At 54.8% G+C, this 138,125-nt stretch overlaps 7 protein-coding genes and 1 non-coding gene across 24 annotated transcripts; 7 read left to right on the forward strand and 1 right to left on the reverse strand.

Moving 5' to 3' along the window:
- The first annotated feature begins 1,716 nt into the window (after positions 1–1,716).
- On the forward strand, positions 1,717–3,750 carry TMEM167B (transmembrane protein 167B). Its single transcript, XM_064733269.1, has 3 exons — positions 1,717–1,892; positions 2,447–2,578; positions 3,054–3,750. Exons 1-3 carry the CDS (start codon positions 1,883–1,885, stop codon positions 3,134–3,136), a joined length of 225 nt encoding a protein of 74 aa, XP_064589339.1. The 5' UTR covers positions 1,717–1,882; the 3' UTR covers positions 3,137–3,750.
- A 489-nt stretch (positions 3,751–4,239) lies between these two features.
- On the forward strand, positions 4,240–4,545 carry LOC135458272 (small Cajal body-specific RNA 2). Its single transcript, XR_010442886.1, has one exon. It is a non-coding gene; the product is annotated as a small Cajal body-specific RNA 2 (non-coding RNA).
- A 2,225-nt stretch (positions 4,546–6,770) lies between these two features.
- On the forward strand, positions 6,771–19,451 carry ELAPOR1 (endosome-lysosome associated apoptosis and autophagy regulator 1). Its single transcript, XM_064733260.1, has 22 exons — positions 6,771–6,906; positions 8,997–9,117; positions 10,084–10,276; positions 11,340–11,487; positions 11,984–12,064; positions 12,332–12,437; positions 12,516–12,665; positions 13,023–13,111; positions 13,184–13,361; positions 13,960–14,088; positions 14,171–14,261; positions 14,342–14,447; positions 14,522–14,659; positions 14,747–15,001; positions 15,620–15,793; positions 16,650–16,815; positions 17,460–17,556; positions 17,632–17,733; positions 18,292–18,418; positions 18,486–18,664; positions 18,745–18,910; positions 19,113–19,451. The coding sequence occupies exons 1-22, from the start codon at positions 6,808–6,810 to the stop codon at positions 19,179–19,181; spliced, it is 2,964 nt and encodes a 987-aa protein (XP_064589330.1). The 5' UTR covers positions 6,771–6,807; the 3' UTR covers positions 19,182–19,451.
- A 733-nt stretch (positions 19,452–20,184) lies between these two features.
- Positions 20,185–27,639, forward strand: SARS1 (seryl-tRNA synthetase 1). Its single transcript, XM_064733261.1, has 11 exons — positions 20,185–20,388; positions 22,439–22,509; positions 22,669–22,749; positions 23,283–23,441; positions 23,884–24,027; positions 24,184–24,339; positions 25,096–25,317; positions 25,742–25,871; positions 26,730–26,887; positions 26,974–27,103; positions 27,191–27,639. Exons 1-11 carry the CDS (start codon positions 20,253–20,255, stop codon positions 27,343–27,345), a joined length of 1,542 nt encoding a protein of 513 aa, XP_064589331.1. The 5' UTR covers positions 20,185–20,252; the 3' UTR covers positions 27,346–27,639.
- A 1,288-nt stretch (positions 27,640–28,927) lies between these two features.
- Positions 28,928–59,646, forward strand: CELSR2 (cadherin EGF LAG seven-pass G-type receptor 2). 4 transcript variants are annotated; one of them, XM_064733256.1, is made up of 35 exons: positions 28,928–32,826; positions 34,952–35,599; positions 36,166–36,388; positions 36,948–37,063; positions 37,470–37,558; positions 38,209–38,366; positions 38,782–38,945; positions 39,861–39,986; positions 40,427–40,593; positions 41,224–41,409; positions 41,521–41,634; positions 42,901–43,075; positions 43,739–43,880; positions 44,306–44,426; positions 44,594–44,777; positions 45,542–45,643; positions 46,389–46,483; positions 46,561–46,770; positions 47,406–47,589; positions 48,573–48,716; positions 49,263–49,500; positions 49,901–50,086; positions 51,199–51,325; positions 52,314–52,514; positions 53,025–53,199; positions 54,200–54,312; positions 54,384–54,460; positions 55,166–55,292; positions 55,780–55,896; positions 55,980–56,110; positions 56,629–56,717; positions 56,809–56,952; positions 57,496–57,702; positions 57,776–58,004; positions 59,172–59,646. In XM_064733256.1, the coding sequence occupies exons 1-35, from the start codon at positions 29,016–29,018 to the stop codon at positions 59,197–59,199; spliced, it is 9,348 nt and encodes a 3,115-aa protein (XP_064589326.1). In that variant the 5' UTR covers positions 28,928–29,015; the 3' UTR covers positions 59,200–59,646. The 4 variants fall into 4 exon arrangements, with proteins under 4 accessions (XP_064589326.1, XP_064589327.1, XP_064589329.1 ...); XM_064733257.1 differs by having other exon boundaries at positions 59,401–59,646; XM_064733259.1 differs by having other exon boundaries at positions 57,496–57,648.
- A 104-nt stretch (positions 59,647–59,750) lies between these two features.
- PSRC1 (proline and serine rich coiled-coil 1) lies at positions 59,751–63,332 on the reverse strand. 6 transcript variants are annotated; one of them, XM_064733265.1, is made up of 6 exons: positions 63,262–63,332; positions 62,036–62,073; positions 61,897–61,954; positions 61,105–61,456; positions 60,501–60,906; positions 59,751–60,414 (listed from the first exon to the last, which is right to left on the reverse strand). In XM_064733265.1, exons 2-6 carry the CDS (start codon positions 62,049–62,051, stop codon positions 60,299–60,301), a joined length of 948 nt encoding a protein of 315 aa, XP_064589335.1. In that variant the 5' UTR covers positions 62,052–62,073; positions 63,262–63,332; the 3' UTR covers positions 59,751–60,298. The 6 variants fall into 6 exon arrangements, with proteins under 6 accessions (XP_064589335.1, XP_064589336.1, XP_064589333.1 ...); XM_064733266.1 differs by having other exon boundaries at positions 63,167–63,302; XM_064733263.1 differs by having other exon boundaries at positions 62,036–62,082; positions 63,167–63,302.
- A 132-nt stretch (positions 63,333–63,464) lies between these two features.
- Positions 63,465–66,333, forward strand: PPIL1 (peptidylprolyl isomerase like 1). Of its 3 annotated transcripts, none has more exons than XM_064732933.1 (4): positions 63,465–63,601; positions 64,759–64,913; positions 64,993–65,061; positions 66,046–66,333. In XM_064732933.1, exons 1-4 carry the CDS (start codon positions 63,546–63,548, stop codon positions 66,264–66,266), a joined length of 501 nt encoding a protein of 166 aa, XP_064589003.1. In that variant the 5' UTR covers positions 63,465–63,545; the 3' UTR covers positions 66,267–66,333. The 3 variants fall into 3 exon arrangements, with proteins under 3 accessions (XP_064589003.1, XP_064589004.1, XP_064589005.1); XM_064732934.1 differs by having other exon boundaries at positions 63,561–63,694; XM_064732935.1 differs by lacking the exon at positions 63,465–63,601 and adding an exon at positions 63,695–63,828.
- Positions 66,334–67,618: 1,285 nt separating this feature from the next.
- On the forward strand, positions 67,619–90,298 carry LOC135458000 (copine-5-like). Of its 7 annotated transcripts, none has more exons than XR_010442813.1 (21): positions 67,619–68,124; positions 69,595–69,635; positions 70,231–70,277; positions 71,409–71,512; positions 72,059–72,098; positions 72,186–72,262; positions 73,336–73,410; positions 73,495–73,558; positions 73,773–73,876; positions 74,078–74,182; positions 75,102–75,143; positions 75,414–75,489; positions 76,227–76,280; positions 76,358–76,419; positions 77,201–77,247; positions 77,943–78,124; positions 78,930–79,057; positions 79,206–79,226; positions 79,893–79,950; positions 80,171–80,244; positions 89,280–89,298. XR_010442813.1 is itself a non-coding variant. In XM_064732878.1 (21 exons), the coding sequence occupies exons 1-21, from the start codon at positions 67,622–67,624 to the stop codon at positions 89,364–89,366; spliced, it is 2,073 nt and encodes a 690-aa protein (XP_064588948.1). In that variant the 5' UTR covers positions 67,619–67,621; the 3' UTR covers positions 89,367–90,298. The 7 variants fall into 7 exon arrangements, 5 of the variants coding, with proteins under 5 accessions (XP_064588948.1, XP_064588946.1, XP_064588947.1 ...); XR_010442812.1 differs by lacking the exon at positions 89,280–89,298 and adding an exon at positions 81,617–81,752; XM_064732878.1 differs by having other exon boundaries at positions 79,124–79,226; positions 89,280–90,298.
- The last annotated feature ends 47,827 nt before the right edge of the window (positions 90,299–138,125 follow it).

Here is a 138,125-nt window from a genome sequence, read left to right on the forward strand (position 1 = left end):
CCAACACCACTGGAGTCCCCATAGTCCAGGTGTCACCACTGTACTGTGTGTCCTCATAACCTTCAAGTCCTCACTGTCCTTGGGATCCCCATCACCCCTGGGGTGTTAATCATCCCTCAGGGTCCTCATTACTCCTTAAAGTCTCCATTGCCTTCAGCATCCCCATTGTCCCTGTGTTCCCCGTTGCTCCTGAGGACCCCAGGTTCCCATCACCCTTGGGATTCCACCACCCCCATTTCATCCAGGTTCCCATTGCCCCTGTGTCTCCATCACCCCTGGCATCCCCATTGTCCTTGGGATACCCATCACGCCCCATCCCTGTTCCCCTGGGTCCCACAGCCCCATGCCCTAGTGCCAGCAGCCACCCAGCACTGTGTTGCTCCTCGAGGCTTTGTTGTCACCCTGGCCAAGGTGTCACTAGTGAAGACGAAATAAATCAACCCCTGATGTCCCTCCTGCTGGGAGCTGTGGCTGGCCCTGGTGCCTGGGTGCAAGGGAGCAGCAGGAGAATGGATGTTCTCCACGTTAGCTCTGGAACCCAAGGAGGGCAAGGGGTCCTCAGGCTGAACTCCAGGACAGGCACTGGAGTCTGCTGGGAGCACTGGGAGCACCAGACTCACTTGGGGAGCACTGGGTTGGCTGAGGGCACTGGGAACACTGGGGACATTGGGAACACTGGGAGCACGGGGTTTGCTGGGAGCACTAGGACTGATGGGGCCCTAGGAACACTGGGAGCACCCGGGACTGCTGGGGGCACCAGGACCACTGTGGGGACATTGGGGCCACTGGAGGCACAGGGAACACAGGGGGTACTGGGGGTCACTGGGAAGACTGGGACCTTGGGGCACTGGGGTCCGCTGGGGGCACTGGAAACACAGGGACCACTGGTGGGCACTGAGAACCCAGGGGGCCCTGGGGGTGCTGTGAGTACTGGGAGCACTGGTGCTGGGTGCACTGGGACCACTGGATTGTGTGGGTTGCTGTGGGAGCTGAGGGTTATGGGAGAAGCTGGGCTGGGGACTGGATGCACTGGGTGTTAAGGGAGATACAGGGAGTTACTGGGTGCACTGGGAGTCAGCTGGGAGACTTATGGGGGATACTGGGATGGGGATTGGGTGGCACATGATGTTACTGGGAAGGACTGGGATACTGGAGGCACTGGGGTTTATTGGGGAGCCTGGGGGTTACTGAGGAGGACTGGCAAGTACTACAAGAGCTGGGATGGGGACTGGGTGCTTGGAGAGGGGACCTTAAGGTTAGACTGGGAGTTACAGGGGAGCCTGGGGGTCAGATTGTACTGGGGGGGTTACTGGGATGACTGGAACTCGCTGAGGGCTGGAATGGAGACTGTTTACACGTGGGTGGGATACTGGGAGGACTGAGGGTTACTGCGGGTGCTGGTGGGTTGCTGGGTTCCTGCCATGGGGACTGGTTGCACTGGGGAGGTACTGGGAGGACTGGGGCATACCGGGGGCTGCAGGGTCATGGGGAGATTGCGAGTTGCAAGGAAAACCGGGGGTCACTGGGGTGTGGTTGCACTGGGGAGGTACTGGGAGGACCGGGGATTACTGGGAGTACTGGTGGGTTACTGGAAGGACTGGAATGGGGATTGAGTGCACTGCGGGAGACTGAGGGGTCACTGGGGACGGGATGGGGGCTGTTCACACTCGGCCGGGCGCACTGGCAGCTCCCGCAGCGCTCGGGTCACCGGGGCTGCTGGGCCGCACCGGGGCGGCACACGCACCTCCCCGATAGGCGCTCCATTGAGGCCGCCTGCTCCTCAGGATGCGCGTCGCCCGGGTCGGCGCTCGGTTGGCCGTGCCTGTCGCCCGCTTCCGCTGTCGCGTCGGCGCCGCGGGGGCCGGGGGGGTCCGGGGGCGCCATGACCAACGGTGGGAACGGGGGGCCCAGGGCTACCGAGGGGGGCCTCGGGACAACCGGGGCCGGCATAACCAATGCTGGAACGGGGGAACGAGGGGTTGTGCAGAGTCCTGGGGCCACCATGGCTGGTGGTGGGAACTGGGGAGTGGAGGGGCCGGGGCGTCCGGAAGGGTTCGGGGCCTCAAGGACCATGGAGGGAGGGGATTACGGGGGTTTTGGGGGTTCCGAAGGCGGGGGGCTTGATGGGGCACCATGGGGAGAGCACTCAGGTACCGGCAGCCTTGGGGCAGAAGGGGCTGATGTGGGGAAGGTACTGAGAGAGAGGAAGTTTTGGGAGGCGGCTGGGGGACTGTGACCCTTCGGGGGCGGGGTACTGGCGGTTCTGAGTGCCGTCGGTGGGGACACAGGCAATGTGAGTCCCTTTCGGGGGGATCCCGGGGAGTCTGCATCCCCTCATAGGGGCAGAGATGGGAGGTTGCTCACACGGAGTGTGGGGGTCTCCTTGCAGGGGTTGGGCAGTGGCCCGCAGTTCCCCCTGACCCCTCCCCGACCGATCTCCCCGCAGTTTATTCCCTGGACGGGCTCCTGGTGTTCGGGCTGCTCCTGGTTTGCACTTGTGCGTACCTGCGGAAGGTGCCCCGATTGCGCACCTGGCTCCTGTCCGAGCGCAGGGGCATCTGGGGAGTCTGCCACAAGGGTGAGGGGCACTTGGGACACTGGGGTATGGTGCGGGGGTGCTGGGAGCACTGGAATGGGGCACTTGGAACACTGGGGTACAGGATGGGGGTGCTGGGATCACTGGGGTGGAGGCACTTGGAACATGTGGGGTACAGGATGGGGGTGCTGGGATCACTGGGGTGGGGGCACTTGGAACACTGGGGTACAGGATGGGGATTCTGGGAACACTGGAATGGGGCACTTGGAACACTGGGGTACAGGATGGGGATGCTGGGATCACTGGGGTCGGGTCTAGGACAGGAGCATTGGGTCCAGGATGGGGACACAGAGATGTGGGATGGGGGTTTTGGAGTCTGGGATAGGAACACAGGGATTGGGAATGGGAACAGTGGGGTTTGGGATGGGAACATGGGGTCTGGGATGGGCTCACAGGGATTCAGGATGCATCTGAGATGGGGACATGGGGCCTCACCCCATCCTTGTCCCACCCACAGCTGCTGTGATTGGGACCCGCCTGCACGTGGCTGTGTCCATGTCCTGTCTTCTCATGGCCTTCTACGTCCTTGTGGGAAAGTGACCACATGGGGACCTGCTGGCAACCTGAGAGAGACCTGGGACTGACTAGAGATCCTGTGTCTGATTCTAACAATCCCAGTATGGACCAGAGAGCCTGGTACTGACACCTGTGTCCCAGTACCAACTAGAGACCCCATTGCTGACCTTGGAGACCCTGGTACTGATCCTGGAGACCCTGGTACTGACCCTGAACCACCCCTGGTCCTGCCCTTGGCAGCAACCTGGATCCTGCATGTGGCAGCCCAGGGACCATCATGGCCCATCGCCCTCCTTGAGCCCACCAAGGGCAACTATGAGGGCCAACAGAGCACCTTTAGACTGTTGGAAAAATATTTCTCGTGAATTCTGTAGAGAAGTGGGTGAAGGGACCCCCGGGACTGGGGGACCCAGCTCTGACTTGTGAGCCCCTTCTGTTGATGCTGAGCAGGGTGCTGGTGAGACCATGGCAGGCTCTGGGGGCCTGGCAGGGTCCCCCCTGATCCGTGGGATCTTCCTATGCCCCTATAGTGTGGGGGGCCCTCAGGGGGGGTCTCCTGCAGTGGGGGGTTGGTGACGCCCCCGGGTTGTAAATATTGGACCACCACATGCAAATAAAGTGGGGGTTCCTCTGTGGCAGTGCTGGCCTGGGGGTCCTGTGGGGCTGGGGGGGCTCCTGTGGGGTTGGTGCCCTGCTTGGGGGTCCTGTGGTGTGGGTTGAGGGTCCCACTGGGTGTGTGTGAGGAGGTCCTTGGAGGCTGCCTCCCATGGGGTGGAGGGCTCCTGTAGTTATGAGTCCTGGGGTGAGGAGGATTTGTGCGAATAAAGGGGGGGGGGCGCTGTGGGGTGGGGAATGCTGACTGGAGCCTCCTGGCCCGATTCATCCAGCTCTCTGGGGCCGGGAGCGATACAGCCCCTCAGCGAGGGGCACGGAGGGCTGTGCCCTGCCCGCGGTGAGTGTGCCCGGCCCCGCCTGCCGCTCGTCGCTGAGCCGCCCGTGTGCCCGGGAGACGCGGGCGGTGCTCGGCGATGCTCGGCTGTGCTCGGCGATGCTCGGCGGTGCTCGGCGGTCCTCCGATCGGCCGGGGGCGCGCCCGAGCTCTGCGCCGCCTTTCCGGCGTGCTCGGCGCGGCTATGGTAGAAAAAGGCCCGGAGCGGAAGTGGCTGTGGCTGTGCGCGCGCGCGTGTGTGTGTGCGTGGGCACCTGTGAGAGTGTGCGTGTGCGTGTGTGTGCGTGTGTGTGTGTGTGTGTGTGTGGCGCCAGCCACCCTCCCTCCCTACACGTTGATCTTATTCGATCGGCCGGGCCCCGCCGGGCCGAGGTGAGAAGAAAGCGCCGCGAAGCCCTCGGGCGCTGTGCGGCTGGGCCGGGCGGGATGAGTCGATCAGATAGGCGAGGCCACGGCCGCTGAGCGCCCTGCGATTCTGACCCGCGCCCACGTCTGCAGCCCCGGGGCCGACATCGAGCCGCTCCCGACAGCGGCGGAAGACGAACCGCCCCAGCCTCATCCCGGCCGGGCCCCGCGGCAAGGCGGGAAATGCGCCCTGCCGCAGGCTCCGTTCGCGCTTTGCGGGCTCCGTGCTGTTCGTGCGGGGTCTGCACACTCCGTGCCGTGCTGGCGGTGGTTCACCGGGCCCTGCAGCTGCGTGCGGCACAAAGGCTGTACACGGGGCTGTCGTGGCACCGTGCCGCGTCTGTGACCTGAGCGCGGACCTTACTGGCCCCGCGGGACACCAGGGACTCATTAGACCTACGAGCTTCATGCAGCACGGCCTCTGTTTTATTGGGAGTGTGTGGGGATGGGAATAGCCGTGGTGGTGACAAGAGGATGGCCACAAGAGGACAACCATGGTGAAGACTGGGGGATGGCCATGGTGCTGCCAAAGCTGTGATGGTAACCAGGGGACAGCCCCTGTGGAAACTGTGGAAGAGTACAGTTGTGCTGGTAACGAGAGGATGGCCACGGTGATAACAGGAGGACAGCTGTGGTGATAGCAAGAGGATGGCCGTGGTTATGCCAAGGGGACAGTAAGGGTGGGTGACTGAGGGGTGGCTACAGTGGTGACAAGAGGATGAGCCTGAGAGGACAGCCACAGAGGTGAAAAGGGGGCGGCTGTGATTCTGGCATTACTGGGAGAAGCAGCTGCGGTGGCTGCTGATGGTGGCCCTGCTATGGGGACACTCTGAGAGGAGGTCACCAGCTTAATGGTGCCTGGCAGGCTTCAGCTGCCAGGGTGACACTGTGGATGCCGTGGGCCATGGCCTCCCCATGCCACTGTCTAGCTGTGGCACAAGTGGGCGTGGGGTTGTCCCCATGCTGCCATAGGGAGAGGCATGTTTCCTTCCTGTGGCCGTGTCCCCCCTGCCCGTGGTACTTGCTGGCATCCCTGTGTCACCACAGATAGATGCGTGTCACTAGTGTCCTCCAACCCACAGGGTGACCCTTTGCCACCAGAGTTGAGACCTCGGTATCACCTTAGCAGCTCTGTCCCTCATGTCCTCTTGTGACTGTGGCCCCCATATGCCCATGTTCCCCATGTCTCTGGTGTTCCCGTGTTGTCCATAGCCTTCATGTCCCCCTGTGTCTCCCATCTCCGTGCGTTCCCATGTCAGCTGTGTACCCAGTGTCCCTCTGCAGCCCCTTACCAGCTGTGTTCTTACATCCCTCATGTTCAGATATCCCCTGTATCCCGTGTCACTCGGTGTCCCCCATTCTCCCGTGTCCTCTGTATTCCCAGTGTCCCTGATGTTCCTGTGTCCCCCGTGTTCCTATGTCCCCTGTACCCCCTATGTCCCTCATGTCCTCCATGCCCAGGATATGCAGCCACATGAGTCCCGTGTCCTGTCCCCAGTGCAGTGGGGCTGGCCTGGCTCCGTGAGGACATGGCCTGAGGGCACACGAGTGGCACCCAGTCTCCGGTGGGGTGGAGGCAGCTCCGGGCTGCGGGGGCTCTTGACCGCCCCCTGCCGTGTCCCTGTCCGCCCCCAGCCCCGGGCGGCGGGAGGAGGGGCTGTTCCGGGGGCGTGATGCCCCGAGACGGTCCCGGTGCTGTTCCTGGCGTAACATTCCCAAATCCGTTCCCGATGGTAAAATCCCGATGCCGTTCCCGGGAACGCGTTCCGGAGATCACATTCCCAGTCCCGTTTCCGGGGATACGCTCCCAAGGATGATGGGGTTCCCGGCGGCGTTCTCACGGATAGCACTCCCGGTGCCGGTGCCCGGCGCCAATCTCAGGGTACCATTCCCGGGTGTAACCTTGGCCGTGCTGTTCCCGGGAGTTCCCTTCCCGTGTCTCTATTCCCAATACCGATGCGCGGTGCCATTCCCATGAATAACGTTCTCGATACCGATTCCCGGTGCCGCTCTCATGGCAAGCGTTCCCGGAGACGATGCCAGTTGCCGTTCCAAGGGAGTCTATTCGTGATCCACTGCCCGTTCCCATCCCCTGGGGCGATGCCCCGTGCCATTCCCACCGTTCCCGGTGCCCGTTCTCGGAGGTGCTGCCCGGTGCCGTTCCCGGGGGAGATGCCGGTGACGTTCCCGGGGGTTCCGTCCCGGTGCCTGTTCCCGTTCCCGGGGGCGGGGGCAGGTAGCGGCAGGTGCGCGGAGGCCGGGCCGTTGGCGGGGGCGGGGCAGCGGCGCCGGTGCTCGCACCGGCCGAGCCGCCGCCGTTGCCGCCGCCGTTGCCGCCGCCATGGCCGGTACCGGAGCCCGGTGGATGCCGCTGGCGCTGTGTCTGGCTGTCACCGTGTCACCGGGACGCACCGGAGAGCAGCTACACGTCTGCAAGGAGGTACCAGCACCGGGAATGGCGGGGGGCGGGGGGGATGGGGGGTGGACAACCGGTAACACAGCGGCACCGCCGCAACCACCCCCAAATTCCCCCCGCACACCGATGAAACGGAGTCCCCGAGCACGGGGAGGCCGCTCCCTATGAGATGGGGGGGACAAGGAGGGGACAGGTGGGGGTCGGGCATCCCGGTGGCACTGGCTGGGGATGGGGTGTCTCCTGTAGGGGGGAGGGAGTGGCCGACTTCCTGGGGGCCCAGGGAGCAGTCTTTGCTCCCAGTGGCTCGGTCCCAGTGGCTTTGCTCCCAGTGGCTCGGCTTTGGGACCCCAACTCGTGTCACCCCATCATCGTCCCTATGTTCCTACCCCTCAGACACATTGGGGTCTCCCTGAGTGCTGCTGGGGGGTGACAAGGAGCGGGGGGGGGGGGGGGGCAATCCCAACGGCCACGTGTCATTCCCAGTCTAGCACATGGTATTCTGTGAAGAAAAACTGTCACTCACCAGGATCTGTCCACCTTGGGGACAGCGGGTGAACCCCTAAATGCTCTCCCTGGGTTGTCCGTATTGCCCCCCTCCCCCCAGTTTTCCTCCCCCCTCCTCAGACCTGCGTCTGCTTTTAAAATCTGGGCCAGGATTTTTTTTTTTCTCTGATACAATTATTTTTGTCCGTGTTCCGTGATCCAGAGCTGGAAACAATAGACTGGGGCTGGCACCTGCCCTAGGAGCGATCAGTCCCCCAGAGGAGGTGTCCCCTGTCCTTCACAAGGGACAGCCCTTCTCCCTCCCCTGGCCAGAGCAGAGTTACAGTGGCAGTTTTGGGTGCCCTCCACCCCCAGAGCCACCCTGGGGCTGAATTAGGTCAATTTATGTAGATTTAATGAAAACATGGAAAAGTTTAGGAAGAGAGAAAAAATACCCTCTCCCCAAGGAAATCCCTCAGGACTGAGAGCAATGTGGTAGTTCAGGGCTGCTGAAAGTTGGAGTGACCCTCCGGGTACCCCCAGGGAGGTGGGGACCTTTCTCTGTGTCCCCATCCCAGGGCCAGGGGGGTTCCATGCTGTCCGTACATGGGCAGGGGGTGCGGCAGGCATCTCTCTGTCCCCAGTTTTCCTTCTCCACCCCCCTTTTACCTCTCCAATCCCTCTTTCCCCTTCACACCCCCTCATCCCCCTCTTCCCTCCCCCCCCATTGCTGTGTTTCCAGCTGATGGGAACATCAAAGCAATTGTTTTCTCATCAACCTGCCACGCTCCAGCAGCCGCCGGGAGCATGAAGCCACAGCACCGGCTCTGACACCTCAGCGCTGCTGCGGGGGGTGGGGAGCTCCCCTTGTACCCCAAACCCCAACACCACCAGATGTGTCCTTCACCCTGCCCACGCCGTCTGTCCCTGGCGTCTCCTCACCGACCTTAAGGCAGTCTCAGCTTGGTGCAGTGGGAGGATGGGGGGGTCACGGTGCCTCTGCTGTCGCCAGCACTTCCTGGTTCCTCCTGGTCTCCCCTGTGCTCCCGCCCTGTGCCCGGGCTGCTCCCCGGCTGGATCCGGGTTGTGCCACAGCTGTTTGATGAGCAAAGTGTGTCACAGCCGCGCCAAGGGGCGTGACAGTGCCATGTGATCCCAGGAGCAAGGAGGGGGCGCAGGGGTTCCCCTCCACACCAGGGAGGGGTGCAGGGCTGCTGCTGCTCCAAGGCTCCTGGGCAACCCCAGCCAGATCATCCCCCCACGCACAGCACCCCCATTTCCCAGCGTCTTCTCAAACTGCCCCCCCCCCCCGTCACAATGCTCCCCCCACTCTGAGCATCCCTCTGGTCCCCAGCTCCCTTCAATCCAGAGCATCTCCCACCCAAATCCACCCCCATTTTCCAGGATCCCCCCACACTGAACTCTCCCCTGCCCCAGTATCCCCCCACTTTGAACGCCCTCTCAGGCCCCTCTCTCTAGGCCCTGGGCACCACAGGACATTGCCACACCTTAACTCAAAACCATCCCTTGAAGGCACTGCTGGGCCCAGGGGCCAGCCCCTGTCAGGGAGCAGAGGGTGCAGGGACAGCCCAGGGCACAGCTCCCTGCACGCTCCCTTGTGTCTCCTGCAGTCCGAGTACCACTACGAGTACACAGCCTGTGACAGCTCAGGATCGCGCTGGAGGGTGGCTGTACCACACACACCTGGACTCTGCACTGGCCTGCCTGACCCTGTCAGGGGCACTGAATGCTGTAAGATTGCCACCAGGAATGGCTAGGGGTTAGGCTGGGGGGTGGGAATGGCAGGGATGGGAAATGAGGGCGAGGGGAGGGAGAGAGTGGGGAGACAAGCACAGCCATTGTTGGCTCCAGTGCAGGCAGGAGGATGGAATGGGATCAGTGGGATGGTAGAAGAACTACAAGCACTGGGATGGGATGGAATAGGAATCACACACACAGCAACTCCCTGGGATGGGATGAGAGGGATGGGAACCACACACACACACAGGCATTGGGATGGGATGAGACAGATGGGAGTCACATGCACACACAGATAGGATGGGATGGGAATCACACATAAAGTCATGGAATGGGATGAGAGGAATGGGAATCTCACACACTGGGATGGAAATCCCCTCATCCCACACATGCACCAGGACAGGATGAGCAAGATGAGTACTCACTCACCTGAATGGGGTGAGAGAGATGGAAATCCCACACACATAATGGGATAGGATGGGATGGGAATCCCACGCATGGGCACTAGGATGGGATAAGAGGGATGGAAATCACACATACACATGCACGAGGATGGGAGGGGAATCACACACACAGTCACCAAACAGAATGAGAGCCATGGCAATCTCACCACACACACATGCACCAGGATGGCTGAGCAAGGTGAGAATCCCCCTCACACAAACTTACCAGGAGGGATGAGCAGGATGGGAATCCCAAATACATGCCCCCCAAAGTCTGGAGGTGCCCCAGTTCCATGGTAGAGCGTTACATCCTGCCTGGATTGGGCAGAGCTGGGTATCAGGTACCGAAACTCATGGATGGGGGGGTTGCCTTTGTGGAGTGGTAACAATTGGGGATCCCAGCACCTCCACCAGCTGGAGCACTTGGAAATGCAGAGCTGAGGGTGATGAGGCTGTAGCGGCACCAGGAGGACTGGGGATGACCTTCCACACCCTGTGCCCCCGTCTCCATTGGCAGCATTCTCCTGCAAGGCGGGTGAGTTCCTGGAGATGCAGACGCAGACATGCCGGCCCTGCGCTGCGGGCACCTACTCGCTGGGCACTGGTGTCCGCTTCGATGAGTGGGACGAGGTGCCCCATGGCTTCGCCAACGTGGCCACCAACCTGGAGGTGGATGACAGCTTTGGCGATGCGGCAGAGAACTGCACCGCGTGAGTCACAGTGTCACTGGCTGTGACACCAGCACATGGGCACCTGGCCTGTCAGCACTGGATGCGGGACACAGGGAGCATGATGGGTGTGACACCCCTGTGCATCCATAGCGCCCCTGTGCATCCAGCTGCCCCGACACCCTTCTGTCATCCTGCCCTGGGAGGTGACACCAGCAGAGCATTACAGGGGCACCCTGGTCACAGCAGGGGAACACCTAGCAGCATCCCCCATTCCCAAGAAGTGGCAGGACCCCAAACCCATGGGACCTCCACACCAAATTCCTTGGGAATGGAGCACCCATGGAGGTCCCCAGAGCTCCTATGGGGTTCTCTAAAGGACCCATGGGGGTCCCCACACCCCCATGCCACCAGCGAGAGCCTTTACTGCCACAGTCCTTTGATCCTCACTAGCAACCTCTGAGCTCTTTTGGTTGTGCTGGCAGCCACCAGACCCTTCCAGTTGTTGCATAGCCATTAAACATCCCACCAGCAGCCATAAAACCCTCTTACATGTACCACAGCCACCAAGGCCTCTCAGTTGTACCAGCAGCTGCCAAGCCCTCCCAGTTGTTCCGCTGCCACTGAATTTCCCACCAACTGGTTGTGCCAGCAGCCACTGGTACACAACAAATACCAACAGCCAAACCTTCCTGGTTGTACCACACCACTGAGCCTTCCCAGTTGTACCAACAACCAAGAAACCCTCCCAGATTTACCAAAAACCACCAAACTCTCAGTTTTACTGGCACCACCACGCTGCTCCATTGATGCCCGTCTTATGCATTCCCTACTCCCAGTAGTGTGTTCCTCATCCAGCCACATTCCCAGAACAGGGGGACCCCATCCTCTTCTCCTTGCAGTCCACACTCCACACGGCTCTCAGCAGGCCAGGGGATTCTCCCAAGGGAGATGTGGCTAGCCATCACACCTTGCCATGTCCCTAAGATGTGCCCAAGCCCTGAGCCCCCCATTTCTCCCCTGCTTCCTGGGGACCCTCCCAACTGTCCCTACAATCCTTGTCCTGCCTGCCGAGAGTTGTGACAGGATATATCACTTGCCCCAGGTCAACGTGGGTGCCACTGGGGGACTACGTGGCCTCCAACACAGACGAGTGCACGGCCACCCTCATGTATGCTGTGAGCCTCAAACAGTCGGGGACTGTCACCTTCGAGTACATCTACCCTGACAGCAGCATCGTCTTCGAATTCTTCGTGGGTGATGGGGACAGGGTGGAGGATATGGGTCTCTGGGGACATGGGAGGGTCCTTGGGGGCATGGGAGGGGTCCATAGGGATATGGGAGAGGGTCCTAGATGGCATTAAGGGTCCCTAGGTACATGGGACAGGTCCCTTGTGACCTGAGTGGGTCTGTGGAGACTCCTCAGGGGTCCCTGGAGACATGGAAGGAGTCCCTTAGGACATGATGTGCGTCCCAGGATCTCTGGTAGATGTGACAGGGGTCTCTGGGGACATGGGGAAGGGTGCCCTGGATATATGTGAGGGGTCCCTGGGGACATCATGGGGATCCTTGCAGACATGGAGGGGTCCCTGGTGACATGAGGGGAGCCCCATGGGATATGGCAGTGGTTCATGGAGACATGAGGAGGGGTCCCTAGGAATATGGAGGGTCCCTGGGAGCATGGGGGTGTGTCCATGGGGACATGCAGGGTTCCCTGTGAACATGGGGTCCCTGACACTCTCCCTGCAGGTGCAGAACGACCAGTGCCAGCCCACGGTGGAGGAGTCCCGCTGGATGCGGACGACAGAGAAGGGCTGGGAATTCCACAGCGTGAGTGTTCGGTGGGAGGTGACACCGGGGGAAGGTCCCTCGGTGCTGCCCCGGCGTTTCTCGTCCCTCCCGTGGGACGAAGATGCTCCATGAGGCTGAGGAGGGGGCGATGGGTGGGGACAGACGGGGGTGCCACACACCCCCCTCCACTGGTGCCAGCCCCCTCCTCGGCAGCGGGATCCCCCACCCATGGTGCCAAACCCATCCCTGGCAGTGGGATTACCCAATCCCGTGGGATTACCCAATCTCATGGGATCCTTCTCCCAGGTGGAGCTGAGCCGTGGGAACAACGTGCTGTACTGGCGGACCACTGCCTTCTCCGTCTGGTCCAAGGTGCCTAAACCGGTGCTGGTGAGGAACATCGGCATTACAGGTGGGTTGGGGGCAGGAAGGAGGGTCTCGGGGGTCGTGCACTCCCGTCTCCGCTACCTGAGACTCCTCCCGCTCCCAGGGGTGGCCTTCACTTCGGAGTGCTTCCCCTGCAAGCCCGGCACCTTCGCTCCCGCTGCCGGCTCAGCCGCCTGCCAGCCCTGTCCCGCTGACACCTTCTCTGGCAAAGGGGCCACCGCCTGCCAGCCCTGCGACCCTGACACCTACGCCGGTGAGAGGGGACACCCGGGGCTGCCCCCGCCCAGAGCTATCCCTCTAGTATTTGACCCTGGGAAGGGAAGGGGTGATGTGGGGAGCAGGGGTGACCTGACATCCCCTGGTGGCGACAGTGTTGGCACCCCTGTCAAACCTGACACCTACGCTGCTGAGGGGGGACACCCTTAGGGGTCCCTTTGTCCCCGCAATCTGCACGGCAGGAGTGGCCCTGGGGGAGGGAGAGATGATGTGGGGAGTAGGGAGCACCCGCTATCCCTTGGCTGGGAGGGAAGACAAGGACACCCCGCGTGGTGGGGACAGCGCTGGGGTCCCCGGGCTGTGCTGGCTCACCCGCCGTGCTCCCCCTCGGCAGAGCCCGGCTCGGGGTCCTGCAAGCCACGCCCGCCCTGCACGGACAAGGATTTCTTCTACATCCACACGGCCTGCGACGCCCGTGGGGAGGTAATGCAGGGGCAGCCCGGGGTGGGCCCCCTGTCCCCGGTGTCCCCCTCAGCTCACCTGCTGCCCTGGCAGACCCAGCTGATGTACAAGTGGGCAGAGCCCAAGATCTGCAGTGAGGAGCTGCCGCAGGCGACCCGGCTGCCATCCTCGGGGGTCAAGACACGATGCCCCCCCTGCAACCCTGGCTTCGCCAAAGGCAACAGCAGCACCTGCCAGCCCTGTCCCTATGGCTTCTATTCCAATGGCTCCGGTAAGGTGGCCCCGTCATTGTCCCCAAGGCGTGACTGGGGCAGCCTGAGCTGCTGGGGGAAGGTGGGTGCCACTCCTGTGCAGGGTTGTCCCCTCCTGTCCCCATGGCTCCAATAAGGACACCCCCACCACTGCCCCAAGGAATAACTGGGGTCTCTGGGGCTACCAGGGGGATGTGAGTGCCACCTCAGTGCAGGGTTGTCCCATCCTGTTCCCATCATTGTTCCAAAGTGGTGACCAAAGCACCCAAAGCTGACAGAGAGAAAAGTGGTACCACCTTGGTGCAGGGCTGTCCCTATGTATCCAGTAAGAACATCCCAGTTATTGTCCCCAGTAAGTAACTGGGATCCCTGGAGCTGCCTAGGGAAGATGGGTCCCATCTCAGTAGAGAGCTGTCCTCTCCTGTCTCCACCATTGTCCCCAAGAGGTGGTTACCAGGTCATCCCAAGCTGCAGGGAGGGTAATGTGGTACCACTCTAGTGCAGGGCTGTCCCCTCTTGTCCCCATCACTGGCCTCAAGGGGTAAGCAGGGCACACCAAGCTGACAGAGGGGGAGGTGGGTGCCACCCCTGTGCAGGGCTGTTGCCTTCTCTCCCCAGCCTGTCTCAGTTGCCCAGAGGGCACTGAGCCAGTGCTGGGCTTGGAGTACAAGTGGTGGAACGTGCTGCCTCCCAACATGGAGACCACCGTGCTCAGCGGCATCAACTTCGAGTACAAGGGCATTGCAGGTAGTGGCAGAGGTCTGTCCCTTCCCTGTCCCTTGCTGGGGCACAGCCAGGGACCTCTCTGAGTGTCACTGCACCCCTGCAGGCTGGGAGGTAGCTGGGGACTACATTTACACGGCAGCTGGAGCTTCTGACAGCGACTTCATGATCCTCACGCTGGTGGTCCCTGGCTTCAGGTGAGGTGGGGGCCAACATCAGGGAGCAGGGGGGACACAGCCATGGAGCAGAGCTAGCAGTGTCCCCACGCTGTCCCCAGCCCTCCAAGCCCAGTGCTAGAGGACACAGAGAGCAGGGAGGTAGCCAGGATCACCTTCGTTTTCGAGACGCTCTGCAGCGTTGGCTGTGAGCTCTACTTTATGGTGGTGAGTGGGAAGACACAGCAGTTTCGGGGGGAGCACAGTGAACTTGGGTGGTGCCACCTCTGCCGTCCCCACAGGGTGTCAACTCACACACCAACACTCCGGTAGAGACATGGACAGGCTCCACAGGGAAACAATCCTACACCTACCTGGTGGAGAAGAACGCGACCATGAGCTTCACTTGGGCCTTCCAGCGCACCCCCTACCACGAGGCGGTGAGGGACAGGGAGCCCTGCTTTGAGAGGGCTGGAGGGATCTGGGGGAGGGTGGGGGGCAGATGGTGATGGTGCTCTCGGTGCCAGGGCCGGCGGTTCACCAGTGATGTGGCCAAGCTGTACAGCATCAACGTCACCAATGTGCAGGGGGGGGTGGCCTCCTTCTGCCGCCGCTGTGCCCCCCAGCCCACTGGGTCCTGTGCCCCGTGTTCCCCTGGCAGTGCTGTGGACCCCAGCTCGGGCACCTGCCAGCCCTGCCCGCCTGGCACCTACCTGCGGGGCCACCCCTCCGACGGGACACCCACCTGCCACCCCTGTGGCCCTGGCACACGCAGCAACCAGGTGACTGGGGATGGCAGGGGGTCCAAGTGTCCATAAGTGTCCCTATGGGTGATGCCAATGGGCCCCAGAGGAGTGACACCAGCCTCCCCCAGAGCCAGGATGTCCCAGATGGTGGCACTGGCTAGCACCCGGAGGGTGACACCATCACGGGTGGGTGACACAAGCCTCCCCCAGTCATCCTGGGTGCATGACACTGTGTCCCCATGAAGGTGACACCAGCCCCTTACAGCCATTCTGGGTGGGTGACAGGATGGGTGGCAGTGTGGGTGACTGTCTGACCCAGAGTGGGTGATGCCTGCCCTCCTTGGCCGTCTCCAGGGAGGTGATACCAACCCTGTGGCAATCCTGGGTGGATGGCAAGGTGGGTGACAATGTCTAATCCTGGGTGGGTAATGCCAGGCCCCCAGCTGTCCCCAGAGAGATGACACCAGCCCCTCCCAGCCATCCCAGATGGGTGACAGTATCTGACACTGGTGGGTGGCAGTGGGTGACCCTGGTGGATGCCACTATGGCCCTGCTATCTCTCAGGGGTGGTGCCAGCTCTCCAGAGTCCCCCACAAGGGGTCCCCAGTGCACCCAGTGCATGGCCATCCCTGAGCTCCCTGTCCCTGTTCCCAGCTGCGATCGCTATGCTACAACAACTGCAGCCTGGCACTGGCACTGCCAGGCCGGATGCTGCACTTCGAGTTCCCGTCGCTGGGCCAAGGTGCCGGGGTGGGCACCGGGCCCGGCTTCACCCCCAAAGGGCTGCGCTACAGCCATCACTTCCGCCTGAGCCTCTGTGGGCACCAGGTGAGAGCCGTGTGGGCAAACACAAGTGCACACATGGGAACACACCCAGGGGCGGGCACAGGCACACGAGTGCAAACACAGGTACATGAGTGGGCACTCAGGAGAGTAGGCACACATGGGCAGGAGGCCATGGAAACATGCATGCAGACATGGGAACACACCTGGGAAGGCACACAAGAGGCACACACAGGAGAGCAGAGGATCGTGCATGAATGTATGGGAACACAACTGGGCTCATGGGGGAGTGGTCATAGGAACACAAGTGCAAACACAAGCACACAGGGGGTGTGTGCACTCACAGGCACATGAGTACAAACACGAGCACACAGGTGGGCACACAAGTGGGTGGGCACAAGCACGAGTGCAAAGATGGGCACAATGGGTGGGTACTCAGGAGGGTGGGCACAGGAACACAGGTGGGCACACATGGGCAGGATTGCTCACAAATACAATGCACACATGGGCATCTGCATGGGCGAGCACGGGCACACACCTGGGCACACAGACAGGATGGGGCATGCAGGTGGGCAGACACAGACACACATGTGCATATGTTCTCGTAGTCATGCAAACACAAGGACGTGTATGCAAACACACATTCCCACATGCAGGTGTGCAAATACAGGTGTACATACTGTCACACTTGCACATACACACCCGCCCACTTGTGCAATCACTTGTGCACAGTCACACAAACACACCTGCACAGTTGTGCAGACACATGTGAACACTCGTGTAAACACATATGGACACTTGTGCAGCCACACCTGTACACCCATGGCCCTGCACACACAAATGCCCGTCCCTTGTATGCACAGTCTCACTCCACACATGTGTGTCATGTATGTCCCCACAGGGCAGGAAAATGGCCTCATGTGCAGACAATGTCACGGCAGGTCTGGGGGGCCCTGCCCGGGTGGTCACCTCTTATGTGTGCCAGGCCATTCTGGTGCCCTCCGATGTCACCGGTGCCCGCACAGCTGTGTCTTCTCAGCCTGTCAGCCTGGGTGACCACCTGCTGGGTGAGCAGAGAGGGAGGGGGGACACCCTGGGGCACTGGGACACCCCGAGGTCGCTAAGACACATGGGCAGGACAGACACTGGAACATCTTGGTGGCACTGGCACACCAACACTGGGACTCGTCAGGGGGACTGGGACACATGTGTGGGACAGGAACTGGAACAATCTTGCAGCACTGAGAGTGGGACACCGCGTTGAGACTAGGACAGCCTGGTGGCACAGGGACCAGGACATCCCAGTGGTACTGAGAGTGGGATACCCTGGTGGGATTGAGACACTCTGCTGGGACTAGGACACTGGCACTAGGACATTTCAGCAGCACTGGGATACCTTGGTGCCATGGGGACACCCCAATGGGACTGAAATACACCCTGGTGGGATTGGGACACTACAGAGCACCTTTTTTGGGATTGGGACATTGTCACTGGTATATGTCACCGACAACCCCAGTGGGACTGGGACACCATGGTGTGACTTGAGACATGCTGGTGGGACTGGGACACTGACACTGGGACACCCTGTTGGGATTGGGATATCCTGGTGGCACTGGGACACCCTAGTAAGACTGGGACCCTCTGGTGGCACTAGGACACTGGGACTGGAACACACCCCAGTGGGACTGGAGACACCCCTCTCTCCCTGCAGGTGTCACCACCAGCTCCGTGCTGGACGGCATCGTGTCTCCCCCAGAGCTCTTCCCCCCCAGCCACCCTGACCTGCCTGACATCATCTTCTTCTTCAGGTGCAGGCAGGTGACAGGGGGTTGACACCCACACTGTACCCCACTGTCCTCCTGACCCCCCATGTCCCCTGGCAGGTCCAACGACATGACACAGCCCTGCAGTGGTGGCCGGGCCACCACCATCCGCCTACGCTGTGACCCCCTGCGTGTCGGCATTGGCACCCTGGCTGTCCCGAGGTGGGGAGGGGACACGGGGAACCCCAAGGGGAGTTTTGGGTGAACAGCATCTCCTGCTGTCAGGGTTGGGCATATCCCTGGGGTGCCTTGCTTTGGAGACACCATAGCCACAGTGTCAGTGTCCCTCACTTTGAGGCGTCACCCTGGCTGTTCCCGGGGGGGGGGGGGCGCGGTGGGACACTGGGGACACCAAGGAGGGCTTAGGGGTCTCCCAAAGTGACCCAAAACATCTCCTGCTGTCATGGGTGGGCATTTCCCTGAGGTGCTTTGCTCTGGGGACGACACTGACATGGCGTCAGATTCCCTCACCCTGAGGTGTCATCCTGGCTGTGTCACCGGCGCCCTGCGTGTACTCAGGTTGGCAGTGAAACAAAGGAGTTCCCGGGGGAGGTTTGGGAACCTCCAAGATCCCCTGCTGTTATCGGTAGATACTTTGGAGTGCTTCACTTTGGGGACACTGCTGTCATGCTGTCCCGACCTTGGGGTGTCACCTTAGCTGTAATCCCCACTTTCAAGTGTCACCGTCACCTGAGCCCCCCCCTTTTTGTCCCTCCCCAGCAAATGCCCCGAGGGCACCTGCGACGGCTGCACCTTCCATTTCCTGTGGGTGACGGCCGAGGGATGTCCCCGCTGCTCCAGCTCCCACCACCGCCCCATCGTCGGCGCCTGCATAGGCGGCGTTCAGGTACCGCCCCGTGCCCCGGGCTGGGCAGCGGCTCCTGCGGCCCCTGAGCCCCCTTTCCCCCCATCAGAAAACCACCTACGTGTGGCGGGAGCCCCGGCTGTGCCACGGCGGAGACGGCCTGCCGCCGCAGGTGATCCAGGCGTGCCGGAGCGTGGATTTTTGGCTAAAAGTGGGAATTTCCACCGGGACGGGTGTGGCCGTCTTGCTGGCCGCGCTCGCCGCTTATTTCTGGAAAAAGACTCAAAAGTGAGCAATTGGCGGCGGGATTTGGGGACACGGGGGCAACCACTGTCACGGGAAGGTGATGGCACCGCCTGCGTTCCCAGGTTGGAATACAAATATTCCAAGCTGGTGATGGACGCGGCGGCCCGGGAGACCGACGCGACGTCGCCCGATAGCTGCGCCATCATGGAGGGGGAGGACGCGGAGGACGAGCTGCTCTTTGCCACCGAAATGTCACTTTTTGGAAAACTTAAAGCCCTGACGGCCAAGGTGAGGGGTGGGGTGGGCGGCGGAAACAACCCTGGAGCAGCCACCGCAAAAGCCGTGGTGGGGGTGGGATTTGAGGATGGTCCATGCCTCAATTCCCCACCCCGGGGGTGCTCCGGGCCTCAGTTTCCCTACTCCAAGGGGGGCTCTGTGCCTCAGTTCCCCACGCCGGCGGGCTCCGGGCCTCACTTTCCCTACCCCACAGCGGATGCCGGATGGATTCGACTCGGTCCCACTCAAGACCTCATCCAGCAGCGCCGATCGCGAGCTGTAAGAGGACGGGGGGCACCCTCGCATCCCGCAGCCCTCCCGGGAGTTGTGACGGGCCGGAGGGGCACCCACGGACACCCCGGCCCCCGACAGCTGTGAAGGGAAGGGGGGGGTACCCACGGCCCATCCCCTGCGCCCCCAACGTGGCCTTAGGGACCCGCTTCGGACCGGAGCCTCGTTACGGCTTTTGTACGTGTGTCCCCACTCGTACCCCCCACCGTGTCCTCCCCATCCCAAGCACCTAAAAATGCCAAATACAGGAGTGGGGTTTGTATAAGGGCTCCATGTGTGTGGGTACACGGGGGCGGGGGGACACGCCTAGGAGATGCGGGGAGTTGAGCGTGGGCACCAAAAATGGGTGGGGTGAGGATGTGGGGGTGTCCGCAGGGTTTCACACGCGTGGTAGTGGGTACCTAGGGGTGGGGTGAGGGAGCAGCGGAACTTTGACTTCTATCTGCACGCCTCCTCATGGGGGAAGCGCTATAGGGTCCCCCACATGGGTGAAGGCACCAGAACCCCGCCGGGACCCCCAGGGAGGGGACAGTGGGGTGACATGGGGTGACGTGGACGGCCACAGTCGTGCCATGGGGCGCTGTAGAGAGGCATGGGGTGGCCTTTGGGAGCCCCAAGAGCAGAGGGGTGCGAGGTGTCCTGGGGTGGGAGATCCGCAGAGCCCACCAGTATGCCTGGGATGTGGCTGAGGAACCCCAGGAAAATCCTCGGGGTGCGAGGGCGGAGACCCCTCTGGCCGGGGGGGCTCAAGCATGCTCGGACCACTCGGGCCCCTCCAGACCGCGCCATATCCTCCCCAAACCCTCTCAACACTTCCCGATACCCCCGTCCTGCCGCTCTGCTCGGGCCTGCCGGCCCGCCGGAAGTCCCTCACCGGGGTCAGGGCTGCTCGGGCCCCTCCCCATGGCCCCTGTGCCCCGCCCGCCCGTCCTGCTGCGCCTCCTCCCGGCCACCAAGGGGCGCTGCTGCGCCCCCGCAGGCCGCGGCCACGCCCCTTCCGCGCACGCGCGCAGAGCAGCTGTCCCCGCCGGCGCTCCCGGTGCCGCCGCCGCCATCACCCGTCATGGTGCTGGACCTGGACCTGTTCCGCGCCGACAAGGGCGGAGACCCCGCCATGGTGCGGGACATGCAGCGCAAGCGCTTCAAGGACCCCGGGCTGGTGGATGCGCTGGTGCGAGCGGACGGCGCCTGGCGGAGGTGTACGTGGGGGTGGGTGGGTGAGGGGAGGCAACCTCCGGGCTGGGGGACCCCCTTGTCACACGCGGGTGTATCTCCCCTTGCCGGTGCCTTTCCCCCCGCCCCGTCAGCCTGGTGACCGGTCCGCAGGGGATAGGAACTCGCCACCATTTCCCTTCCTCGGGGATGGGGGATCCCCTAAGGGTCCCTCTCTTCCTCCCGAGGAGCTGGTAGCGGCCCCCACGCTGATCCCCGAACCTCCTCGATGAGATGGGGTGACCTTTCGGGAGGTCTTTCCCATCCTCCCCAGCTGTTTGTGTATTCATCCCCAACCCTCGGGGATCACCTCGGTGGATCACTGCCCTCTGGGACTGGATCCTGTGGGTAGGTTGCAGCAGAGACCGAGGGCCTGTCTCTGGGCGGATCCCCCTCGTCCCTAATTCCAGGGGTTGAGGTGGGAGAAGTTCTCCCACTAGACCCGCCTTCTGTCCTCCCAAGCTGGGGGGCAGATCCCAGGTTCCCCTTGGCCCGGACTTGGATCCCGTCCCATTGCGATCCCCAGGGATCCGCTCCCTGCATTGCCGCAGGATGCAGCTGGCCGGGGGGGATCCTAGACAGTGCCACCCCCAGATTTGGGGTACACCCACACCTGGGCGGCTTGGGGGGGTGGGGGGCAGGAGCCTGCTCCACGTAGCTCCCGGCGGGTTATGGGGCAGCGGGAAGCGCATCCAGCTCCGTCAGTGGGTGCCGGATGTGGGGAGGAGTTGGAGGGCGGCAGGAGGAGTGGGTACCCCCAAACCCCGCCTTTCCCAGGGCACCCCAGCATTCCATTGCTGCGGAATGAAAGCGGCGCTTGGGGCTCCTCTTTAATGCGTTCGCCTTGATGTCCAAGGGGTTCCCCGCTTCCCAGCCCCCTTCCCGCGGGCTCCGTGTCCCCAGGACGGCGGTGCTGGAGAATGGCGGGTGCCTGCAGGGTGAGGCAGGCTGGCGGGTCGTGCTGGCTGATGCAATCCCGCGGCGCCGGTGCGTGGAGCCCGTGCTGTGCCGTGCTGTGTCCTGTTGGTGTTCCCTGGCTCTGGATCCCCCGCGACTGATCCCTCCCGCTGATTGGGGTGGCACGTTCTCAGCGTAGGTGCCCCCAGTTTGAGCTGCCCCGGGTCGTGGGCTCTGCCCTTCCCAGCCCTGGGCTCACAAAGGGGGAACATCCATGCTCCCCTCATCCAACACCCCCTGAATCTCGTCATTGTGGCCTCAGATCTCAGGGTCTGCTCAGTCCTTAGCAATCCCATCCCGCTGAGGGAGGTGTCTCATCACAAGGTGGGGTCCCAGCACAATGCAGGGGTCCCATCCTAACAGGGAGGTCCCAGCATGGGAGGCTCTGAGCCTGTGGAGGGAGGGATGTTATCCTGGCATGGGCGTCCCAGTGCAGTGTGAGAGGGATCTCAACCTGGTGTGGGGGTCCTAGCCCAGCACTGGGGGGTCCAAGTGAAATATGGAGATCCTATGCTGATGTGGAGGCTCCTATCCTGGTGGAGGGATTCCCATTGTGGCAGGGTGGGGTTCCCAATCCAGCATGGGGGTCACAGCCCAATGTGGGGGATCCTAGCATGGGGTGGGGATCTCATTCCAGTACATTGTTCCCAGCCGGGCATGGGACTTTCACCCCAGTGTGGGGGACCTCATCCCCTCATGGGAGTCCCAGTGTGGAGGTCCTATGCTACTGTGGGGGTCCTAGCCCAGCATGGGGAATCCCAGTGTAGGGTTCTCATCTTAGAGTTGAGGTGTCCCATCCCAGCATGGTTCCAGCACGTCATGGGGGTTTCCAGCCTGGCATGGAGGTCCCAGTGCAATGTCACTCCAGGTGTTTTCCAGTGACATCCCTACTCCTTGCAGCTCTGCTCCACACGATCAACCTCTGTCCTTCCAAAAACCCCAGGGATGGTGCCTGTGGATATTCTGGGAACTGCCACCCCCCCTGCTGCTCCCATGGGGGCTCCATATCACCTCTCTGTACCAGATAGGGGCCCCAGCCCTTCTCTCAGTCCAGGTGACAGCCCCCGCCTTCCTTTCCAGGCAGGTTTCGTGCCGACAACCTGAACAAGCTGAAGAACCTGTGCAGCAAAACCATTGGGGACAAGATGAAGGTGGGGCACGAGTGCCCTGGGTCACCTTATGGTGGGACATCACCAACTGGTGACATCTCTCCTTCTCCCAGCCCTCCAGTCTCTCCCTTGTGTCACTGAGGGATGTTTTCCCACTGGAAATTTTAACTCTCCTGGGGTTCCTTTTTCCTCTTGCTGCAGAAAAAGGAGCCAGTAGGGACGGATGAATCTGTACCAGAGAGTGCACAGAACCTGGATGAACTCACGGCTGATGTCCTGGGGGTGAGTGAGACCCTCAACTCCCTCCACTGTGCCTACAGTTTGTCCAGAGCTTTGCCTGGAATTGCCCAAATTGGTGGCCTAAAGTGCCCACCAAATGAGGGGGGACTGCCTGTTGCCCCAGCTGGGAGGATCCTCATTCCCACACCACCAATAAGTGACTCTTCCTCAGTGTCCTTGATCTCCCCAGCATCACCCTGTGTCAGTCAAGGGCTGATCCCTAGGAATTTGAGCAGCCTCAGTCCTTCTGTGTCCTCAGTGTGTCCCTCCCTGCCTGCTTCCATCCCAGTTTGATAGTCACTCTGGTTAATGGATGCAATGCCATGGGAGCAGCTCAGGCCTTCCAGATTCCAGCTTGTCACCCCTTTATACTTTCAGGCTGTTCTTGAGTGTGTCCAGCCCAGGGACCCACTCCAGAATATGTGGAGGGTCCAGAATTCACCATGCTGGGCCCAGGATTCCCTGTGCTTGATGAACAGGACCCTCTTTCCAGTGTTCTTCTCTCTCCCCCACCTCATCCGGAGGTCTCTCTGCAGTGTCTCCAGGTGTCCCAGATAAAGAAAATTCGGCTGCTCATTGATGAGGCCATCCTGGAGTGCGACTCCGAGCGCCTGCGGCTGGAGGCTGAACGCTTTGAGAGCCTCCGGGAGATTGGGAACCTCCTCCACCCCTCTGTGCCCATTAGCAACGACGAGGTGGGACACCGGAAGGGAGGTGGGGCTGGGTCAGAGGGGCTAGAAAGCTCACAGTGGGAAGCAGGGGGCTCCCAGCAGGGGATCCCCCAAGCCTGTCTGGGTGGGCGGGTGAGGGAAGTCTGCATGACAAGCCAGCATTTCCCACCGGGATCAGACAAAGAGCAGCTCAGACAACACTGGGCACACCATTGTTGGGGGAATTCATGGGAAAGGCGCTTACTGCGGTGAGGACAGGGTCTCCCTCTGCTGCCTCCATTCATCCCATGGGAATATTTTCACAGAGGGAGCACAACTGGGCCAGGCTTGCTGCCAAGTGGCTGCACAATAAGCTACAGGCTGGAGTTTGAGCTCCCAAAGTGTGGTTCAGGGGCTGGTGTCACAGCATTCCAGGGCACTGAGGAGGTGACAGGCTCCTGCTTCTCTTTTCTCCGGGTTCCTGCAGGATGTGGACAACAAGGTGGAGCGGGTGTGGGGTGACTGCAGCTGCAGGAAGAAGTATTCTCATGTGGATCTGGTGGTGATGGTGGATGGCTATGAGGGGGAAAAGGGCGCCGTGGTGGCTGGCAGCCGTGGCTACTTCCTTAAGGTGAGAGCTGTGACCCCAGAATGATTGGGTTCAGAGAGGAACGAGGAGGAGCAGGGGCCTTGGGTTCTCCTCCCCTGGGGTTGATGATGGACCCTCTGAGCAAGGAGTGACCCAGCAGAGTGTGCGTGTGACAGGCAGTGTGACCCTTGTTTCCAGGGCCCGCTGGTGTTTCTGGAGCAGGCGCTGATCCAGTATGCGCTGCAGAGCCTCCGTGCCCGGGGGTACACCCCGGTGTACACCCCCTTCTTCATGCGCAAGGAGGTGATGCAGGAGGTGGCCCAGCTCAGCCAGTTTGACGAGGAGCTTTACAAGGTAAGGGATCACTCCAGATTTGGGACATGGAAGCAAGCACCCCAATGGGACTGTGGAGAGGGAGGCAGCAGGGTCCCCTCTGCCCTGGCAAGCTTGTGGTGGTGGCAACAATGGTAGCAGTGGTTCCTTCCCCTCTCCGTGGGATCCATCTCCACATTGTGATGGTGATGATGTGACAGGGAGATGGCTTGTCTTGGGGGTCCACCTCTGTGGGAAGCACCTCCATGGGTGACACTGCAGTAACAAGGAGGTGGCTCATCTTGGGTCCATCTCCATGGGTGACACACTGTGATGGCCACGAAGTGACAAGGAGATGACTGGTCTCCCGAGTCCATCTGTCCATCTCCATTGGTGATGTGTGGTGACAAGGATGTAGCTTATCTCTGGGGTCCATGTTTATGGGTGCCACATGATGGTGATGAGGTGGCTTATCTTTGGGATCCATTTGAACAGGTGACACATGATGGCAATGCAGTGACAAGGAGGTGACATGCTCTGGGGGCCATCTCCATGGGTGACATAGGTGACAAGGAGGTGGCTTGTGATGGTGATGACGTGACAAGGAGGTGGCTCATCTCTGGAGTCCATCTCCACGGGTGATACAGGTGACTCGTCCCTGCCATCAGCCCCTTTGAACGACCAACAAACTCCCCCTGTGATGAATTCCCAAACCATCTGGTGATGGAAAACCTCCCTGCTGGTCTCTGGAGGTGCAAGAGCAGCTAGAAGAAGGCCGGTGGCTCATGTCCCCTGCAGGTGATTGGGAAGGGCAGTGAGCGGGCGGAGGACAGTTCCATCGATGAGAAGTACCTGATCGCCACGTCCGAGCAGCCGATCGCCGCCCTGCACCGCGACGAGTGGCTGCGGCCGGAGGACCTGCCCCTCAAGTACGCGGGGCTCAGCACCTGCTTCCGCCAGGAGGTGGGGTCCCATGGCCGGGACACCCGCGGCATCTTCCGCGTCCACCAGTTTGAGAAGGTGAAGGAGTGGTCCCGGGAGGAGTGTGGGATGTACTGAGGGTTGCTGTGGGGTTCCAGTGGGAATTCAGCATGTTCCAGTGGAAATTCATGGTGTATCTGATGCCACTGCAGCAGCATACCCAGCAGGAATTCAGGGTGTACCCATTGTCACTGTGGTATACACCCCAGGAAGTTGGGGTGTATACCCCATGCCACTGTGGGGTTCCAGTGGGAATTCAGAGTGTACCTGGTGTCACTGTGGGGTTCTGATGGGAACTTCGGCTATACTTAGTGTCACTGCAGGTTTCCAGTGGGAATTTGGGGTGTGCTCGGTGTCACTGTGGGGTTCCAGTAGGAATTCAGGCTGTACCTGGTGTCACCGTGGGGTTCCTGTGGGAATTGGAGCTATACCTGGTGTCACTGTGGAATTCCTTTTCCTGCAGATTGAGCAGTTTGTCTACTCCTCCCCCCATGACAACAAATCCTGGGAGATATTTGAGGAGATGATGGCCACAGCTGAGGAATTCTACCAGTCCCTCGGGATTCCCTACCACATCGTCAACATCGTCTCAGGTAGGGGCTCCTGTGCCACGGGGGGTTGAGGGGGGCCCTGACCTGCTTCCTGCATGGCAATTTCTTGTCTCTGGCTCATTGCTGTCCCCAGCCTGAGACAGAGGAAGAGAAGGGGATATTTTGCTTTCTGTGGAATCCTCAGCCTTGCTCTGGGTCTGTGGGAATGGCTGTGAACACTGCTGTGATGGATTGTCCCTGCTGTCTCTTCCAGAAGGACAGTTGGAGTGTCCCAGCTCCTCCTGGAAATGCTCACAGGAAAAAGATCTGGTTTAAAAGCTCCCTGTGGCTGAGCTTTATCCCCTTTATCCCATTGGCAGAGCAAGAACCCCACATCCCCACTGTTGAGCAGAAATCCCTCATTCCTGTGTCCAAGCAGGAATCCCAGACCCCCATGGCATAATCCTATCTCCCCATAGTCAAGTGTGAAGCCCATGTCCTTGTGGCTGAGAAAGAGCCCTGTGTTCCCATAGCTGAGTGGGACTCTCACATCCACAAAGCTGAGAGAGGCGCCCACATTCCTGTCAGTAAGCAGGATCTCCATATCCCCATGGCACAGCAGGAACCCAGTGTCCTGTGGGTGAGCAGGAGTTCCCCATCTCTGTGTCTGGGCAGGACTCCCACACCCCCATGTTCCCATGACCAAACAGCTTGTGGCTTGTTGACCCTGTGGCCAAGTGGGTACCCCACATTTCCATGGCTGAGACATAACCCCACATCACTATGGCAGAGCAGAAATCCATGGTGGATCGGCACCAAGCTGCTGGAATGACTTTGGAGGCTTCACCCCACACTCTGCCCCAGGACAGGAAAATTCAGGATGGCAGTGGGAGCCCCCACTCAGCACTGTTCCCTCTCCAGGCTCCCTGAACCATGCAGCCAGCAAAAAACTGGATCTGGAGGCTTGGTTCCCTGGCTCTGGCGCCTTCCGTGAGCTTGTCTCCTGTTCCAACTGCACTGACTACCAGGCCCGGCGCCTGCGCATCCGCTATGGCCAGACAAAGAAGATGATGGACAAGGTGAGGCTAGTGGGCATAGGAGAGTTCTTCCTGTGTTCCTGTGCTTTCCCCATGTCACAGGTGTCCCCCTGTGTCCCCCTCCACAGGTAGAGTTTGTGCACATGCTGAATGCCACCATGTGCGCTACCACCCGCACCATCTGCGCCATCCTGGAGAACCACCAGACCCCTGAGGGCATCCGCATCCCTGAAAAGCTCCAAAACTTCATGCCTCCAGGTAACATCCCCATCCTTCCCCACCCTGTGCCTTCCCCATCCCCTGCTTCTTAGCAGGGAGGGTGACAGTAGTCCTTTGTCCCCCCAGACCTGCGGGAGCTGATTCCATTCATCAAGCCGGCACCCATTGAGCAGGAGCTCTCCAAGAAGCAGAAGAAGCAGCAGGAAGGAGGGGGCAAGAAGAAGGCAGGGGGGGGACGTGACCAGGTGCTGGAGGAGCAGATGAAGAACATGGAGGTCTGAGGGTGTCCCCCTGCACCCCAAGGACTTTGAGGGCCTCCCAAGTCATCTCACCTTCATTGCCAGGCTGTGCCCTTCATCATCGTCTTTTCTTGGAGGGGAGTCACCGTATGTCCCCCCTGTTCCCACAAAGAACTGACACTGTCAGGGTGCTGCCCCTCTCCCTGTGTGTCCCCCTTACCCTGCTGAGTCGGGCTGCGATTCCCCTGTGTCCCCCTCATGCTGAGTGGTGCTGGGGACCCCCGTGCCCATGTAACATGACCGTCCTCCCTCCAAAATAAAGCCAAGAGCTGCTGAGCTGTGTGTTCTTGGGGGCTTCCGAGGAAAGAATGGGGGGGGTCCAGCCCGGGGAGGTGTCTCCGTTGCACACCACCCTTCCCCTCCCCCCGCACCTCCCTCCTCCCCGTTCTCCCTCCCTCCTGCCAGCCCCACACAAAGCCCCAGACAAAGCTCCTTTGTGATGCTAAGTGGGGCCGAGGGCCCCCAGCCTCAGCCTCAGCTGCTGCTCGCCCCCCGCTCCGGGGTGGGGTGATACACGGGAGGGTTGCCCCCTTTGCCCCCTTCCGTCTCCATGCAGGGAGGCCTGGCTGCCGCCCGCTGCTCTGCGTGGGAAACCCCCGGCAGGCATCGGCTGCCGGGTGGAACCGGCGGGGAGCGGCCCAGTGAGTCACCGGAGCCCCCGGCGGAGGCGGGGGGGTTCGGCGCTCCAAGCGCCTCCCCGGCGCTGGGGGGCCCCTCCCCGGTACCCGTCGGACCCGTTCCGCCGGGGGGGGACGCGGCTCCGCGCCGCCTGCCTGCACCCACGCGACCGGCGCCGGCTTGGGCGGCGGGAGGGGAGCAGCAGCCACAGACCGCGGGGATCCGCCCCCGTCCAGCTTCTCCAGTCTCTCCCAGTATGTTCCAGCGCCCCCGACATCCCCAGTCCCTCCCAGTTTGTCCCAGCGGCCCCCAGCATCCCCAGTCTCTCTCAGCCTGGTTCAGTCGCTCCCGGTCTGTTCTATTGCCCCCGGTCTTGGTGCGGTGGGACGAGACCAGGGGTCTGGGGTAGGGATGTGGCACAGAATGAGGGGAGATGGACGTCCGTGTGTGGAGTCACGGCCGGCGGTGGGGACACGGGGGCCTTGGGGGACATATGTCACACGTGCTGTATGTGCCACACATGTACTGGGCGTTTACACACATGATCTCTCTGCTTTGTCACACACGTGCTCTCTGTCTCACATGTGTATGCTCCGTGTGTGTTTCACATGTGCTGTGTGTGTCACATACATGGTTCCCATGTCATATGTGATCACAGATGCCTGTGTGCCCTGCGTGTGCGACGTGCGTGTTCCCCGCGCGTGCAACACGCATGCCTGCAATGCACAGGTGAGTGCAAGGCCCTCTACATCTGTGTATGTACGTGTGTGCGCGCAGGGCGCACGTGTGCACCTCACACGAGCGTGCACAACCTGCGCGCAGTGCGCGCTCGCTCCCCCCGCGCTGCCGCTGCCGGTGCGGGCGCCGCCGGCGAGTGCCGGGGGCGGCGGCGGCGGCTCCTTTAAGAGCGGCCGGGCCGGTGAATCGGCGGCTCCGCCCCTGCGGGCGCGCGCGGGCGAGGGCGGGGCGCAGGCGGCGGAGCGGGTCGCTGCGGGCACCGGCACCGGCACCGGGGGCACCGGGGGGCAGCGGCCATGGGCCCTCCGCCCACCCGCCGGGCCGCGCTCCGGCTGCTGCCGCTGTTGCTGCTGCTGCCGCTCCTCTCACCGGCACCCGCCACCGGCATCGGCTCCGGCGTCGGCACCGGCACAAGCACCCGTCTGTCCAGCACGCTACCGGCGCCACTCCAGCTCCGCGGCGGCACCGGGGACAGCGGCGGCGCATGGCCCCCGCCGAGCACCGGGGACAGCGGCGACAGCGCTGGGCCCGCACCGGCTGCGGGCGGCAGCGATGGGACTGCAGCAGGCACCGGCTCCAGCGGCCGTGCGTGGACCCCGCCGAGCACCGGGGACAGCGGCGACAGCGCTGGGCCCGCACCGGACGCGAGCGGCAGCTATGGGACTGCACCAGGCACCGGCTCTTCCAGTGGGGACCGCGGCGGTGGCATTAGGGGGGCCCCAGGTATCGGTGGTTCCAGGATTACCGGGGACGCTGGAGGCACCGTGAATGCTGGAGACACCTGGAAGCCTGGAGGCACTGGGGGCGTTGGAAGCACCAGGGACGCTGGAGGCACCCGGGAGAGTGGAGGCACCGGGGTTACTGGAGGAACTGGAGGCACTGGAAGCACCCATGTCCTCAGGGGCACCAGGAGTGCTGGGAATACTGGACACACTGGGGACACCAGCATCTCCATGGAGGACTCTGGGAGCACTGGGAACATGCTGAGCACTGGGGGTGTTTGGGGCACTGGGAGCGCTCCAGTCCCCAGGGGCATCAGGAATTCTGTACTCACTGGGGAGACTGGGAGGTTCTCCAGAGGTGCTGGCAAGACTAGGAAAGTCCCCAGAGATACTGGGAACACCAGAGATACTGAACATAATGGGGAGATTGGGAAGGTCCCTAGCAACGTCAGGAACACTGTGGACACTGGATATGCTGGGAACACCAATATCCCCAGGGAGACCAATGGCACTGGGGATGCGATAGACCCTAGGGATGTTGTGGAGTTCCAGACCGCAGCAGTCCCCAGGCCTCCCATACCTCACCACCGTCCCTGCCGCAGCCCCAACACAGCACCGCAGTTCCAGCCCTCCAGCTACCAGGCCACAGTGGAGGAGAACCGGCCAGCAGGCACTCCAGTGACACAGGTGACAGCACAGGACCCTGATGAGGGGGAGGCAGGCCGGCTGCAGTACTCTATGGCTGCACTCTTCGACAGCCGCTCCGATGACCTCTTCACTGTAGACCCTGTCACTGGTGTCATCAGCACCGCTGCACCGCTGGACCGCGAGAGCAAGAGCACTCATGTGTTCCGTGTGACAGCAGTGGACCACGGGATACCCCGGCGCAGTGCCATGGCCACACTGACAGTGACAGTGAGCGACACCAACGACCATGACCCCGCCTTCGAGCAACCAGAATACCGGGAGAGTGTGCGAGAGAATCTGGAGGTGGGCTATGAGGTACTGACAGTGCGGGCCACCGATGGCGACGCTGGTCCCAATGCCAACGTCCTCTACCGCCTCCTCAATGCCGGTGATGCCAATGAGGTCTTTGAGATCGATTCCCGTTCAGGCGTCATCCGCACCCGTGGCCTTGTGGACCGGGAAGTAGTGGATGCCTTTGAGCTGTTGGTGGAGGCCACAGACCAGGGCCAGGATCCAGGTCCCCGGAGTGCCACAGCCACTGTCCGCATCGCTGTGGAGGACGACAATGACAATGCGCCACAGTTCAGTGAGCGACGTTATGTGGCACAGGTCCCTGAGGATGTGGTGCCCAATGTGGCGATTTTGCAGGTGATGGCCACTGACCGTGACAAAGGCAGCAATGCACTGGTGCACTACAGCATTGTCAGCGGCAACACCCGTGGGCACTTCTACATCGATGCGCAGACAGGCACGCTGGATGTCGTTACCCCTCTGGACTACGAGGTCACCAAGGAGTTCACCCTGAGGATCCGGGCGCAGGACGGTGGCCGCCCACCTCTCTCCAACATCAGCGGTTTAGTTACCATCCAGGTGTTGGATGTCAATGACAATGCACCCATCTTTGTCAGCACGCCCTTCCAGGCCACCGTGCTGGAGAATGTCCCCATTGGCTACTCCGTCATCCATGTACAAGCCATTGATGCCGATTCAGGTGACAACAGCCGGTTAGTTTACACCCTGCTGGAGACTGGCACCAGCTTCCCCTTTACCATCAACAACAGCACCGGGTGGATTGTGGTGGCCTCTGAGCTGGACCGGGAGGTAGTCGACTTCTACAGTTTCGGGGTGGAGGCGCAGGACCATGGCACCCCCCCAATGGCCTCCACAGCCAGCGTCAGTGTCACCATCCTGGATGTCAATGACAACAGCCCTGAGTTCACGCAGCGGGAGTACAGCGCCCGCCTGAATGAGGATGCTGCAGTGGGCACCAGTGTCCTGACTGTCTCTGCTGTTGACCGTGACGCTTACAGTGTCATCACATACCAGATCTCCAGCGGCAACACCCGCAACCGGTTCTCCATCACTAGTCAGAGCGGTGGTGGGCTCATCTCCCTTGCCCTGCCCCTGGACTACAAGCTGGAGCGGCAGTACCTGCTCACCATTGCTGCCTCTGATGGCACCCGCCAGGACACTGCCCAGGTGGTTGTCAACGTCACTGATGCCAACACCCACCGCCCCGTCTTCCAGAGCTCCCACTACACCATCAACATCAATGAGGATCGGCCAGTGGGCACAACAGTGGTGGTCATCAGTGCCACAGACGAGGACACGGGGGAGAATGCCCGCATCACCTACCTGATGGAGGACAGCATTCCCCAGTTCAGTATTGCTGCTGATACTGGTGCTGTCACCACCCAGATGGAGCTGGACTATGAGGACCAGGTGTCCTACACCTTGGCCATCACAGCGCGGGACAATGGTATTCCGCAGAAATCTGACACAACTTACCTGGAGATCCTGGTGAGTGATGTCAATGACAACGCACCCCAGTTCCTCCGTCATTCCTACCAGGGATCCATCTACGAGGATGTCCCCACTTTCACCAGCGTCCTCCAGGTCTCTGCAACTGACCGTGACTCTGGGCTCAATGGCAGGGTCTTCTACACCTTCCAAGGGGGTGATGATGGTGATGGTGACTTCATCATTGAGTCCACCTCAGGCATTGTCCGCACCTTGCGCCGTCTGGACCGGGAGAATGTGCCACTGTATTTGCTGCAGGCATTTGCCGTGGATAAGGGGGTCCCAGCCCGGCGGACGCCAGTAGAGATCCAGGTGACAGTGTTGGATGTCAATGACAACCCGCCCGTGTTCGAGCAGGATGAGTTTGACATCTTTGTGGAGGAGAACAGCCCCATTGGGCTGGTGGTAGCCCGGATCACCGCCACTGACCCCGACGAGGGCACCAATGCCCAGATCATGTACCAGATCGTGGAGGGCAACATCCCCGAGGTCTTCCAACTGGATATCTTCTCTGGAGAGCTCACCGCCCTGGCTGATCTGGACTATGAAACCAAGGCTGAATACATCATGGTGGTCCAGGCAACCTCGGCGCCACTAGTGAGTCGGGCCACCATCCATGTGCGCTTGCGTGACACCAACGACAACAGCCCCCAGCTCAAGAACTTTGAGATCCTCTTCAACAACTACATCACCAACCGCTCTGGCAGTTTCCCTGGGGGCGTCATTGGCCGCATCCCTGCCTATGACCCTGACGTCTCTGACCACCTCACTTATGCTTTCGAGCAGGGCAATGACCTCAGCCTCGTGCTGCTGGACCCACACAGTGGGGACCTGCGCCTCAGCCCGGCCCTGGACAACAACCGCCCACTTGAGGCCGTCATGAGGGTGTCTGTCTCTGGTAAGACCCCCACCCAGAGAGGCACCTTGCAGGGGGAGTGAAGTTTGTGGGTATATCAACCTCTATTTCTGCATGGAGGCGAGGTGTTATGGGGTCTCACTACCCTGTTTTGGCTGTCCCCACCTTCCAGATCAGAAGGGATGATGTGTTGTGGAGTTCCATGACTCCACTGAGGTGTTTTGGAGTTCTGCCACCCCGTCCTGGTTGCCTCCACCTTCCAAATATATCGGAAGGGGGAATAATGGGATGCTATGCCCCCCTCACACCCCAGACATCCAAGCTGGAGGCTGTTGGGGTCCCTAGCACCCCCTTTGCTTTCCCTACCCCTTTGGGCTGTCGTGCTGTCCAGAGGTGGTCCTGGCACTTCTCTATCTGTCACTGAGCAGGGTGGGCCAGGACCCAGTGCACGTATTGGGAGAGCAGAGGCTGGTGTAAGCCAGCAGGGTCCTGGTACCCTTGGGGGCTTATTATGAGGGCGTGATGGGTGAATCTGGGAAGGCTCAGGGTGCAGTGCAATATTGGGGGAGTCCTGGCACTGCCAAATTTGTGTTTCCAGGAGACTCCACTTGAATGAATTCAGTGCAGGAGACACAAGGCCTGGTGTGTGTATTCGGGGGAGCAACCTGGCCTCCACTGAGATCTCCCCAAACCCAGTGTGGGGGGGGGATCATCACAAGATAAGGGGGATTGTGCCATCAATTGTCATCACCATTTGGGTGGTGGGGTGTCCAGGAGGTGTTTCTGGGGGATGGGAGTCACCCCAAGGTGGATGATCACCTCCTTGGTCACTCCCAGGTCAGGGGAAAACTGGGTCACAGGCCATGCCTGATGTCCATTGTCCCCATCACCCCACAGCTTCCCCTGGCAGGGGTCCCTGCTCTGGCCACACAAAGCAGGGGGCCCAGGGCACAAAGGGTGGGGGCAGGGAGTCCCCCTTGTACCCCCGCCAGCGCAGGGACAGGCGGGAGGGAAACAAAAGGTGCAGCCATAGCTGGGCCCTCGCCGCCGCAGCCATGGTAACCTTCCCCCCCCCCGCACCAGCCACTGGCTACCAGTCACAGGCCACGGGCCACTGGGCAGCCCTGGCCCCTGCCACCCCCTGCAGCACTTCCTTCTGCCGGCTTGGCCCCCCACCTGTCCCCATGTTCCCTTCATCCATCTGTCTGCCTGCTCCCCATCTGTCCTGCATCCCACTGCCATCAGCCAGGGGGAGGACAAAGGAGAGGAGAAAGGTGGGTGCCCCAGTGCTTAGCAGAGATTTTGCTGCCCCAGCCCCACAACCAACACCAACCCCACAATCAGCACCAGCCCCTTAACCAGCACCATCCCCATACCAGCCCCAGCCTCAGAAACAGCTCTAACCCCAGAAACCAGCACCAACCCCATAACCAGTGCTGACTCCATAACCAGCCTCAGCCTCATAGACAGAACCAGCCCCATAACCAGTCCCAACCCCATAACCTACCACCAACCCCATTTAGATGCCCCACCCCACAGTGTCCAGGCAGGATGGGCACCCCATGACCCACACTGTCGCCATTCCATGGTCGCCAAGTGGAATGGGCATCCACCACCAGCACCAGCCCCATAACCAGCGCTGTCCCCATTCAGTAGTGGCCAGGTGGGACAGGAGCCTTGTAACCAGTTCCAGCCCCATTGCCAACACCATCCCCATCCTGCTGTCCCTACCCTACGTAGGTGGCATGGGCACTCCAAAAACAGTACCAGCCCCATAACCAGCACCAACCCTATAACCATCACTTTCCATACCTTGGTGGCTGAGTAGGAAAGGTCCCCCATAGCCTGCACTGTCCCCACCTGACTGTATCAATTCCATGCTGGTCAAGCAGGATGGGCACCTCATAGCCATTATTGTCCACATTCCACAGTGGCTACATGGGCCAGGTGTTTCATGGCCAGTGCTGTGCCCATTCTATGGTGGCCAAGCGGGTCAAGCCCCCATAGCACCATCTCCGTCCAACAGCAGCTGATTTGGTTGGTTGCCCCATATCTAGCACGATTCCTAGTGTTGTCCATTGTCCAGAGCACATGTCTCGCACCATCCTTTCCCAGAGTTGTCCATTGCTGTCACTAACTCCCTCCTGTGTCCCCCCTTTGTCTCCAGATGGCGTTTACAGTGCAACAGCGCAGTGCACGCTGCGGGTGACGGTGATCACAGATGAGATGCTCAGCAACAGCATCACCCTGCGTTTGGCCGACATGTCCCAGGAGCGTTTCTTGTCCCCCCTACTCAGCCGCTTCCTGGAGGGAGTGGCCGCTGTCCTGGGCACCCCCCGCCACCGCGTCGTCCTCTTCAACATCCAGGCGGACACAGACGTGGGGTCGGCGCGGATCCTCAATGTCAGCCTCTCGGCGCTGCTGCCGGCGGCGGTGCCGGGCGCATCGCGGTTCTTCTCGTCGGAGGAGCTGCAGGAGCGGCTGTACCTGAACCGATCGCTCCTGGCAGCTACCACGGCCCAGCGAGTCCTGCCCTTTGATGACAACGTGTGTCTGCGCGAGCCCTGCGAGAACTACATGCGCTGCGTGTCTGTCCTGCAGTTCGACAGCTCCGCGCCCTTCCTCGCCTCCGACACCATCCTTTTTCGGCCCATCCACCCCGTCACGGGCCTGCGCTGCCGCTGCCCGCCTGGCTTCACCGGCGACTACTGCGAGACCGAGATCGACCTCTGCTACTCCAGCCCCTGCGGCAACAACGGGCGGTGCCGGAGCCGTGAGAGTGGATACACTTGCGAGTGCCACGAAGACTTCACTGGTTAGAGTCACTGGGCAGCCCTTCCTCGTGGTGTCCATCCTCATATTTCCTCATCCGACTCCTCTTCATCCCTCCCTCCCTCCTTCCCTCCCTCTGCCGGTAGACTGGTGGCACTGGGGCCATACCCCCTGCGCCCACCCTGGAGCTCCAGCCACCACGGGATCCCTGGTGGGGGGTGCCAGCCAGGTGGCCTTAGGGCATGTGAGATGAGGGGGTGTCTTTGGGTTTCCATGGTAATGGGAGCTGGTTGCCGTGGTAATAGAGCTGGGGATAAAGATACTGGGGGGCAGGGAGGGAGAGGGGATCTCCACCCTCCTACTTAGGGTGCTTGGTGTCACATTGGGGAGCCCTGTGAGTGCCTGGGGGGAGAACTCGGGGGTTACTGGGGGGTGGCGAGGAGAGAGGACCCCCGCTCCCCATTTTTGGGATGCTGGTGCCATTGGGGTATCACCCAGGGGAGCCCTGCAACCTGAGCACCTGAGGGGGACCACTCTGGGTTTAATAGGGAGGTGTGGGGGGAAGATGGGACTCCTTACCCCAGTTTTGGGGTTCTGGATGTCACACAGGGGAGCACTGTGAGCTGAGTGCCCGAGGGGGCCGCTGCACCCCAGGGGTCTGCCGGAATGGGGGCACCTGCCTGAACCTGCTGGTGGGGGGATTCCGGTGTCAGTGCCCCCCCGGGCACTATGAGAAGCCCTTCTGCACCATGAGCACCCGCAGCTTCCCCCCGCACTCCTTCCTCACCTTTCGTGGTCTCCGCCAGCGCTTCCACTTCACCCTGGGCCTCACGTGAGCCTGGGGGAATCTGGGGAGGTGGAGGGTGATGTGTGCCCCTATGGGTGTCACATGGAGTGTGGGGTAGATGGTGATGTTTGTCCTGTTGGCATGAGATGAGGTGATGGGGTGTGAGGTGATGGGTGTCTTGTGGACACTGCACGGGTGCCCTCATTGGCATAATTTTGGATGTGGGATGGTGGGTGTCACAAGGACATCAGATGGGGTGGGGATACCTCATTGGCATCATGTGGGATGGGTGGTGATCAGTACCCCATGTGCATCATATGGGCTGTGGGGTGATTGTGTGTGGGGTGATGGGCACCCTGAGGGCACAGGGTAGGAGCGAAGGGTGTGTGGGTGACCCCTTGGCGTGGAGGGCAGTGGGGTGGGGGACACCTTGTGAGGGCAGGGGCTGATGCATATGAGCATCTCACAGCGGGTACAAGGTCATGGAGTAGGGCATGAGGGGTGTCCCTTTGGGCACGGCAGGGTCAGGGGGTGTTGGGGAGTGCCAGGGAGGCACGTGGGATTGCAGGGTATTGGGGCCTGGCACTGCCCTTGTGTCCCCCAGGTTTGCCACGCAGGAGCGGGATGGGCTCTTGCTGTATAATGGGCGCTTCAACGAGCGGCATGACTTCGTGGCACTGGAGATTGTGGACGAGCAGCTGCAGCTCACCTTCTCAGCAGGTACGTGCTGCCCCTGCCACGCCCTGGCCCTGTACCCTGACACCCTTGTGGGCCCTGTATCCTTCACTGGATCCCTCACTTCATCCCAGAGATCTCATCTTGGCACTGCCTGGCACTGCATCCTGGGCATCATATTCCTGGCACTGCATCTCTCATTGCATTCCTCACTGCATTCCTCACTGCATCCCTGGCCTGCCATTCTTGGTGCTGCCCAACACTGCATCTCCAGCATCCCATGCCTGACACTGCCTCCCTGGCACTACATCCTGGACATTCCCTTGCTAGCTGCAACCCCTGCATCATGTCCCCAACACTGCATCCCTGGCACTGCATCCTGGACATGCCATTCCTGGCACCACCACCCCTCTTTGCCTCTGGCTGTGTTTCCCTGACACTGTGCCCACAGGTGAGACCACCACCACGGTGTCACCCTTCGTGCCAGGAGGAGTCAGCGATGGGCAGTGGCACCGGGTGCAGCTGCACTACTACAACAAGGTGGGGGAATGGGGGTCTTGGGGGGCGCAGTGTGGGGGGAGTGTTTGGGGCAGACAGAGGAAAGGAAGATGGAGGGGAAGGGTGGGGGAATGCAGAGATGGGGTGGGTCAGGTAGAGGATTTGCAGCACCTAAAGGACCCCTAAGGGATGTGCCCACCCATGGGGGTCCCCAGGGGTGGAGATGGGAGACGGAGGAAGAGAAAGGAGTGGAGGGCAAGAGGGTGTTGGAGGGATGAGAATAGAGAGGAAATTTGGGAAACTCCAAGGGACTGTCAAGAGATGCCCCCATCCATGAAGATCCCAAGGACCCTCATCCACTTCCTCACCCATTGGTCCCCTGGGGAATCCCACGTCCTTTCCTCACCTGTAGGGACCCCTGAGGAATTGGAATGGGGGGATGGAGGAAGGGGAAGAGGAGGTCAAAGGGATGGAGGCTTGGGGGGATGAAGGGGACCATTGAGGGGTTTAAGGGGGGCTGAAGGGATGGAGGGGAGTGTTGGGGGATCTGAAGGGTGGGGGGCTTGTGGGCTGGAGGGACATAGGAGCGCAGTAAGGGTTGAGGGGTCAGAGGGCAGTGGGAGGATGAGGAGCAGGACAGAGGCTGCAGGATGGGGGTCCTGGGCCCCCCTGCCTAATATGGGGCCCCCCAGCCGGTTGTGGGGCGCTCGGGGGTCCCACAGGGCCCCTCAGAGCAGAAAGTGGCTGTTGTGACTGTGGACGACTGCGACACAGCCATGGCCCTGCGCTTCGGGCCCCGCCTCGGCAACTACTCCTGTGCTGCCCAGGGCACCCAGACTGGCAGCAAGAAGTGAGAGGGGCATGGGGATCCCATGGGTGGGGTCCCTTGGGGTACCCATAGAGGGGTCCCTTGTAGGTGAACGGTCCCTAAGTGTGTGGTACCTTTGAAGTCTTCACTGGTGAAAGGCCCCTTGGGGGTTACAGATCCCTATGGATGGGGGAGTCACTGGAGGTCCCCATGGGTTTGGGGGTTGTCTTGGGGTCCCCATGGCACTGGGGGGAAGTGGGGATTCCCTTGGGAGTCTTTGGGTGGTCCCTCAGGTTCCCATAGGTTTTGGGGTGAGTGAGTGTTCTTTGGGGTCCCCTTGTGACTCCCATGGGATGAGGGGTGGCTGGGTGTCCCTTGACGTTCCAACAGGGTCCCCATGGGTTGTGGGGTCCCTCGATGGTTTCTTGAGTCCCTGAGGTGATGGTGTGCTCTGCAGGTCGCTGGACCTGACGGGGCCACTGCTGCTGGGGGGGGTCCCAACACTGCCCGAGAGTTTCCCAATCCGCAGCCGGCACTTTGTGGGGTGCATGCGGCACCTCCACATTGACCAGCGCCCCGTGGACATGGCAGCCTTCATTGCCAACAACGGCACCCTGCCCGGTGGGCTCCGGGATCGGAACACTGGCGAATGGCTGGGAGGGGCTGTGCTGCTTCCAGCAGGGCCAGATGGAGTGGGGGGTTAAGGGGTAGCTGAGAAGTGTGGCTGTGTCCCCTGAATGATGGGAGGGGGTTCCAGGGCTGGAGGGATGGATGAGGGCCCAGGGGTGTGGGGGATGCTGTGCTCCCTGGGTGTGGAATGGGAGTTTAGGGAGTGCAGGTGTGGGTTGAGGGGTACCAGGACCATGGTGCTGTGGGGAGGAACACCAGGACCTGGGTGTGGGGAGGAGGTACCAGAGCAATGGGGCTGGATGGGGGGTCCAAGGGACACAGGGCAGAGCTGTGGGGAGGGGGTGAGGGGATGTCAGCCCCACGGGGCTGAAGAGAGGTCCAGGGAATGGGCTGGGGCTCCCCAGGGGGTGGGATGGGAAGTCAGGGGGTGCAGGTTTGAGTTCAGGGTTGCCAGGGCCACAGGGTGCGGGGTATAGAGTAGGAGTTGTTGGGGCTTGAGGGTTGGCTGGGGGCCCAGGTCTGGGCAGTGCTTGGGCATCTCTGTGTCCCGTGGGTGTGGGGAGGGGGTGCCAGGCTCATGGGGCTGGATGGGGGTCCAGGGACACAGTGGTAGAGCATTCTGTGTCTCCTGGTTTTGGGGTGGGGGGTGAGTGGCTGCCAAGGCCATCAAGCTGGAGTGGGTGGCACAGACAAGGCTGTGTCCCCTGGGGGTGGGGTGAGGAGGTGCCAGGACTGGGGAGCTGGATGGGGCTGTATCCCCTTAGGGGTTGGGGATGTGGGGTGGGGGCTCAGGGGGTACTAGGACCATGGGGTTGGATGAGGGTTCAAGGATGTGGGGATGTCTGTGCCCCATGGGACTGGGGGTTCCAAGTCAAGTGTGAATGTGACCCCCGTGCCCCCTCACAGGTTGTCCTCCCAAGAAGACCCTGTGTGACACCAACACATGCCACAACGGTGGCACCTGCGTGCATGAATGGGGGGGGTTCAGCTGCCGCTGCCCACTGGGCTTTGGGGGAAAAACCTGCCAGGAGGGTACTGGGGGGCCTGGGGGGACATTGTGGTGGGGTTTTGTGGCATCCATAGGCATGTTTTTGGGCCATGGGGGGCATGGGGAGGGTCTCTGGGTAGGTGTGAGGGGTGTGGGAAGGGGGTGAGGAGCATCCCTGCTTGTTTTGGGTTCATCAGGGGGTATGGGGGATCTGTGGGTGGGTGCAGGAGATCTGTGGGAGGGTGTGTTGGCATCTGGGGGATGTGCATGGGGTCCCCAGGTGGGTGCTGGGGATCTGAGATTGGGTATGTGAGAGGCCACATGGGGTTGTGGGGGGTCCTGGGTGGGGTGCGGGGGTCTATGGGTGGGTGTGGGTGGCCTGTGAGGGGGGTGCACGGCCGTGTCATGGCATGGGCGTCCCTGGGGTGGGCTTGTGGGGGGTCATGGAGTTGCCTGCCCCCTGTCCCACGTGCATGCCCCGCAGAAATGGTGGGCCCGCAGCGGTTCATGGGCAGCAGCCGCGTGGCGTGGACCGGGCTGGCGCTGCCCCTCTCCCTGCCCTGGCCAGTCCGCATCATGTTCCGCACCCGGCACCCCCGCGGGGTTCTGCTGCGGGCGGGGGCCGGAGCACGCCTGAGCCTCATCCTGCAGGTGGGCACGGGGGAGGCATGGGGAGGGCACGGGGAGGCGAATAGGGGAGTTTTCCTGAGGAAGGGGCCGGGGAGGAGAGGTGGTTGCCATGGGGTGTTATTGATTTGAGTGGGGATCATTGCCACAGGAGGAATTGGTTTTGGTATCATTGGCATGGGGGAGGTCATAGCTATGGAGGGAGGTCGTTGCCCTGGCAGGGTATTGACTTGAGCAGGAGTATAGGGGGGTTGGCACTGGGGCAGTGCCAGGGGTTATTGCTCTGAGGATGGGGGTGTTATTGGGAGTTGTTGGCACAGGGTTTATTACCCTGGGGGGATCATTGCCCTGGGGGGGTCATTGGAATAGGAGGTATTGCTGGGGGGTTATATATGGCCACGGGGAGGTAGTGGCATGGGGAGTTGGAATAGGGGAGTTACCCTGTGCCAGGGGAGCATTGCCCTGGGGGGGTGGGTCTGTTGGCATTGGCGGTATTGCTGGGGGTGGGGGGGAACAGTGCAAGGGGGTGCCACTCCTTGAGGGGGCATTACCTGAGGGGTTGTCTAACTGTCCCAGGGGAAATTGTATTTCCCGGTGGGCAATGCCTGGTGCCCATCAGGTTTTTGGGGTCCTTGACATGTCTACCCCTCACAGCTGAGCGAGGGACAGGTGGAGGCTGGTGCCTGGCAAGGAGGGGCCCGTTTGGCCAGCCTGCGTCTGCCCCAGGCCAAAGTCAATGACGGTGCCTGGCACCACGTGGAGCTGGAGCTGCGGGGGGGCCCTGGCCACAACCCCTCTGCCACCCACCTCCTTCTCACCCTTGACTATGGCCGCCACCAGGTATGGGGAGACTGAGGCACAGGGGGGCATCCACTCTGATGATCCCTGCGTTCCACCGTGGCACCCCCCGTGGCACCCCAAGGCACCCACGGGGGTCCCTGTGCCCCCCAGGCGGTGGGCAATGTCCCTGGAGAGCTGCAGGGATTGCGGCTGCGCACGCTGAGCCTCGGGGGGCTGCCAGGGGACAGCGGCACCGTGGAGGAGGGGTTCCAGGGGTGTCTGCAGGTATGGAGGTGCGGGCACCGAGGCTGTGGGGAGCATGGGGTGGAGGGTGTAGGGGAAGGGGGGGTGGGCTTGGGGATGTGGAAGAGGGGATAAGGACATGGTCACAATGGGAAGGCGGCACAGGGATATGAACACAGGGACACAGCATAGGGCTTGGGGGAATGGGCAGAGGGATGTGGGCATAGATAGGTGATGTGGAACAGAGTGAGGACAGGGCACAATGAAGCAGGGCCTTACCTTGGGGATGGGGACAAGGGTATGGTGAAGAGGGGCACAGGGACATGGGTACAGTGCTTGGGCACCTGGCACCGGCTTGGGGACATGGGATTTGGGAACATGACACAGAGAAGCGGTGCATGGCAGGATAATGGGGGGCACAGGGATGTGCACAAGGACAGGGGGACATGGGCAGGATGGAGAAGGGCACAGGGATGTGGGTACAGGGAGATGACACAGGACAAGGAGACATCAACTGTGTGGGCAGGACATTGGGGATGCACTGCATAGTGACATGGGCCTGGGCAGGATGGGGACATGGCTGTGGGGACTCGGGTGTGACTGGGGAGGTCATGGGTTGTACAGGGGGTACCGGCTGGTGTTGGGGCCACTGAAGCACCCAGAGGTGACGTGACTGGAGAGGGGGGCTGGAATGACATAGTGGGTCCTGGTGTGGGGTTCAGGGTGTCACGTGTTGTGGGGACAGACTGAACAGGGTGACACAAAAGGTCCTGGATGGTAGCGAGGGACATCGAGAGTGGGCATGGCACTGGGGCGGGGGGGTCATGGTGGCTGGGGCATCACTGGGGTCACTGTCAGGTGACCCCACACAAGGAAGTTGGGTCGGGGTGAAGGGGTGTCCCAGGTCACTGAGAGGTCACTGCAGGTAACACGAGGGTGTCACCAGGTGGTGCTGAGGTACGTGACAGGCGATGTGATGCAGGGGCTTCAGGGTGGCACAGTGGATCCAGTGTCATGATGGGGGAAACTGAGGAGAGGGTGACACTGCAGGGTGGTCCAGGTTGTCCTGGGGTGTCCTGTGTTGTGGCACGGGACGCTGAGGTAGGGATGGCAGTGGGGCAGGGGATTTTAGGGTGACACAGTGGGTCCTGTGTGGTGGTGAGGTCACACTGATGGTGACACTGTGTAGGGAATTCTCGTGGTGTCTCTGGGGAATGGTGAGGGAAACTGAGGCATGGAGTGGAGTGTGTTGGGGGGTCCAGGGTGGCTCAGGGGTCTTAGTGAGGACATTGATGAGTGACCCTGCAGGGCCTGCGTGTTGGGGACCCTTTGGTGACTGCGGATGCCCTGAGCCTGGCGCAGGCGGCGCAGGTGAATGTGGAGGGGGGCTGTGCCCTGCCTGATCCCTGCGACTCGGGGCCCTGCCCCGCCCACAGCTACTGCAGTGACGATTGGGACAGTTTCTCATGCCGCTGCCACCCCGGTGAGCAGGGATCCCCCAGACCCCTGAAACCCCTTCAACACACCCCAGACTTCCCCCAATGGCCCTGGAACTAACACCCATGTAACAACCCCCTCTGCCACCCCAGTGAATGGGGACACCCTGAGACCTCTGAGACTCCCCCAGCAGCCTCCCAACACTCCCTGACACTCTCCTGGCACAGACTGACACCACCACATGCTGACATCCCTGTGACACTCCTCATTTCTACACCTTTGAATGGAGACATCCTGACATCCCCTGACACCCCGTGGGACACTGACACCACTGAGACACCCCTGTGACACCTTCTACTGCTGCCCTGGTGACCAGAGACCCCCTGGAACCTCTGACAAGTCCCAACACCCCCTGAGACACTGCCACTCCTCTGACACCCCCCACTGCCACCTGCATGAGTGGAAACCCCCAGCACCTCCTGACAGCCCTGAGACACTGCTATCCCCAGCACTGCCACCCTGTGACATATTGCCCCAACAACCCCACCCTTTCTGGGCACCACCCCTCCACCCCTGTCCCCAAGGCACTGCCACCTTCCCTTGTCACTTCCTCTCCTTATCACTGTCACCCCTGGGCACTGCCCCTCACCCCCATCCCTGTCCCCTGTCAGTGTCTCCCGTTGTTGTCTCCAATCTGTCCTGTGCCCAGGGTACTTTGGTGACAGCTGTGTCAGTGCCTGTGCCCTGGACCCCTGCGAGCCTCCGGGCACCTGTACTCGCCATCCAGGCACGGCCCCCGGCTATGCCTGTCACTGTCCCCCGGGCACCTTTGGGGCCTTCTGCCAGCACCGGTTGGTGACACTGTGGGGCACACGCATGTTCTGGGGGGGTGTGGGGCGCCCGGGGGAGTGGGGCCACAGCAAGGGACATCGGGGCAGCGCGTGGGGTGAGAGGAGGGTGGGCATATGGGGCAGGGTGGGTGTGACACCCCCTACTGCAAAGGGCATAGTGCATGTGCGAGAGCTGTGGTGGGTGTGCAAAAGGCAGGGGGAGCATGGAAAGGGCACAATGGCTGTGTGAGAGCTGTGGTGAGTATGCAGGGGCCACTGTGGATGAAAAGTGGTACTGTGGGTGTAGAAGTGGCACAGTAGGAGTGCAAGGGGCACTGTGGGGGTACAGGTGGCACTGTGAGGGTACGAGTGGCCATGTGAGTTTGCAAGTGGCATTATGGGACTACTCTGGCATGGTGCTCGAGTGCCAGCTCCATTGTCCCCAGGGAGGCCCAGCCATGCCCACGGGGGTGGTGGGGACACCCCACGTGCGGCCCCTGCAGCTGTGACATCACCCATGGCTTTGACCCAGACTGCAACAAGACCACGGGCGAGTGTCGCTGCAAGGTGGGACCTGCCAGCCCTTGTGACCTCCCCTGCCAACGCCTGCCATCCTCCTGTTACCTCTCTGTTTCTCCCTGCCACCCCACCGTCACCCTGTCACCTCCCTGTCACCTCCTGTCAGCCCCCTGTCACCCCATACCCGTGCCTGCAGTGACCCTGTGTCCCCCCAGGACAACCACTACCGCCCACCAGGAGGGGACACATGCCACCCCTGTGAGTGTTACCCCACTGGGTCACTGTCGCGCCGCTGCGATGCCAACACTGGACAGTGCCCCTGCAAAGCTGGTGTCATCGGCCGTCACTGTGACCGCTGTGACAATCCCTTTGCTGAGGTGACAGCCAGTGGCTGCGAAGGTAGGAGACTGTCAGCTTGTGTCACCCTGTGTCACCCTGAGTGCCCACTGTCACCCTGCTGTAACCCTCCATTACTCTCTGTGACCTTGTGTCACCTTGTGTCATCCTGTGTCACTGAGTGCCAATGACCAGGTATTACTGTCTCTCTGCTGTCACCCTATTGACCCCATTGTCACCTTATGTCATCCCACTGTTACTCTCTGTCACACTGGTGTCACCCTGCTGTCATCCTGTGTCACCCTACACCACCCTATGCCATCCTGATGTTCACCTATTCTGCCACAGCTGTCATCCTGGGTGCCAGCGAGTGCCATTGTCACCCTGTATCGCCCTGTGTCACCCTACTCTGCCCTGTTGCAACCCTGTGTCACCCTGTGTTACTCCAAGTGCCAGTGACTGGGTACTACTGTCACCCTTCTGTCACCCTGTGCTACCCTGCATCACTGCCTCGTTGCTTTGTGTCACCTGCTGTCACCCTGGCTGCTGGCAACTGAGTTCCACCAACACCTTGGTTGTTGGTGTAATCCCGTTGACACCTTGTGTCGCCCCACTGTCACCCTGTGTCACACTGCTGTCACATTGCTATCACCCTGTGCCACAATGTCACCCTACTTTTACCCTGTTATTCTTTTGTCATCCTGCTCTGTCACCATGCTGTTAGCCTGTGCCAGGCTGTGTTATGCTGGGTTCCAGTGACCAGGTGCCACTGCTGCCCTGCTGTCACCCTGTGTCCCCCATTTTGATGCCCTGTTGTGTCTTTGCAGTGAACTATGACAGCTGTCCCCGGGCCATCGAGGCCAGCATCTGGTGGCCCCGCACTCGGTTTGGGCTGCCAGCTGCAGCCCCGTGCCCCAAGGGCTCTGTCGGTACGTGGGGCCATGGGGACAGGACGGGGGTGGCACTGGGCACACTGACAGAAAGGGGCTAGGGGTGATATGATGGTGACATCACTGGGATGGGGCTTAGAGGGGTGGCATTGCTTGGATGGTACAGGGAGGTGACACTGTGATTGCACTGCTGAGACATGGTGGGGAGAGAGGACACCATGGAGTCACTTCAGGGTGGTGATATGCTGGTGGCACTGCTATGGGATGTTGACACCAGTGGTACAAGGCTGGGGTGTGTCATGGTGGCAGCACCAGTTGGATGGAGCTGGGGTGGGGTGGTGCCATGAGGCATCACTGGGACAGGGCAGGGGGGTGATACTGTAGTGGTGTTACTAGGTTGGTACCGGGAGGTGACACTGGGGTGGCACTGCTAGGATGGGTTAGGGGTGGTGACACCTTGGTGGTACTACCAAGTTGGAGTAGGGGTGACCTAAGTGTGAACTTGCTGAGATGAGGCTGTGGTGTCACTGCAAAGAGTGTGACACTGGTGGCATCAGGACTGGTGACTGTCATGATGGTGTCACTGTGGGGTGGCACAGGAGTGTGGCACTGTGGTGGCACAGCTGGAACAGGGCATGGCACCACTGGGACAAGGCTGGGGGCACCACTCTGGCATCACTGCAGGGTGGAGTAGGAGTGTGACACTGGCACAGCACTGCTAGCGTGCTGTGAGGTGAGGCTGCCCCATTGTCCCCATGGTGCACTCAGTGTCCCCATCCCACAGGCACAGCACTGCGCCACTGTGACGAGCACAAGGGCTGGCTGCCCCCCAACCTCTTCAACTGCAGCGCGCTGGCTTTTGCTGCCCTTCGCCCCTGGGTGAGCCAGGGAACACCAGCAGCAGCCATGTGACAGTGCCACTGGGGCTCCCCTGACTCTGTGTGTGTCCCCCCAAGGCGGAGCAGCTGGTGGGCAACGAGTCCCGGTGGGATGCAGGGCAGTCCCGGCGTGTGGCGCTGGCACTGCGCGAAGCGACGCACGAGGCCCGCGGGTACTTCGGCAGTGACGTGCACCTGGCATACCGCCTGGCAGGGGCCCTGCTGCGCCACGAGAGCCGCCAGCGCGGCTTCCGCCTTGCTGCCACCCAGGACGTGCACTTCACTGAGGTGGGCCTGAGATCACAGGGATGGGGACGTGCCTGGAGGGAGAATGGGCAAAGTGGAAAAGAGGTTGGGATGATAAGCGCTCCCATGGTGGGGGATGAGGGTGCATGAGCCCAGACACCAGGGTGATGGGCAGCCTGTTGGGGAGGGATATTTGGGCAGGAGAGCAGAGACCTGGGTCACAGGCATTGCGGAGGGAGATTGAGGGAGAAGGAAGAGAGGTTGGAATTACGGGGACCCCTTTGGGGAGGGCCGTATTTGGGCAGAAGGTCAAACATTTGGGTGATGAGCATCTGCAGGGGGAGGGGGGAAGTCTTGGTGCAGGAATCTGGGTGCCAGGGTGAATAGCACCCATTTCGGGAGGGTATTGATGAGGGATCCCATGCACCAGGGTGATGGGCATCCACCTAGAGAGGAATGTTGGTGTAGGTTTGATATCAGGGTGGTGGGCAGTCCTGAGCAGCGCGTGTTGGTGTGGCTCAGGGTGCAGCCTCAGCTTTGTGGGGTTCAGCACCCCCATTTCCCACTGCCAGTGCCAGGGTGCCCCCGCCATAGAGTCCTGCAGGGGAGGTTAGGGACCCCCTGCCCAGACCATAAAGTGCCAGCTCTCAGTGCCACTGCCTCTGCCTTGCCCCCAGAACCTGCTGCGGGTGGGCAGTGCGCTGCTGGACATGGGGAACAAGCGTCACTGGGAGCTGATCCAGCAGACGGAGGGTGGCACAGCCCAGCTACTGCAGCATTTTGAGGAGTATGCACGAGCCCTGGCACGGAATATGCCCCAGACTTACCTCAGCCCCTTCACCATTGTCACCCCTAACATCGGTCAGTGGGGACATGTGTGGCCAGAGGGCTGTGGTGGGGGGTATCTGCCTGGAAACATAGGCATGCTGGGAACGTGTGTCTGCCTGGGGACACACATGTGCCCTTGGTGTGGTGCTGGGCATATGGGCATGGATATGCCTGGGGGATGTATGTGCTGGGGACAATGTGTGTGCTTGGGGACGTGTGTGTGCTCAGGGAATGTGTGTGTATTGGGGACATGGGTGTGTGTCTGGGAACACAAACATGTATATACCTCGAGTATGTGTGCACAAGGACATGTGAGCTGGGAGCATGCATGCATGTCTGATGGGTACCTGGGAACGTGCTGAGGACACAGACATTTGTGTGGCTGGGGAGCGTGTCCTGGGCAACATGGGTATGCCTAGAGGCATGTGTGTGTCCCTGGGTACATGGGCTGTGGTCTGTGTGCCCTGGGGTCAGTGGGTGCTGAGTATAGAGGGTGCTGTGTTCTGTCTGTTCCAGGGTTGGTGGGTACTGGGTTCAGTGGGTGCTGGGGTCCATGTGCCCAGGGACATGGGAGGGTTGGTGGCTGCTAGTGTCTGTGGGTGTATGGATTCATTGCTCCAGGGCCGTTGGATGCCAGGGTCAGTGGATGCTGGGCTCAGTGGGTTCTGGAGTCTGTGTGCCATAGGATTGGTGGGTGGTGAGATCTATGGTTGTGGGGTCTGTGTGCCCCAGGGTCAGTGGGTGCTTGCGTTGGTTTGTGCTGGGCTTGGTGTGCCCTGGGATTAGTGAATGCAGAGGATAGTGTGTCCTGGTGTCAATGGGTGCCAAGGTCTGTGTTCCCGATGGTTGGTGGGTATCAGGATTGGTGGGTGCTGGTATTGGTGTGTACTGGGCCTGGTGCGCCCTGGGATCAGTGAATGCTGGGGTCGGTGTGCGCTGGGGTCGGTGGGTGCCGGGGTCTGTGTGCCTCAGGGTTGGTGGGGCCATGCTGGGCCGTGGGTGACGTGGTGCCACAGTGGTGTCAGTGGTGCGGCTGGACAAGAGCAGCTTTGCGGGTGCCCGCCTGCCACGGTATGAGGCGCTGCGGGGGGAGAAACTCCCAGATCTGGAGACGACCGTCATCCTGCCTGACAACATCTTCCGGCCCCCCAAGGACAGGCGTGAGTCTGGCGCATAGGGGGGACAGGGGGCAAGGTTGGGGACCCATTTGCATCCATGGGGCTGGCAGAGCTCGGGGGACCCCCCCATTTGGCCATGGGGACATGGCACAGCTGGGGACCCTGGCTGGGGGCTGGCAGGGATTGGGGAACCCCAGATACCCATGGGCTGGCAGGGTTAGGAATCCCAGTGCCACCGTGGGAAGTGCAGTGTGGCCACAGGGCTGGCAGGTTTGGGACCCCAGGATGGTACTGGCATGGCTAGGGACCCTGGTAAGGATGCAAAGACCAGGGACCCCAGGATGGCATCAGAGATCCTGGTGTGGCCATGGCGGGGGGCAGGGTTAGGAACACAAATGTGTCTCATTGTGGTCATAGAGCTGACAGGGTTGGGGACCCTGGTGTGGACATGGGGACCCCTGGAGCTGGAAGTGTTGGGGGAACCTTGTTGTGGTCATGGCATTGGCAGAGCTGGGGACTCCAGGGTGGCCATAGGGACCCCAATGAGGTCTCAGAGCATCATGCTGCCCCCTGTCCATGGCCCCCCAGGCCCCTCAACCGGGCATGGGCAGGCACCACAGGGCACAGGTGGGCAGGAGGAGGAGGAGGAAGATGAAGCAGGCGAAGAGGAGAAAGTGGAAGAGGAGGAGGCAGGGATGACTGTGGTGACCCGGCACAAGCACCACCCATCCCTGGGTGAGGGCCAGGCCATCGTCAGCGTCATCATCTACCGTACCCTGGCCGGTCTCCTGCCCCAGCACTTCGACGCCGACAAGCGCAGCCTCCGGTGCCACTGGGGATGGGGGCCGGGGGGGCTGGGGGTGGCACATGGGGCGTCAGGGCAAAACCAAGCATCTAGGGGGCAAGGGAGATGGAGCCAGGGGTTCCTGAGGGTTCCCAAGGGAGGAATGGTAAAGGGGACACATGGGGTACCCAAGGCTGGGAAGCACAGAGAGTGCCTGAGGATGGGGGGCAGAGGGTTGGGGAGGTGGCTCAAGGGATGCCCCAAGGATGGTGCACATAGGGTGCCCAAAAAAGAGGGCGCAGGGGAGAAAGGAGTGCCCAAAAAAGAGGACAGGGTAGAAAGAGGTGCCCTCACAGTGTCTGTGTGGTGCCAGTATACTCTGTGGTACCAAGGTGGGTTTTGGGGCACCCTGAGTGTGCTCCCTGACACCAGTGTCCCCCAGGGTGCCCAAGCGCCCCGTCATCAACACACCGGTGGTGAGCATCAGCGTGCACACGGGGGGTGCAGATGGCGTGGGGGGCATGGGGACCCCCCAGGTGCTGGCCAAGCCCATCACCCTCCAGTTCCGGCTGTTGGAGACCCAGGAGCGCTCCAAGCCCATCTGCGTCTTCTGGAACCACTCTCTGTGGTGAGAGCAGGACAGGGGACACCCCAGGGTGACAGGAACACCCTGGGGCCACTGAGACATCCCAGCAGAGAGGGACATGGGACTGGGGATGGGAACACCCTGGGGAAGATGGGTACACTCCAGAGGGACAAGGGATCTCCCCAGGGAGACAGGAGATCTGGGTGTAACAACACCCAGGAGAACAGGGAATATCCCAAGGAACACCCTCGAGGGGTGGGGACATCTTGGGGAGTCAGGGACAGCATGGAGGGACACAGACGTGCTGAGATAACAGCGGACATGGCACACACCAGGGGAACAGGAAACACTGTGGGGGGAGAGGGGCCATGGAAATGGGGACACCCCAGTGAGGTGGGGACACCTCAGAGGGGACAGCAGATGTGAAATGGGGACACCCTAAGGAGATGGGGACACTCTGCGGGTACAGGGAGCATGAGGAAGGGGACATCCCATGGAGACAGGGGATGTACTAACAGGGATAAGGACACCTTGAGGCGACAGAGGACATGGGAATAGGGGACAGGGAGTATGGAGACAGGGCAGGATGGATGCCCCAATAACCCTGTGGGTCATGGGTGAGTAACATGGGAACAGGACGTGAGGGGGCAGCTCTAACCCTGGTGGGTGTCAGATAGGATGGGGGTATGTTCCCAAATGGAGGGGTGTTCCCGGGTGAGTGTCCCTGGTGGGTGAGTGTCCCCAGGTGGTAGCGGTTGTCTCTGCTGGGTGGATGGATATCCCGGTGGGTGGGGGTATGTTGTCTGTGGATGTACCTGGTGGGTGTGAGTCCCTGTGGGAGGGTGACGCCAGCAGGTGTCCCCAGCACATGTGTCCCTGGTGGATTTAAAGGGGTGGAGCTACACAGTGTGGGTGGGGTTTTGAGGGGCACAGTTGAAGTGCTGTGAATGCTGGGGGGTGTCCAAGTGTGTGACGCCTTGGATGGATGTCCTGGGTCGGGTGCGTGTCCCTCGGTGGGGGTGGATGTTCCCGGTGGGTGTCCCTCGTGGGTGTCCCCAGTGGGTGAGTGGGTGTCGCGGTGTGTGTGTAAGTGTTTGTCCCGGTGGGTGTCCTGGCGGGTTTCGCGGCTCACGTCACTTTCTGGTGCTGCGCAGGGCGGGCAGTGTAGGCGGCTGGTCCGCACGAGGCTGCGAAGTCGCCTTCCGCAACCAGAGCCACGTCAGCTGCCAGTGCCACCATCTGACCAGCTTTGCCGTCCTCATGGACATCTCCCGCCGAGAGGTGGGGGCATAGGGGGACACGGAGGGGTGCATGGGGGCACAGGGTGACAGATGTGACGCGTGGGACGTGGAGGGACACAGTGACCCTGGGGGCAAGGAATGACTCAGGGTGAGGCCCTGGTGGGCACATGGGGGTGGATGGAGACACATGCAGAAATGGGCACAGGGTGTCAGGTGGTGCCACGCACAGGGCCGGCGCTTTATGGACAAGGGCGGGGATTTTGATAAAAGGGGAGGGACAGGGATAGGAGGGGCAGGGTCAGGGTGGAGGTGGGAGTGCTCATGGAGGCGGAACTGAGGGAAGTGTGGGGTTTAAGTGGGATCGCGCTAAATCCAAGGGGTACGGCTAAATCCAGTGGGTGGGGCTCCCTTGAGGCAGAACTAAGTGGGATGGGCCAAGCTGTGTCAGATCTGGCAGACGTGCCCCAGGTGCGGGTCCAGTCAGCGTGTGCAGCTGAGCAGGGTGGGCCGGTCGGTCTCCAAGGGGCAGAGCTGATGTGGGTGGGGTTACAAGAGGTGTGGTTGAGTGATGCAGGCGTGTTTTCAGGGACTGTGGCTGAGTAATGTGGGCAGGGTTTCCTGGGGCGGGGTTGAAAACTGTGGGTGGGACATAAAGAGGTGCGGTCAGTGTTGTGGGCGCGGCTTCAGGGGGCAGGGTCCGGTGCAGGTGGGGTTGAAAGGGGCAGAGCTGAGAGATGTGGGTGGAGTTTTGAGGGCTAGGGCTTAGTGGTACGGGAAAGGTTTAAAAGGGTGGAGCTACAAGATGTGGGTGGGGTTTTGAGGGGCATGGTTGAAGCGCTGTGATAGGGGTTTCAAAGGGTGGGGTTACCAGGGGCGGGGCTGAATTATGTGGGCAGGGCTTCCTATTGGGCTATGCATTTTGGGCAGGACTTCCCAGGCCCAGGGGCTGATTGCTTTGTGTGACGGGGATGTCTGGGGGTGCGTGCCACTGAGCACATGCCTGACATATACCGATCCTGGTGCTGCAGAACGGGGAGGTGCTGCCGCTGGCAGCACTCACCTACGGCTCCCTGGGCGTGGGGCTGGCGGGGCTGGCGCTGGTGGTCCTGGCCCTGGGGACCCTGAGGCGGCTGCGTTCCAACCGCCACAGCATCCGCCGGCATGGCACAGCTGCACTGTTCCTTGCACAGCTTGTCTTCCTGCTTGGCATCAACCAGGCCGATGTCCCGGTGTGTGGGAAAAGGGGGCTGGGAAAGGAGGGAAGGAGTGGAGATCACTGGGAAGAGCTGGTTGGGTCAGGGGATCTGCTGCCTTTGAATTGTTTGGGTTGGTGGGGCTGAAATGTGTGGGGCTAAGGGGTGGGCACGGCCATGGTGGGCTGGGCCTAAGGGGTGGCGGCTTAAAGACATGAGGACTATAATGGGTGGGGTCTGTCAAAGGGGTAGTGATCTCAAGGGGGGGAGTCTGTATAAAGGGGTGGAGCTTGCAAAGCAATGGGTCTGATAAACGGGGTGAGGCTCTCTAAGGGATACATCTTATCTCAAAGGGCTTGGCTGTCAAGGGGGTGGGACCCATCAAAGAGGTGGGGCACTCAAGGGGGGAGGCCCATAAAAGGAATGGGACCTTCTAGAGGAGTGTGACCTCAACAGAGGAATGACGTCTCAAAGGGGGAGCTCGGGGGGTTGTGCATATGGTTGGATGGGTGGGGCTGTGGGCTGGCACTGATGGGGCGGGTGCAGCTGGCGTGCACGGTGGTGGCCATCCTGCTGCAGTTCCTGTACATGAGTGCGGTAGGCTGGGCGCTGCTGGAGGCGCTGCACCTCTACCGGCGCTGTAGTGAACCCCGTCATGTCGACCGTGGTCCCATGCGCTTCTACCATGTACTGGGCTGGGGACTGCCTGCCTTCATCACCGGTGAGCCCTGCTGTGAAACCCTGCTCTCATTCTCGCGCCATGCCCTGGACCACCAGCTGCCCACCTCCACCTGAGTCAACAGCTTTTGGTGGCTACACACCCCCTTCTAGGCTGTGGCCTGCCGCCTGAATCTCACTCCCGCAATCAATTTGATGCATGGTGGGGTCCTATTTCCATGTGTAACCCTACACCCAGAATATAGGCCCACCCCCAAATCCATCTTTACCGGTATAGCCACACCCCTGGATATAACCCTGCCTCCAGCAGGATAGTCATGCCCAGTCCAAAACAGCCCCACTCCAAAAGTTTAGCTCCACCCTTAACCACCATAGCCCCACCCTGATACATAGGCAGAGTCATAGCTATGCCCTTGACTATCAGACCCAGTCCCCAAGATCTTAGACAGGCCCCAGGGTCCATAATCCTACCCTCATCCATCATAGCTCTGCCTCCAAATTTCAGACACACGCCTGGGGTCATAGCCCCCTCCCAAAGAGTATAACCCTGGCGAACATTTTATCCTCACCACAAGAGTTTAGCCCCACCCTCATCCATCATATCTCCACCCCAAGAGCATCTTTCCCAACATCTTCAATATGCTCCCAGGGCCATAGCCTTTCTCCATCAATCCTAGTCAGATACTCCCCCAGGATCTTAGCCCTGCCCTCATCAGCATAAACCCCCTCCAGAGACTAGATCTGTACTAACTTCTTAGACAAGCCCCCTGTGCCATATCCCTGCTCTCACCAGCACTGCCCCATGTCCAAGAGCTTAGGCAAACCTCATTTGCATAGCGCTGTCTCTACCCAGCATAGCCACAGCCCCAAGAGCAGCACCTTCTCACCAGCCCTGTACCACCCATGAGCCATTCCCTGCCACTCCACGAGTCCCATCCTGCCATAGCTTCACATTCTTTAGCCCTGCTCCTCCCACCTTAGCCCTGTTTCCTCTTATAGCCCCATCCACTGAATTGGCCCCACTCCTGATCTCTCCTTTGCAGGGCTGGCGGTGGGGCTGGACCCTGAGGGCTATGGGAACCCCGACTTCTGCTGGCTGGCCCTGCACGACAGCCTGGTGTGGAGCCTGGCTGGGCCCTGCGCTGCCGCCCTTGCCGTGCGTACAGGGCTGGGGGCTGGGGAGGGCATGGGATCCCCTATCACCCTGCTCACTCCCTGCACCCCCAGGTCGGCATCTTCTTCCTGGTGCTGGCAGCCAGGGCCACCTGTGCCACCCCTCAGGGCTTCCAGAAAAAGGGCTCAGCGTGAGTCACCCAGGCAGGGTCACCTGCAGGGGGCAGGGGACACAGCGGGGATGGGGTTGCCTAAGGGGGGCATGGGAGGTTGGGGCACCCACAGAGGCTGCAGTGCACTGGGGTTAGGGGGCACGCATAGGGAGCTGGCCTTTTGGGGAACCTGCAGAGGGCAGGGAGGCACAGGATGGACTGCGGCGTCCATGGGGGGCAGGAGGGCACTGGGCTGCCTATGGGGCAGGGGTAGGAGGGGACAGTGGCGTCTGGGTCATCCATGGGCGCAGGGCAGCTGTGGGGAGGCAAAGGGGCAGGGGGGTACGGGGGGATAGAGCCAATGGGGAGCATGGGGGCACGGGAGGTTGGGACACCTGTGGAGGGCAGGGAGGCATCAAGGGCAGAGTCCCCTGTGGGGGACTGAGGGGGTCAGGGGAGATTGGGGCATCTAGGGGGGCAAGGGGGTTACAGAGCACCCATAGGGAGGCAGAAGGGCACTGGGGCAAGGGGCACAGGGGGCTGGGGTTAGGCTGGGCCCACAGGGAACAGGGGAGCTCAGGGGGCTGGAGGACCCATTGATGGCAGAGTGGGTCAGGGGGAAGTTGGGGCATCTGGAGGGGGAGAGGGCTATGAGGGGCTGGGGCAACCCTGGGGGCCAGAAGTGCAGAGGGGTGTGACATGTGATGTCACTGTGGTAACACTGGGTGCCATTGGGGTGCTCAGGTCTGGGGTGCGCACAGCTGCAGTCCTACTGGCCATGCCCAGCCTGGCCTGGCTTCTGGCCCTGCTCTCAGTCAACAGTGACACGTTGCTCTGTCACTACCTGTTCGCCGCCTCCAACTGCCTCCAGGTCAGTGGGAACCACCTGAGACTCCACTCGTGGAACCTCCAGAGCCACCACCCCTGGGACCCCCAAAGACTCCAGAACCCCAAAGCCTCTGCCCCTGGGATCCCCAGTGACCATGACCTCTGGGACTCCCAGAGATCCCAGAGCCCCCTGAACCTCACACCCTTGGCACCTCCAGAGTCCCACCTATTTGTAGGGCACCCAGTGGGCACAGAGAGGTCCTTTGCCATATCCAGGGCACTAATGGGAGGTATCCAGTGTATATGGGAGCACCTCAACCACTCTATGGTGCCCATGGAGGGCACTCAGTGCATATGGGGGTCCCTCATTCCGTTTGAGATATCCGTGGAGGGCACGCTCATTCTCTTTGAGGTGCAAATGGGATGCACCCAGTCTGGATGGTGACCCCTTGACTGGTCCAGGGTGCTGCTGGTATCCTCCCAGGCTGTACCCACCCTTCCTTGTCCCCCCCTGCCTCCTTTCTGCCCAGGGCCCCCTCATCTTCCTGTCCTGTGTGGTGCTGAGCAAGGAGGTGCGAAGGAGCCTCCGCCTGAGCTGTGCCCGCTGGCACCACCCACCGCTGGCCACCAAGGCCACCCTCACTCCCGTGAGTGCTGGGCCACATGGGGGGGTGCCAGGAAGAGAAGGGCAGCCTGTGCCATGGCCATGACATCCTTGTGCCCTTGGCAGGCCTGTGGCAGGGACAGCACATACGTGGCAGGGCGACTGTACCCGCCCCCAGGTGGTGGGTCCTCGGGGTCCCTGCACAGCACTGCACGCTCGGGCAAGAGCCACCACAGCTACATCCCCTTTGTGCGGCGGTACTGGGCACAGCTGGGACCAGGGCATGGGTTTTCATGGGGTCCTGGGCTGGTGTGGCACTGGGATGACAAGATGGAATGGTGATGGGATGGTGGGGTAGCAGGGTGCTGGGGTGGTTGGTTGGTGAGTTGGTGGGGTGGCAATATGGCGTTGCATGGCATGGGAATACTGGGATGGCAGGATGGTGGGTGGGGTGACATGGTTGTGGGGGTGTTGGGATTGGTGGATGGTGGGGTGGCGTGCTTGTAGGGGTGTTGTGATGGCTGGGTGGTGGGGCAGTGGCATGGATGCGCAGCACTACAGTGGCAGGGTGACATGCACATGCAGTGGTGAGGTAGCAGGGTGGTCACAGAGTGGGGGGTTGAGGGGGTGTTGGGGTGAAGTGGTGGCAGAGGTAGGTGGTGGGTGTCAGTGGATGAATATTGTGTCAGTGGATTGGTGTCAGTCAGTGGGTGACAGTGGATGGTAGGTGTTTGTGAATGGGGATCAGGTGTTGATGAGTATTGTGTCTCCACAGGGAGGACTCAGGTCTGGCAGGCAGCCCGGGGCCAATTCCGCTGCCCGAGCCTGGGGGGCTCTTCCTTGGCGCTCAGGACCAGCCCGAGGGTACGGCCTCACCCATAGGGCAAGTGCCCCTAGCCTCGGCCCAGGGGGCAGGAGGTGTCTCTGGGCGCCTCCTGACCTGTGACCCCCCCAGAGCACGACACAGAGTCGGACAGTGACCTGTCCCTGGACGACCCAAGTGGATCCTATGGCTCCACACATTCCTCCGACAGCGAGGATGAGGTCCCCCGTGGCTGGGACCCCCTGCCCGGGGCTCCGCCGGGTCCCCCCGGCCCTGGTAACACCCCCAGGGGGCACCCCATGGAGATGGGGGACCTTCAGCCTGGCTGGGTGCTGATGGGGGCACCCAATGGGTTGGGGGAGGTCCCTTGCCTTATCCAGGACAGTGATGGGGGGCACCTGGTGGGGGTAGGGGTCCCTTGTCCAGTCTGGAGTGGTGATAGGGCCATTGAATAGATTTGGGGGGGTGGGAGGAGGTCTTGCATCTTGGCTGGGTCCTGATGCAGGAGGCACACAGTGGACAAAGGATCCCTGGTCCAGCCTGGAGTTCTGATAAACACAGTGGGTATGAGAGAGAGGGTCCCTTGCCTGGTCTGGTGATGGGAGACACCTAAAAGGTTTGGGGGTTCCTCATGCAGTCAGAGGTGCTGATTGGGGCACCCAGGGGGGAAAGATGGCCCCTTGTCCACTCTGAGGTGTGGATGGGACTGATGCAATGGGTTTGGGTGCATTTCTCACACTATGTGCTGATGGGGGCACCCAGTGAGGATGGGAGGGGGTCCCTGGTCCTGCCTGTCCCAGCTTCCTTCCTTCCCCACAGGTGACCCCCTGGTGCCCCCGGGATGCCCATACTGGCCAGGGGAGTTTGTGACAACAGCGAGCGAGAGTGAGGGACCAGGAGGTAGCGAGGGGCTGCGAGTGCAGCCAGCAGGGGGGCAGGGACACCCCTGGGGTGACCCCCCCCAGCCCAACGGTGAGGCACTCCCCAGGAACCCCCTGCTGCTGCCCCTGCCCCACCCCCACAAAGGTATGGGCTGCCATGGCATGGGTGGGCACTCCAAATCTGGCCTCCCCACCCATGGGTGATGCTGTTCCTGCAGGGATACTGAAAAAGAAGTGCCTGCCCCCCATCAGTGAGCGGGGCAGTGCTCAGCACCCTGGGCCACCCCCACCGCCTCCTGCTTGCACGGCTGCCTCCTCAGGCAGTGATGTGGGCCCCCTCCCCGTGCCCCGGCCTCGGCAGAGCCTCCAGGAGCAGCTCAGCGGCCTCACCCCCATTGCCATGAGCATCCGCACAGGCACCGCTGACGAGGACTCCTCTGGCTCTGAGTGAGTGCCCACCACATCTGAGGGGTGCTCACTGGGAGTTCTTTGGGTGCCAGGATGCCCTCTGGGCACCTCTTGGGTTTGAGGGTGCCCTTGGGGTGCCAGGGTTCCTGTTGGGTGGACAAGCAGTCAAACACCACTTGTTGGGTACCCTTTGGGTGCTTATCAGATGCAAGGATAGCTGGGTACCAGGGTGCCCAGGTTCCTGTTGCACTCCCATTTGGTGCCAGGGTTTCTCTCAGGTGCCAATTGGGCACACATTGGATCCAACACTTCTTGGCTGCTCATCAGGTGCCACAGTAATGACTGAACACCCATTGGGTACAACATTACCTGTCGGGTATCCATCAGGTTCCAGGGTTCCCTTTGGGTGTCCACTGGGTGTCAGGGTGCCCAACGGGCGCCCTTTGGATGCCCATCAGGTGCCAGGGTTCCTTCTTGGGTGTTCATCAGGTCCCAGCAATCCCTTTGGATCCAATGAATATCGGGTGCCAGATCCAATGAATATTGGGTGCCAGGGTGCGCATTGGTGCCCATCACATGTAGGGTGTTTGTTGGCTGTCTGTAGGGTGCCAGGGTAACCAACAGGTGACCATTAAGTGCCAGTATTCCTCTTGGGTGCCCATGGGGTTTTCCACTAGATTCCTACTGGGTGCCCATTGAGGGTTGGAGAACCCACAGAATACCCACTGGATACCCACTGAATACTCACTGGGTGTTCTTCAGGTCTAAGTGCACCCACTGGATGCCAGCTGACTGTCTGTGGGTGCCCATTGGATGCCCATTGTGCATCCATTGACCATTATGTGTCCATTTGGTGTCCACTGACTGCCCATTAGGTGCCTAATGACTTCTGTGTGCACACTGGGTGCCCCTTGGGCCTAATAGCACCTGCTGGGTGTGCATTAACTGTTCGTGAGTGTCCACTGACCACTGGGTGCCCCTCGGGTCTAACAGTGCCCATTGGGTGTTGGAGTGCATGTTGGGTGCCCACTGACTGTCCAAAGGTGCCCGTTGACCACTGGGTGCTCACTAGGTGTCAGGGTGCCCATTGGAGTGTTCACTGGGTGCTGGGGTGCCCACTGGGTACCCCTGACCACCCACAGATGCCTAGGGCAGAGGTGGCACAGCAGCACTAACTCTACTCTTTTCTCCCCCTCTACCCCCCAGATTTCTGTTTTTTAATTTTCTCCATTAACCCAAGGGGGCTGGGGGCTCCCCCCCAAACCCCACCCCACCATCTCCCCCCAGGGGTTGGCGCTGGGTGCTGGGAGGCACAGAGGGCACCCTGGCATCCACCTCCTCCATCATGCATCTGTCTGTCTTGTTTTTTATTCTCCCCCCATCCTGCACTTTGTATCCATCCCCCCCCTCCCCCATCTGTCCGTCCCCCCACCAGGAGCGACGAGACCTCGATCTAATGGGGACCCACCCAGCAGGCAGCCCACCCACTGTGCCAGGGACACCAGGACAAGGAGGGCACCAGCATGGTGGGGGCGGGGGGCAGAACACACCAGGACTGGGGATGCACAAGGACTGGGAGGACATCAGGAAGGAGCAGGGAACCACAATCATCCCCTCAGTGCACTTTGCATCCTTGCAGGGATTGGCACCTTGGGATGATGGCACAGGGTGCCCCTGTTGTCCCCCCATGATCACCCCCAGCCCCTTTGCCCAGCAGAGTGTTTTATTTAAAAAATACATGAAAATACAAAAAAAAGGAATTTATAACCAACTCCCCCGTTGTGCCAACCCTCCTTGCCCTCCAAGGTGCCAACTCCCATGAAGGTGCAACCCGTCCCATGGTGCCAACTCCCCCAGGTGGGGAGCATGTGGAGGGGGGGATCAGGTAGGGGTTACAGGGAAATCTGGGACCCCCCCTGCCCAGAGGCTCAAGTGGGGGAACCCAGGGATGGGTGTTGGGGGGATGAGGGGCCCCTGGGTGCTGGGGAATGTGGGGGGTTTCCTACTGCTGATGAGACCTTTTGTAATTAAAGCAAAACTCAATGAGTGCCTCGGCTCATCCCTGGGGACACCCCTGGCTCTGCCACCCCAACGTCAGCTGGTCCCTGGGGGTTCCAGCTCTGCCCTGTGACCTGTTAACCCAACGGGTGCCTTGGCTGCTCCCTGGGGGCCCCTGGTGCTGCCTGCCTCCTTCCAAAATCCAGTGGATGTCTCAACTCATCCCTGGGGTGGCCTTGGCTCTGTCCCCCCCAGCCTAGGTACCTTAGCTGGTACCTAGGGGGGGTCTGGGTGCCCCCAGGGCCTCTGGGTGGGTGTGGGGTGGTTTGGGGGTGTCACCTCGGGGTGCTGCTCACCGCCGTCTTGCGGGAGGACCGCAGGCGGGTGGGAGGGGGTCCTGGTTTGCACCCCAAGGCACCAGTTGTGGGGGCTGCCCGTGCTGCCCCTGCACCTGCAAAGGAGAAAGAAGCCACATAGAAACTGAGGCACGGGGGATGGAGCATCCCCTGCGTCCCCCAAACCCCATTACATCCTTACCTCTGGGGTTGGGGGTCCTCCCACCCGCTGCTGGAGCCCGAGGGGACAACTTGGGGAGGGCAGTGGGTGCCGGGGAACAGCCAGAGGGCACAGGGGTGGTGGTGGTCCTGGTGTGGGGCTGGCGGGTCGGGGGGGGACAGGAAACTGTGCCCCCCCTCACCTTAGCCTGGCCTGGGGAGAGAGGGGGGATTGGAGTCTGGCCCAGGAGCCCCCGTGGCCATGGTGTCCCCATTCCCTTGCCATAACTACCTGCTGTTCCCCCCTGGGGGGGCTCTGACCTGCCCCGGGCACCAGCCCTCTGCCCCTGGGGAGGGCATGGCCGGGGTGGGCCCGCACGGCTGGGGGGGAGCCCCCTGCTACCCAAGGGTCCCTTTGCCGCTGCTGTGGAATTACGGCTGGGAGGTGCCTGAAAATAGAGCGGGGGACATGGAGACATCATTCAGTGAGTGCCCCCTCACCCACAGGGCTGGGGGGTTCACAATGCCCCTTGGAGACAGGGGGGCACTCACTGCCCCCATCTAGGATGGGTTTGGGGGGGATCTGGGTGTTCAGCACAGGTGGGACACAGCCACACTGGGACCCCCTACCCCTGGGTCTCACCTACCTTGGGGACACTGGTGGCAGCAGAGGCCCCCCGGGGCTTGGCGGGGGGGCGGGGGCTGGGGGCAGGGCCCTGAGACTCCACGGTGGGCAGGAGCGCCCGTACCGGGCTGTCCTTCACCACGAAGGTCTGGCGGCGGGGGCTGCGGGGTGTGCTGGGGGGCGTGGAGGTGGGTCCGGGGGGGTCTCCGGGAGCGGGAGGGGGCAGGTGACAGCCCTCCAACTGTGCCGCCAGGCGCGTGGCCTCCCGCACCATCTCTTCCAGACGGGCCCCACTCAGGGGACTCCAGCGCCCATTGCTGCCCCCGTGCCGGCACCCCCTGCCCGGGCTGTCCTCATCCTCCTCTTCCTCCTGGCTGCGGATGGGAAGGGGGGAGGGGGAATGGCTGTGTCAGCCCCCCAAACACCGCTGCCAAGAAGTGGCAGGAACCACCCCCCCCCCCCCCCCATGCCACCCAGAACCTCATTAATTGTGTGACACGTCCCCCAGGACGCCCAGAACCACATCTATGAGGGGGACATATCCACAGGACCCTCAGAACTGTGTTCATGGGGTGACATGTTCCTTAGGACACCATCTTTGGGGTGTGATGTCCCTCATGGCCCCCAGGACCCCAGCTATGAGTTGCACATCCCCCACAATGCCATCCATGGGGTGACATGTCCCCTAGGACATTGACAATGAGGTACCCTGTCCTCCACGTCCCATCCTATTCCCCACGTTCCCAACTACAAGGTGTCTTGTCCCCCCTGTTCCCATCCATGGGGTGCCCTTTTCCCCACCACCCTCCCGTACCTGTCAGACGGCGACAGCACACCGAAGTCGAAGCTCTCCTCGGTGACAAATCGAACATCTAGGGGACACTGGGTGTAAGCCCCAGCCCCCCGTGCCAGGGGGGAAACACGGGGGACATGCAGCACTGGTGCTGCCATACCTCGGTCCTCGGCCATCGCCTCGGGGCACCGGGGCCACCTGTGGGAGCTGGGGGGGGTCACCACCGACCCCATCGGGGTTCCCCACCCGTGCCCCTACCCGCCCCTCGCCGTGTCCCCAACCCCCCACGGGGGCCCGGTGGCACCAGCCAGCGCGCGGGTGACACGGCCAGTGCCAGGCGCCGCTGGGCTCGGTGCCACCGGGATGGGGACAGGGATGGCTCCGCCAGCGCCAGTAGGCGGGGGTGACACCGGCGACCCCCGCGCGGGGAACCCACAGCCAGCACCCCCAGCCCGGGTGTCCTCAGTGCCACGATGGAAAGTCCCAGCCCCGCACCCTGATCCGTGCGAGTCCCCAGTGCCACAATGGTGGTTCCCAGCCCCTATCGGGGACCCCAGCCTAACACTGAGGGGGCCCAACCCCGCTGGGAGGTCATAGCCCCACACCCAGGGGAGCCCCTGTTCCACACCCAGAGGGTCCCAGCCCCACACCCACACTCCGATCCCGGGGGACCCCCAGCCCCACACCCCGATTCCGGAGGATGCCCAGCCCCACATCTTGATCCTCAGGGGGTCCCATCCCCATGCAAGAGGACCCCATTCCCGTACCTAGAGATCCCAGCCCTTCACCCCCAGTCCCTTAGGGACTCCAGCCCCACACTGACGGGTCCCAGCTCTGCATCTCGATCCCGAGGGAGTCCCATCCACATTCCTAGGCCTCCCAGCTCCCAGCCCCCATACCGGGGGGGGTCTCAAACCCAAACTCCGACCCTGGGGGTCCCATTCCCACTCCTGGGCCTCCCAGCCGCACACTGTGGAGTCTCAGCCCCATTATGGGGCGATCCCTCCCCCACACCTGGTGAATCCCCCAGCCACTCACCCCCAGCCCAGGAGACCCCAGTCCCACATTGGGGGGTCCCAACTCCAAAGTAAGAGGATTCCAGCCCCACCGACGAGTCCCAGCCGCGCACCCCAATCCCATGGTGACCCCAGCCCCACACTGAGAGGGTCCCAGCCTCCACCGGGGGTCCGGGCCCCGCAGCTCCAGCCCTGGGGGTCCTCAGCCCCTACCAGGGGGTCCCAGCCCCTCACCCCGACCCCACGTCTTCCCATCTCTGCATGGCGTGGTTTACCCGGCGCTCCGCGGCCCACCCGATCTCCCCGCCGGTTTCCCCTGTCCCCGGGGGTCCCGGTCTGCCCTCGTCCCCCCTCTCCCCTGCCACCTCACCGCCCCCGGCTCCCGCTCGTCGCGCGCGCTGAGGAGGCGTGGCCTAACGAAAGGGGCGCGGTCTCGTTCGAATTCCCCCTCCCCTTGCGGCTCAATCGCTGCGCGCCCGCCCCGGGTTCCGATTGGCCTGCTCCCTTTAGGTGTTCATTCTGATTGGCCAGTCGCCTCGCCCTTCGTCTCGCTGATTGGCTCTTCCCCTCCCCCACGCCCCGCCTTCAACAGCTGGGGGTGTGGCCCGGAAGCGCGGTGCCTGAGGGTCGTTCCGCCATCGGTGCCTCCGCAGCATGGCCGCCGTCCCTCCCGACTCCTGGCAGCCGCCCACCGTTTCCATGGAGACCACGTAAGGGGCGGGGCATCGCCCCGGTACCGGCACCGGTACCGGCACGGGAGGCCCTGCCCACCCCTTGTTCCGCCCCCTTCCGCGGCACTGGCGGTAAATCGGTGTCCGCTCCTTCTCTTCCCGGCTTCCGTGCAGCCCCGGTGTTCTTGAGTCCCTGATCCTCCCGGTACGGGGCAGTCCCCGGTGTCCGTGAGCCCCCGGTACCAGGCAGACCCTGAACTCCACAGGTGCTAAGAAACTCTCAGTGTCTCCAGAACGGGACAGCTCCGTTATCCCCCAGCATGAGCCAGTCCTGGTTTCCGCCCCGATACTAGAGGGCCCCTGGTTCCCTCGGTCTTCCCCCTGGTGTTCGTAACCCCCAAGCCCCTCGGTATCAGGCAGATCCCAGTGATCCCATGGTATCCCGTTAGCCCCAGTGTCTCCCGATACCGCACAGAACCAGCCAGTCCAGCTTGTTTCCCCTGGTACCAAGAGCCATCCATGTCCTCCTGGTGTCCCACTGCCCCCCATCCCCTCTCACCCCTGTGGTCCCTGTCCCTAACTGGCCCTGGGGGATATGGGGGGGAGTGAGGGATCACGTTGAGGTGTTTCCTGTTACCCATCCTTGTTCTTGTTCCCATTCCCATTACCAGTATTCCTATTTCCCATTCCCTGGATGGGCCTGCTTGGTGCTGGAGCTGTACTAACAGCACAGCCCCCTGACTTTTGTCTCAAACTGGGGTTAGGGAGTCACAATTCTTGCCCTGCAGCTGCAAGAATTGACCCTATAGGTGGAAGAGTTTACAGCAGGGTGACCCACCCTGTCTCCTGTTCCCATTCCTGGTGCTGTTCCCCATTCTCAGTGTCATTCCTGTTCCTGGTTTTCCCATTCTCAGGATGGGCTCTCCAGTGCTGGAGCTGTACTGGCAGAAAAAGCCCATAGCTTTGGTCTGAAACTGGTTGTGGGAATCACAGTGTGATGATCCTGTCTCCAGCTCCCATTCCCATTCCTGCTGTTCCCATTCACAGAATGAGCCTGCTGGTGCTGGAGCTGCACTGGCAACACAACCCCTGGCTTTGGTCTGAAGCTGGGGATGTGGATACCACTTTGGGATGTGGGGATTACTTCCCCATTTCTGATACCTTTCCCGTTCCCATTCTCTGTGTTCCCATCCCAGGATGGGCCCACTTGTGCTGGAACTGTACTGGCAACACGCCCCCCGCACCTGCAAGAACTTTGCTGAGCTGAGCCGCCGCGGGTACTACAACGGCACCAAGTTCCACCGCATCATCAAGGACTTCATGGTGCAGGGAGGGGACCCCACGGGTACTGGTGAGCACAGGCCTCTGAAATCTTCCTGGGACCTGCTCTGGTGCCAGGGGTTCCTGCTGACCCCCTAATTCCCCTGCAGGCCGTGGTGGCGCCTCCATCTACGGGAAACAGTTCGAGGATGAGCTGCACCCGGACCTGAAGTTCACTGGTGAGTGGGGCCAGCACTGGGAGAGCACTGGAGGGACATCCCTGGGACCCCAGGACCCCACCTATAGAGGGGCAGGACCCCTGAGAACACACTTGTGGAATGGGATGGGATGTCCCCTGTGTCTTCATCCTGGGAGTGACATGACTCCCAGGACTCCAGTCATGGGGTGGGCATGTCTCAAGGAGGCTGGTCATGGAGTATGTCCTCCAGGACCCTGGCCATGAGGTGGCATGTCTCCCCTGTCCCCCAAGATCCTGTCTATAGGGTGACAAGTTCTCTGTGTCCCCAAAACCACATCCATGGAGTGACATGACCCAAGGAGCTTTGCCACGGGATGCTCTATTTCCGCATTTCTGATGTGACATGTCCCTGTGTCCCACAGACACCAGGATCCTGGCGATGGCCAACATGAGGCTGGACACTAACAGGAGCCAATTCTTCCTCATGTTCCCCTAAGACCTCTCCATTGGATGGCATTTTCCCCATAACACCAGAACCTCAGCCAGGGGATGACATGTCCCTGAGACCCCATCCATGGTGTGGCATGTCCTCCATATCCCCCGGCCCCTGTCCCTGAAATGGCATGTCCTCCAAGACCCTGTCCATAGCATGGCATGTCCCTCAGGGTGCCAGGATCCTTGGCCCATGTCCCACAGGCACTAGGATCCTGGTGATGGCCAGTATGGGGCTGGACACCAATGGGAGCAAGTTGTTACTGATGTCCATTAAGACCCCTCTGTCAGGTGACAGGTTCGTCTGCAGCCTGTCCATGGAGTGACATGTCCCAGGGATCGTAGCCATAGGATGACGCCCTCCAGGATCCCAGTCTTGGAGTGACATGTTTCCCATGATACAGGGGTCTTGGCCATGAGATGACATCCTCCCATGGGATGACATGTCCCCTATCATGCTGGAACCTTGGCTGTGGGGTGGCATGTCCCCTGTATCTCCATCCATAATGTGACATGTCCCCATGTCTCACAGGCGCCGGGATCCTGGCAATGGCCAATGCAGGGCCGGACACCAATGGAAGCCAATTTTTCCTGACACTGGGCCCAGCACAGTGGCTGGATGGGAAGCACAGCATTTTTGGGAGGGTGTGCCAAGGAATGGGGGTGCTGGGGCGCCTAGCCATGGTGGAGACTAACTCCCAGGACCGACCCCTCGATGATGTAAAGGTCATCAAGGCGTATCCCTCGGGATAGGGGTTGTGGGGTACCTCCCTCCAAATTGTACTGCTCATTTATTTGTAATAAAGGAAGTTGGATGTGATGGGCTCCCTCACAGAGTGGTGGTTTTAGGGGGAGGTGGGGGAAATGTCTTTGGCATAGTGGGGTCTGGGAGGTTGTGAGCCCCCCCGAAAAGGGTTTGTGGGTGCCCTTGGAGGGGTGGGTGTCTCTCCTTGGGGACATGGAGCTCCCAGTGGCCCCACTTCCTGGGCATGCAGAGTGGATGCCAGAGACCCAAATTTACCCCTATTGTGTTGTGTCTGTGTGTCCTCAAAGTTTCCTGGGACACCCCAGAATGTCCCTCTACTATGGACCCATTGGATCACTGAGCTTTGGGTGGAAAGGGGGGGTTGGTGCTGTCCCCCCAGAGTGGGCTCCCCACACAGCACTGGGGACCCTCAAACTGGCAGCAGAGTCCTCAAGCCAGCACACACTAGGTTCTCCCCAGCACTGGGTAACCCCCCCCAGCAATGGGTGTCCCCTCTGGTGCTCGATGTCACCCCCCCTTGCTCCCAGTGCAGGACCCGGGACGGTACTGGGAGCTGCTGGATGTTACCAGAATGGTGCAGGGGAGGTACTGGGAGCTACGGAAGGATAGCAGAGGACTGGGGGACTCTGCATCTGCAGTTGCAGGGGCTGTGGGGATACTGGGAAGGTTCTGAATAAGGGGGAACTAGGGGGATTGGGACCTCAATCTGTGGAGTGGGTGGTATCAAGAGTGTCACAGGGGGCCGCACTGGGAGTGTCAGAGGGGTGCTGGGGCTACTGGGGAGGGAGCACTGGGGGTCTGGTCTGGGGGTGATCCCGGGGGTGGTACCAATGGTCCGTGGTGTACTGGGGTCTGGAGGCAGCCTCGGGGGCAATCCCAAGGCAGTAGCAGTGGTCTCGGGGTGATCCCGGGGCTGATCATTGGTACCCGCGTCCGGGGGGCACTGAGGATGGGGAGGTGGCACTGGGGACGATGCAGGGAAAGGCACCGGACTTCCTCGGACTGATGCCGGGGATGTGGGGCTGATGCCGAGGATCTGAGAGCTATCCTGTGGGACAGTACCGGTGGTCCGAGGCAGTCCCGGGAATGGTGAGGCAGCCTGGCGGGCGATGCGGGGGAGGCGGCAGTGGTCAGGGGAGGTACAAGGGATTTGGCGTTGATCCCGGAGCGACCCCGGGAATCTGGGGGGGATCCCGGGGGCAGTACCGGGCTTCCAGGCGGGAACCGGGCTGTGGAGGCGGCGCTGGGGTTGATGGGGGGAACATGCGGGAGATATGGGGGCGTTTCCGAGGCGGAGCCGGAGGGGTCCCCCGGGCCCAGGAGGTACCGGGGATTTGGAAGGATGCCTGCAGGCGGTGCGAGGGTAGATCGCAGGAATCTGGGGGTGATTCCGAAAATTTCGGGGCGATCCCGTGGGCAGTATCGACGGTCCGTGGGGGTACCGGGGAAGGGGAGGCGGCCCTGGGGGCGATCCCGGAGGCGGTCCCGAGCTGGTCCCGGTTTCCCCACTGGCGGTCGCGAAGAAGACTCTGGGGCACTCCCTCGGTGCGCGGCCGGGGCCGGTGCCGAGAGCCCCGGGCGGTGCCAAAGGCGGTCCCGGTCTCCCGGCGGGTGGTCCCGAAGAAGACTCCGGGGCACTCCCTCGGTGAGGGGCCGAGGCCGGTGCTGGGAGCCCCGGGCGGTGCCAAGGGCGGTCCCGGGGCGGAGCCGATCGCGATCGTGGTGCTGGTGCCGGTGTCGGGGCAGCGACGGAGCCCGGGGCATGGCGGGCCTGGGCGCCTCGGAACCGGGCACCGGATCCAGTCCCGTCCCGGCCACTCGCGTGGAACTCACGGTGTCCTGCAGGTAGCGGGGCCGCGGCGGGAGCCGGCACCGGGCGGCGGGGGCGCGGGGAGGCGCTGGTGCTGGCGTTGGAAGGTGCCGGGAGGCACTGCGTTGCACTGGGTTGCACTGTGGTGTAGGGGTAGCTGCCGTTGGAGGGTGCTGGGATGCACAGAGAGGCACTGGGAAGCACTGGGGAGCGGCGTTGGAGGGTGCTGAGGTACACTGTGAGGGATTGAGATCCCGTGGGATGCACTGGGAAGCATTGGAGAGCTGGGAGCAGATGGCGTTGTAGGGCACTGGGTCGCACTGGAACGCAGTGAGACGCATTGGGAGGTACTGGAGTGCCACAGCAGCTGGCGTCGAAGGATGCCGGGGTGCACTGTGATGTACTGAGATCCCCTGGGATGCTCTGGGAGGCACCGGAATGCACCGGAGAGTGGGAGCAGTTGGTGGTGTGAATTGCTGAGATGTTGTGGAATGCACTGAGATGCTCTGGAAGTCACCGGGAGACACTAGGGAACGGGGTGCAGTCGGCAATGAAGAGCACTGGGAGGCACTGGGAAGCAGGGCAGCTGGCGCTGGAGGCACTGAAATGCATTAGGAGGCACTGGGATTCACTGGAAGACATTGGAATGTGCTGGTGGGCGTTGGGGAGCATGGGGAGTACAGGGAGTGTTGGGTATGGGGACAGAAGGGCACTGGGTAAGCCAAAGGTGCTGAGGGTGCGGGGCACTGAGGGGGAGTGGGGGGCATGGGGGGGGCATTTGGGGTCTCGGACTGGGAGTGCAAGAAGGTCGGGTTTGGGGGATTCTGGGGATGCAGGGGAGTCGGGTTGGACCCTGTATCCCCTGCACCCCCTGTATCCCTTGCCCACCCTGAAACTCCTGAATCCTCTGGCCGGGCTGCACTGCACCATTGCATCCCTTGTACCCCCTGCCCACCCTGCAGTCCCTGTACCCTCCCCCTGCAACTGAGGTCTTTTTTTGGTGTCCAGACACATAACTGTACCCCTGACATATGGCACTCTTAACATGTGTCGTGCTGTGCACCCTGTGCAGATGTGTCTGTGCACCCCAACGTGTGTTGTGGGGCACATCTGGCAGTGCACCCCAACATCCAACCATGCTCACCAACACCTGGCCATGCTCACCAACACTCTGTGGAGCACCCTGACACATGGTTGAGCCCCAAAGCACATGGCCCCCCAACATGTGTCAGACATGCTTTGCACGCCAATCCCTGTCCTGGGGCACACCTGGCTGCGCACACCCTGCCACCCACCCTGTCACAACAGGGCATGACATGTGGCTGTGCACCTCAACGACATGTGGCTGTGCACCTCAACGTGGGTTCTGGGGCACATCTTACTGCACAATGGGTACACACAGTCACAGACACAGCCAGGTGCTCACATTCGCATTCACATTCACATTCACATTCACATTCACATTCACACACACACTCTCACACTCACTCCTCCCTGCCCCCCAGGCAGCTCCTGGACAGGGACACCTTCTCCAAGTCGGACCCAAGTGAGTGAGGCAGGGGGGATGGGGTGTGTTTTGGCTCTTAGGTGTTTTGGGGAGTTTCTGGGGGGCTTGGGGTCTCTGGAAGGTGTTGTGCACTTAGGGGATTTTTATATCTGTGGGGGGGTTGGGGGTGTCTAGGGGATTGGGGGGATCTCTGAGGTATTTTGGGAGTATCTGGGGGTTCTGGGGGTCTCTGGGAGCATGAGTGTCTCTGGGGAGTGTTGTGGTCTCTGGGAGTTTTTGGGGTCTCTGACATGTTTTGTGAGGTCTCTGGGATTGTTGTGGTTCTATGAGGGTTTGGAGGTCTCAAGGACATTTTGAAGGGTTCTGGGGGTTTTGGGAACACTGGGGAGTGTTGGGGTCTCTGGGGGTTTTGGGTGGTCTTTTGGGTTTTGTAGATCTCTGGGGGATTTGGAGACTCTCTGAGGTATTTTGGGGGTGTCTGGGGGAGTTTAGGGGGTTATGGGGGGGTTCGGGGGTGTCTGAGGTGTTTTGGGGGCTCTCTGGGGGGTTTTGGGAGTCTCTGGGATTGGTGGTGTCTCTAACAGTTTTGGGGGTCTCTGGGGGTGCCTGCCTCCCCTGACCCCTCCCCCTGCAGTCTGTGTGCTGTACACGCAGCGCCCTGGCAGCCACCAATGGCGGGAGGTGAGTGACCTGATTGGTGGGGGGCAGCCAATCAGCATGTTGGGCTGTGCTCAGCTGTTCAGTTGGCATGTCAGCCAGCCAATCAAGATGTTGGGGTGCTCGCTCGCCAACCAATCATCAGCATGCTGGGCAATGAATAGTCAGCATGTCTGTGTGCCAACCAGATGGCAAATCAGTCAGAGGTGATGGCAGCCAGCCAGCCAAGTAGCATGTAAGATTCTGGCCTATCAGCATGTTGGGGTGATGGCCAGCTGGCCAATCAGTGTGTTGGGGTGCCAACCAGTTGCCCAGTCACCAGTGAGCAATCAGCATCTTCGGATGCAGCACCTGGACAATGAGCATTCTGGGATGCGGCAGCCATCCAATCAATGCCTGGGGGCAGAGTGATCAGCCAACCAGCATCCTGGGGATCTGGGGAGCATGTCGATGTGCCAGGCAGCCAGCCAATCAGCTGTCGGCACGCAGCCAGGCCCCCTGTAATTAACAGTGTGTTAATTGCGGGGTAATGAGTGGGGGTGGGACGGCCCCGAGGCACAAAGCAGCACCTGGGCCCTCCCCGCCCCTGCCCACCCCTTTCCCACACGTGCTCCAGCCTGGGCCTGCTGCCCACCCTTGCCCCACCTCCTCCGCCCACATGTGTCCTCATGTCCTCATGTCCCTGTGTCCCCATGTTGCTATGTCCCCATATCCTCATGTTCCCATGTCCCCAGCCCCATGCCCACATGTTGTCATGTCCCTGTGTCTCTATGTCACTGTGTCCCCATATCTGTATGTCCCCATGTCCACATTCTCATGTCCCACTGCCCCCATCCCTATGCCCCACCCTCATTCCCATACCCCTGTTTTCTGGTGCTGTTCACACATCCCTGTGTTCCCATGTCTTCATGTCCCTGTGTCTTCATCCCTATGCCCCCATGACTTTGCATCTCCATGTCCCCACATCCCTGTATCCCCCATCCCCCCTATCCATGTTCTCATGTTCCCATCCCTATGCCCCCATGTCTCATCATCTCTATGTCCCCATGTCCCCGTGTCCAAATCACCACATCCCCATGTCCCTGTGTCTCCATGTCCCTGTCCCCATCCCATGTTTTCCTGTCACCCTATCTCCACTGTCCCCATATCCCCCAGTTTGGCCGGACCGAGGTCATCGACAATTCCCTGAATCCTGACTTCCTGCACAAGTTTGTCCTCGATTATTGCTTTGAGGAGCGGCAGAATCTGCGCTTTGACCTGTGAGTGGCCCTTGTGGTCCCAGTGTCACCCCCAGTGTCAACCCTCTGTCCCCCAGGGTCACCCCCTGGCCACCCTGGCATAGCCCCCCAGGGTGTCCTTGTCCCCATCCTTGTTCTGTCCCCATTCCTGGACCATTACCACCCTTGTTCACATCACTGTCCCTATCATTGTCCTGTCCCATTGTCATGCTTATCCTGGACTGGATAGTCCCCATTCTGTCCCTGCCCCATCCTGTCCCTATCCACATCTCATCCCTGTCCATTCTATTGTCCCCATCCCATCCCATCCATCCATCCCATCCCATCCCATCCCATCCCATCCCATCCCATCCCATCCCATCCCTTTACCCATCCTTGTCCCATCCTACCCCTATTCTTTTCCCCATCCCATCCCCACACCTAATCCATCCCTATTTGTGTACCATCCCTCTCTCATCCCATCCCTCCCACTCCCTGTCTCCCTCCCATCCCATCCCTGTCTCCATCCCTGTCCCATCCAAGGCCCCCCCTTCCTGTTCCATGCCCACATGTTCCCTCTGCCCCCAGGTATGATGTGGACTCCAAGAGCCCTGACCTCTCCAAGCATGTAAGTGCAGGATCAGTCCGCCCTGCTCTCCTGGCCTCCCTGGGATGGGCATCCACCTGGTGACACCCAGTATTCCTGATCCTGCAGGATTTCCTGGGCCAGGCATTCTGCACCCTGGGGGAAATCGTGGGCTCAGCCGGCAGCCGCCTGGAGAAGCCCCTGACGTGAGCCCCCCCTTTGCCCTAGTGTCCCCGTGTCCCACCCAGTGAAGCCCCTGATGTGAGCCCTCTTGTGCCCCAGTATGCCCATGTTCTTCCTAGAGAAGCCCCTGACATGAACCCCTCCCAGCCCCAGTGTCCCCATGGCTCTGCCCCCACCCACCTCCCTCCCCTTCCCCAAGAAGCCCCTTGTTTGAGCCTCCACTGTGATCCAGTGTTCCCCAGAGTCCTCAGGGTCCCCATGCCCTCCACTGGAGAAACTCCTGATGGTAGCCCCCCTTGTCCCCAGTGTCCCATGGTCCCTATGTCTCTGCCCCAGGGAAGCTCCCAATATGAGCAGCCTCCCCCACTGATCCTCATGTCCCCATGACCTCTCCCATGGAGAAGCCCCTGACATAATTCCTGCCTGTGCCCCAGTGTCCCTGAGGTCACCATGTCCTCTTTGAAGAAAATCTTGCGTTTCTCCAAAACCAGTGTTTTGGAGAAAAGTGGGAAACTCAGTGTCCCCATGTCCCCCCCTGGAGAAGCCCTTGCCATGAACCCCCATGGTCCCAGTGTCCTCATGTCTCCCTAGGTCCCTTTTGGTGTGCCCAGGATGGACCCAGACCTCAGAGCCAACAGTGGCATTTTGGATTGGAAGGGGGGGGAGGGGTGTCTGGCTCCTTTTTTTTTTTTTTCTTTTGGGGGTGGATTTTGGCAGGAAAGGCATTTTTGGGGGGTCTGACTTTTTGGTGGGATTTGATGGGTCTGGCTCTTTCTTGGGATGGTGGCTTTTGGAAGGAATATGGGTTTGGGGGATCTGGCTTTTGAAGGGTCTGGCTTTTAGGGGGGCTCTGGCTTTTGGAAGGGTCTGACTTTTTGGGGCTGGCTTTTTCAGGGGCAGTTTGTTTTGTGAGAATTGACTATTTGTGGGGGCTGAATGTCTTTTGGGGACTGGCTTTTTTGAGGGGAGAAACAGCTTCTTTTTAGGGTGCTGGAATCTGGGGTGGAGCTGGGTTTGTTTTTTTTTTTTTTGTAGACTTCCTTTTTTTGGGGGGGGGGCTTTTTATTGGGTGGGGATCCCCTCCATCACCCTTCAGCATGTGTCCCTGCAGGATGGGAACAGCCACCATGCACCCCCGGGGCAGAAGACTTGCCCCAGCTGCCTCCCATGGGTAAGTTTTGGGGTGCTCAGTGCACGGGGGACCCCCCCAGGGCACCATGTGTGCCCCCACTCTGCTCACATCTCATCCCGGCAGTGGCATTCCGGGGAAGAAGTGTGGCACCATCATACTCCTCGCTGAAGAGTTGGGAAACTGCCGGGTGAGCCGTGGCGGGGCGGGGGATGGGGTGTAGCTGGGGAACCCCGCAATATCGGGGTTGGCTGAGACACACTAGTCTGCAGATGAGAGTGTGGGCTGTTTATCCATCCTGCCTGTCCTGGATCCCTCCCCTCATGGAGCAGCTGCCCCAAAGGATCCCACCCCTGAGGGGAGTGCACGGTGGATGATCTCCCCCCCCCGATTCCACCCCCCAGGACGTGGCCACACTCCAGTTCTGCGCCAACAAGCTGGATAAGAAGGATTTCTTTGGAAAATCTGACCCCTTCATGGTCTTCTACCGCAGCAACGAAGACGGAACGTGAGTGACCCCCCTTCAAAACTGCAGCGACCCTCCCACACCTCATGTGAGGGCTCAGCCCCAGCACAGGACACCTCTATGTCCCCATAGGCTGGCATTGGCGGGGGTGTCTAAAAATCCTCACTGCACTGTGGGGGTGACAGACTGGGGGGTTGTTGGGCTGGGGGAGTGACTCCCTTTTACTCCTTGTCTTTCCCCCAGTTTCACCATCTGCCACAAGACAGAAGTGGTGAGGAACACACTGAACCCCGTCTGGGCAGCCTTTGCCATTCCTGTGCGTGCCCTCTGCAATGGGGACCATGACCGGTGAGTGAGGGGACTGCTACCCCCTGCACCCCCTCTTCGGCCCCAAAGACCTCCTTTTCCCTCTTCCCCCCATCTCTAGGGTCCACTAACCCTAACCCTAACCCTGAACCCCCTTTTCCCATCTCTGTCATACCCGGAAACCACCTGCACTTCCATCTTTGTAGTCCTCTGAGACCCCCCGAACCACCTTCCTCCCATCTCTATGGGCCCTCAGGACCCCTTTTCCTTCTTTCCCCCATCTCCCAGGTCCTCCAGGAACCCCTGCACCCCATGTCCCTATCTCTGTGGTACCTCTGGACTCTCAGAGCCTCCCTCACTCCATGTCCATGGTACCCCGGATCCCCTTCCCCTCTCTCTGCAGTCCCCCAGAATCCCTTCCCCTGTGTCTGTGGTACCTCAGGACCCTCTTTACCCCCTTCTCCTCATCTCTGTGGTACCTCAGGACCCCCTGCAGTGCTTCCACCTTCTCTGTGGCCCCATGAGACACCCTCTGTGGCCACCTCAACTCCCAGAACCCCTTCCCCTGTCTCTATGGTACCAGTAGCACACCCCCCCCCCCTCCCCACCGTGTTACCCACTTTTGCCCTTTTGCCTCAGTTTACCCATCTGGGCAATGGGCATCACAGCTGTCACCGAGCTATTCCTCCCCCCCCGCCCCCCCGCCCCAATCCCAAACCAGTGTCATCAGCTACTGTCCTGGCAAAAATCTCTTCACACTGCTTTGGCCCCACGTTGAACGTTGCTGTGGCAACGATGGATAAAAATATCCTGAGGAGGAGAAGGAAGCAGGAAAAAGCCCACAGAGGCGTCAAAACAAATCCCACAGGGAGTGGGGGGTTGTGTGTGACGGGTCCCCAGGTGAGGGGGGGGGCGATGTTGGGATTTGGGGGTGTCGGTGACCCCCCCCTCTGCCTTGCAGAGCCATCAAGGTGGAGGTATATGACTGGGACCGTGATGGCAGGTGAGCTGTGTGTGGTCCTGGAGACCCTCCACACCCTGGACCTGCACCCCTCAGGTGACAGGGATCCCCCACCCCCCCTGCATCCCCGGGGAGATGGAGCCTGCCCCCACCTCGGTTGATGGGAATCCCCCCTGGCTATCCGGGACTGGCTGATGGGAAACCTCCTGGGCAATGGGAAGTCCCCCATCCCCACACCACTGACTGGTGGGGATCCCCCTGAGTAATGGGAACCTCCCTAACCGGACTGATGGAGATTCACTGGCCGTGCAGCCACGACTTCATCGGGGAGTTCACCACCAGTTATCGGGAACTGGCACGAGGCCAGAGCCACTTCAACGTGTACGAGGTGAGGGGGGATGGGTACATGGGCATGGGGGTCCTGCCCCACTCCCCATGGGGGTCAGGGTCCCACTGCTGCACCCCCAGATGTCACGGACCCCAGGGACCCTGTGCTGCACCTCTGTATGTTGGGGTCTTAACACTGCACCCCTTGGGTGTTATGGTCCCCAGGGTCTGTCCCTCTGCTGCACCTCTGTGTGCCAGGGTCTCTGCGTAGGTGCTACATACCCCAGGATCCCCGTGATGCAATCCTGGGATGTTATGGTCCCCAGGGTCCCTCCCAACCCTGCACCCTGGTGTGCCATATACCTAAGGGTCCCTCTCCTGCACTCTGAGTTGCAGTGATGCCCAGGGTCCTCATGCTTCAGCCATAGAGGTTTATAGTCCCCATGATTCCCTGTGCTACAGCCTAGGGTGTTGGGATCCCCACACTGGATCCCTGGGGTGTTATGGTTCCCATGCTGCATCCTGGGGTGCAGCACCCACAGCTGCTTCCTTGAGGGTCCCCAGCCCCCACCATGGACCTACAATCACCAGGGTCCCCACATGCACCCCTGGGTGTCACAGCCCAACATGTGCTTCTCAAGGTCCCTCTCTGCAACTCAGCACAGTGCTCCCACTGCTGCCTCCCAGAGTATTCTGTGCCCCCCTGTCCCCCTGGATGTTACAGTCCGTTACATTGCTCCCTGGGGCCTCCTGTCCCTGTGAGAAGCAGCCCCCTTCCCTCTCCTCTCATCCCTGCAGGTGGTGAACCCCCGGAAGAAGATGAAGAAAAAGAAGTACCTGAACTCTGGGACAGTGAGGATGGGGATGTGCAGAGGGGGAGGACACAGGGGGAGTGGGCGCTTCCTCCCCTGAGTCCCATGTCCCCACAGGTGACACTGCTGTCCTTCACTGTGGAGGCTGAGCACACCTTCCTGGACTACATCAAGGGCGGGTGAGCAGGGGGTCCCCAGCACCTCCAGCTGCACTTTTGAGGGTCCTGAACACCCCCAGCTCCTTCCTTGGGAGTACCCAGCACTCTGACCTGCTCCCTCAAGGGCAGAGAATCCCAACATCCCCAGCCTCTACTTCACTGGCAGGGCAGTCCCCAGGACTGCCATCTCCTCCCTTGGAAGTTCCCAGTACCCACTGCTGCTCCCTCGGGGATGGAGTGGAGGGTTGGATGGTGTTCGTGCTCTCCTCAGCTCCTCCCTGGGGGATCCCCAGCACCCTCAGTTGCTCCACTGGGGGATCCTCAGCACACCTAGCTCCTCCATTGGGGGTCTCAGCACTCCCACCAAGATGCCTCCTTGGGGGGTAGGCTGTCCCCATCACCCACAGCTGCTTCATTGGTAGTCCCCAGAACCCACAATTGCTCCCTTTAGAAGTCTCCAGCACTTCCAACAGCCTTGGGATCCCTAACACCCACAGTTGCTCCTTTGGGGAAAGAGGATCCCCACCACTCCCATCTTCTTCATTGTGAATCCTCAGCACCCCACCCAGATGCTCCCTCATGGGCAGGGGCTCCCCAGCACCCCCAAATTGGTCATTTGGGGCACCTCAGCACCCGCAGCCACTCCTTTAGGTGCAGCACTGACACCTCAGTGCAGGGACACTTGGGGGTGCTCTGAATTGTGATATGGGTGCACCCAGTCCAGCCTGTGGCCAGAGGGGTGCCCCACTCCAAACCCACAAGTCACCCCCTATGTCACCCTAAGGCCACTTTAACCCCCCAGGACCCAACTCAACTTCACAGTGGCCATAGACTTCACGGCATCCAATGGTGAGTGGCAACTGTGTCCCCCCTGCGGGATTTATTTGGGACAGTTGTAACCAGTTTGGTGTCATGGTGGTGTCATCCTTGTCACCAGCCTGGGGACATGGTGTTGTTGTCCTTGTAGTTGTGTTGGGGACATGGTCACGTCTCTCTTGTCACTGGGTTGGGGACCCAGTGGTGTCTCCCTTGTCATTCCCTTGGGTTAGGGTCATGATGGCGTTGTCCTTATCGTGGGTTTGGGGCCATGGTGGTGTTATTTTTGTCACTGTATTGGCACTACAGTGGTGTCATACTTGTCACCAGCTGTCTCTGGGTTGGGGATTTGGTGCCATCATCACCACTGAGTTTGGGACAGTGGTATCATTCTTGTCACTGGTTGAGGTCATGGCAATGTCTTCCTTGTCACTGTTGGTTCCATGGTGGTGTCATCCTTGTCACCAGCTGTCACCAGGTTGGGGACATGGTGGCATCATGTTTGTCACCAAGTTGGAAATATGGTGGTGTCACCCTTGTCACTGTGTTGGGGATGTGATGGCATTTGGAGACATGGTGGGATCATCCTTGTCCTTGTAACCATGTTGGGGATGACATCATTCATGCCACTGGGTTGGGGCCATAGTGGTGCTATGGTTGTGGGAATGCTGGGGGTGTTATGGAGGTGCTGGGGGGCTGTGGGGGTGCTGAGGCCCATGCCTGTGCAGGGAACCCCTCACAGCCCACGTCCCTGCACTACCTGAGCCCCTTCCAGCTGAATGCCTACAGCCTGGCACTGAGGGCCGTGGGGGACATCATCCAAGACTACGACAGTGACAAAATGTTCCCAGCCCTTGGCTTTGGTGCCAAGGTCCCCCCGGATGGGCACGTGTCCCACGAGTTCCCACTGGTGAGGGGCCAAGGAGGGACAGGACTGTGGATGAAGGGTGGTGTCCTTGTCATGCAGTTGGGGCCATGGGGGAGTCATCCTGTCACGTTGTTTGGGACATGGAGGGACATTGTCCTTGGGTTGGGGCTGTGGTGGTGTGATCCTCGTCACTGGTCTGGGGCCATGGCAGTGTCATCCTTATCACCAGGTTAGGAAGGGGCTTGGTGTTGTCACCAGTTTGGGGTCATAGTGGTCTCATCCTTGATCACCAAGTTGTTGGGTATATGGTGTGTTTGGGTTGGATCTGGACTGGATGTGGTGGTATCATCCTTATCCTTGGGCTGGGAACATAGTGGCATCATCATTTTGTGACTGGTTTGGGGTCATGGCAGTGTTACCAGGTTGGAGACATAGTAGTATCATCCTTGTCACCAGGTTCAGGACGTGGTGGTGTGGTCTTTGTCGCTGTGCTGGGCATACGATTATGTTGTCCTTGTCACCTATTCTCACTGTGTTGGGGACATAGTGGTATCATTCTTGTCACTGGGTTGGGGATGTGGTGGTGTCATCCTTGTCTTGGGTTGGGAGCATAGTGGCATCATCATTTTGTCACTGGGTTGGGGCCATGGCAGTATCATCCTTGACACTGAGTTGGGAACATGTTGGTGTCTCCCTTGTCACCACATTATGGACATAGTGGCATCATCCTTGTCAGCATTTGGGGGCCACAGCAATGCCATCTTTGTCTGTGGGTTGGGTGCATGGTGTCACCCTGTCCATGGGTGGGGGCTGTGGTGTCACTGTGCTCCTGGTGACCCTGTGGCAGAATGGGGATGCATCAAACCCGGCATGTCATGGCATTGCGGGGGTGCTGGAGGCGTATCAGCGCAGCCTGCGCCATGTGCAGCTCTACGGCCCCACCAACTTTGCCCCTGTCGTCAACCATGTTGCCCGGTAAGAGGGGCCCCACGCCCTGGGGTGGGGTCCCTGCGCCCTCGGCGTCACGCAGGGTCCCCCTAGCTCGGCAGCCACGGTGCTGGACGGATCCCAGTACTTTGTCCTCCTCATCATCACCGATGGTGTCATCTCTGACATGGCCCAGACCAAGGAGGCCATTGTCAATGTGAGACCCTCATAGTGGCATTGGGGCGGGTGGTGGCACCCCTGGGTGCTGGGAACTAGGGACCCTTGGGTGATGGGGGCAGTGGAGAGGGACTGGGACCCTTGAGGGGGCAGGAAAGGATGGAGACCCCTGGGTGCTGGGGGGTTGAGGAGGAGCTAGAAGGGGGATAGGAAGGGGCTTGGACTCCTGGATTCTGAGGGGTTGGGGGTGGTTGGGACCCTTTGGGTGATGGGATGGGTGAAGAGGAGCTGGGACCCTGAAGCTGAGAGGGAAGGGGTGGGTTGGGACCCTTGCATACTGGAGGGGTGGGGAAGGGGCTGGGAGCCCTGGGTGCTGGGGGGGATGTGGACCCCTGGGTGCTGGAGGTAGTGAGGAGGGACTGGGACCATTGAGAGGTGGGAAAGGGCTTGGACCCCCAGGGTTTGATGTGCAGGGGTGTCTGGAACCCCTGGGTGCTGCAAAGGGACTGGGAAGTTCCTGGAACCCCCTGGTGCCATTGGGGAGGTCTGAGACCTTTGGGTGATGGGGGGGGGTGGGTAGGGGATTGGAATCCTTGGGGGAGGGGGTGTTGGCACCCCTGGGTGCTGCAGGGAGCGGGGGGATGGCTCATTTGGTGGCAGCATCATTAAATTTCATGGGACTCCCTTTACCCCCTGGCTCCCTCAGGCTGCCAAATTGCCCATGTCCATTATCATCGTGGGGGTTGGCCAGGCCGAGTTTGATGGTAAGATCTGGGGGCTGGGGGGAACTAGGGGAAGGCTGAGGGGATGGGGGCGGGGTCCCTTGGCCACTGAACTATGAGTTGAATGTGTCAGCATATGAATGGGCTCAGCATACCCCAGCTTGGGGGTTCTGGGTGTGGGGTTGAGAGGGATATAATGGGATCCCATCCTGGGATGGGGGGCACTAGGGTGCTCCTGACCTCCCCCCTACATTGCCCCCAGCCATGGTGGAGCTAGATGGGGATGACATCCGCATCTCTTCCCGTGGCAAAGTGGCTGAGCGTGATATTGTCCAGGTAACCAACCTCACCAATGAGGAATTTGGGGACCCCCTCCCAGCCCACCCAGCAGGGTGGTGGTGGGAGAGTGCCCTGGGGAGCTCAAATCAGCCCCACCACTCCTGGAGTGCACTTGGTGGGACTGGTATGGAGGGATGATAAGGTGAACTGGGATATAGGAGGGGCACTGGGACATGGGGATGCAATGGGTTTGGGATGCACCTAGATGGGGGGATGCACTGGGATTTGGGGGTGCACTGGCACATGGTAGGGGCACTTCACTGGGAAAAGAGGGTGCCGGGACTTGGGATGTACCTTGGAATGAGGGTGCACTGGGACATGGGAGTGTATTAGGATATGGGAAGCACTGAGCCATGAAGGAGACAACAGAGACAACAGCATGTGAAAGGAAGTTTACTGGGAAATAGTGGAGGGGGGGTTGGAATTGGGATGTCAGGGATGTTCTGGGACACAGAAGCAGTGCACTGTGACATGGGAGGGATGCACTGGGAAAAAGTAATGCACTGGGGTTTGGAATGTACCTCAGTGGAGGGAAACACTGGGACATTGGGTGCACTGGGTACATGTTGGAGGCCTTCACTGGGAAAAGTGGGTACACTGAGATTTGGAATGGGGGTGCAGTGGGACATGGAAGTCTATCAGGATATGGGGGGCACTTTGGCATGAAGGGGTTTGGTACTGGGAAACGGGGGGACACTGGGATGTGGGGAGCACTGGGACATGGAGGGGCATATACTGGAATATGTAGTTGCACTGGGACATGAAAAGGGCGTGTACTAAGACATTCTGGGGGGGCTGTGCTGGGAAAAAAGGGTGCAGTGAGACTTAGGATGTTCCTGTATGTGGGGGGAAGCCCAGATCATTAGCAGGCAGGAACATTGGGACATTGGAGGGAGGTAATGGGATATGGGATGCACCTGGATGTGGAGGGCACTGGGACATGAGGAGGGTGTGCTGGCAAATGAAGGGGGCACTGGGGCACCAGGATGGACCCGGATGGGGGGAGCACTGGGACATGGGGTGTATTGGGAAACAGGAAGAGACACTGGGATGTGGGGGCTGTGGGAAATTGGAGGCACTAGGATATGGAGGGGCATTGGGGCTTGGGATGCACATGGATGTGGGGGTGCCCCGGGGACATAAGGAGGGCTGTATTGGGAAATGGGGAACACTGGGATTTGGGAGTACATTAGGACATGGAGGGGGGGGGGGGTGGTACCAGGATGGGGGGGGGGGGGGTAGCACTGTGTCTTAGTAGGTATCTGGATGTGAGGGACACTGAGACTTCAGGAATGGGGAGGGGACACAGTTCTGGGGCCTTCCCAGTCCTGGACCCCCTCAATCGCTCTGCCCCCCTGTGCCCCCCCAGTTTGTTCCATTTCGTGACTACATGACGGGGGGTCCTGGTGCGGGACTGAGCATGGCAGGGCTGGCACGAGAAGTCCTCGCTGAGATTCCCGACCAGCTCCTCTCTTACATGAAGGCACGGGGCATAAAACCACACCCCCATCCCTCCCATGTTCCCTGAAACCCTCCCACCCTGACTGTCCACTCCCAACACACCATGTCCCTTCATCCTACCCCAGGACCCTGTATCAGGGATCAAAGGCATGCTCTGTCAGGGACCTGGGACTGGAGGTCCCTTTCCTCCTTTCCACAACCTTGGGGCCCCCTCCCCAATCCGGGTTCCCACCACCACACCCATAAACCAGCTTTTGGGTTTCTCGGGGGAATTGGGATGGTGTTGCCTGAGCATTCTTGGCCATGGGGCTGACCCCTATACCCATCCAGGACTGTCCTGCCCCCCAGAAGAGTAGCAAGGGGTCTTCAGCAGCCTGACCAGAAAGCTGGGGTGTGCAGGAGCCTCCACCAAATGTGGAGTGCCCCCCTAGCGTGATGCATGACCCCTCCTCACCTCACTAGCCTCCCTAAATCCATGGTTCTCCTACATTACCTGGGCTGATCCCAGTGGGGTCCCCAGTGTTTTGGTGTTCTCACTTGCTGTGTCGCCTGTGTCCATGTGGGTTTGTATTGAGTTGCCTTAAATCGCAATAAATTATTGTGGCTTTAATTACAGCTCCCTCCCGTGGGATGCTCAAGCATCTCCCCTGAAAGGGGCCCTGCCCTGGCTGTATGTGTAACCCTCCAATGTGTGACCCTCCCCAGCTGTAGGACACCTCCCAGGACTGTGACAACTCCCCTGCTCAGCTGTGTGCCCCACTCCAGCTATGACCCCCTCCGCACCTGTGATCCCCTCCAAGCTGTGACAGCCCAGCCCTGAACCCTCCCCAGCTGTGTGTTTCCCCCACACACTGTGTGAACCCCCTCAAATGTATGACCCCCCCCCAGCTCTGACAGCCCCCAGCAGTGTGATGCTGATATCCCCTGGCTGTGTGTAATGCCCCCACATGCTGTAACCCCCCTCAGGCTTTGGCATGCCCCCCAGGTCTAACTCCTCACCAGGTGTGTGTGACACGCCCTCAGTGTGTGACCCCCAAAATTGCAAATACACAGAAACCGCCTGGGGCAGGGGAGAGTTGGGTTATTTACAGGACTCTGCTCCCCTTCACCCCAAAACTGTTTGAAGAGGGCCTTGGGAAGTCAGGGGGGCTAACAGAGACCCCATACTCCAATTCAGGGGGTCATAAAGCTTCTGAAACCCAACTGGGAGATCGCAGAGGCCCCATATCCCACTGGGGGAGTTCACAAAGTATCCACATCTCAGTTATAGGGGTCACAAAGTCCTCACACTCTAGGGTAACAAAGCACACCCCAACTATGTCTGTGGCGTCTCATAAAGCCCCCCATCCTGAAGGGGAGGAGGGGTCACAAAGTGCCTACACTCCAACTTGGGAGAGGTTATAAAACCCCTGCACCCAAATTGAGGGAGTCACAGACATCCCAGCTGGGTGAGGTTGCAAAGTGCCCATCCCCCAGCTTGGGGGTCACAAAGCCCCTCCACTCCAATGGGGAGATGAAAAGGCTTCCTTCCCCTGGCTGGGAGGTGGGGGTTGTTTTAGGCCCCTATGTCCCCCACAAAAGAAGTGGCTTTCCAATGTAAGGGGATTGTACCAGTGCTGAGACCAAACCGGCAGGTACTGGGGGGGAAACCCCATGTTGGGGTAGCTGCTCTCACTCCCCACTTCCTGCACCCCTTCAGGCTGCGGGGGCCCCCCAGACCCCCAAACTGCTTCAAGATTCCATTCTTTATTGCTGCATTTCCCTCGGCCAAGGTCAGCCCCAGAGGAAACCAGCACAGATCCCAGGGGGCACAGACCCTAACTGGCACACCAAAGCACGGGGAGCCTCCCTCAGACCAGGCAGTGCGAGAGCCCTCCTGTTGTTGTGGAGAGCAGCAGGAGGGGAGAAAGGCCCTGAAACCCCCATAGCAGGGCTGACACGACGGGTGTCATCTTTCACCCAGCGGATATCAGGGGTTGCTCATGGAAATAAACCTCTCCAAATAAAGGGGGAGGAGGGGCAGATGAAGCCCTGCATGTATGAAATAAACAGGGCCAGGTGACTTCTCCTTTTTAATGCCTTTATTAAAAGTGATCAGCTCAGGATTGGGCGGCTCGGCAGGGCTGCAGTCCCCGTCGCGTCTCCCAGGGCGACTCAGAGGAGGAGGATATGCGCAGCTCTGTCCCTAGGGGCAGAGCCGGGGGATCCGGTCCTCATGGGAGCCTTTAGGGCGTGATGTCCCCCGTCAGATCTTGCCCCTCCTGGCTTATTCGGCTTGGTCTCTCCGCCTGGGACGACTCTCATGGTCAGGGTGAGAGGGACTCCACATCTCTGCAGGCTCAGCACTTGGCTCCTCACGTCCGGACATCACTTTAGTCTCTCTAGGTGGCTCGTTGTTTTTAGGGTTTTCTCGTTGCATTTTGGAGTCGGGGTCCTAAAAAGCATGCTGGTCCTGGAGTCACTTTGCATAAACCCCCCCACCCTCTCAGGTGTATTCACTATGGTAGGAAAAGAGAACACCTTAGCCTCAGGGAAAGGCCATCACCCCACCCCAGCCAGGGCCTTTACTAATAAAAAACGGGAGATAAGCTACAACGACCCGTGATTGCAATAACAAAGCACGCAGAACCCTGGCAGGGACAGAGATCTGGCTGCCTTTTTGTAACTTTTTCTCACAAAAAAATATTAACCGAATTTTTGTTCATAACAGTCCCCCCTCTTTTTCTTTGATCGAGCTTAAATTCTTAAGCTTGCATCAACTCACAATTTTTTGTTTTGAATCTACTATAAATTTCTTGTGCACTTTGGTAATCATGGTTAACCTTGTTACTTTTCTTGGTTTCTTCAGGTTGGTCTGCACAGCAAATACTGTTTTACTAAAACAGATAAATAAGCATAGTAAAAAGAGCAATCCTCCAAGTACACACACAGCGAGAAAAACCACCTTTTCCCATACATCTCTTCTGAAAATCTCCAAGTTCTCCCACCGACTGGGATCAAGTGTAGGAGTTTGATCTTGATTATTTACACATGCTAATCTTTTTATTTCGTTTGAAATGTCCCTAATAATTGAATTCTTTATTTTTAATACTGCCTGTAGCTGGATGACTTTGTTCAACACAGATATTGGGATCCGAACTTGGCTTTTACAATTTTGGATTTTCTCAATTTCTATTTCACTTTCCCGGTTTTGTTTATTTTCTCTCAAATCATTATATATAGGAACTCCCAAACTTGATCCAGTTTCTTTGGGTAATAAGAAAATTGGTTTTATCACTCTAGCAATGCAGTTTCCAGATGAGATCAAACTTAAGGGTTTAGAGCTCCCCTGAAATGTGTTCCAAAAGGGATTTATCTCTTTTCCAGTACACTCATATAAATACTTGTAACAAACAATTTTTCTTACCATTTTCACCATTTCTTTGCCTTTTACTAGATCTGCTGAGCTTGTTTCAGCAGCATCACATTCACAGCACAACCAGGCTTCCCCTATAGGGCACTCTCCTAGGAGTGGCTGCCCAAAAGTGGCAGTATTCTGGACTATCCAATACACTCTCTTATTTTTCTGATAAAGGACCAATTGGGAGGGGTTAACACAATCAGGGTTAGAACTGATGTGGACTCTCGACAAGGAGCTCACTTCCTCCTCATAGCGGGGTTGGTAGCATTCACTGCACAGCTCAGCTGGGCTTCCCAGAGCACCACCAGCAATTAGAGCTATCAGTACTGCCTTTCCCAAGAGTCCGGTATGGGTCATCTTGCACAGCCTGCCCACCCGGCCTTGCCTCTTGGGGAATTTTTTTTTTTTTTACAGAGAAGAAGCTTCCAAGCTCTTTAGAGTCCCTTCTACCCGCTTCTCTGGTTAAGCCCCTCTTGGTCTGTTCCCTACAAATTTTAGTTTCCCCCCCCAGGGGAGTGTTCTGTAGAGGTTTAACCTGGAGTCTTTAGAAATATATATGTTGGGGAACTTAAACCAGAATTACTTATTTACAGCCTTAAACTTTTTACCAACATAGTTTACACAAAACAGTCTTGAAACATTTTAAGCAATATTAGAACTCTGATACTAATGTTTTCCCATACAGTTCAGTCTTTTTGACTCTTCCTCCTGAGAGCAACTTTTAATCACAGTATACTCAGGTGAATTAACTTGTGATGTGGATGAATCCTTATCCAGTGCCCGGAGGTGAGTGGTGTGGACTCTGGCCCAATGCCAGAGGGAAAAACTGGGAGTCTGGCCCAATTCCAGAATGCCAGAGGGAAAAAAACCTGATGTTGAATCCTGGTCCAATGCCAGGGGGTGAGAGTGACCAACATAGTTTATACAAAACAGTCTTGAAACATTTTAAGCAATATTAGGACTCTGATACCAATGTCTTCCCATACAGTTCAGTCTTTTTGACTCTTCCTTTTAAGAGTCAACTTTAAATCCTTTGGTCCTTTTATCACAGTATACTCAGGTGATTTAGTTTGTGTAGTAGATGAATCTTGTCCAGCGCTGGGGAGTGAGAGTGGTGTGGACTCGGGTCCAATGCCAGAGGGAAAAGCTGATGTTGTTTCTGGTCCCGTACCTGGGGGTGAGACTGGCCCTTTTATTCTTGTAATATGAGTCCAACCTTTTCCTTTGGTCCGCACAGCTGAATTGGTGATCAGAAGCACCTGGAAGGGGCCTTCAAATTTAGGCATTAATGTTCCCATATTCCATGATTTTATCAAAACTCAGCTTCTCTGTTTAATGTTATTGGTAATTTCTCTTTTTCCATAGCTTGTATGTTTCTCTCATCAACTTCTACATACTCTGTATTTTGCAACGAGTTGTATTTCTCAGCTAACTTAACTCCCAAAGTACTTTTATTCTCCTATTTGTCTGTGTATTTAATTCACTGGTTTTCTGTTCTATTTTTCAAGATCTTATTTATTTATCTCTTGCTTCTGTTTCTTACTTTCACTTACAGCTTAAATACTTCTTTCAACCCCTTACACTTATTTTTTTTTTTTTCCTTATACCATTCTTTTACACAATACACTTCCCTCTAAGGAGATGTGGTAAAACTTGTAATGCACAATCTACATTACCTCTATTCTAATTCGTCTATATTCACTCTCTCATTTCTCACTTTCACACATTCCTTCACACCTTTAAGACACAAACTTATTGCTAGAAAATCACAGGTACCTACAGCCCCCCCTCACCTTGGGGTTGGCCCACAGGTCTCAGTATCTCTGGGCCGCTTGGAAGGGCCCTGACTCTGGTTGCCTCTGGTGCACATTCACCTGTGAGGCAGCCTGTGTGTCACTGACGCTCTTACAGCTACGGCTCCCTCACACATCTGGGGAGCGCTAGTCTGGTTTGCAGGTCACACACACACACACTTTGGTCACAGCCCCCACCCGCCCGGGGGACACAAGCCTGGTTTGCAGGTCACAGTGCAGGTCCACTGCCCCCTTCCCACCTGCCCGGGAAGTTGAGGCTGACTTTGCTTGTGACTCACTCTCACACATACAACAAGACAACAATAAGGTACCTTTTACTTTCACACCTCTTATTACAAGTTTACTCTTACTGGCCAGTTTTGGTGCTATTGGATATCCTTTCTACCTAGCTGTTTTTTTGTCTAACTTCAGATGTTACTTTGTTGAGACAGGACTGATCTGCTCCTGTATCAACCAAAAATTCTAATTCTTCATTTAGGGGTCCCACCTCAAAGTTTACCAAGGGCTCTTCTAGATGTTGCATCGGGTCCCCTATAGTGTAAAGCCCCTGACCCTCTAATTGTCACCTTTAAGGATCTTCTCTAAATTATCTGGTTCCCTGGCTATTGCCGCATCGAGACTGAGCTTTCTACAAAACCTCCTGGTGTGTCCTGCCTTTCCACAGTAATAGCAATATCGTTCTCTCAAAGGGACTTGAGGTGTCTCTATCCCTCTTGCACCTGACAGTACAAGAGGCCTATCCTTGCCTCATCCTGGTGGTGGTCCCGCCCACCCTGCACTTTCTCTAGCTGCAGCAACCATGATCTTAGCCTTGGCCTTTGCTTTTTCTTCCTCCCTCCTTAAATACACCTTCAGTGCTTCTCTTAATAACTCATTTATGTCCTTCGCTTGCCACTCTTCCATCTTTTCCAGTTTTCTCTTTATATCAGGCCAAGATTTGGTAACAAATTGGACTTTTAGTAGCATTTGACCTTCTAGGGTGTCTGGGTCTATTCTAGAGTACAACTGAAAGTTCCGCTTTAGGCGATTAAGCCAGGCAGCAGGAGCTTCATCTTTCTCCTGTGTCCCCTCAAATGCCAATTGGGTGTTGGTTCCTTTGGGAACTGACTCTTTAATCCCCCGTATTATCAAAGACCTATATTCCATCATGGCCTTCCTCCCCTCCTCCTGGTTAGGGTTCCAGCTGGGATCCGTTAGTGGCAATTTCTGTTCACCTGATGGCACCTGGGGTCCTGGACGGTTATCTTTCTCCCAAATTCTTATGCTAGCCCCCCTAATCATCTGGACCTCTTCTGGGGAAAATAATATACTCAGGATGGAATTCATCTCCCCCCAAGTGTAGATATTTGGACCTAGAAATTGATCCACTTGGTTAGCTATGCCCACTGGGTCCTCAACTAAATGCTCCAACTCTTTCTTGAATTCTCTCACCTCAGAAGCAGTTAGGGGAGCATTCACCAAGCCAACACTTCCCGCTACTCCTCCCATAGGAACCTCTCTGAGGGGAAAGAGTCTCTGCCTTGGAGGTCTTGGATCTGGTGCTACAGTACGGCCCATCTTCAGATGCCAAACTACTTTGAGGGGTATCTGGGTTACCCTGAACTTTCTGCCCATCAGCAGGTGTATTTGCTGATAGCTGTTTACTGGGCGAGGAGGCATTTGTGTCCCAACTAGGAGGAGGTAAAGGGACAGCAATAGGAGGGGGAGAAGAGCCTGAGTGGATATTAAGTGCAGCTGGAGAAGGGGTGGAGAATCCAGCAGGTGGAGTAGGCACTTGTGGTGATGCAGAAGGAACTGGAGGGGATACTGGGTTTATCATAGCGGAAGCTGAAGAGGTAGAAGGAGGAGTTTGAACAGGTGGTAGTGAGATGGCAGCCGGGAGAAGAACCGGACCTGCCATTTGAGGTGTTTGAAGAAGAGGATTATATGGTGGAGGGGCAGAAGGAGGCAAATAATCCAGGGGATCCCATCTTTTACTAGTCCTATCATCCCCTCCTTCATTCCCCTCTTTCTTCCTCTGTACCTTACAAATTCGCACCCCTTCATCCCCAACAGCGCTCTTTAACCAGCAAGCTACATACAATAATTGCTCAGGATCATTATCCCCTCGAGCTGTCAGATAATTATTTAATTGTTGGCACATCCACTTATCCTTTGTCCCACACCAAGGCCATCCTCCTTGCACCTCTAATTCTGGCCACACTTCCATACAATAATGGATCATTTTCACTTTATCTAATCCCTCCGTGGCCTCTATAGAATCCCATTTTACTAACAGTTCTCCTAAGGGACTACTGGAATGTATATACCTCAGTCTCTTACCGGTCTTTTTACTATTACACCCTCCCATTTTACAGGTCTCAACAGTAAAAAGCCCCAAAGGTGCCTTTACTGATTGGTTTCAAAAAGAACCTTCTTTGAGGAGCTTCAGCCTCCTCCACTGAAACTTCAAATTTCTGCCTGATGCTCAGGACTTTGTACTGAAACAACTGCCCGATCTCTTGATTGCCCAACTTTTCCCCACGTCAGGTCTTACATCTATCGGGACTTGAACACACGAAGCCTCGGCCTAAGAATCCAGGTCGTGCCTGACTCCCTCAGTCAGGAAAAACAACTGCCTGATTTTTAGTTTGCCTAACCCGCCAATTTTTAGGCTTCACTGTATGTGGAAGTCCATCTGGAAATCCTTCAGTTTTTGCCTCACAATTGTCATGAGACCACCCCGAAGGGTTAAAAACTGTTGAGCCAGTTGGGAAAGAAAGTCTCATGCGTATTTAGCGTATTTACAGATGGTGTCTGCAGAACATGCCATGCTGTACTTGAAGGGGGCATGCTGCCCTGTTCTGAACAATGGAACTGGACTTTCTTCCAAACTTCAGGCCTGGCTGGACTGAGCTCTGGGGTGGCTCCCCTCCCCTCCAAGAGAAGACCCCTCTTGCCTGTCTTCAACCACCGTGACGGACCAACAGAGATGCGAATCCCCTCATCAAAGAACCCCTCTGGCACCCTATTGGCACCCCCCTGGCCACCTCCTTCCAGAGACTGGGACTGTACCCCCTCCCAACTCAGGGAAGGGGGAGAACCTGCCCAGAGTAAATGTACCTGGGAGCATTCGGCCATGAAAACAATGGAATAATTTCGGCCACCCTTCCCCCAACCAAGAACAGTATATCTGGGGTTCGGTTCGACTGCCTCTCTGAGAATCTCCCCAAGACGTGTACCAGCGAGCATCGGCGGCGGGACCCCGAAGGCATCACACCTTGGTAGCTATACCCCATTCCCTAACTTTCTTTCCTCCCTTTTTCCCTTGTCCTACCCTTCTCTTCCCCGGATCCTCTAACCTAATGCATATTTAGCTGTGGTTACCATCAATAAATTGCATCTTGTTGATTTGCTACTGCAAAACCCCTGTGCCTATGTTGGTTATTTTTGCACCCAAAAATAATTCGTCACCCGTTCATGTCGGGTGGACCTTCACACCGTATCAGGACTTAAAAGCAAACCACAGCCTCCTTCGCTGGGGTTTGTGCCTTACTCCTGTGTCAGGACTTCCTTTTGCCTGCAGGGCTTGTGAGCTACCCGAATCCTTCTCGGGACTGACAAATCTTATGTGAATCCTTCTCGAGACTTACAAATGCTACCCGAATCCTTCTTGGGACTTACAAATCTGCCTGACTTCCCTCTGTCAGGGCCTATTTTGGGTGCGTGCCACTCATACAAATATTCCCTCCGCACGCCCGGAGGGGGGGGGCCCTTTATTCCCCCTTGGGAGACGACTTGCTCAGTCACCCTAATTCCACTCGCTTTCCCCTGTTTCCGGCCGGCCCCTTCGCAGGAGTCTGGAAACGCGGTACTAAGGGGTCCGCTCTTACTTCGAAGGTCCGGCTACCGGCCTTGTCTCATTCACACACACATGCACACGTCTCCCGCTCCCGCTACCGGGTTTCTCACCAGTCCGATGCTCCGGTGCTCCTCTGCATCGCTGGTCCTGAGCCGATCCCTCTGGTCCTGGTAGCCAGCTGTCCTGAAGTTCCAAGATGGCCAGTCTTGAGTCTTCTTGCGGCGTGGCTATCCTGGACGAGATCCCAGCTGAAATAAACAGGGCCAGGAGACTTCTTCTCCTTTTTAATGCCTTTATTAAAAGTGATCAGCTCAGGATTGGCGGCTCGGCAGGGCTGCAGTCCCCGTCGCGTCTCCCAGGGCGACTCAGAGGAGGAGGATATGCGCAGCTCTGTCCCTAGGGGCAGAGCCGGGGGATCCGGTCCTCATGGGAGCCTTTAAGGAATGGTGTCCCCCGTCAGATCTTGCCCCTCCTGGCTTATTCGGCTTGGTCTCTCCGCCTGGGACGACTCTCATGGTCAGGGCGAGAGGGACTCCACATCTCTGCAGGCTCAGCACTTGGCTCCTCACGTCCGGACATCACTTTAGTATCTCAACTCTTAGGTGGCTCGTTGTTTTTAGGGTTTTCTCGTTGCATTTTGGAGTCGGGGTCCTAAAAAGCATGCTGGTCCTGGAGTCACTTTGCATAATCCCCCTCACCCTCTCTCGTGTCTTCACTATGGTAGGAAAAGAGAACACCTTAGCCTCAGGGAAGGGCCATCACCCCACCCCAGCCAGGGCCTTTACTAATACAAAAGGGGAGATAAGCTACAATGACCCGTGATTACAATAACAAAGCATGCAGAACCCTGGCAGGGACAGAGATCTGGCTGCCTTTTTGTAACTTTTTCTCACAAAAAAATATTAAACGAATTTTTGTTCATAACATGTATGTCTCCCTGCAGAAGAGCAGGGAGAAGATCCTTAACTGTTTGGGGGAGCTCAACTTGTTTTGTGATGAGGCCCTGTCAGTTTGGAGGGGTGCCTGACTGTTTGCGAAGGTCGTTGCCTGTCTGGGCGAACCCACTGTGAGGGGGGAGGGCCCAGCAAGGCATCTCCAGAGGCTGCTGCTCCAGGAGATCCTGAGGAGAGACATGATTATCATACATCCAGGTTCCTCCACATTTATCCATTGGGCCTTCCCCAAACACTAACCTCTTTAGAATCAACGTGGAAAAAGCTTGGGTTAGGATTAGGATTGGGGATTATGGTTGGGGATTAGGTGTAGTGTGAGGGTTAATTCTCCATTCAGATTTCTGTCTAAAGCTTACTCAGAAATGTTCCACTGGGGGTTGTCTGTTTCCTTCAGTCACCACCGTACAACAGCCTCGGATCGGAGGTGGGATGTGTGCTGGAGTAAACTCCGCAGCAAAAGCCTTCCTCCTAAAAGACGGCAGAATCTTAAAAACTCTCCTTAAGGCCATCTCTGCTGATGAATTGCTGAAAGTCGAAACGTGTGCTTCATCTCAGCCGAGTACATAAGACATGGCAAACTTGTGCCACAAGGCCCAGCCCCGGGCCGGCCGCCCCCAAGCCACCCTCAGGCCTTGCCCGACGCCTTCGCGCTCTCCCCCCGCGGCCGTGCCACGCCTGCTGCTGGCGGTGCGCCTGCCTACGGCCCTGGGACCACTGCGCTCTGCTGTGCCTGCAGGCCGCTCCTGCCGACAGTTGAAAGGGACTCTGCATGCCCGGCCGCCCTTGGCCGCCTGACCCTGCTCTTGGCGCCATGCCAAATCCGCCCCGGGCCCGGCGGCACCTCCCTGCTGCCCGCCCCTCTCCTCTTTGCTCTGTTTGGATTGATCTGAAGCTGCCGGAGCTCCAGGAGCCTTTGGACACCACTCCCAGGGATGCACAGGCTGCCATTGTTGGGCTGTCTGTGCAGGGCCAGGGGCTACACTCCATGATTCTGCTGGCTCCCTCTCAGCTTAGACCCTTCTGCAATTCTCACCCTTTGGCTCAGCCTTTGTGTCCCTTCGAGGCACTGGCAGAGCTGTTGGGCACAGGGCAGGAGAAGGGCAGCCCCAGCGTTCTCCTGTGTGTGTGTGACACCCCAGCGGTGACAGCCCCAGCGTTCCCCTGTGTGTGTGTCACACCCCAGCAGTGACAGCTCCAGGGTTCCCCTGTCTGTGACACCCCAGCGGTGACAGCCCCAGCGTTGCCCTGTGTGTGACACCCCAGCAGTGACAGCCCCAGCATTGCCCTGTGTGTGACACTCCAGTGGTGACAGCCCCAGCGTTCCCTCCCACGCGCCCACAGCCACGGCCAGTCAATGGAACTGACCGGCCAATGAACACCCTTGCCTGGGCTCAGGGAAGGTCCCCCTGGCCACCTCCACAGTGCCACCGGCAAGTGTCCGATACAGTTACATAGCTCTGCCCAGAGCTGACAGGGAAGGCTCATTAAAAAAAAACAAACACCAAAAAAAGCCAACTCCACCTTGCAGAGCTGCTCCCTCCTTCCCTAATTTCACCTGCACAAACACAGGACCTGAGACTAAAAGCAATGAGCACTCCTCAGGCATATATGCAGCAAAAGCAGGTTGAGGACAGCCTTCCAGCAAGACTTCTCATCCCAGAGGAAAAGACCCCTTGGCAGGCAGCTCTAGGGCCTTTGGAAAGGGCAAGAGTCAGAGCCTCAGCCTACAGGGAAAGAAAAGGGCTCTGAATTGCCCACACCTGGCATATAAACCCTGCTCAAAGGCTGCTTCACACACAGGATTTTTCTGGAGGACTGCAGAAAGCTGAGACTCAGCTCTGGCTTTTCTGTGTTCCATGTCCTAAAGCTTGCCTGGGAGAAGAAATTTAGGATCAGCTCTGCTGGGACAATCTCTTCTGGCCAAGGACAGAGTTCCAGGAAAGTCTTTCCATGCTGAGGCTTTGCTGCAGTCAAGGAAAGCTCCTGGCTCAGGACCACCTTTCCTGCTCAGCCAGACCCTTTGAGTGCCCCAGCACCAGAAACTTGCCAAGTCTGGGTGGTACCGGTGCCAGACTTGGGCGGTGCCAGCACTGGCAATTTGCCGGCTCTGGAGCCTGACACCAGCAAATTATCAGATCTGGGCACTGGTGGTGCCAGCAAACACCAGATTCCAGGCGCTGGTGAACACCAGATCTGCACCTTCCTTCCTTCCTTCCTTCCTGCCTTCCTGCCTTCCTGCCTTCCTGCCTCCCTCCCTCCTGACACTGCTCTCAGGGATGTACTGCCTGGGTTTGTTGATGTCTGTGCAGGGCCAGGTAATGGACTCGACAATTCTGCTGGGTCACCCTTCCAGCTCAGCCCTTCTGCAATTCTCACCCTTTCACTCAGGCCTTGTGTCCCCATGAGGTGCTGGCAGAGCTAATGGGGCTCAGCAGGAGAGAGCAGCCCCAGCTTTCTCCTATTTGTGACACGTCAGCACTGTCCCTCACCCACTGGCCCTCTCTCTGTAACACAACAATGAACAGTGGTGGGAGTAGGGAATACATAAGGTTGAGTAGGTAGAAGCATGGCCCGAGCATCTTTTGGCAGAAACACTTTGCTGGAGCCCTTGGCTTCAGGAGGATTGTTCTTTGCAAGAAGGACACAATGATTCTCCTCTGGGAGAATAAAAGAGAGACAGGTTCTAAAGGCAAGGAATGAATAGCAGAGGACCAGGGAGAGCACCTTAGTAGATTCAGCTGAAAACAGATACAGAGAGTGCATTTATGTGGCTTATGTGTGGCAACGGGAAGGTGCAGCTCTGCATTGGCTTTTACTTTTCAAGCCTTAATCTGTAGATGCTTGGATGTTTGCAACAAAGAGATGAGAATGAAAAAAGTGACAACAGATCTAGCTGGAAAATAAGATACACAGCAGCAGTGCATTGTGCTAAACTTAAATGCTGCTAAGAGAAGGGGATACATTAAGAGCGTCTTCTGTCCTAGCACTTCTGTAGGATCTCTAGCTGCCTGGACTCAGCCACACTTGAAAGTGTGTAAATGTGATTGAGCTGCAGATATTGTGTTTCATGGGGAGGCGGGTAGGGCAACAAGTACTTTCTGTCCTGGCACTTCTCTCAATCTGAACTGCAGCTGGAAATGCTTTGTTGTAAAGATGAACTCTGCCACTTTGAGAAAACATGTTGATACTATATATATACTTGGGAAGGAAAGTATGAATCACTAGTGTGTTTTGTGTAGTTTACAGACTGCAAAGGGACTATGAAAGCCAGCACTGGCTTTTTGTTGTAGGACTTTTTCTTTGCAAAGCAGCTGCTGGATGCTTTGAAAGGGTTTGAGATAGAATAGAATAGAAGGATAGAATAGTACTTTAGAGGGTAGGATAGAGCTTTAGAGAAAGCATATATCTTCAGGAAGGTCCACGTAGTTCAGTGCATGTGAGTTACATGTTGAGCAGCTGATCACACAGAAAACGTCCTAAAAGGAAGAACAAAAAAATGTTGCAATTGCATTATTTTTGCAGCTTACAAACTGCTCAGCCAACAATGAAACGATTCCTCTTCCTTCCCTCGTACATGCAGAAACCCATTCTGCCAGTCTCCAAGAGCCAGGAAGCACGGTGGAGCTCTTCCCCGAGCTGCTCCTAATATGAATGGGTTCGAGCAAGGAGAGCGCTTGTCTTTTTCCTGGGCACTGTCAGAGCTCACCAAAACAACCACACAACGGCGCTGTCGGCTGGGAAAAGAAGGAAACGGATCGAAACCCGCGAGCGCAGAGCCAAGTTGGAAACGTCCCTGCTCTCAAATCCACTGTGCTGCACAAAAAGATTTGCCTGATCTTCCCCTTCTGACTGCACACTCTTCTTTAGACCACACTCAAAGGGAAACACGAGTTCCTATGCCTTAACAAAACTTTTTACTCTCTCAGAGTCTACTAACAAACTTGAAAACATCTGGCAAAAAGAGAACAAATAAGTGCCAGCTAAGAAAGATCTTGCTGCCTGCAATTTCAACTGCACCATCAAACTATGAGCATGCACCCTGTTATGGGCACTTTCCTTCTCAGCACTAGGTACTGTCCTAAGCCTTCAGTTTCACCAAGTGAGTATCCAAACAGAATGGCACCAGAGACTACTCACACATTAAGGCTTTATTCTTCGACTTACGTGATCCGGACAGGACAGAAGCACAGCCATGTCTCTCCAGATCTTTAGTCCTGTGAAGCTGAATTGTGAGTGGGACTACATCGATTAGAGAAGCGGTGACCTGGTGGCAATTTGCAGATGGAAAAGGAAATAGTACTGCTGATTGACTGTGCTGCCAGTAGAAGTTTCCACAAATTTTAGGGGAAAGCTACAGGCAAGCTTCAGCAGAAGCAGTATGTAGGAGCTCTCCACTGTTAGCCCAGTGTTCTGTGCTTAAAGTAGATGACAGTTTGCCTCCAGGAGAATGAAAGAGCCACAGGTCTCAAAAGGTGTAGAAAGAAGATGCAGAACATGAGCCTGGTGGGCACAGCTGCTGGCTGCCAGAGAAGCATGGCTTCTGAATCCACATGGGCAGAAGTAAGGGGACAACTCACCGAGAACTACTTGTGCTGCTACCCATTCTTCCAGACCTCTGTGGGAACAATTGTGCTTACTTTATGCAGCAAGACCAAGGCAAAAAAATCATAGATTCAATGGAGAAGGGTAGGAATAAGCTCCATCTGTGAGTTTGATGCAGTTTATGTGTGGCAAGTGGATGGTGCAGCCCTGCACTTGCTTTTACTTCTAGAGCGTTCTTCTGTGAAAGGATCTCCTGAAAGCTGGTAACAGAGCTGCAAGAGTGGAAAATATGAGGGTATGTCTATCTGAGAAGGAAGGTACAAAACCTCACTATTTTGTGCTCACTTCCATGACTGCTTTAAAAAGGGCTGCTTCAAAAACACTTTCTGTTTTGGCACATCTTTTTGGGTTATCTATGGACTGGGTGATTAAAGACTCGGCTATGCTAAGAGTTTAAAAAAGAACTAATCTCCAAGTCGTGTGATGAATTCCACTGACAACACTTTATTTTTCAAGCAGCAAGAGCATTCTTAGCTGACTCTGTGAATGAGCTGTTGCTGGACTTTTCCAATTTGGTAGGCTATGCTCAGCATAGCCCAGTGCTTGGCTCTTTGTTCTTCTCCTTTTGTAACCTGTCGCGCATACATCCTCACGAAGGTGAATCGCCCTCTACTTCACACACAAAACACTCAGCTGGCAGGGAAGCATTCCAGCGAACTGCTTCTGCTGGAGGACACTTGGGTGATGTACTTAACAGTTAAAAAGAGGTGCCTCCTTAGTTTAGTTCTCTTGTCAGAAATTAACGGAAAAATTCTCAGTTATGTTTTGAGCAGAGAACTCTTCCGGGACAACAAGGTTTCCCTGAGCTTGCCAACACAAAAATATTTCCTTGATCTTCCCCTTCTGACTGCACTCTTCTTTGCATCACACTCAAAGGGAATCACAAAATCCTTTGCCTTACAAAAGCTTTTCATTCTCTCAGAGTCTGATAACAAACTTGAGAACATCTGGAAAAAACAGAGTACAAAAAAGAGACACGAGCTGAGAAAGATCGTGCTACGTACAAATTCAACTGTACTCATCAAACTACAAGCATGCACCCTGTTACGGGCTGTTGGGGAGGATGAAACAAGAAAGCCTTTTAAATATGACTGCCTGGCAGAAGATTTTGAGACTATAGAAACTGTAAGCAAGATTGAAATGAAAGTAACCTTTGAGATACCTTAGTTGCTGAAAAACAATGATGTGACCAGTTGAATGTAATCCCCCCTGGAGGAAACAATTCCCTCTGTAAGCAGGCAGGCCTAAGAGTCAGAGCAGGCCTTGCAGCTTGTCAGATGGGGCCCAAAGAATAAGATTTAGGGTTTAACACGTAAACATGGTATGGTAATGTAGTGATTCTTATAGGTTGTGTGGAAATGTTATAAGATATGCATGCTGTAGTAGATTGGTTAATGAGAATCTGCATATTCAACACTGAAGACGATTTATTGTGTTGTAACGGGAGCTTCGCTCTCTTTTTGCTCTCTTTTCGCTTGCTCTCCGCGCTCTCTTATCTCTTGTCTCCCTTATCTCTTTGCCCGCTCTCGCGCTCCTCTTTGAGCCCTTTTCTTTCTTTGTCTGTTTGTCTTCCCTCTGCACTTCTTCACCCCCTTCTTTCTACATGCTCTCCGCTCTTAAACCTTTGCTGTTGACTCTCTTACACTTTAAGCCTCTCCTCTCTGGGCCCTGCTTTGAGCTGCAGCTGGCAGCTTGCAACAGGGCCCTTCACCCACGCCCTTTGTAATAAACCGATAGTTTCGTGACTTGGCTTCAAAGAGATCTCGTCTCCGTCCGTCCCTACCGTGCGTGACCCCCGTCGCCTACAACGGGCACTTTCCTTCTCAGCTCTAAGTATCATCCTAAGCTTTCAGTTTCACAGAGTCAGGATCCAAATGGAATGGCACTAGTGACTGCTTGCACACTAAAGGACAAAAAGCTTGGTGTCTGCATTCCCACTGAAAATTCAACAAGTTTAATCCAGAGAACTGCCTATTAGGAAAAGCCTTTAAATTCGCTAAGACCACTGAGTGTGGATTCAAACTTGCTTTCTTGACCAGAGAGATGAACAAGAAGCCCATCTCAAAAGAAATGGCATTCCCTCCTCCAAAATACAAAACATCTGGGGACTGATTCACTTCCAGTGTTGAATATATCCAACAAATGTGCTTACACAGAAGGGGCTAGGAATATCTTGCCCCAGTACCTTTAACATTTTCTCCAAAAACAGTTGGCACTATATCTTTTACTTCCCAAGGAAAGGCACACCACGTCCCTTGGCCTTGCCTTGCCTTCAGTGGCATTCCTAATTTTTCTTAGTCCGCCCTTGATTTGCTTGCCTTGCCTATGTCTACCTTGCTTGGCCCTACCTACAACTTCCTTCCTTTGTTTTGTCTTGCCTATCATGCTTTGCCTTGCCTTCCATGCAGGCAAGGCAATGCAAACCACATGTAGGCAGTTGCAGGCAAGTCAAGGGAGCGCTTGGCAAGAGAGGGGGAAGAGAGAGGAAAGCAAATGGAATGGTAGGTGAGAGAAGGCTCAGAAGTTCTAGGCAAGATTAGGGATAGGAAGGTAAGGCCAGTGATGGGTAGGCCAGGCAGAAACAGGAAGGGCTAGGCAAGGCCCTGGAGGAAAACAGTAGCAGGTCAAGGGTGGGGCATGGGCATGCAAGGGAATGCAAGGCTAGGGAGGGTTAGAAGGGCAAGGCAAGGCAGGTGAGAGGTACATTCAAGGATTGCTAGTACTCGAAAGTGGCAGGACAGACCACTCTGTCCTGCCTTGATCTCACAGGGGCCATCTCTAATCTACCTAAGACACTTGGGCTACCTGCTTTCCTTCATATGCAAAAGAACTGTCATTGTGGTCCTGGAGCCGAAGGGCAAAATTTGAATTGCCTGTCCAAAACTTAAGACGTGCTTGGATTGGTGCCAGACAAAAGCTGTGACAAAGCCAGATGAGTCTGGCAGCATGTGCCCTCCCCTAGGCTTTCTCTCATGTGTTCCTGAAGCACTCGGGGCACATGAGAGCTTTCAGAGTCTTAGGAGGAGCAGAAAGGGCAGGCCAAGGCCAGGAAATGTCACTAAAAAAGGGTCTTGAATTCCAGGTGGGGGAGGGCGGAGGAAGGGAATGCAAAGCAAGGGAGGGGTTCAAGGGCATGGCAAGGCAAGTAGTGGCATTCTAAGGCAAGGCGATGCAAGTGCTTGAAGGAGAAGCAAAGACCAGACCTGGACAAATGGGTCAGGAAGTCAAGTGGGGGATGGGTGAGCAAGTCAATCCAAGGCAATGGAGAATGTGTGGAGGGTTGTGTGCAAGTTGTGTGGGGTAAGTTTATGTGAGTGGGGGGATGGTGTGGGACTCATGTGTGGGGTGTGGTGGCAGTGGCAGCCACTCCACCACCAAGATTGTGTGGGAGAGAAAGGAGTCAGGTGAATGTGTCTTTACAAACAGACCATGTGAATCTGCTTCTAGATAAGGGCAGGAACTTACAGACAATGACGCAACAGAAGAAACTCTTAGTTCTAGAAACTGTTACTAAGCAGCACAGACTGTTGCTCAGCAAAAGCTATGTTAATCTCCTGAACCTAGAGCAAGAGAAGACAGATGTTATAGAATTAGGAAGAGTTTATTTTTCTTTCTTTTGTATAACAAAAGGAGGGTGCATATTAGAGTGGTGTGGGGGGATAGAATATAAGATAATAGAGATAGTGCAGAAGGCAATTGCACCCCTGAAGAGTTGCAGCTGTACTAATGACCAAAATTAGGAACAGGCCTGCCCTTAGTAGGCCACAGCTCTGTTCAATAAGGATGAGTGCTATAAAAGAGTGGGTTAGCTATTTGAGAAAAGAGCTAGAGTTTGTTAGCTGTGCTGTGAAGAAGGAGTTAGTCTATGAGGGGCTACCCATGAGAAATCACCAAGAAGGTATAGAACTTTTACAATAAGATGACAACAGAGTGGGACATAGAGTAGGCAATTTGGGAATTCAGTACCTTCTGATTACCTCAGCCAATGGGGAAAGGAAAAGGGTGATGCAGTGGAGAACTTAAAATAATAAGGAGGCTGTATCACCAAACCATTTCAGAGACCATATGGGAAATCCCCCATGACCTCTCCCTTTCTCCCAATAAAGTTGCAGGAGTCCTCTGTCTCCTATTTGGACATAAAACTGAGATATTGAGGATTAATTTTCCTAACAAAATGGGACCTTGTCCAGGATCCTTTGACCATCCAGGGGCCGCGAGTGGAGCTGAAAGCACCCCTCATCAGTTTTGATGATCAGCTTCTTTTGGCGGAGGCTGGCACTGGGCAATTAATTAGGTACCTGATAGTGACCAGTTGAGGAGTGGCAGACCAGGGGATCTGGGAAGAGTCCATAGGGGAGGAGCACTGAAAATCTCACCAGTCAAAAGGATTTTCAGGGAGTAAACCTGAGATGGAATATCTGGGAAATGAGGATTATATGTGGAAAGAATAAGATTTTCTTTTAAGGATTTTGTTTGGGTCACTGGTGAAACAGGTAATTTTGAGCTATGCAAGAATGAGCACCCACAGGCAGCAGCAGGAGCGGGGGCTAAAGAAAGGACAGAATAAAGCTCCTGGATGAATTGGTTAGAAAGATACAGCAGGTGTATGTAAGAAGAGATGAGGAAAAGGTGAAGGCAGTAGTGATGGCAATGTTCCTTCTGCTGCAGAGGGATAAACTGCAGTGCCCAAGGGGGCCTCCAGGACAGAAGGGATGGGCCAGAGGCATTCCCTCCTCTGCAGAGGAGAGCCCACCCAAAAAGCATCTTGGAAGGAATCAGTGTACTATCTGCAAGGACACTGAAAGCAAGACTGCCCGCAGAAACAACTGGATCTTCAGGAGGATCAAGTCCAGTGATTAATGACATGGATTGTTAGGGGTGTCAGGGGTTCCCGTTATAGCAGGGACCGGCCACACTGCAGCCCTTGATAACATTTAGGGTGGGTCCGGAACAGGAGGAGATGTTTTCCTGGTAGACACAGAGGCTGCTCAATCCACTTTGCATTTTATCCCTTAATAGGAAATATTGTCAAGAATTTCTTTAATTCTTCAGGGGGTAAGTGGAAAAGAGGTGGGAATGTGTTTCATTCTACCATGGTTAGTACATGTGGGGGTTAAGTTTGAAATGCATTAGTTTCTGTTTGTTCTTATTTGTAATTGTAAGTTACTGGGAAGGGCTACACCAGGAATGCAAACTTACATTGTAAAAAGTGATGCAAAAACTAATGCCATTGGATCTTTGTGTCAAATGTCTGAGAAGGTCTATGCTGCAGTAAACCCACAAGTGTGGACAGTCCCAGGGAATTCTGGAAAATGAACTCTAGAGCCTCTCCAAGCTAGTTTGAAGCGACCATGATAAGTGATGTCTAAAAAGCAATACCCTCTTTCCAAGGCAGGGAAAGAAGGGCTTACAATCTGTTACTGAGTCCCTGTTAAAGGCAGGTGTTTTAGAGCCATGCATGCCTGCATATAATACTCCTGTCCTGTCAATTAAGAAAGTGCATGAATGGACACCAGAAGGAATCCAGAATTTTAAAGTGTTAGAAAAAACCAAAAGGCAAATTAAGTGAAGCTCCTGCAATAGCCCTTCCAGAAAGGGAAAAAGAATTTGAATAATATCTTTGTTGTTGTTAAACAGCACGATACTAAAAGTATTTTAGTATGGCAAAACTGGGGAACACTGCAACCTCTTGCTTACTCTTCTAAGATGTTAAACCCAGAGGCCAGTTGGCTGGCCTCATTGTCTGCAAAATTGTGCAACCATGGTAACCATGTGCTTTCATGGTAACTGAAGCCTGAAAACTGATAACAGGAGACTCTTTTATTATGAAAGTCTCACTGCTGTTTCCACCAAAGGAGCTGGAGATAGTTAAAAATGGTAGGGCAAAGAAAAAAAGGGAATAATTAGTTAATAAGGGATGGCAAAGAATAGATACCAGAAGCTTTAGCCCTACAAGCAGTAGAACATCTCCATGAAAGGAGTCATTGGAATTCTCAAGGACTGGCAGAAGCCTTCCTCAAGGTGTGTGTTGCTGTGGGACTTTTTAGTCTGGCAAAACCAGCTGTTGAAGTTTGCCTCATTTGTGTTTAAGCCAATAACAGGGTTACAAAGAAAGCTGCCAGGGGAGGGAGGCCTTGGGCTGTATGTCCCTTGCAAAGATGCCAAGTGGATTTTACTGAGATGCCCCAAGTGGGAAGGCTTAAACGTCTTCTGGTAATAGTACATCAGCTAAAAAGGTGGCCAGAAGCATTCCCAACTGCTTCAGCAACTACAGCATCAGTTATTAAGGTAGTTTTGGAAAAAATTATTCCAGGACACAGGACTGTACAAGCGATAGACTCAAAGAGGGGAACTCATTTTACAGGAAAGATCCTTCAAGGGGTTATGGCTACTTTAGGAAAACAATGGATCCTCCATACTCCTGGCACTGCCAGAGCTTGTATTGGGTATAAAAAATGAATAGGAAAAAAGAAAAACCACTTTTGGAGCTAGTAATAGAAACCAAGATGCCACAGGTGGGAATTTCGCCATTGACTTTGGCAAGAATGAAGGCCAGACCCAGAAGAGAGATGAATTATCTTCTTTTGAATAGTGTTTTGGAATTCTTACCCAGGTAATTTTAAGCCTAGTGGGGGGTGGAGATATGTAATGTATATTTAAAACAATATGTTTCCAGGATACGGTCTCTTGTGAAACCTCCTTCAACAGGCAACTCAGCTGGCACAGCCCCTGCCTTTGGACTTTGCTGTTCATAACATCCAACCACGGGATTTAGTCCTGGTTAAGGATTAGAAAGAAACACCACTGCTGGTGAAGTGGTGTGGACCTTTCCAAGTGTAACTAACCGCAGAAACAGCCATCAAGACAGCTGAGCACAGATGGACCTATCACACTCTGGTCAAGGTCTCAAAGGCCCTGGATGTTTGGACATCTCAGCAGGAAAAGATGGACAGCAGGCTCGGACTGACACTCTGCAGGAGTGGTCTGGAGCAGCAGCCAGTGAATCAACATCGGGCCAAGCCATGTGTACCTACCCACAGACTGTCTGCTGAAATAGTCTCTATGGGCATCCCTCCTTTAGAATCTCCATTCACTGGGGAGCTACTACTTGCTGTCATTGTTTTCTTTATCTTCAGTGTTTTCTGTGCATTCACTGGCCACAGGTGGTGCAGAAGAAAAGGTGAAAATTTGACTAGGTCATTAGAATACTATAAATAATTTAGAATATTTTCCTTGCTGATTCTACTTCTATATTGTCAGCTAAGTTTGGGCCTGGAGTGGTAGAATCAATTTGCACCTTTAGGAGAAGAAGTAGTAAGAGCTTTTAACCTTAGCAATTGTTTGGTCTGGGGAGAGCCAGAAGGATCTAAACAGTGGCCATGGGTGCCTAACCCAGTTGAACCTAAATGGTGGGTCAGTACCCTAAGTGAGGTCCATAATGGGACAGGATTTGGGGACAATGAAGGAAGTCCATAGTGACTTCATTCTCCTCAAACAGGCACTTATAGCCTAAATAGGATGGGAGGACCTATGTAGAAAACATGTTTGTGTGTTGACTTTATCTTTGGGTTAAAACAATTGGCTTTGGATTTCCAATTACCCTCCTTAAAATTGTTCCAAATATCAAGGAAAATGCAATCAAATGCCTGTTTAGCTCACTAATGCTAGCGGGATAAGGTGCTCCTACCATAACTGAGGAAAAGATTTTGAAGGCTGTAAAGCAGTAGGGAGGGACAAGTGTTTTTTGGCCACCTGTTTTTAAGCTGGCCCTGTGAAAATTCACAAGTAGAACACATGTTGTTTGTGAATATCAGTGGAAATGGCAACACCAGAATGGAACTTGAGCCCTGTAGCAGGCCCAGAGCCTGCAATGCCTGCATGGCAGTCAGCAGCCTAAGATAGCAAATGCCGAGTCATGATGACTGTACCTTAGAAGCCCCTCTTTTCTGCTTCAAACTCTTGCTCATCTCTCTGCAAGACTATAGGTCACTTTCCGTTTGACCCCCGCTACTGGACAATTTCTAAAACCCCTGTATCCTTTAAAAACCCCTACTTTTGCCCAGCTTGGCAGAAGACACTGTCCCTGAAACCTTCGTAGAGGCTGCCAATAAAGACAAACCTGTGGAACTTCATACAGCACTTCTCCTCTCTCTCCCTGCGTCTCCCTGCCTGCGGCACGTAGCAAGCTAAGAGCTGAAATCACAAAATAAGCTGATAATCACTGAAGGCTGATATCACTTAAGCTTGCTAAGGTTGCCTGTGGCTAAGAGCTGCCTAGGAACTTGGACAGGCTGTGTCAAATAGGACTGCGCTATCTGGATCGATTGCAGCAGCTGGGGACACCCCAGCGGAGGCCACATTAGAGCCCTTTTTATTGAGTTCTGCTCCAAATCCAACCAGATTGCCCATGTAAATGTAGATGGGAACTCCATGTGGGAACCCTGCAAATATTGTGACTCTCAGGGTGGGGCAACTATTGTTGGAGGATGGTTAAGGACAGGAAACAAGCTGTGACCCACCAATTGATGACAGAGCGTAGGAAGGTCCCTTTGCTAACAGAACATGGGCTTTGAAAGGACATTATCGGATTTGTGGCCAACACGAATATCAAAGGTTACCTCCAAACTGCTCAGGGATATGTTATACAGGATATATTAGACCGTTACTCTTTTTCCTACCACAAGTTCAGGGAAATCACTTAGGAATCAAAATCTATGATGATTTAATTAAAGAAAAGCAATTAACTGATGCAGCACTGGCTGGAAAGAGTACCCCAAAATGGGGAAAAGACAAATGGCTGCCAAAAAATTTATACTGCACTACAGACCAGCCATGTGGAATCTTTATGAATTAATATGAGAAGCCAGAGAACTCATTTATAATTTGAATGGGATAATTAGCTTACAAGTTGTCATTGAAACAATAACCAATCAAACAGCTATGTTTCTTGACCTTCTTGATGACCAATCCACTCAAATGAGGAATGCAATATTTTAGCACTGGATAGTATTACATTATCTATTAGCAGAAGGAAGAGGAGTTTTTGGAAAATTAAAGTGTTCAGACTGCTGTTTGCAAAGAGATGGCAGCAGAAAAGTGGTCAAGCAAATAACAAAGGAATTAGGCTTACATCATGTACCTGTCCAAACATGGAAAAATGGGAATGGGACACCAGTGGTTCCCTGGCAATCTATGGGTTAACTGAATGCTATTTCTCCTCCTATGTGCTCTAGCAACTCTAATCTTTTTCCCATGCATGGCACCTTGCTGAGTGCAACTCTTTCTGCAGGTGATCAAGGGGATGCAGGTAGTAGCTACACCTACTAAAGCAGGAATGATTATAAAAGGATGGAAAATTATGTCACTGCAAATACTTGCAAAACCAAAGGCGGCCCAGGAAGTAAAACTTGAATCAATGGTAATTAAGGTCTGTAAAGACAAATACAGAGAAAATAAAAAGAGGAGGGCTTGAAAGGAATAAGATGAACAAGTCTTTACAAACAGACCATGTGAATCTGCTTGTAGACAAGGCCAGGAACTTATAGAAAGTGAAGTAACAGAAGAAACTCTTTGTTCTAGAAATTGTTAAAAAGCAACACGGACTGTTGCTCAGCCAAGGCTGTGTTACATTGATGAACCTAGAGCAAGACAAGAGAGATTTAATAGAATTAGGAAGTGTCGAAGGAAGGGGACCAGGACACCAGCTGGTTCATCACAGGTCCGGTTTATTGAAGAAACCATAAAATGCTTATACAAATAAGCAAATAATAAGCTTATGAATATTCTGTAAGCCAAGCAATCTACTGATTAAACTATACCATGAACTCTTCCTCATTCCTTCGGGGTTACATCTCTCTTTTCTCATGTCTCTTTCACTATTCGTTATCCTACTACAGCTAGGCCCAAGGACACACTATCTTTGCAAGTGCTGGACTTGGAATTAGCCACGGTTTTGTACTTTTCCAGTCTTTAGCCAGCCAAACTCCCAACATTTCCCCTGTTTTTATTTTTTTGGAAAAAGCAAAATTTTATGGGCTAACTGTGTCACACTCTTTGCAACACAAAAATAGGCAATTCTAACAACTAAACAGGATTCTCAGCTAGCAAGGTTTCTCTCTTACAAAGGATCTAAGCCAGGGAAACAAACCAAAAAGGCTATCACTATTTATAGGATATGCCATATGACAGATACAAAAAGGATTCTATGTGCTAAAAGGCTCAAACAAAACTCAGGTGTGCTAATACAACCTACAAAAATAAGCTAAAGGAGTAACATGTGCGCAGGTTTCACCTGCGTTGATTGTCTGGTAAGTTTGCTAAACTTACTAAAGAAATGGAATATAGCATTTACTATAACTTACTTACAGGCCTGATTCTAAAATACTAAGCTAAAACAACTTTCTTCACGTGTTTGCTGCAGCATTTTTATACCAAAAAGCACACTCATAACATCTTACTTATACAATCATTTAACACATTTTTAACGTTTTTAAATTTTTCAAAATACAATCTCAGAGTTTGATGTTACACCGATTAAAGTCTGTGTTAATACAGGTGACTTTGACAGCATAACAGATGCTAAGCCAAATCGGCCAAAATTTGACTCACGCATTCAGTACGCTGATTTGTTTTTCACAGTCTCTGCCAGGAAGAAAAAAAAAAGTTCTTTTAACTTAGGTGAGAAACGTCTTGATAGTAATGGTCCTTGGTGTCGCTTGTTTATTATCACTGGTTTCTTAATTGCAGTAGGGATCTTTTGTTGACAAGAGTCACATTTATTACAGCTGTTAGGTCTAAAACTGAAGCTTTTTGCTGGCCGCGGGGCGGAGGGAGAAACGCTCCCGCTGGAAAAGCTCTCTGGTCCCGCGATGCTTGTGTCGGAGCGGGCGACCTCCCGTACTGGGCTCTTTGTTTCGCGAAACTCACTGGCAGGCTGAATCACTGCGTGCGCTGCACCCGTGGCCACACGGGTCACTCCCCCTGCGGTGGCTCTGCTCCCCCCGCGGCTGCCTCCACTACCACTGCTGCGCCCATGCCGAGTTCAGATCGGCACAGCCCTGCAGGCGTCCCGAGCCGCGGCTGCTGCCTTGCACACAGAGACATGCTGAAGCAGTGTGTTCCTGCCATGGCTTGCCCAATTTCTTTGCTATCTTATCATCTTCTAACACAGCTTCCCATAGTATATCCCCAAATTTTCTCCATTCCGAGAGTTCATAAACTGTATGTGGGTTAAGGAAAGCTTCTTTAGCGTATCCGTAGGCTAATAACAAATCTATCCCCTTTACCCCTTGCCATTCTAGATACGCGGCGAATGAATTATGTGCTGCATGCCGATCCATACCTATTCGTGAGCACTCTTTGCAGCTTTCCAGGCTCCAGCAGACACGTATGGCTCAAGTCACCAATGTGAACCCCGAGGGTGCTTCAAAATTCCAGCACCGTCCTGGCTGCAAACAGGACCCAACTCCAACTTCCTCGATCGTGGAGTGTTCTCCCCTATTTTCTTTAAGTTCGAGATGAGGGGGTCAACGTTCCAGGTCACCATTTGTCGAAGGAAGGGGACCAGGACACCAGCTGGCTCGTCACAGGTCCGGTTTATTGAAGAAACCATCAAAGGCTTATACAGCAAATAATAAGCTTATGAATATTCTGTAAGCCAAGCAATCTATTGGTTAAACTATACCATGAACTCTTCCTCATTCCTTAGGGGTTACATCTCTCTTTTCTCATGTCTCTTTCACTGTTCGTTATCCTACTACAGCTAGGCCCAAGGACACACTATCTTACAGGTGCAGGACTTGGAATTAGCCACGGTTTTGTACTTTTCCAGTCTCTAGTCAGCTAAATTCCCAACAAGGAAGAGTTTATTTTTCTTTCTTACATATAACAAAAGTGGGAGTGCATATTAGAATGGAGCATAGTGTAGGCTGTTCAGGAAGTCTGTACCTTCTAAATGCCTCATCCAGTGGGGAATAAGAAGAGGGTGATGTAGTGAGAATTTAGGATAAAAAGGGGGCTGCATCCACCAACCATTTCAGAGACCTTATGGGAAATACCCATGACCTCTCCCTTTATAAGAATAAAGCTACAGGACTCCTCTGTCTCCTTTTCGGACATAAGCCTTTGGCATCGTGGATTAACTTTTCTAACAGCAGCAACCTGCCATGGGGTCTCCGTGCGCCCCCACAGCCAGAGGTGTAAAATGGATCCTGGCGGCTCCTCCTGCGTGGCCCCTGGGCTGCCCGCAATGCTCCCTCGCCTGCCCACAGCTGCCCACCGGCTGTGGAACACCTTGCTACCGGTGCGGGCAGGGCCGGAGCCCCCTCTCATCATCCGCCAAGGGAGTGCGGAGTGGGCGGCTGCAGCATCGTGAACTATTTCACGGTGTGCGGTGCCACCGCTTCCATATCTCCTTCATCTCACCCCTGGGTGTGCAATCACGGGCACCCACTCAGCCATGCCAGGACCCCACTGCCGCTGCAGCTCCACCTGGCTCTCAGCAGGGCCTGGCCACCACATGCCACACGGCGTGGAGCACACGCATTGCGTGGCAGGCTATGGGGCAGGCAGGGCAGGCTGGCACGCTCAAGGCAGCGCAAAGAGAGGAGCCCCCATGCGGCGTGACTCCCCCCTGAGTTTTTCGGGCTGTCCCTGGGCTACTTCTGAGGGGGGAGCTGGGACAGGGGAAGGGGGCCTCGGCCTCTCCTTCCATGGTGGAGGCGTGGCCTGACAGCTGATTGCGGGCACAGCCTGGCTGCCGGTTTTCAAGCTCAGTGTTTTTCGTGGGCCAGTTCGTGTTTGGTCGGGGGTTCCCCCTTTGGGGTTGCAATCCCTGCTGTCCCTCGCACGCCCCAGCAGCATGGGGGAGGTGGCTCCTGAAAGTTCTGCCTCTGGGCCCCAGCCCAGAGGGGGTTGGGGTGCTGCTGTGGGGCAGGAAGTGGGAACACCTTTTGCATTTGCATTGCAGAGGCAAGGGAAACAGCAGAAAGTGAACATCGCTCGCTTGCTGTGGGGACAAAACATCCCCGGATCCAAGATGATGAGTCTCAGGAAAGCTGCTCTTCCCCCAAGTGCTGGTCTGTACTGGTAGTCAAGGGAGGAGGAAGCGTTCGGTCACTCATTCTGCCATTGCATTGGCAGCAGGGTGCCGGGCTGTGAGAACGCAGAGCCCGCCTTGTGGGCCGGGTCTGGGCCGTTTGGCTTGGTTCCCTGGGCCAGGGCCACTGCCCGGCCGGCTGTTTGGTTTGGGGGCTTTGCTTCCCCTGTCAGGACCTGGGCCACCGTTCTGTGGGCCAGGTATGGGGTTCCTGATCCTTCCAAGTGGGACAGGGACCCTCAGGGCCTCTCAGGCTCCTCTCTGCTGCTGCTGCTCTTTCCAGAAAAAAAAAAGAAGAAAAAAAAAGAGTTGAAAGAGCTAGTAGCAGCTCAAAAGCATTGAAGAGCCAAAATTAGCCTCAGCCCAAGTGGTTCAATAAAGGGCTGTGGCCAAGACATTCCAGAAATTTTCTCTAAGTTGCTTGATAACTGTCAATGGATTTTTGATAACCGTTGATGATTTTTCTTTAGCAATTTGTTGTTTCAGGATTCTGCAAGCCTGTTTCAGGACCAAAAGGGACTTTCAGAGATGTCAAAGAGGAACACGTTCAGTCCATGGACTTTTCCTGAAACTCAGCTGTCTGGACTTGGAGCAACGAACTGTCTTTGCAGTGTTTTTGCTTTTTCTTATATTGTAAGATTGTTTTAGTGATATGATAGAATTGATGTTCTACAAGTGAATTATTTCCCTGATCATTCCACATCAGCACTTGATTGAGGTTTTGATTGGCAACAGATAATCTGTCAAGTGTTTGTTCTTTCCTCTGCATGGGTGCAGCAAACAAAATTACAAACACTTTTCTTTTAAATTTAACTAAATAAAAAAGGGTGATATGTCACAGACATCTTTTATGAAAAATCCTTTCCTTAGGATTTTTCCTCCTGAGAAGCTAAGAAGCCTCGGGAACAAAATGTAAACAATGGTTATCTGCTGCTATGGAATGCAACAGGTGCATCTGTGATTGATCCATGTTGGATGTTTCTAATTAATGGCCAATCTCAGCTCAGCTGGCTCGGACAGAGTTGGAGATGAAGCCTTTGTTATCATTCTTTCCTATTCTATTCTTAGCTAGCCTTCTGATGAAATCCTTTCTTTTATTCTTTTAGTATAGTTTTAATGTAATGTATATCATAAAATAATAGATTAGGCATTCTGAAACATGAAGGCAGATCCTCGTCTCTTCCCTCATCCAAAAACCCCTGTGAATATCGTCACATAAAAGCTCCCAGCAGACAAGCCCATTTTGAAACCAACTCTCTTGCCCTGCTTTCTCCAAAAAACACTCTAAGTTACATGATGCTTTTGAAGTTCTGCACAGAAAGCAACCAAGGAGCCAAGCACATCAGCATCCTTTCATTTCAACCACAGCCAAAGGAATTCCCAACAAACCTTTAGGACAGGCCAAAAGGGGACTATCTCATAAAAAAGATAACCAACCAAACATATCAAGAGGGAACTAGAGGCTATCTGAATGCCTCGAAATGCCTTGGAAAGCTTAAGCTGGACAAAAAAGTCACACTTCTCAAAAGTTAAAGGTACTTTAAGTGCCTCTTATGAACTCAATGGCAGCTTCCACAGAATTTTTAGTACTAAACTCATTGCCTAAATCAGCCAAGAACACAAACCGCAAAGGGTTTTTTCCCCCTGCCATTTTTCCAAGGTAAAAGCTAATTAACGTCTTCAGCAACTCATGCAGTCCAGCTACTTTCCCACTTTCCCATAGCCTTCACCCCACCATGTAACCACATCACAGGGCTCAAGCAGCTTTCCCTGCAGGAATTTCAGTTTGCAACTTCCTTCCCTAAGGATGAGTCTGAAATAACAAAAACATCCTCGTGCCCCTGCCCGTGGTCAGCCATGAGTCTCCCCAGGCACATTCTCCCAGAGGCTCTGGGACAGACTATTTTTCCTGGCTGCAGAGTAGGGCACATTCTTCCCTTCTGGTCCTGTCCTGACTGGTTCAAGGGCTTCCACATAAGCAATTTCCTGTTTGATCTGGGCAAAGTCTTGCGGCTGTTCAGGACCCCAGTGGAAATTGTTCTTCTTGCAGGTAACCAAGTGGAGAGGGCTCACAAGCTGCCTGTACTCAGGAATATGCATTCTCCAAAAGCCTATGACACCTAGGAAAGCCTGCATTTCTTTCTTGTTTGTTGGTGGGGACATTGCTGTGATCTTATTGATGACCTCAGTGGGAACCTGGTGCTGTCCATCTTGCTACTTCACTCCCAGGAACTGGATATCTCAAGCAGGTCCCTTGACTTTGCTCTTGTTGATGTCAAAACTGGCTTCCAGAAAAATTGGGATGATTTCTTCTCCTTTCTCAAATACTTCTGTCTCCATGTTCCTGCACATAATTATGTAGTCAATATACTGTAGATGTTCTGGAGTCTCACCCTTTTCCAGTGCAGCCTGGATCAGTCCATGGCAGATGGTGGGGCTGTGCTTCCACCCCTGGGGCAGTCAGTTCCAGGTGTACTGCACTCCCCTCCACATGAAAGCAAACTGAGGCCTGCACTCTGCTACCAGAGGAATGAAGAAAAATGCCTTTGTGATATCAGTGGTGGCATACCACTTCACTGTCTTGGACTTCAGCTCATACTGGAGTTCCTGCACATCTGACATAGCAGTGCTCAACTGTGGAGTCACTTCATTCAAGCCACGATAGTCCACAGTCAATCTCCATTCCCCTTCAGATTTACACACAGGCCAGATGCGGCTGTTGAAGGGTGAGTAGCCTTGCTGACCAACTCTTGGCTCTCCAGCTCAGAGATCATCTTACGGATGGGAATCACAGCATCTCTATCTGTCCAGTAGTTCCAATGGTGCATTGTCCAGGTGGCAATTGGCACTCTGTTACCAAATACCATATATGAGCTTGCTACCAAGCCCCAGGATTGAATGACAGGGGCTTCTCCCAGTCAGGCCTCTTATGAAGCTGTAAGCATTTCACTGGCCAGATTCCAAGGGGGCGTGGTATTCAGACCAAGAGAACATATAGACGAGGTCTTTCAAAATGCCCTTTATAAGGGAGGGTGTGTAAAAATAAATTTTTCTGTGCCACACGAGCATCTGGGGTGAGTGTCTCTGTCTCCTTGCTCCTCACCCCCCACACATGATCTGACAGCACTCATTGCTCTTTCCCCTTCAGAAGTCCTATTGCAGGTGGGTTCTTTGATAATCCAGGCCAGATGTTCAATTGCTTAATGCCCTCTGTCTCCACAGCAGCTATCTCAAACACCCACCTGAGTTCCTCTGGATCTTTGAAATATCTGCTTCAGAGGTAATCTATGCTTTGACTGCACAGGGCCTCTGGGCCAGTCACAATGGGATGTTTCCTCCATTCTTTTCCAGTCAGGCTCACCTCAGCTTCCAACAGGGTCAACTGCTGTGATGCTGCTGTCACCCAGCAATAGAAACAGGTTCTGCCCCCAAATGTTTTGATGGGATTAGTGTACACTGTGCACCAGTGTCGAACAAGGCCTTGTAATTTTGTGGTTCTGGTGTGCCAGGCCAACGAATCCACACAGCCCGAAGATGCAGTTTTCCATGGCCTCTGCCTAGCTAGAGTTTTAGCTTTCATATTTTTCAGATACTATGCTGCCCAGGTGTGCAGCTCTGAGCTTCATCTTAAGTGTTAGCAAGTTCTCTTCACAGGGTACATAGACAAATGTACAAATTCTTTTCCACCTTGAGACCAAGGACAACCATTGTGCGCTTCAGGCCCAAAAAGCATCAACAATGGGGAACTGCAGAGAGCAAAAAGGAGGATGGGAATTCATTAACTGAAGCTATAATTGGACAATTAACCCCAATATGGAAATGGACCAAAACTTACAAAAGCGTAAAAATTGCAGGATCCATCTTGGATCCATCCTGGGTGTAGCCATGGTGGTGCTCTTGTACTGCCCAAGGTATTTCTTTTGGAGGCCTTTCAATAAATACCTACTTTTTTCTTTTAGCTCTGTCTAGTCTCAGTTCCAGGTCAACATCTCAAGGCATCAGAGGCAGGGCCCCTCTATTCTTGGTTATCCTTCCCTCCCTCAGCATACATTCTAGAGGTTCCTTCAAGGGGATCAGACACATCATCTTCTTTTCCATTATGTCTGGCAGCTTGGCTATGGGCAATTGGAGTTGTTTCCTTTCTGATGGAACTTACTCTATGAGTCTTGACCTCTTTCAATTCATGCACCCATGCTGCCAGAGCAGTGGTGGGTTTTCCATCCTGCCTTCTCATGTTTTCCCCACAGTCACACAGGAAGAACCACAGCTCAGCTCATGAGGTGTACCCTCTTTCCCTAGCTGCAGGACATCTGTTTCTGGTAACGGTCTCTGGTCTGCCCTGACAAGATTTGGAGAAGGTCCTCTTTAAGCTCCTTGAGTTTCTGGTGAGTGTCCTCAATCTTATCTTCCATTTCCTGTAGGCGCTCTGACAGACTTGATACCACTGCTGAGATTCTTGCATGTGTTGGGCCATGCACATGGGTATCTGCATATACCTGGAGCTTTTTTACCATAGCAATCACAGTCTCATCCACCTCATTCTATTTCCTCATTTCTAAAGCAGAGAATATTCTTGTAACCTAAGTCATATGAGTTTTAGCCACATCACTAGTGTACATTTCACCATGTCTGGACTCTTAATTGTTTGGTCGTCTGAGAAAACGATCTCTACCACCTCCAGTTCTCTCAAGCATTGAATCCTTTGTTCTGTGGTCTTCCACAGGGCTTGCTGCACCTGTAAATCTGGGCACAGGTATCTTTCCTTCACACTTCTCAAGTGCCATGTCCAGACTCTAAGAGCTTCTGTGACTGTGGTCACAGGGGTTTTCAGGATAAGAGAGAGGCGAGAATGTTGACTCCATGATCAGAAGGCTTGATTTATTATTTTATGATATATATATATATAACATTATGACTATACTAAAAAAGAAATAGAAAATAAAAGGCTTCTTCAGAAGCTGGCTAAGCTAAGAATAGAATAGAAAGAAAGAATGATAACAAAGGAGCTCTCTCTGACTCTTTCCGAGAGAGCTCAGTCCTTGATTGGCCATTAGTTGTAAACATCCAAGATGGGCCAATCACAGGTGGACCTGTTGACTTTCACAGCAGCAGATAACCATTGTTTACATTCTGTCTCTGAAGGCCTCTTAGCTTCTCAGAAGGAAAAATCCTAAAGAAAGAATTTTTAGTGAAAGGATGTCTGCGACAAGCTTTGGGCCTCCTTGCCATCCCTTGGCCACATGACAGGCATCCCAAATGCCTCACTTCAGTACCATCCGGAATTGTCCCGGATGTGGACCAAGCAACTCAATATAGATTCATCAGACCATCGGGTCTAATCCTTTCTTAAACCACAAAGGTTTTCTATGGACAAAGACTCAATAATGATTTCTGGTTCTGAGTCCTCAGCTGGCTGTGAGGATCCTGGCTACCTGTCACCACCTACTGGGTGAATGGATTTGGCTTTGTGTATCCTTCTCTGGACAGGAGCAATTGCCATTTGCTTAGGCTCCCTGTCTGGTTTAGCTGCAGCCTGAGTGACTGGGGTGTTTGCTGATTTATCTTCCTGCCCCTCTGGCAGTATCTTTTGCCCTACAGTATCTAGCAGCAGGCAATAAGCATATGCCAATACCCAGCATATTGTAATGAGCTTTTTCTTCTCATTGGAGTTGTCACTGTGTGGGAATCCTTAAAATCATAGGGTTTTGCCAAAGCTGCAAAAGGCAGGCCTCAGTAACAGCAGAACTGAAATTAGAGTTAAGCAGCAGCCATAAGATTTGTCAGCAGAAAAGTTATATGAGATGTAAAAAGCAAAAACAAATAAAACAATGGCCTGTGTATTAACGCTTGGCTAGAATTACTCCTTAAGCTGCAGAAAAGTATATCTAGCAAGATGTTAGGAAGTTCTAAGCTTAATAATGGAGCTCTGTGCATTGTGTTTTAAGGCTTACAAGCAGGTATCGTATTCTAAATCAGCAAGCATTGTTTTAACCAAGGATACATATACTTATAGTGGTTGGATAAAACTAGTGTCAATATATTGGAATATGATCCCAATATTACCAGGTGGATTGTGCCTGGGCTCGTCTGACCCTTGCTACTGAGCCAAAGACGGCAACTGTGGTATTTCACCTCAGAGACACTTTTGACTGTCTGGATGTGGCAGCGGGCACTGGAAAGAGGCCAGGTTTGTAGAAACTCAGTTTACCTCAGGTGGAAGGGCTTCAGGTGAGGGTGAAGAGGAAAAGGGAGCGGAATTTGTTGAGGGTTTATATCCAGAGTTTTATTCCATGGTCACAGACATCTGAATCTTGGTAATAGCTCCAACAGAATCCTGAGCACATGGTCCTGGCTCAATTTAAGCCCAGGGACAGGGGGAGGGGAAGGGACAGGTGAGCACCAACCAGGTGGGAGGAGGAGGGTCTCAGGTAACAAGGGACACATAGACAGGCCAATGACCCCAGGCCTGAAGGGCATCCTTTGAACTTGACCAACCACAGGATGGCCTTGCTGGAATGTTAAGACTCAGCAAGGGGGCGAGGGGGAAGGGAGAGAGGTATTGCCACATCTGGAAAGGGACTGGGAAGTAAAACAGGAAATGAGCTCACACTGCAACATCAATATGCTTTTGCTTGGTGTGATTGGTCAAAAATTTTTAAAAGTAAGTAGTAACACTGAGTTCTGCGGCTGCTGCTGGGGACGTGAACTGCTGGCATCTTCCCATGTCATCACCATGTAATGAGACTGATGCTGGAAAATAAACAGCTTGAGACACATTTCACAGCAGTCCTGTCTCATTCATGATTTTGTACATAAACCTGTGGCTGGCAATAAGTGGTGCTCCTAATGTGTGAAGAATTATAGATTAGAAGAATATAAAAAATAAAAAAGAAAATCCTGGACAGTTCCAGTGCCAGAGGCCCAGGTTGTTAAAAGGAGGAATGGACTATCCCCTTGTTGTCTGCAGCTGATATACTTGTAAGGAGTTGTTATGGTTTGACACTGGCACAATGCCAGTGCCCCCATGAGAATACTTTCTCCCTGGTGTCTGCTGTGAGATGTGACCAGGAATAAGCAAAGCAGGCTCCTACTTAGAAATAAAGAAAACTTTATTAACTAAACTGCAAGAAAATAACTAAACTACAAGGAAAGAAAAAACACACACAGGGAAAATGAAAACCTTACAAAAGCATTTTCCTCCTCCCCCCACCAAATTTCTCAATGCGATATATTCGCTTAAAATCACCAACTCTCAGCCCTGCACCACCCTTTAGAACACTCAATCTTCAGTTCATCAAGAGGACAGGAGTCTTTCTTGTACTATAGGCTTCCCCTAGAAACACTGTTGAAACTTTGTGTGTTTCTATGTCACTCATAGCACCGCCCCGAAATCTTTTGCTATCCTGACATCTTCCTTCCATGCCCAGTGCTCTCACCACTGTGCATGGACCAGAGCTGCTTCTAGGGTTGTCTTTCAAGGATGCCTTGTCTCACTCCAAAAAAGGCACAGTCTCTCCTTCGGGACATCTGTTCCCCCCAAATTTTTCTACCTCCTGGGGCTAAGGGGTACCCTCACTGAACCCTCCTAGTTCTGAGGCACTGCCTCCCTCTAAATGCAGTCTCTGTGTCACAGGAAAAAAATTGGTTCCGTCTATGGCTACACAAGAAAAGTCCAGCCAAAAGCCACTCCATCATCTCCCCCCCCACTCAAGAGTCTTCTGCACTTCCCTCGTGGCCCATCCCTTCTTATCTCATCTCTTATCTGTCTTCTCATTCAGCTCCAGGAGGATCAGCATTTGCAAAGTTTCTATCAGGCAAGAAAAGGGTTAAAAATTTCAGTCTCTGCTTGTCTCAGAGCTCCGGAACTCCCACGCTGCCCTGCCGGGCACCTTCTCGCTGCACCCCTGCCTTCTCCTGGGCTGGCCGCTATCAAATTCAGATGCCTGCTCTCCCTCTCTCTCTCTTCTCTGGGGGGGTTGGCTGCCCGATGCCTCCTGGGGCTCCTCCACCCTTCCATCCTCAAGGGCCTCCTCACCTCCCATCTCTCTCCAGGCCCAGGCCTACCGCATGGCTGCCCCTCCCCTGCCCAGCAGCAGCAGCTGGACAGGGGAGGGTGATCTGACCTCTTTCCCTTGAAGTCCCAAGGGAGCTCCCAGAGGAGCAGCTCTGCTTTTAACCCCTGTGTGTTATCAGAGGTGTGTCCGAACTTCAGTGGCTACACCAGGTGCCAATATTAAAATCTGAACACCTATTGGTGACCACAGCATATCCCAAAAAAAACTTACTTCCTGTAAATGTTAAACCACAACAGGACTAAATAGCAACTTTAGGGGCTCCTGGGTAATGAGATCAGAAACAATTTATCTAAAGCAGAATGGGACATCTTTTGTTGCTTGAGACAATTTTACAGGATAAAGGATGTTCAAACATCTCAAAACATGAACTAAAAGACTTATTAATCTGGGTGAAAGCAAATTCTCAAAATATAGACTTGAAGTCTGCCTTTACCTTTGATTTCTGGGACCAGATAAACTGGAAAATTTACAATCTTGTGTCTCCTAAAATGGAAGAGACTTTGGTTGAATTAATACCTGTTGCCAGAGCTTTAGTGGAGAGCTTTAAACAGAGTGATGGCAACAGAGACTTCTCTTTCAGATATCTTCCCACCTCAGCTGGATTCTGAATTTGTTCAGGGGGGAAGTCCCAAGCTATTCGGGCAGAGAATTCCTCCAGGATTTGGCCTATGTCCTCCCATACCTACAGCACTCAAGATTTTCCATGCTTGGGGCAGGTGTCTGGTCAGCCCCTCTGGAAATCTCAGCCCCCATTCTAGAAAAGCTAGAGACAGTATAGAGGAAACCTACCAGATGAAGCAATAGGAAGGTGCTATCTTTAACATCCAGGAGAAGCTGAACATTCTTAAAAGGTGATGTACCAGATTTGAAGGGGAAGAAAGAGATGAAGGGCTGGAAAACATCATCCTCCATGTTTCCCCTAACAGACTGGATGTAATTACTAATAAACTCCCAAAGCAGGCTACTGAGGCTAGTACGGAGAAACGACAGACCATACACATTTTCAACAGCTTCCAGTACCTCTGTTAACCACCTATAAATTATTACACCAAGCACATCAATGCGGCAATCCAGACTCCTATCCCTGCTCTGTAAAATTTACATGTCAGGGGGAAAATTGCCCATACCTGTGGAAAGGCAAACAGGCCTAGGGACCAGAGAAGACATTATCTCATCAAACAGCATGGTGACTACTGCCTGCTATACCCCAATACAAAGTGTTTAAAACCAGAATGTAATTATTACTGTGTTTTTCACTTTCTGCAGCCCCACACTGGGTGCCAAATTTTGTCTTAGTTTAAGACAAGTTAGGAGGAAATGTCTTGAAAGAGGCGTCTTCTCTAAAGAAAGGTTCATTTCGACATGCCCTCTCCCCACCAAGCAAAAGGAACTCCTTGGAGGAAAGACTGAAAAAAACCTCTTCATTTCAAACTTTTTATTTAACAAGCAGGCATGGGGAAAATAAGAATAACTTAATATTTGCACCTTCTTACTGCAGAGAAAGTTGGTGGATTTTAGAGTCCTGCTTTGCTTCTCCCAAGGTCCTGAGTCGGGATGCAGCATCTTTGCAGTGTCATCCTCTGGATCTCCTGGCAAAGGTCTGGTGTTTCATATCAGAGCTAAGCTGAACAATTCCAGAAGAAGAAGCCACAGTCCCCGGAAGAACTTCTTGCCTCAGCTAACAAAAAGAAGCTAGCTGAAAGCGAAGCATATATCTCTCCCTTGCTCTGCTGGGAAAAAATGGAGGAGTATCTAAGTTTGAACACAAACTGCCAAAAGAATTGCTCCAGCTTCCCTCCTCCTCTTTCACCCAGTTTCAAGTTACAGGATCCATGTCTTGGCATAAAGCAGACAATAGGGTATACATTATCATAGGTGCAAGAATCCGTGTGTCTGTGGGCTGTTGTATGGGTCCAATCTGGCTAGCTTGAACCTTAGCCCACACGGTCTTACATGGACGAAAGTAAAAGATGAGAAGCGCTCTTCTCCACGTGGGGACGAGTGTCCTGTTTATTGGCTTGGGATGGGACACTTCTCAACGCAGCAGCAACCCAAGTAGAAAAGAGGGCATGACATACCTGCAGTGGACTTTTATACCCGAGGGGGATGGGGGTGGGGAAAGATGGCCACAGCCAATGGGATACTACTGAGGAGGGGCGAGGGGACGGGTAACCAGGGAACAGACCACCAGGGTGTATAGCAGGGGGGTGTGTGAGGGATAGACCATGTGATGGGAGAGGGGAAATAACAGTCTACATGACATACCATACTCAATACAAATTTGCAATCACCCAGTGCAAAACAACAACTAAATAAACTATTGAGTGCAATACAACACACAGGGTCACCTAAAGACAACACTGTCTTTAGGTGTTTAGGACAACTTTCCTAACCTTCGTATTGCAATGTATTTTCTAATTACATGATTATGTAAGCCCTTGTAGCACATGCACGGTTTCTGCACGAGGTGGTTGTCAGCCTCCTGGTGGTCGCATTGGATGAAGGCTTGTAAGTCTTCCTTGGGCTTCAATTTTTCACCTCTGTTTTCTGTGCATGCCCTACAGAACATATGGTCAAAGTGCCACTGGTTAGCATTTGCAGTCAGCTTGTTCTGCTAAATTTGCTGATTCCTAAGAAGTGCTTCATTCACATGCCCTGTTCCAAAGTAACTACACTTTCTGCATAGCTACAGCCTTTGCATAGCTCAAGCATTATCTTGTTTCTTAGCTATCAGCACGAGGAACTCAATGTCCATTGTGACACAGCACAGCCTCATGGAACTCAGCATCCCACAGTGACAACTTGAAATCTCATGGATCCAAGCATCTACTTAGACAAAGTAGGGGCTCATAGGACAGAGGTGCCACTAGGACATTGCCAGCTCTTGTAGAATCCAGTGTCCATTGTGACACAGCACAGCTGGATGGAAACATGGGGACCATTGTGACGCAATGGAATCTCATAGAACCAACTGTCAGTTGTGAACATAACGTGGCCTCATGGAACCCAGGGGCAACTGGGACCATGCCATGGCTCATGGAAGCAAGGGGTCCTTGTGAAACAGCAGGGGCTCTTAGAACCGAGGAAAACATTGTGGGGTAATGGAATCTCACAGAACCAAGTGTCAATTGTCAAAAGAGAGGGGCTTCATGGAACCTAAGTGAACTGTTGTGACTCCATGGCACTGCTCATAGAAGCAAATATCCATTATGACACAGACACGCCTCATGGAACTCCGGAGACTATTGTGACGCAAGGGAATCTCAAGACACCAAGGCTCTTTTGTGAAACAGAAAGCCATCATGGATCCAAGGACACCATTGAGAAGCAATGGAATCTCATGGAACAAAGAGGAAATTGTTAACACAGCAATTCCACAGGGCCTCATGGAACCCAGGTGGCAATGGGATGTTTCCAAGGCTTGTGCAAGCAAATCTCCATTGTGACACAGCTGGGCCTAATGGAACATGGGAGAACATTGTTACACAGTGGAATCTCATGAAAACAAGTGTGAATTTCTTTGCAGCGGGGCCTCATAGAACCGAGGATGTTACTGCAATGGTCAAGTGTCGGAGACAAGACACACGACAGAACACCAGTTTGTCATCAGCAAACAGCATATTTTATTGTTTGGAGCTTTCTTTTATAGTCAGTTAAAAACTCCCAGGTCTGGACAGCTCATTGGTCTGATCTTTACACCCCCTAGGTCCTGGACCACTAGTATCCTTGCACCTTAGGAAGGATGTTACTGGGTGAAGTCCCTGTGAGGGACAGGGGCTGGTTTACAGAAATGGGCAGAGTTTCTTATCTGTAACTGGATTAATGCCCAGTACAAGCCTGCTTGTACTATGATATAATGCAACACAAGGAGACTACTCTAATGCAAGGAATCTTGGGGGAAAAAGTTGCAATTTTGAACAATATGGGGTTTCATGAAACACAGGTACCACTTGTGTACTGCCAGGGCACGTAGAACTCAGCATCCATTGTGACAAAGCACAGCCTCATGGGAATCAGCAGACCATTGTGGTGCAATGGAATCTCACGGATCCAAGGCTTTACTTTGAGCATGATGGGACACAGCTGCCATGGGAACATTGCCAGACCTAGTAGAAACAAGGCTTCATTATTGCACAGCAAGTCCTGCTGGCAACTGGGAGGCCACAGGGCTGCAAATGGCATTTGATGGAAGCAAGGGTCCATTGTGACACAGGAGGGTCTCACGGCAACCAGTAGACTGCTGTGATGCAAAGCAATAACGTGGTAGCAATTTGCAGGTAACCTGCAAATATAGCGAGATGTCATGGAACACAGGTGCCACTTGGATAATGCCAGGCCAGGTGGAATTCAGTGTCCCTTTTGTGATGCCTTTTCCTGGTCTTAAATATTTGAGAGCTACACAGGTGGGTCTTGTGGCACCCAGGAGACCACTATGACACAATGCAGTCTCTGGTAACCAAATGTCAACTGCAAACACAACAAGGTCTCATGGAAGCCAGGTGCCACTTTGGATATTGCCCGGGCAGGTGGAACTTGGTGTCCATTATGACATAGCACAGGCTCATGAACAACAGGAGATCACAATGACACCAAGGAATCGCAGCAAACGAAGTGTCAGTTGCAAACACAGCTGGGCCTCATGGAACCAGGAGGCCAATTTGACATAATGGAAACTCATAGGACAAAGGCTCGGTTGTGACACATCTGTGACACATCTAGGCCTCAAGGTACCAAGGAGACCACTGTGATGCAATGGAATTTCAAGGAACCAAGGCTCAATTATAAATGTATCTGGCTCTTGTGAAAGTAAAGAGAATATTGTGATGCAATGGAATGTCATAGATCCAAGGCTCTACTTAGACCAAGATGGGCATCATGGGCCAGAGGCGGTACTAGGACATTACCAGGCCTAGTAGAAAACGGGTCCATTATTGCACAGCAAGGCCTCATGGCACCTGGGAGGCCACTGTGTCACAATGGAATCAGATGGGAGCAAGACTCCATTGTGACACAGCAGGGCCTCATGGCACCACAGAGACCGCTGTGATTCAACGCAATCTCTGGGAACCAAGAGTCAACTGCAAACATAGTGCAGCCGCATGAAAGCCCGGGGCAATTTGAATATTGCCAGGGCTGGTGGAACTCAGTGTCTGTTGAGACACAGCACTGCCTGTTGAATAACAGATGAGCACAGTGATGCCATGGAACCTTGGGGAACCAAGTGTCAATTGTAAACTCAGACGGGCCTATGGAATCAAGGAGACCACTTGTGATGCCATGAAATCTGAAGGAACTAAGGGTCAGTTATAAACATATCTGGCTCTCTTGAAAATAAAGAGAACATTGTGATGCAATGGAACCTCAGAGATCCAAGGATCTTCTTTGAGCAAGACAGCCCTTATGTGACACAGGCACCACTGGAACATTGCCACTGCACATGGAAGCAAATGTCCATTATGACACAGCCACACCTAATGGAATACAGGAGACCATTGTGACACAAGGGAGTCTCAAGACACCAAGGCTCTCTTGTGACAGAGAGCCATCATGGAACCAAGATAATCATTGGGAGGAAATGGAATCTCATGGAAAAAAGAGTAAGTTGTCAACACAGCAGGGCCACATGGAACTCAGGTGCCAATGGGACATTTCCAAGGCTCATGCAAGCAAGTGACCATTGTAACATAGCCAGGTCTAAAGGAATACAGGAGAATATTGTTAAACATTGGAATCTTATTGAAGCAAGTGTGAACTCTTCTGCAGGGAGGCCTCATGGAACCCAGGAGAACATCCTGATGCAAGGAATCTTGGGGGGAAATGTTTAAATTTTTAGCAACATGGGTCTTCATGGAACACAGCTGCCACTTGTGTGCTGCCTGGGCATGTGGAAAGCAGTGTCCATTGTGACAAAGCACAGCCTATGAAACTCAGCAGACCATTGTGGCTCAGTGGAATCTCATGGATCCAAGGCTCTGCTGTGACCAACATGGGTGTCATGGGCCACAGAAGCCAGTGGGCATTGCCAGGCCTAGTAGAAACAAGGCTCCATTATTGCACAGCAAGGCCTCATGGCACCCAGGAGACCGCTGAGATGCAATGGAATCTCAAGGAACCAAGGCTCAATTATAAACATGGTGGGACCTCATGGAACACACGTGCCACTTGGATATTGCCAAGGCAGGTGGAACTCTGTGCCTATTGTGACAAAGCACAGCCTCATGGAACTCAGCAGGCCATTGTGATGTAATGGAATCTCAGAGATCCAAGGATTTACTTTGAGCATGGTGGACCTCATGGCACACAGGTGCTACTGGGACATTGACGGGCCTGGTAGGAACAAGGCTCCATTATGGCACAGGATTTGTGACACCTAGGAGGCCACTGTGTTGCAAAGGAATGTGATGAAAGCAAGTGTCCATTGTGACACAGGAGGGCGTCATAGCACCTAGGTGACCATTGTGATGCAATGCAATCTCTGGAAATCATTGTCCATTGTGACAAAGCACTGGAACTCAGCAGACCATTGTGATGCAATGGAGTCTCAGGATCCAAGGCTCTACTTTGGCCAACATGGGTCTCGTGGACCTCAGAAGCTAATGGGACATTGCCAGGCCTAATAGAAACAAGGCTCCATTATGGTACAACAAGGCCTCATGGCACCCAGGTATTGTTGCAGTGAGCTCCTGAATAGGGAATAATGAGCATTGACTCCATGACTGCAGAAGGCCGATCAATTGCTTTATCATTCTACTATATCATATTATACTATTAAGAAAAACCCTTGCCAGACAGTCATGACACACACATGGATCCAATTGGTCAATGAATCCAAAACAACATCACCAGAGCCCAATTAAGAAATCACCCTTTGGTAAACAAATCTCCATAACTCATTCCATGTGTGCACAACAACAGGTGGAGCAAGTGGAGGTAAGAATTTTTTCTCATTCTTTTCTCTGATCTTCTCACAGCTTTCCCCAAGAAAATGTCTGGGAAAGTCTGTGCCTCCTCTCTGTGGCCAGAGAGCTGCTGTTACACCCAGGAGACCACTGTGAAGCAGTGCAATCTCTGGGAACCAAGGGTGCAGACCTAGTAGGGCCTCATGGAACACTGGTGCCTCTTGGATATTGCCAGGGTAGGTGGATCTCAATGTCCACTGTGACACAGCACAGCCTCATGAATAGCAGGAGAGCACAGAGACACCATGGAATCTTGGGGAACTGAGTGTCAGTTGTAAACACAGCCAGGCCTTATGGAACCAAGAAGACTACTGTGATGCAATGAAATCTCAAGGTAACAAGGGTCAGTTATAAACACATCAGGCTCTCATGAAACTGAACAGAACATTGTGACACAGTGGAATCTCATAGATCAAATGCTCTACTTTGAGCAAGATGGCCCTCATGGGACACAAGCATCACTGGGACATTGCCACTACACACGGAAGCAAATGTCCATTGACATGTGGAGCCGCGTGTCTGAGATGGAGCACACGACATAGCTCCGTTGTTGATCAGCCAAACAGCCTGTTTTATTGTTCAGAGCACACTTTCATAGGTAATTTAAAGCTCCCAGCTCTAAACAGTCATTGGTCCATGCCTCCTAGTCTCTGAACCAGTCAAATGCTTGTATTTTAGGATCGCTGTTATTGGTTGAAGCCTCTGTCAGTCAGCCTAGAGGCTGGTTTATGGAACTGGACTGAGTTTCTTATTTAAAACCGGATTAATCAGTACAAGAGACGGTCTGAAGTTTCCCTCATTTGCCTCACGACCATTGCAAGGACAGAGACTGGGACCCAGGACCCTGACTAGAGTTCTGGCCTGGTTGAGGTCGATGCTTGCCAAGTGATTGTTGCAGGTGTGTTTGCCTCCACAATACACTGCTTCCAGCGGGGACTGCCAAGGAGCGACTCACCCTATATGCTTGCACCTGCTTCACGACAATGGCCCATGAATTTTCCCACCTCTAGGCCAAATGAACTTTCTGGAGTAACTTTGGTGATCCCCCATGGAAAAATCCCTCATCTGCCTCGCAACCACCATGACAGATGGAGATTGAAGGTCCCTCCCAAGTACTCTAAACTGAGACCCCAATAATTCTAACACAAGGGGGGGCTGGCCTGACTGAAGTGAGAATGTTGCCTGCAGGTGTGTTCTCTGAACCAAAACTGATTTCCCATAGAAACCAGTCCTGAAACAATGGGTCCCGCTCACTGCTGAGATTGACTTATCCCTTTTCAGAATATGGACTGTCTGTACCTGTTTTCAATAGATTTATTCTCCATTATCTTTTATCTGTTCCCCCCTTGGCAGAGGACTATCATAGACCCCTGAGTTAACCAAGACTTTGAGATTCTCCCCAGTGCGACAAGGCGGATCTACTGGCTGGTCCACAAGGATTTTGTCTCTACATCTGGTAGCTATATCCCTTTCCCCTCTTTCTCTCTCTCTCTATCCTTATCTCCTTTTCTAATCCCTCTATCACATTGGCTGTGGTCATTCAATAAAAGGTACATTTTGTTTTGATCAATGCTGAAATCCTCTCCGTGTTATTTTTGCACTCTGAGATCACTTAATGAACCATTATGACCCCACTTGTACGAGCGGATCATGACAGCAAGTTAGCTTGTACTGCAACATCTCCCCCTTTTGTCTTTATTAAAACTAATTTGCTCTCTCTCATCTATTTGCAAGGGTCTCTTGCAAATGGGGTGATAGAAACAGCATGGTTCTAATTTTTTATGAATTATATATTAGTGAAGCTGCAGCATTTAAGTTCAGAGTCTGTTAGGTAAGGATTCAAGTTTGCATGTTACAGGTTTAAAGTTTAGGTTACAAATAATAACATCTTTAAAATCAAAAAACCACTTAACTCTTACACTGTTAAAGAAAAGTCTAACTACTAGAAAAAACAATTTGTAAACAGAGAAACAGATTGTAAACATAAAAATAATTTCTAAACAAAGTTGTAAGTTATATCATAACTCTAAACTGAAATTAAAATTTGGAAACATTCCCTTTAGAACTGTGAGAAAAAGCAAACTTATCAGATAAAACAATTTGTAAACAGAGTCTTTATGTGAACTGTTACTTCAATAGTCCTAGATTTCCATGAGGCAGATATTAATTGTTCTGGTTACACAGTTTTGTGATGTCTGTTGAACGGATGTCGGGCTGAGGCTGTTGTTCCAAGTAGGACGTAGTGCAGGCTGAATATATCTAGTAGGTGTCCAGCATGACTCAGAGTCCATAGAAACTGGATAATTTATCATAGGATTATTGTACTGCTATATGATATGTTATGAACAAAAATTCGGTTAATATTTTTTTTGTGAGAAAGAGTTACAGGGACGCAGCCAGGTCTCTGTCTCTGCCAGAGTTCTTAGTGTTTTGTCATGATAATCATGGGTTGTTAGAGCTTATCTCCTCTTTTGTATTAGTAAAAGGCCTGGCTGGGTGGAGTGATGGCCCTTCCCCGAGGCAGGGCGCTCTTCCAACATAGGGAAGACACCTGAGAGGGTGGGGGGGGTTATGCAAAGTGACTCCAAAGACCAGAATGCTTTGTGAGACCACGACTCGAAACCCACAGAGAAAACCCCCAAAATAACGAGCCAAATAAGAATTGAGAGACTAAAGTGGTGTCTAGACATGAGGAGCCAAGTGCTGAGCCTGCAGAGATGCGGAGTCCCTCTCGCCCTGAGCAGAGAGTCGTCCCAACGCCGGGACCAGCCAGCTGAGACGCTGAGAGAAGTAAGATCTGACGGGGACATCACGCCCTAAAGGCTCCCTCGAGGACTGGATCCCCCAGCTCTGCCCCTAGTGGACAGAGCTGCACATATCCTCCTTCTCTGAGTCGCCCTGGGAGACGCGACGGGGACTGCAGCCCTGCCGAGCCGCCCAATTCTGAGCTGATCACTTTTAATAAAGGCATCAAAAAGGAGAAGAAGTCTCCTGGCCCTGTTTATTTCATGATATATATGTTATATGATTGACTGAAAAACATTAGAATATGATATTACTTAGAGATGAGGTGTACATTCACCCCAACATTTCCCCCCTCTTTCTTTGTACTAATAACTAAAAATAGGAACAAAACATGGACTTTGAACAGTATTAGTAAGGTACCATTCCTAGGGAATTGCTGAGAGGTTGTTTTTTCACTATGAGGAATTGAACGAACCTCTTCCAGACAAAGCTTTCTCGTTTATCTCAAAGGAAAAAGGATTTCACTTTTGTAAAGTTTGTATACTAATATATTTTTCTTTACCAGCCAGGTTCATTGATTGATCGGGGCCATGAGCTTGGTTGGGAGAGGTTTTCTGTATTTTATATTTTAAAAACAAACTTGTATTAATATATTGTGCAAAAATGTTTTTTAACATTATCAACTTATGAATAATTAAAGAAATATAGGTATTTAAATTTTCTAGTTATTATGGTAATAGTGCAAGCAATGCGCTCTTCTTCATTTTTGTTAGAAGTTAGAAATTTGTTATTGACTTTAACAGGTGACTTTTAGGTTTTCAAAATGATGACAGGTGACAAATTCTCAGTAATAAATCTTTGCAGCTGAAATTTGTTTATGATATTAGTAAATTAATGTTCTATGTTTGCTTTAGTGGATCTAGAATGTTAGAATGACTGCATTCTTTGAATCTTCCGGGTTGATCTAGAAACAGTGCAAGAATAAATACTAGGAGTACTATGAGAAAACTTAAAAACATACATCCTAAGATATGTTTAATGCACAGCAATCCATATTTGAAATTGAAATGTAAAGTTAGTAACTGTAATAACATTAGTTATCAGAGTCTTATAAAATTGTTTTGCATAAACAAAAATAATTAATATAGTACAATGAAATCTAGAATGTATTTAGTAAACTGTTCTGCAATTTTGTAACCCTTGTTTGACACCCCTTCTATCTATATTTTTACCCTTAGCGCATGTTATCAGTTTATTAGCGTCTGTGGAATATGGGAATCTTTGTATATCACAAGGAAGGGTGGCCATGAGACTTTGCTGAGGTTTGAGGGGTAGGAACTTGGTCTTTGTTTGCTTTCTCACTGTCCATATGCAGGAAGGTGCTGGTTTCCCGCTAGACTTGGTGAGAGGGTGGCTTGCTCATAGCTGCTGTGAGATGGCTTTATGCCATGCGACCAGCACCACCTTTTTGGGATGGCTTGATTTACTACTCCCACTGCACCACACCCCTGTATGCTTCCTTCCACTGCTTTTCATTGGGCGCGCCCCCCACGGGGGCTGTTCTCACGCTCTGCCTCTGGGTTTGGCATCTGCGGCTCTCGGTGACAGCTCCTCAGACGCACCCGGGTATGCGGGGGGGGCGGGCCTCGCCTCTGGGAGCGCGGCTGTGATCTCTGGCGACCGCCTTGGCCGTGGGGCCCTGCCCCAGGACCTCGGCTGGGTTGGGGGTGTTTTGGGATGTCCTCCGACAGAGGCGTAGTTAAGCTCCCCGAAGTTGCTGGTGTTCCTTTGGGGCAGGGCCGCCTGGTTTCAGGAGACGGTCTCAGTGTTTCTAGGAGATGGAGGGTGCGGGTGGCCCCAGATTGTCTCTGTTTGCTGCTATTCCCCCGTGCCCCAGGGCTGCGCCATTCCCCACGGTCACTCTGCTGCAGCCAGCCGTGGTCCCACTGTAGCAGGGTGCGTTCTCGCTGTGCCCGGGCCAGCCAGGGCCAGAGAAGCGGCTGCCCAGCACAGTTCGGCAGTACGGTGTTTCCCTGCCACTTTGCTCTGCGGGGGAATGCCCCGCTGGCAGCACATCCTGGTGTGGACTGGCCTCGCATGTGTGAAAAATGCGTATTTTATGATTGGCTTTTCGCAAATATTAAAATGAATATTATATGTGTTGTGTTAGAAAGTTATGCTGTATTAATTTTCTTAAGTAGTGTGTTAAATATTGTTTTAGGTTATAACAAAATGTTAAAATAGAAACTATGCTATGTAAGATACTTTTTAAAAGAAAGGACTAGCACCGAGATAGCAGCCACAGGACACCTAAATCTTTCAGATAGAAAGAATTTATTGCTCTCCTATCAGAAGAAACTAACTTCTTCTCATCCTGCTCAGCCATGAGGATGCCATCAGGATTAAGAGGAAGAAGCTGACACTGACCAGACAGAATCCTTTGTTTGAATGGAATTTATGCATCGTGTATAAGGTGTATGAATATGCAACAGGCTGTTGTTTTTAAGGGTTAATCCCCTGTTAACGTGTGTCCTTTTTTGGGCTTATGTTGCCCAGAAAAAGGTACCCGGGCATCCATCATTCTTTGTTTCTATTGTCTCATATTGTCCTAATGCAAATTGTCCAAAATTTTTATTACTCTAATTATATTGCAATTTTTATAACCATTTTATTACTATTAAACTTTTAAAATTTTAAAAACAAGTGATTGGCGCTTTTCACATGTCTGCTCAGCGGGAGAACACCCAGTCAGCGTGGTCTGCCCTGGTGTTGGGGGGACAGTCTCAGAAACATCATGGGCCTGAGTCATGGTCACAGGCTGCTGTGGAATGGTGGCACCGCTCGAGTCACTGTAGGAGCCCTGCAGGGCAGGCACAGGATAGGATTTGTGGGGTGCTGTCAACTGACACCCCAGCTCAGCATGGCACTTTGCCACAGGCGCATCCCCGCTCGGGAACAGTGCCGGTGTGGGGGGCGAATTCAAGGCAGCTCGCCCCCTGGAGTGGCATAGCTGCGCTCGGTGGCCGTCTCGTCCAGCCACATGCTCTGCGGGTTTGGAAAAGTGCCCATCCCCTCTGATAACTCATCCAGTGTCCATTCCTTGCCATATGCTTCAGTATTTAACAATCTTATTAAATCCAAGATAAGTCTCCACTTCTTTATAACTCTTATCACATTATCTTCACCCCTCGAGACTGCTTGGATTATAAATTGACCAGTTTGTGCCCAGGTATTAAAGTCAAAAGCAGCTTCTTTAGGTGTGAGAGGAATAGAAGATTTGTCTTCACAAACAAGCTGTGGGTCTGCTGGTAGATAAAAGAAACAATGGGAAGGATTCCACTGATTGATGAATAGAAAAAGATATTTGCTTTTACAAATAAATTTTAGGTTTGCTCATAAATTAAATTAGACATTGAAAAATGAAAGAAACAATGGACAGAAAAACCGCTAAATTCTGTAAGAACTAAAAATTAAAAGGGAGGGTTATACATTAGAGGGAAATCTTCGGTATCAGGCATATCGGAAAGTCTGTACCTCTCAAGTACCTCAGCCAATGGTGAAAGAGAGAAGGGAAATGTGGCTGGGAAATTGGGATAAGAAGGAGGCTGCATCCTCCAAAAATTTGAGAGATCTCGGGGGAATGGGCCATGGCCTCTTCCTTTATTCAAATAAAGTCAAGGTACTCCTCTGTCTTCTTTTTGGACATAAACCTCTGGTGTTTGTGGATTAATTTTCGTAACAGGGGTATCTAATCCATGGTTCTTAGCCCACTTAATTAATGCTAATAAGGCTTTTTCATCATAATCTACATCCCATTCATCAGGAAGTTTTCATACATTTAGTACTGGGTGGTCCTGTGTGGAAATAAAGTTTCCCATGTCTTTGGCGGGGTTTTTCTCGTATTTTCAGCTTCTCTGGTTCCTTCGTTCACACAGCCATTTGGCTGTGACTCTTGCAGCCTTTGCTGCAGTTTTTATTCTTGAAGCCTTTGCTGCAGCAGTGATTCTTGCAGCCTTGGCTGCAAATTTGGGCTCCCCCTGCCTCTTTCTTTCCAGCTTTTCGCTGTGGGGACAGGCTTTGCAGGCTCTGCCCTGTGCCTCTCTGTGATCTACCCCTGGGCAACCCTTGGACTGTTCATCCTCAGACTGGGAGCACCACATGACATGTGGAGCAGTGAATCTGAGACAACACATGACAGAACACAGACCTCCATTGTTCATCAGCCAAACAGTCTGTTTTATTGTTCAGAGCATACTATTATAGGTAATTTAAAGCTCCCAGCTCTAAAGAGTCATTGGTCTAATTTCCACAGGCCCTAGGCTCTGAACCAGTCAAATGCTTGTGTTTTAGGAGAGTTGTTATAGGTTGAAACCTCTGTCAGTCAGCCTAGAGGCTGGTTTATGGAACTGGGCTGAGTTTCTTATTTATAACTGGGTTAATCTTCAGTACAAGTCAGCTTGTATTGCAACAGTCCATTTATAACACAGCCCAGCTAAATGGAACACAAGAGACCATTGTGACACAAGGGAATCTCAAGACACCAAGGTTCTCTTGTGACAGAGGGTCATCATGGAACCAAGATGACCATTGGGAGGAAATGGAATCTCATGGAAAAATGAGTAAGTTGTCAACACAGCAGGGCCACATGGAACTCAGGTGCCAATGGGACATTTCCAAGGCTCATGCAAGCAAGTGTGCATTGTAACATAGCCAGGCCCAAAGGAACACAGGAGAATATTGTTAGACATTGGAATCTCATGAAAGCAAGTGTGAATTCTTTAACAGGGGGGCCTCATGGAACTCAGGAGATCACTTTGATGCAATGAATTGTAGAGAAAAAGTTTAAATTTTTAGCAACATGGGTCTTCATAGAACAGGAGCCACTTCTGTACCACCAGAGCACGTAGAACTCAGTGTCCATTGTGAAAAAGAGCAACCTGATGGAACTCAGCAAACCATTGTGGCACAATGGAATCTAAGGAATCCAAGGTTCTACTTGAACATGATGGGCTTCATGGGGCACAGGTACCACTGGGACATTGCCAGGCCCAGTTGAAACAAAGCTCCATTATGGCATAGCAAGGCCTCATGATACCCAGGAGACGACTGTGAACAATACAATCCCTGGGAATTGAGTGCCAATGGCAAATATAGCGGGCCCTGATGGAACACAGGTGCTTCTTGGATAATGCCAGGCCAGGTGTGTGGTGGTGTTCACAGGGGTCCCAGGACGAGGGAAGAGACAAGAATCTGACTCCATGTTACAGAAGGCTGATTTATTATTTTATTTAATATATATACATTATATTAAAACTATACTAAAAGAATAGAAGAAAGGATTTAATCAGAAGTCTTGAAAGGAAAGAAGTGGAGTGGAATGATAACAAAAGCTCGTGACTCTCAGAGAGTCTGAGCCAGCTGACTGTGATTGGCCATTAATTAGAAACAACCGACATGGACCAATCAAAGATGCACCTGTTGCATTCCCCAGCAGCAGATAATTATTGTTTTTCTTTTCCTCTGAGGTTTCTCAGCAGAAAAAGTCCTAGCAAAAGGATTTTTCATAAAATGTGTCAGTGACACAGGTGGAACTCAGTGTCCCATCTGTGATGCCTTTTCCTGGTCTTAAAAATTTGAGAGCCACATATGGCTAAGTAATAAAGGGGTTTTACCTTGGTATTTTAAAAAGGATCCTTACCCTTGGTATTTTAAAAAGAATTCTCACTTCACCATGATGGAATACACTGCAATCCACACACATGATAGATCACATATGCCATTTATAGACCTTACAAATTAGCATATCTAACAAGGATGCCCCAGTGGGAGGCCTGAGTGAATGGTATTCCCCCATCCATGGAATTCCCCCCTGGATGGGCCAAATCTCTAGTTTACAGGATGTGTTCTAGAGGAGACCTTGGTTTCCCAAGATAGCATTGGGTTTTATGGTCTCCTACTATGAGGCCTTTAGGATGTATGGTCTTCTGGCTTAACAGAATACTAGGACTCTGCTAAGTTACCGGACTTAAAGAATTACAAAGAAGCATGCTAAGAATACTGAGGATGCATCAAAGTTATAGAAAAGAAAAATTATCTTGACATCAGTGACACAGCACAGCCTGATGGAACTCAGCAGACCATTGCGACAATCTGGAATCTCATGGATCCAAGTTTCTACTTTCACAGAGTGAGGCTTCTTGAGCCACAGGTGCCTCTGTGATTTTGCCAAGCCTAGTAGATTTAAGGCTTTATTATTGCACAGCAAGGCCTCATGGCACCTGGGAGGCTACTGTGGCGCAATGGAATCTGATGGAAGCAGGTCTCCATTTTGACATTGCAGGGCATCATATGAACCCAGGAAACCACTGTGATGCAATGCAATTTGGGAACCAAGAGTCATCTGCAAACACAACAGGGCCTCCTTGAAGCCAGGTGCTACTTGGATATTGCCCTGGCAGGCGGAACTTGGTGTCCATTGTGACACAGCATAGTCTCATGAACAACAGGAGAGCACAGTTGACACCATGGAATCTTGTGGAAGCAGGAAGAATTATTTCAACGTTTAGGGAACCAACCTTCTCACCCTCTTTTGGAGGGTGAAGTAGCTGAAGTAACAAACTTGACAACATGAATTTCCCTACTACTGAGAAGCTGCTGACACAGGAACCACCTAAGCTCTGTGACTTTCTCCTTTACATTCACCTAGTCAAGCTTAGTAGCCTATACTGGCAATAGAGACAGACTGGGACAACTGACTGGTGGTTAGAATCCAAATTTTTTGTGGACTACATATGCTTATGTACTATTCTAGGAAGGCTAGTAATTTTTTACTATAATGATTGGGTTAATCATAACATAAACAAACTTATACAATTTGCAACATCTCTTGCCTGCAGAAGTTGATTCAATCTTCTTTCCTGACTGATCTAATCTTCTTGAAATCTTCAAAGCCCTGTTTGTTCTTGCCAAGGCATCCTGGTTATCAGATTTCTTATGCTAATCAGGTCCAAATTACATGAGCCTAAAATTACTGGGTCAATCAAAGAATAATTCTAATCTAGTCAGAGGTCTATGAAAAGTCAAAATACATGGTGTTCTTAGACACTGGAAATGGAATCACAACCTATCTGGTTACTAGCTACATATCCCTAAAACTTATCCCCTTATAAAGAATTATTCCCATTAATTATTATATAGGCAGTAACACTATCATTAAAATGGAAGCCCTCTTGGTATCACCACCTGGAAATTCAGTAGTAAACAGCATTTGTAAATACACTTAGAATATATATATTTGAATTTACATCAGCTTTTAAACAAATATGCCTGAAAAAAACCAGCCGTTCTCATTTTTTGTGCATCTTACTGAGACTCTTCTCCAACAGAGAGGAAACAAAAGAGTTGCATTTCTATTCTGCACCAATGCACCTTCTGGAATATAATTATTCTTGCCCAAAGGCAATGTAATGCAGTAAGAAACAGAATTAAGATGACCTACGGTTCTAGAATGGAGGTAGACAGAAACATATCAGGTAGACATGGGTTTTCTGGCAACTGAAATTTTTTGCCAAAATCTGTTTTTCCCTTTTCTTCTCATGCAAAAAAAAAAAAAAAGGAAAAAACCCCCAAAAAACCCCAACCAAACAACAACAACAAACAAACAAACAAAAACCCCACAAAACCCCCCAACAAATAGGAAAAAAACCCAAACCCAAACCCCAAAAAACTCCAAAGTGGCAAAAAAACCCCAAACAAAAAAACAAGTCCTAAAGTAGCATTCTGCATCACAAATATAAGGAGAAAACAAGAGTTCTCTAATTAGAACTTATTTAAAGCAATACATCAAGGACCTAAATCATGCAGAGGGAGAATCACTTTGATTTTCCCCCCCTTTCTTACAAAGGCTCTGACACGCGGTCACACAGCAGATATTGCCAAAGCAGCCGCCTTCCCAAGACTGTCTCCCATGATGAAGGTGGATAGCTTAAACAAGCACCAGACGCTCACAATAATCAGATGACAGCAGCACAACCAAAGAGAACAGTGGAGGCTTTCTGTTTGGGGTTCAAAGCCCTATTTATTAACACAGACGCTGAAGGGTCCCAGGGACAGAGAAGAACCTCTGAGCAGGGGAGAGTCCAGGATATATAGCTGACTAGGGGTAGGAAGGGTAAGGCAACTGGGAAACCAATGAGTAGAGTGATAAGGGGAGGTACGCAGGTGGGGTGAGCGGACAACAACCAATGGGGGAGTAGAGGGGGCGTCACATCTTACAGGAACCAATAAGGAAGTAAGGAACAGTGAACATTCTGGAACTGGGGAAGGGGCTATGAGTGATGTCACAATGGTAATTAGCGTAAAGAACAAAGAACTGTGGGAAAAGACTTCAAGTTGTCATGCTAGCTTAAACTGTTGGATCATCGCAGGGTAGTTCTGCTCCTCCTTCCTCCATATGAGATATTACACTGACATGCTTGTCTCTCTTTCTCGTGCCTATTTTATCTTCCTATGTTTCTCCCAATCGTCAACTTTGTCTTTTTCTTTACATGCAAGAAACTTCTGACTGATTGCTTCCCTCACTCATTACAAAGGAAACTAATGTCAAAACAATGAATTTTTCTGTCAAACACAATTCTGACTTTCTCACTTGCCCTTAGGAAATGTAGTTCATTTCTAGCTGTGCTGGAGACATCACTGTGTTCTTGAGTAAATAATTTAATCTCTCTCCAACCCTCTTTCACACTACATGTGAAAAGAGCAAGAAAGTTCTTCAGTCTCCCTCCCATATTTCAGTTCTGGGCTTTGGGGACCAAGAATTGGCACTTACTACAAAGCTGTGCAATGCCTAATATAATACCCTTGCAATACATTCAGGGACATCCAGACACTAAGGTCATGCATGCTCCACAGCACAAACTGGTTTTCAGTTACTTCCTGTCAGTCTCAATCACAACACTTAGCAAATGTACAGCAATCACTTACAATACCTGCCTACAAGCTTTTGGAACACTACGCAAAGTCATCTCAGATTGGCAATCTCATATTAGAACATCTGATGCAAAAAGTAATTGAGAAAAGCATTATGCAGTTCAAATCCCCCAAAACTGCTGACAGATATACATCAGCCCAAATGCAATCTTGCAAGTACTCTTGCTCTCTATCATCATCTTCAGCACTCCCCTTCTCCTGAGTGTATGATACCCTGGAGGAAAATTAAATAATTTGAAATGCGTAGTGGGACTTGAGAAAAAGCACTGATTCACAATCAGATTGCAAGTCTTCTCTACATTCATCTGTAACGCCGTATGATTTAGAATGATGGGATATAGAGATAATTATACACGACTTACATCTGATTGATAATAGCTCCTATTCAAAGTCAGGATCCTCACCTATGTCATTGATTGTTTCATGCTGTGTTGCAAATTGACTGGAATTTTCCTTTCCATTGTCCTCCCAAAGGATTCATATTTAAACCATTGATTCCAGAGCATATCTATTTTCTATGCAAGCTGAGCACAATGTAAACGAAATATTTCAGAAAATAATTTCAGAGCAACAGTTTAATGGGAAAAAAATCCCCCCAAAACACACACACAAAATAAAACCATAAAATAATCCCTCCAGAATCACTGAGGCTTGAACACAAGTCCATTTCAAAAATCAGCTAATTGCCAAAGCCTAGTGGAACCCTTGCCTACACTCTGAAAAATGGTCAGTCTTCAGAGAATGCAAGGCCTTTTGAAACTTCCCAAACACTATTGTAAATGAAGGACTGAGACTAGAAAGCCCTCAAATGGTAGCTTGCTAGCAAAAAGCCACTTTTCAGTGTGTTAGGATTGAACTAACTTTTTGATACAATTTAATGAGGACAAAGTCGTTGAAGCAAAAGAAAACTGTGTATTAATTATGAGTCAGCCGAGCTGGACATCTGTCTCCTTCCCTGGACATCTGTCTTTCTCCCCAAGAGCGGAGCATACACACCCCCTTCAACAAAATGGCTACACTTTATACCCTTTATACCCAGCCGGGGCAGTCCCTGCCCCTTTTTCCATTGGCTGAGTACTCGGGAACTTACATTCTTTCCTGACCGTCTGCTTTTCTGTCCATTCCTCACTCATTTCACCTCCCTCTCAGTCAAGACTTCAACCTCACCCCTCTCCTGGCTCACAGGATCACCCAACAAATGCACTAGAAAAGAAATCTGAACCAAAACCAACACACATAACCAACAGCTTTCATTTTTTAACTTAATAACTTTTTGGCTTCAGCAAAATATCACCTCATCTCAAAATATCAAACTCATCTCATAACTCATACAACTTATGTTCCTTCTTGAAGAGAAATATCAGTAAAAGTCTGAGTGAGAGATGCGGGACTCCAGGCGGCTCTTCAAAAGACAGTTTATTGTATCCAGGACATTACAGCAGTCCAGGGTCATAGGTGACAGCGTGTGCCTACAGCTGTCCGCTCCAGCTGCAGACAAGCCTGAAGACCCTTTAATTTTGGTTACAACGCATTATGTACTTTTCTTGGCTTAGTATCTTCATACAGAAGAACTAATCTATACCTTAACTATTATCTGTAGTCTATCACAACTACTATAATTACCATTTTCATGTTACTATTCTCCAGTCACTAAAAGTTAGTGCATTACAGTTTAAGCTAGAAATTGTTTTTCAGTTTTCTTGCAGTGGACAATTCTGAGACTTTTTTTGTACTTACAACATTGGCAGACTTGTTTGCCTGTGCTATATTTGTGCTTGGTAAAAACATCCTCTTGTTTGAGGTGGGTTTATCCTTTGCTCTAAGCCATAAAAACCCCTCCTAACTAACATACCCTTTGCCTCCTTGGTTATCCAAGTAGTCTTCTCCATATTGATGATAAGAAAAATCTCTGCATTGCCTAACAGATTGCTGCTTAAATTTTCT

The sequence above is a fragment of the Zonotrichia leucophrys genome, chromosome 26 (assembly GCF_028769735.1).
Source record: "Zonotrichia leucophrys gambelii isolate GWCS_2022_RI chromosome 26, RI_Zleu_2.0, whole genome shotgun sequence".
NCBI lineage: Eukaryota > Metazoa > Chordata > Aves > Passeriformes > Passerellidae > Zonotrichia > Zonotrichia leucophrys.

Bases quoted from the DNA above. Each gene is read 5' to 3' on its own strand.
- ELAPOR1 (XM_064733260.1), top strand. From the start codon at position 6,808: ATGGCCGGTACCGGAGCCCGGTGGATGCCGCTGGCGCTGTGTCTGGCT. The intron at 10,277-11,339 runs GTGAGTCACAGT...CACTTGCCCCAG, and splicing joins GCGGCAGAGAACTGCACCGC to GTCAACGTGGGTGCCACTGG. The intron at 12,666-13,022 runs GTGAGAGGGGAC...CCCCCTCGGCAG, and splicing joins CGACCCTGACACCTACGCCG to AGCCCGGCTCGGGGTCCTGC.
- SARS1 (XM_064733261.1), top strand. From the start codon at position 20,253: ATGGTGCTGGACCTGGACCTGTTCCGCGCCGACAAGGGCGGAGACCCC. The intron at 20,389-22,438 runs GTACGTGGGGGT...CTTCCTTTCCAG, and splicing joins GGACGGCGCCTGGCGGAGGT to GCAGGTTTCGTGCCGACAAC. The intron at 27,104-27,190 runs GTAACATCCCCA...TTGTCCCCCCAG, and splicing joins CCAAAACTTCATGCCTCCAG to ACCTGCGGGAGCTGATTCCA.
- PSRC1 (XM_064733262.1), bottom strand. From the start codon at position 62,108: ATGGGGTCGGTGGTGACCCCCCCCAGCTCCCACAGGTGGCCCCGGTGC. The intron at 60,907-61,104 runs GTAGGTGAGACC...CTCTATTTTCAG, and splicing joins CTGCCACCAGTGTCCCCAAG to GCACCTCCCAGCCGTAATTC. The intron at 60,415-60,500 runs GTAAGGATGTAA...TCTCCTTTGCAG, and splicing joins GAGGACCCCCAACCCCAGAG to GTGCAGGGGCAGCACGGGCA.
- LOC135458000 (XM_064732876.1), top strand. From the start codon at position 67,622: ATGCCTGCAGGCGGTGCGAGGGTAGATCGCAGGAATCTGGGGGTGATT. The intron at 68,125-69,594 runs GTAGCGGGGCCG...CCTGCCCCCCAG, and splicing joins GAACTCACGGTGTCCTGCAG to GCAGCTCCTGGACAGGGACA. The intron at 74,183-75,101 runs GTGAGTGAGGGG...TCTGCCTTGCAG, and splicing joins TGCAATGGGGACCATGACCG to AGCCATCAAGGTGGAGGTAT.
- PPIL1 (XM_064732933.1), top strand. From the start codon at position 63,546: ATGGCCGCCGTCCCTCCCGACTCCTGGCAGCCGCCCACCGTTTCCATG. The intron at 63,602-64,758 runs GTAAGGGGCGGG...TTCCCATCCCAG, and splicing joins ACCGTTTCCATGGAGACCAC to GATGGGCCCACTTGTGCTGG. The intron at 64,914-64,992 runs GTGAGCACAGGC...ATTCCCCTGCAG, and splicing joins AGGGGACCCCACGGGTACTG to GCCGTGGTGGCGCCTCCATC.
- TMEM167B (XM_064733269.1), top strand. The intron at 2,579-3,053 runs GTGAGGGGCACT...TCCCACCCACAG, and splicing joins CTGGGGAGTCTGCCACAAGG to CTGCTGTGATTGGGACCCGC.
- CELSR2 (XM_064733256.1), top strand. From the start codon at position 29,016: ATGGGCCCTCCGCCCACCCGCCGGGCCGCGCTCCGGCTGCTGCCGCTG. The intron at 44,427-44,593 runs GTGGGACCTGCC...GTGTCCCCCCAG, and splicing joins CGGGCGAGTGTCGCTGCAAG to GACAACCACTACCGCCCACC. The intron at 44,778-45,541 runs GTAGGAGACTGT...GTGTCTTTGCAG, and splicing joins GACAGCCAGTGGCTGCGAAG to TGAACTATGACAGCTGTCCC.